General features: G+C 37.3%; 3 protein-coding genes across 7 annotated transcripts in view; all 3 read left to right on the plus strand.

Moving 5' to 3' along the window:
• LOC137632797 (uncharacterized) overlaps positions 1-3,226 on the plus strand; it is a 93,127-nt gene extending 89,901 nt beyond the window's left edge. For 4 of the 5 annotated variants that reach the window (XM_068364885.1, XM_068364888.1, XM_068364889.1 and 1 more), the window contains exons 13-14: positions 582-726; positions 2,807-3,226. In XM_068364885.1, the coding sequence (XP_068220986.1) occupies positions 582-726; positions 2,807-3,217 (556 nt within the window). In that variant the 3' untranslated portion in view covers positions 3,218-3,226. Of the gene's footprint in view, positions 1-581; positions 768-801; positions 1,534-2,806 lie in introns of those variants that run through there. The other variant, XM_068364887.1, reaches the window with a different exon arrangement.
• Positions 3,227-30,105: 26,879 nt separating this feature from the next.
• Positions 30,106-117,734, plus strand: LOC137632985 (STE20-like serine/threonine-protein kinase). The gene is given in 28 exon segments (XM_068365135.1): positions 30,106-30,307; positions 45,230-45,427; positions 52,863-53,027; positions 54,149-54,283; positions 54,433-54,496; positions 55,561-55,691; positions 56,001-56,134; positions 58,527-58,611; positions 58,945-59,046; positions 75,335-75,413; positions 81,431-81,507; positions 82,544-83,630; positions 84,973-85,197; positions 85,698-85,824; positions 98,129-98,483; positions 98,827-99,116; positions 101,151-101,406; positions 102,542-102,781; positions 102,924-102,974; positions 102,976-103,074; positions 103,702-103,803; positions 104,541-104,682; positions 104,685-104,734; positions 105,542-105,625; positions 106,148-106,282; positions 106,785-106,920; positions 107,071-107,174; positions 111,887-117,734. Coding segments are annotated over 27 exon segments (4,746 nt in total). The 5' UTR covers positions 30,106-30,307; positions 45,230-45,271; the 3' UTR covers positions 112,022-117,734.
• Positions 117,735-132,012: 14,278 nt separating this feature from the next.
• Positions 132,013-132,357, plus strand: LOC137633162 (uncharacterized). Its single transcript, XM_068365320.1, has one exon. It carries the CDS (start codon positions 132,013-132,015, stop codon positions 132,355-132,357), a length of 345 nt encoding a protein of 114 aa, XP_068221421.1.
• Positions 132,358-132,500: the final 143 nt, after the last annotated feature.

Here is a 132,500-nt window from a genome sequence, read left to right on the forward strand (position 1 = left end):
CTCTCAGGATGCCTGAAAACTTTAAATCAATCAATCAATCAATCTCTCTCAGTTAACACGTTGCTATTATCGTTACGGTTATTGGATGGAAGAAAGATTTGTTTATTAAACATTCAACTCTATCAATCCATCTATATATATATATATATATATATATATATATATATATATATATATATATATATATATACAGTATATATATATATATATCTATATATATATATATATATATATATATATATATATATATATATATATACAGTATATATATATATATATATATATATATATATATATATATATATATATATATATATATATATATACAGTATATATATATACACGTAACTTGTTATTCATAATTTTATCAACTTTTTTGTACTTTTCCAAATTACTTCTCTTCCTTTATTCGCCTGATCTCAATATTCTTTCTATTCTTCTTCTTCGATCAGCAGGTAAGATTAAAGATATAATTATTATTATTATTATTATTATTATTATTATTATTATTATTATTATTATTTGTTTTTACATACACTATCGTCATCATCATCATTTTATCCCAAAAATGTCTTCCTCAGCCCCCAAGCCCGTGCCAAGGGATGCCGGCCTCTCCTGCAGCCACGCCCTCTGCTGGCCTTCCACCCGAAGGATCCTCAGCCACGCCCCCTCGTGTTCGACTTCCCTCTCCCCGTGACCTGCGTCTTTGCCGGGTCTTCGCAGAACGTAAGACGTTGAGGGAATTTGCAGATCGGAATTTTGCGAAAGTTTACTTTCTGTGTACTTGTATACAGGGCATAGCATACTTACATAGCATACGGACACACAAACGCATACATATGTATCCAGAGCATAGCATACTTACATAGCATACAGATACACGCATACATATGTATCCAGGGCTAGGATACTTACATAGTCAATGGACATATACGCATACACATGTATCCAGAGGATATGATACTTACATAAGAAAGGGACATACACGCATACATATGTATCCAGGATATAACGTACTTACGTAGGAAATGGACATACACGCATACTTATGTATACAGGGCACGCATACTTACATAGCAAAGGAACACACAAACGCATACATATGTATCCGGACCATAGAAAACTTACATGGTAAATGGACACACATGCATACACATGTATTCAGGCCACGCGTTCATACGTAGCATACGAATACACACATGTATACGGAAGATACAGTTGTTAACGATACAGTAGTATTGTATTGTTTGGTTGTTGCAGACTGTAAGCAAATTCCTTTTGCATTTAAATATATGACTTATTAACTTATTGCCGAAGATAATAATTATGGAAGCATAATGTTATTAACATATATGTATAATATATTGCTGTATGTGAGCATGTGGGCCTATTTTCAGTTTTTATCCTATATACATTTATGTAGTTATATATGTACACTTGTATAGCCGTACGTGTACGCATTATATTGATACAGTTATATATGGACACATTTACAGACTATACATATACGCATAAGTTTGATTTTACCTGTATGCGTGCAAATAGTATATATACATACATACATACATACATATATATATACATATATATATATATATATATATATATATGCCTATGTATATATGTATATATGTATCTATATATATGTATATATATGTATATATAAATATATATATATATATATATATATATATATATGCCTATGTATATATGTATATATGTATCTATATATATATATATGTATATATATATATATATGTATATATAAATAAATAAATATATATATATATATATATATATATATATATATATATATATATATATATATATATATATATATATATATATAGAGTGTGTGTGTATGTGTATGGTACACATTTCACTAGCGCTCATTGATATTACACAGCAGTATACTACGCTACACAGAACTACAGTAACACCACACTGTATATTACAGTACACTGACATATATGGATCAGTCCCTTTTGCGAATTTTACCGTGAAATATCTGCATATGTGTACCCACGTGTAATTTTGTATTTAAATAATGTCTAGATTTATTTTCTGTGTAAAATATACATAACATTGCCCTTTTGTTTTATGTTGCATTAATTTATTGTCAGCTTACCCCATAATTTATTATGAAGTTTATGTATAAACAATTCTCTCGTATGAATATCTAATTTCTCATCTCTGACACGTGTACTGATAGTATGGCACCGTAGGTAATGCCTAGTTTAATATCTATTACTCTGTTGCATAATCTTAGATTATCTTTCAGTATTTATGTTGTGGAATGAACTGAAATTAATTATAATGACAAATAATTAATTCTTTGTTTACCGTAAATTTAGTATGATTAATCACATAGGATTAAAAAAGAATAATTTAGCCTTCAAAATCAAAAATATATTTTTTCATTACTTAGAAATATTTGTCATTATGTGATGAATGTTTGATAGATTCCATACATTTTCCTCATTGCAAATGTCTTAAAATGCACGTGTCTTTGTTTTTTCCATCCCAAAGTAAATTCTAATTTGCAAAAAAATATATTGATATTTTTTACATTGAGCTTTTTATTGCAAAAAACAGCTGTTTCCTTAAGATAAAATTTCAACCCTTTTTTCATACGCAAAGTAAATTCAACCTTACAATAATGTGATTAACACATAATGACATTCTAATTATCTCTTAGAAAGAGCACTTGACTTATGATGTACTGTCCACACCCATTGACTACCCCATGACATCAGTAACACCCTGTACCACTGATGACTCTGACGGCATGACTTTGACTTCACAGGTAGTCTCTACCAACACTGACCACGGACGATTGAAGAAGAAAGACGACGAAATGGCCCGTGGGACATTTTCCCAAAACAGACGACCCGGGCTCAGACGCCAGTCTGGGCCATGGCACTTGGAATCCTCTGGATACGAAGGACGTCCGCTCAATCAAGTGAGACTCTTCGATGGCAGTGATGTGGTTCCTATGGATGGGATAATCATTCATAGTAATTTGTATCCTAAAAGGGACGAGGACTTATCATCATTGCCTCTTAATCAGACTATCAGACGCACCATGAATGAAGTCTATTGGGGGAGAGCAACACAGGAGGGAGAACCAGAAGCCAGCTGTGGGTCAAACATTCATTCTAACTTTTTCTACATCTCTCCTTTCTTATCTGTAATGATTATTTTCATTCAAAGATGATGATGATTTCAATTCCAGTTCTGGCTTATAAATGGACTTTTCAGCCGGAGGCAAGTTTTATTTCACAGATTTTCAGTTCAGAATATTGCATGAAACTATAACTGGTAGATTCATGCAGGTGTGAGTTGCTGTTACAATACCTAACACAGCCGATGTATTCAACTCCTGTTATATAAAAAAAATAATGATACTGATGTTTTTATCAATTGTTGGGAATCTGTGCAATCTAAGGAACGCAACATGTAACATTATCTAATTATGGATTTCGGCGAAGGATTTTAATCGTGTTGTTAAATCATCCATAACATAGACTTCTTTACTCTGACACAGTAAAGATCAGTAAATGCTTCAGGGTACACTCATGACACGCTATTATCTTCCTCTTATTTTTTGAAGTTTTTATAGTTTATATATGAAAGATTTAATTTAATGTTGTTACTGTTCTTAAAATATTTTTTTTTATTGTATTACCTCTCTGGTAATGTATTCATTTACTCGTATCCTTTCCGTACTGGGCTATTTTTCCCTGTTGGACCCTTTGGGCTTATAGCATCTTGCTTTTCCAACTAAGGTTGTAGCTTAGCTTCTAATAATAATAACATCAATTCCTCGTTAATCTTATATATTCCGTCAGTACTGATTTGATAACAGAAACTTCTTAAAGAATAGTGTGATCTGTAATAATGTTTATCGCTGCGTTTTGTTGTCATGTAATTACAAAAAATAAACCATTCAAATTAATGAAAATTACTTCAGACTAAGGAGACACTTATCTCAATTGCTTGGTATTTTCTGATTCATTCTAGATAAGATAAGAAATGATGAGAATAAAAATTAATGTCTATTGCTATCAATGTTTCGGTCATCAAGTTTCACTCAAGAAGTGCTCTCTCTCTATCTCTCTCACTCTCTCTCTCTCTCTCTCTCTCTCTCTCTCTCTCTCTCTCTCTCTCTCTCTCTCTCTCTCTCATCAAAGTTGGAAATAAAAAGCAGACATGGTAAGGTTGAAAAAAGGGAAATAAAGATAATTGCACGCAAATAGGGAAAAGGGGGAAGCTAAATAAACTCTTTAAAGAAAGATAAGATAAAAAGACCTAAGTATGAAAATAGAACATTTGCGAAATTGATAGAACTTTAATGGGAAAGAATCTAAGATGGAAGAGGAGATAGGAGACGTCGATAAGGAAGAAGGAACAGAAGAGAGCAAAAATAAAGATGGGGATGACGAGGCAGATAGGAAGTCATGACAGAGGACCCGTGAGTGGGTTTGGTAAAATTTTTGTGTGTGTATTTATGTATGTGTATGCGTGTTTATACACACGTGTATGTATGATTATGTGCATTTATACTTATATATACACATGTATATATAAACACGTACACAGATACTGTATATATATACATACATACATATATATATACACATATACTGTATGTGTGTGTATTTATGTATATATATAAATATATATATACACACACATATATATATATATATATATATATATATGTGTGTGTGTGTGTGTGTGTGTGTGAGTTTGTGTGTGTGTGTTTGTGTACATAATTGCCCTTAAATAGTCCATATAATAAAGTAAATCGAAGATCGAAGAAAATAAATAAGAACCAAAATATTATGACTGAAAAAAAATACCAAAATCTTAAACATTCATGTTTCCCTATCAAATCAAAATGGTCGAATCCACCCCTCTCCCCCCCCCTCTCTCTCTCTCTCTCTCTCTCTCTCTCTCTCTCTCTCTCTCTCTCTCTCTCTCTCTCTCTCTCTCTCTCTCTCTCTCGATGGAATTTTTTTACAGACGAATTAACAGAATATTCCATACCTGACTTCACCTGACCATTGGTGGGATCTATCTGATTTATACAATATTCTCTTTGATCCTCTAAATTTAGACGATCGACTTTTTAAAACTGAAGGATAAAGAAATATTTGTTTTTTATATCAAACTGTTAAAAAGAGACATACGTTGTTTATCATATTCGAACCATGTTGACTCTCCTTTTATTTATTCTTTTTTTTTTTTTTTTTGACATAATACGTATCAAACGTCATTATACTTTTTGATACACAAATAATGACGGTGACGTTCATTGTTGAAATGGGAATAATATCCCTTCCCTCCGCTTTCCCTCCTTCTTCCTTCCTCCACCTTTCCTCCACTTTCCCTCCTTCCTCCCTCCCTCCCTCCCTCTTCTCTCCTCCTTCCCTCCACCTTCCCTACACCTTCCCTCATCATTCCTGCCACCTTCCCTCCACCTTCCCTCCTCCTCTTTACCTCCACCTTCACTCCACCTTCCCTCCCACTCCCCTCCACCTTCCTTCCACCTTCCCTCTACTTCTCTCTACTTCCCTCCACCTTCCCTCCTCATTCCCTCCACCTTCCCCCCTCCTCTTTTCCTCCACCTTCACTCCACCTTCCCTCCTACTCCCCTCCACCTTCCTTCCACCTTCCCTCTACTTCCCTCCACCTTCCCTCTACTTCCCTCCACCTTTTATCCACCTTCCCTCCACCTTCCCTTTACTTTCCCTCCATCTTCCCTCCACTTTCCCTACACCTTCCCTCCATCTTCCCTCCACCTTCCCTCCACTTTCCCTCCACCTTCCCCCTTCCCCTCTACGTTTTTTCGTACCTGGATACGAGAAATTCATCAAATAAAGAAATCAGGTCAGTTTCCATACTTCGTGTGAATCTGTTGAAACAAAACCTACATTGTTATATCATTTTTTTTCCGATATTCCCAAACGGTCCAATTGTTATAAAGAATGAAAAAAATATATAATGCGATCTCTATATGACACATATCATTTGAGATGCATAAAAATGAAATCCAAAAATACAGTTCCAGTTAAATTTGAATTGATTGAAATACATAACATGAAAGAGAAATGATGTATTGTAAAATCTATAAAGATATAAAATAAACTGTCAATGCAGAATGAATGTGATTCCACTGAATTAATCATAATTAATTATTTGGGAAGGGAATGAATTCGTTCAAATCATTTCCAGTTAATTAATTTATAAGGAGACTCATATTTTAAAGGCAGGCCGATGTCATGGGAAAAGAAGCGACTGCCCCTCGCTTGAATGATAGTTATATATTTTAAAGAAATATATAATTTATTTTACAGAAAATATGAAAAAATAGCATGCATAAATATTGTTCATAAGGATTCTGAATTTATTTTGTGTGATAAGACAATATTTTACGAACTATTATATATATACATATTTATTTATTCATTTATTTATTTATTTCCTTATTTCCTTTCCTCATTGGGCTATTTTTGCCTGTTGGAGCCCTTAGGCTTATAGCATCTTGCTTTTACAACTAGGGTTGTAGCTTAGCTAGTAATAATAATAATAATAATAATATACATATACTGTATATACGTACAATCATATATATATATATATATATATATATATATATATATATATATATATATATATATATATATATATATATATATATATATATATATTATATATATATATATATATATATATATATATATATATATATATTTGTGGTTCCACCTATATTGAGATTATTGCAATGAAATTAATATAATCAAATCTTGTATCATTTTCCTCAAAACTTAATTGAATTACAAAAATAGATATATCAATTTTGTTATGAATAAAAAATAATGTGTATATACATACACACACATGTATATATATATACATATATATACACACATATATATATGTATATATATATATATATATGTGTGTGTGGTGTGTGTTTGTGTGTGTGTATATACGAGTGTGTATCTGCGTATATGTTCATGTGTTTATGTATATTAACATATACTGTACACAGGCACACGTATATATATATATATATATATATATATATATATATATATGTGTGTGTGTGTGTGTGTATGTGTGTGTATGTGTGTGCGTGATGTCTCGCAAAATTTCAAGTAACATAACTATTGTCACAGATCTTTGAACATGGATCAACTTAATATGAAATTAATCTTCGTCTCTTGTCAGAAATGTCTCGTTGAATTCCTCATTTGTGTAACACCCACGAGGCGACCACTTCCCACATTTGCTCTGTAGAGATGGACATTCCTTATATTGCTTGATAGATATATACTATATATGTGTGTCTATATATAGTTATATATATATATATATATATATATATATATATATATATATATATATATATATATATAAAATATATATATATACATATATATATATATATATATATATACATATATATATATATATATATATATATATATATATATATATATATATAAATATTTGTGTGGGTGTAGGACTGAAAATGAATATGAGTAAAACTTAGGTAATGTTCAATGAAAATGCAAAAAGACAACAAATAAGTTATGGATGAACCCCTAGAGATTGTTAATGAATATACGTACTTAGGGCAGACAGTAAGTGTTTCCCCAGGACACGAGAACGAAATTAAAAGAAGGATAAACCTGGGATGGAGAGCATTTGGTAAACAAAATGAGATTATGACATGTAAAATGCCACTTCTTTAAAAAGAAAAGTATTCAATAAGATGGTCCTACCAGTATTAACTTATGCATCAGATTTATGGAGCCTTATTAAAACATGGGCAAGTTACAACTCAAAGAGCTATGGAAAGAATAATAATGGGAATAATAGTAAGAGGCAGAAAAAGAGCGACACGGATATGAAAGCAAACTAATGTAGAGGACATTCTAAGAACTTGTAAGAAAAGAAATGGACATGGGCAGGACATATAATGAGAATGACAAACAATAGTTGGACATTAAGAAAAAATGGAATGGGTCCCTGGAGATTGTAAAAGAAACAGAGGAAGGAAGAGAAGACGATGCATCGACGAACTAATGAAGTTTGCACGCATGGGCTGCCACAGAAAGACCATAAACAGACACAAATGGAAGGACATGTCTGTGGCATTTGTTCTGCAGCCGACTAGCTACGACTGATGATGATGATGATGATGATGATAAAGATATATAAGGAGGTAGATAAATTGCCCCGTGACACAGTTTCATTCCAATAATTCAATCTAACTACCTTTCTTTTCTGAATAGGCCTAAGTCAATTTGCCTCTTTCGTACACATCCCGCCAACTTCTTCGTTGTCCCAATTGCCTAAATTCTCTCTTGCTCAACTGCCGAAGATGTTTCGCAGGTGTTTAAATTGTGCGGCTTCCATTGCCGGTAAACAGAAATATTTTCACACTATTATTGTCCCCTTTTGATTACTAATACGCGCATTAACAACCTATTCTGGGCCAGCACTCTGAAATATCAAAGGTGGGAAACAATGGTCGCTTTTAAAGCTGTGCGGTGAAGGAGAGAGACTTCGGTGAGTGAGGAACTGTTCGCTCAAATTTACTCGAATCTGTAGAATGGACAGATTTTTATATTCTGTCTATTGTCCTAAGTGATATAGAAGCCGTTGTTAATGGACATTTCATTGTAAAACAATAATATTGATTATCTATATTGGTATTCAAGCCTCAATAAAATAAAAATGGTTTCAAATTTTATAATATTACTAAAGCAGAGCCGATGGCTACCTAATGTAGTACGATGCATGAGAGCTTATCCATTGTAAGTTTGCTTTTAAATTTTCTTATTTAACCTTTGAAAATTATATATATATATATATATATATATATATATATATATATATATATATATATATATATAATCAGCCGTTACTAGTCCACTGCAGAACAAAGGCCTCAGACATGTCTTACCACTTGCATCTGTTTATGGTCTTCCTATGACAGTTTATACGCGCAAATTTTCTTAGTTTGTCAATTAATCGTCTTCTCTTCCTTCCCCCTGCTTCTTGTGCAGTCTCTAGGGACCCATTCTGGTGTTCTTAATGTCCATCTGTTATCTGTCATTCTCATTACATGTCCTGTCCATGTCCATGTTGTTAGAATATCCTCTACTTTAGTTTGATCTGGTATCCATGTTGCTCTTTTGTCAGTTTCTTATTATTAATCCTTTCATTATTCTCTCCATAGCTCTTTGGGTTGCAACTAGCTTATGTTCTAAGGCTTTAGTAAGGCTCCAAGTTTGTGATGCATAAGTTAATAATGGACTATCTGCTTAAATACTTTCTCTTTAGAGAAAATGCCATTTTATTTTTCGTAATCTTATTTTGTTTACCAAAAGCTCTCCTTTCAATAATTATCCTTCTTTTAATTTCGGCCTCATGTCCAGGAGAAACACTTACTGTCTGTCCTAAATATCTATATTCTTTAAAAATCTCTAGAGGTTCGTCCATAACCCTTATTTGTTGTCTCTGTATTTTCAGCAAACATTATCTCAGTTTTATTCGTATTCATTTCTATTACTACATTGCTGCCTTCTCTATTCAAATCTTCTATCACTTTTTGCAGAACTATATCATCTGCAAATCTCAGTATGTATATATATATATATATATATATATATATATATATATATATATATATATATATATATATATATATATATATATATATATATATATATATATATATATATGTATACATATATATATATACATATATATATACATATATATATAGCTATTTTTTTTACAAAAAATGTTTTTTTTTTTGTAAAAAAGTAGAGTGTATATATATATATATATATATATATATATATATATATATATATATATATATATATATATATATATATATACATACAATCTACAATCTATTTTTTTACAAAAAAAATAGGTTTTGATGAATGCTCTGCAAAGAAACTACATTAACATAGTAGACAAGTACAACTTAACATATAATTTAACCAACATACTACTTGGAAATGTGTTAGATTTAACCAACAAAGAAGCGGGACTGAATAGGTCTAATGTTTTCTGTTTGAGTTGTACTGGCTGGCTACCAAAGGTAGAATGATTCTCAAAATATGCTATGACTCATCTAGTTGTCTGAACTGGATGTCCAATTAATTCAAGAGATATGCCGTCCATAACATAACCGACAATACGAATTTCTGTATACGGTTCTGACGGTAGTCTCAAGTTGGAACTTCAAAAGTTTAAACTTGCAGCGAACGTTATTTTAAGCTGAATAGGCTGACATTGGTCTCTTTACAGGAAATGTTTATTTTAATGGTTTTACTGTTCTTGAAGTGTTTTATTTTAATTGTTCATTACTTCTGTTGTTGTTTATTTATTTCCTTATTTTCCTTTCTTCACTAGGCTATTTTTTCCTGTTGGAGCCCTTGGGCTTATAGCAACCTGTTTTTCTAACTATGGTTGTAATGATTGCTATGTGCAATCAGATAAATGTCTCCCACCATCACCAATAATAATAATAATAATAATAATAATAATAATAATAATAATAATAATAAAGATGGGTTAGACTTATAGCTGACTTTAAATGAAGAAAAATAACAGAATAGCATGGAATAGGAAAACGCCTTTTCAAATAGAACTCATTTCCTTTCGTTATAACTTTTTCTTTAAATTGAAATATTACTTCGTAGTGTATGGGCATGAGTCGTGATATGACAATGAAATAATATCCACCAGATTTTGCAGTTTTAATAACAAACCCCTCAGAAGAATATTGGGAGTTAAATGGCAGGACAGGGTTAGAAATGAAACTGTAAGAGAGATTACTCGAGTGCCATATGTGGATGAGATCATGGTGAGGGTTAGATGGAGATGGTTTGGGCATGCTCTTCGCACTCTTCAAGAGAGATTAGTTCACTAAACATTCAATTAGGCTCCACAAGGTCTAGAAGAGTTGGAAAACTAAGGCCTTCATGGCAGAGGACTATGAAGCGTGGATGAGACCATGGTGAGGATTAGATGGAGATGGTTTGGGTATGCTCTTCTCACTCTCCAGGAGAGATTAGTTCACTAAACATTCAATTGGGCTCCACAAAGCACTAGAAGAGTTGGAAAACCTAGGCCTACATGGCTAAGGACTGTGAAGTAGATGATGAATGGAGAAGTATTGATTTAAATAGGCGTAGGAGATGATGATGATGATGATGAGTTCATCAACGAGGCGTTGAATAGCCTTTATGGTCCCAACGACGGGTCATATGACCCAAACTCCAAAAAATTATATTATCTCAGATTAAAATCGTTTCCTAAGTTGAATTATGATAAAATCTACCTAATTTGACTCGTATAAAGAAAACCCAACTGAACTTTGATATATATTACAAAATCATGCACACAAAAAATAAGCAAAGATGAAAAGTATTCCTAGTGTTTTGAAAGTGATTTCAAAGGGAACTTTTAATATATTTAAAAGGTAGCCGTGGTCTGTTCCCCAAAAATATTCAGATCAAAGTTCGCGCAGATCAGATGTATTCACGGATTGGGCCAAGGATTTTCTAGCGATTGATAAAAGCTGAAAGTAAGGTCAATTGCTGGACATATTTACATGGGAGAACCTGGAGGGTACACTCATGCACACTGTTCTATCTGTTTCCTTATTTCCTTTCCTCACTGGGCTATTTTCCCTATTATAGCATCCTGCTTTTTCAAATAGGGTTGCAGCTTAGATAATAATAATAATAATAATAATAATAATAATAATAATAATAACTAGCGGAACCCGTGTAAATTACACAAAATCATATTTTCAATACTAATTATCTCGTTCCTAACCTATACATGTTTGAATAAAATGTCTAAAATGTCCCGAGATTAATTTTATAATCTAGATTATGGAAATTGATAGAACTCAATTTTTTGTCTAATATTAAAAAAAAAGTCAGGTGCTAAAGATAAAATTGGGAAAATGTAAATTTGTAAGAGTGTACCACGAAATTATTTCCGTTTCTTTAAAGCGTGAATTTGTAAGAGTATACCATGAAATTATTTCCGTTTTCTTTAAAGCCTGAGAGACAAAATCAATAACACACACGCTATCGTATTAATATATAGATAATAATAATAATAATAATAATAATAATAATAATGAATGCAAAAGATACGCTGTATGTAACTTCTTTAAAACAGTTATCCCTATAAGGGGTCGATTGCCTGAAGCCCTAATAGCATCAGGCATGGTTTATAATTTTGGCAAAGGGTTTTTATGATCACATCTCCTTGCAATCAGCAACCACAGTTATAGGCGGTGGGTCTAGCCTTTGACCAAATAGTTCAACTGCAAGGCAGTAGTTTCCACAGTTCTTGGCAGTGGGTCTAGCCTTTTATTATTATCATTATTATTATTATTATTATTATTATTATTACTTGCTAAGCTACAACTCTTGTTGGAAAAGCAGGATGCTATAAGCCCAGGGGCTCCAACGGGAAAATAGCCCAGTGAGAAAAGGAAGCAAGGGAAAATAAAATATTTTAAGAATAGTAACAATACCTAAACAAATATTCCCTGTATAAACTATTAAAGCTTTAACAAAACAAGATTGGTTGACTGGTTGATTTGAGGTTTTCTGGTATCCTGACATCTAGAAAACAAGAGGAGGGGAAATTAGATAGAATAGTGTGCCCGAGTGTACGCTTAAGCAAGAGAACTCTAACCCAAGACAGTGGAAGACCATAGTACAGAGGCTATGGCACAAACCAAGACTGGAGAACAATTGTTTGATTTTGGAGTGTCCTTCTCCTAGAGGAGCTGCTTACCATAGCTAAAGAGTCTCTTCTACCCTTACCAAGAGGAAAGTAGACACTGAAAAATTGTTTGGTAATCTCAGTGTTGTCAGGCGTATGTGGACATGGGAAAATCTGTAAAAGATATGCCAGACTATTCGTTGTATGTGTAGGCAAAGGGAAAGTGAACCGTAACCAGAGAGAACGATTCAATGTAATACTGTCTGGCCAGAAAAAAAAGAACCACATAACTCCCTAACTCTAGTATCTCAACGGGTGGCTGGTGCCCTTACCAACCTACTATTTTTGCTAAAAAGCAAGACTGCAAGGCACCAACTATCCTTTCAGTCACTGTCTACGACACGCAAGGCTGCAGTTTCTACAGTTATTGACAGTGTGTCTAATCTTTGACTTAAATAGTCCAATTACAAGGGATTAGTTTTCACAGTTATTGGCAGTGGGCCTAACCTTTTGCTAAAAAGCAAGACTGCAAGGGGAGCAACTGTACTTTTAGTCGCTCTCTGCAGTACACAGGACGTGCGGTGGTAGTATTCTTACAACCCTACCACGTGGCAATGCCCTTTATGTTACATATAAGGTAATTGATAATGACAATACTCATATAATCCTCTAGAAATAAACCAAAGAAACTTATTGAAAGAATAAACATCATCACTAAGATTTAAAACCTTATTCTGACTAACTGTGGAAAATGGTGATTCCTGGAAACGTTGAGATGAAAGAGAATCGGTGTAAAAGGTTGTCTTCTATTTCTGTCTTTCTTTCATTCTGCCTTTCTTTCATTTGCATCATTGACAGCTCGACGAATAAACCTGTAATTAGATTTGAGGTTTCTGAGTAAAATTGCTGACTCTCTTTATTGTTTAACAGGAGAAAGATGGGCAGACATTAAAACAAAAAAAAACAGCTTTGATATCTGAAATAAAAGGAATTATTTATGGGTTCTTGATAAAGACTTTCAAAACTCTTGGAAATAAGGATTCATTTGAGTATTATTGGAAATATGGACTTCTCTTTCTTGAAAAAAAAAAAATAATAGGCCTAGACATTAGGACCAGGACTCTCTAGTTCCTAAATCCCGAGGACTTTATTTTTTTTTAAATCTAAAAATCAACAGAATCTCTATTAACTCGCATGGTTATTTACAAATATCATTTCCAAACTTCTAAGTCATTTTGAAATTAGTGACCTCACCAGGCAATGGAAGACATAAAAACGTTTGAGAGACTGGTTTTCAAATCTGAAGCAAAACGTTTCACAGAAACATTTGTTGGTATTTTACGTGTACAAAAAATGAATATGTCAAAATCCTACGCACAAAATATGAATACTGTAAGTTATTTGATCTAACTTCCCCCCACACAACCTCCCCACGCCGGCCCTCCCCCACACCGTTCGCCAACTACCTCCCACATCATAGCTTTTAGACCGATACCCACCTACGCTCCCCTAACCCCCCCCCCCCCCCCCTTCTAACTCCGTTGAACTTTCGCTTTATGTGATGGCAAAGTCGGAGGCTTGTCAACCGATGCTGCATTTTCATCAGCTAAAAGGTCAGAGAGGAATACGGAATACAAATTAACCGGTTGCTCTCCGAATCAAATCCTTCTTGCTTATAGGGACTGCGTATAATTAATCAAACCAGCCGCCATTCATTCATGAATATGCAGCTATAGTGAAATTACAATTAAAATAGACAATTTCCTACTTATAATGACATCCAGATGTTATGGTAGTCACTCTCAAGATATTTATAATAAAACTAGTGTACGTAACCCGTCAAAAATGACGGCCAGATATTTAGATGGATATGCACACGCGCACACAGATTCAACCCTCCCCGCCACCCTACCCGAGGGACGGGGAAAGATCGAGTAGTCATACGTTTGTCAAAGCCGTTCAGCGTGGCAGGAAATATATATATATATATATATATATATATATATATATATATATATATATATATATATATATATATATATATATATATATATATATATATATATATATATATATATAACCAGACACTTGCTTTTTATTATATAGGGGAGATGACAGTTGGGTTCCAGCGCGTCAGCCGGCGCTGATAAATGGGACATTCTATGGTGATATTTTTCTCAGAGTCTGGAAGAAACAAGGAAACGAACTGGAAGAATAAGAGAGTGGGCGATGAAGCTACAGCGGATCAGATAAGTAGATGCGGTAAGGAGAATATGGGTGAGGTGGAAGGAATAGGAATGAGTGAAAAAAGTGGACTCCAGCGGTCGACCCTGCTATACAGTGGGATGAATAAGGTCGAAAGAAGTTTGACAATACAAGATTCGATACTCATGAGTCTAAGAAAAAAATAAATAACTATATAGTTAAATGGGTTCGTTTTTTTACCTACAAACTTCAAAGTGAAAATACATGATCCCTATGTTAGTGTATAGTTGCCTCGATTTCCAGTATGTTGTCAAAAATTTAAGATCATACTTTTTTTATGTCCACGATACGGTAATTTATAGTGGTCGTAGAAGTAGTAATATGCCTACTAATGAGTACTTAGATCTTTAAGAGTTTAAAAGGTTTACACAAGCGGAAAACAGCCCGGCTAAGATCTGCCTTCTAGACATAGGCCTAATAATGGAAGAACATTTCCTTTAGAACATTTATTAGCGTATAGGCTAACTACAACAATTATATGACAACTAAATTTCGCTGCCTAAAGTCCAGACTTCAAAAATTCTATAAAAAAAAAAAAAAAAAAAAAAAAAAAAAAATGAATGTTCGGAAAAATTATATATATCAAACAGGAGTGAAGTCATTCTTTTATATACGGTAACACAAGGCTGGTTGAAGATCTGGCAAAACGTCTCAGAGGGACAAGTAAAATGGTTTAGAATTTAGGTCAACAATCGCCCTTGAATCATTTTGTTTACGTTTCAATACATTCAAAATAGCTATTCGGTGTCACGCGCTGATGTATAAAGAGCTACCGAGTTTCTTATCAACAGTTGAGTGTGTCCTAGGGCCGTATTATTCAATGGCGTGAACATTTTAAAGATATTCACCCCATTCAGTAATGTGGGAATAGTTCAAGGGCCCGCCTTCACTGCTATTCCCAGAGAAGCCCTTAGGTTAGGCTCTGTTGGATAAAGTAAATATTGATTTCTGAGAGGAATTCTTGTCCGAATTCGAAGAACCTAAACAATTTTATTCAATCGTCACAAGACACTAAGAGAGTTGGAAGACCCAGGCCAACATGGCTGAGGACTGGCGAAATCTAACCGAGGCCCTCTGCGTCAATAGGCGTAGGAGGAGGTGATGATGATGATGATGATGATGATGGAAAGCAATTGATAAACTAGCGTCAATTTCCTTTACTTTTCCCTTTTGTTTTTCACCAAACTGTAAAAGATTAACAGTTTTCCATAGCTCTTGTGAATAACTATAGTTTTACTTCTATTGGAAACCAAATCTTATTGAATATTTATAGACCTTGTTGGGAACATCGGTCTAACTCGCACCAGCAAGTATGGTGTGACATAAAGCAGATATTGAACCAGTCTATACAGAAATTCTTTTGCTTATTTACGTCTGTCTAATTTCAGGTTTATCCATATGAAATAGATCTTTGATTGTTCAATGCTTGTTTGATTCTGAATTCGTTAAAACCAAAAAAGTTCTCGGACGATTTTACACCAAAATATAACCTCCGAATTTCAAATCTGTTCATGTGAATATCTTGAATTGCCTAATACTAGAATATATCTAAAATAAATTAAGATTCATTAGTAAAAGTAATAAAATTGAAGTATTTTACTTGATATTCAAACGTACAACAAAACTTTTTTTTTTTTTTTTTTTTTTTTTTTGGTGACTTGGGTCTTTCAGATAAGCACGAGCGTGGCTTTCTGTGTTGACTTATGTTGACTGCTGTGTTTTTATATTATTCACTTATTACTATAAACTGGGTTTTAAAACCTTGGTTTTAGACGTGGAGAAAACGTGCATTGCCCCGTTTACTGAAATTATGTGCCATAATATCTCAAATTCCATTCATAAAATTTATGTATGCTTGAATTTATGGGTGTAATGCTGTATATACAAACTTCTAATACACATAATTAGTTAACGATTAATAATAAGAAAGTAAATATTGAAGCAGAAGTCAGTTTCCAGCGCAGACTCTGCTAACAGAAATGTCTGTTAAGCAGCAAGTTATTTAAACGAACATTGCATCACAAACATCACTAAAGCTATCACACCTCCACCTTTATTTCATAGTATTTATAGCCGTTGTAATTTTAAAGTTTAATGCTTACTGTCGCTTAAACCTTTCACGGTTAAACCATACCGATACTAACCCTCTTTTCTAATCCTACTTTAAAGTTTTCTTTTGCCAAAAGAAATTTATTTATTGATTTATATTAGGGTTTATTAATTTAATTTTTTGTTAGGGAGAAAATGTTGATAAGACTTTATATGCGACTCACCGGTACATTTAGGAACCGGTGTAAATCAAAGCAAAATAGGGTAATGATTCGCTTTCTTTGTAGAAATTTATAACAAATAGAGGCTTTAATTCTATGTGCACTTGCCAATTTCCCTCTGGTAATAGAAAACCTAACTGTGATTCGGAGGTATCATAGTATTTTATGCAGTGTAACGGTTACGGTTATGATAAATTGAAATAAGATAGTTTGGCATTAAACGTAATCTCTCTTACAGGAAGGAGACATGAATACTATCGTGGCAGCGAGTCTATCACGTAGAGCTAGTGTAGAATCAAGGCCTAGACCTTGATGTTGGAATATACGGTCTGTCACCTTTAAGAGGGGCTACCATCACACCTGCGTCAGAGACGTGATTATTCACGTATGCAAATGAGTTTGTATGTGAATAGACCTATATGCTGGTTTCTCCTGGTGTTTTCATAACATACAAATTGAGATTCTTACACGGAAGAGCAGATTTTGAGCTAAATAAGACTTCAAATACCACCAAGTTAAAAACATATCTTCATGGTATTCAGTGACGTCTGTGAAAGGGGTAAAAAAATATTTCTTTTGATATGAAGTCGAATCAATGTTTTTAGATTTTCTAAACCATTTTTTATGTTCATTTTGGTTTAATATTAATTTAATATTTGATATAGTTTTTCTATCTTACATTTACTCTTTGATTTAGTATTTCATCTTGCCGTATCGTGTTTGAAACTATAGAAGTAGGACTTCGGTATACCTAACATGGTGCACTGTAGGCCTTAGTCCCTGCACCCACTGCATACCATTCTAATGAACCTCTAATCCTTCCTCGTTTCTTACATCTTACTGTCCGACCTCTTCTATTTTTTACTTAATAGTGCAACCTCTGTGTGAATAGTCTCCCCTGACCCTGTGCCGGGCTAAATGACTAATTTTTTGGTATATTATATATATATATATATATATATATATATATATATATATATATATATATATATATATATATATATATATATATATATATATATGTGTGTGTGTGTGTGTGTGTGTGTATGTGTGTGCGTGTATATATAATAAACAAAAATGAGGACGATACAAATTTGCACATTCGCTATATAATTCAACGGTAAGATTAGGTCTTTGAATATATATATATATATATATATATATATATATATATATATATATATATATATATATATATATATATATATATATATATATATATACATATATTAGTAATTCACACTATAAGTTAACCAAATTCTCAATATTGTAAAAGAATCACTAAAATTGATTTAAACAATCAAAACATTGATACTGAATGACATTTACAATTTCTCTCTCTCTCTCTCTCTCTCTCTCTCTCTCTCTCTCTCTCTCTCTCTCTCTCTCTCTCTCTCTCTCGATCATATATAACACCAACCTCAGAATCTTACAAAATATAAAGATAAACAATGACACTATTTTGCATATTTTTATAGTTCATGTATGAAAAATTTATTTCATCGTTGTCACTGTTCTTAAATTATCTATATTAAACCATTCCTTTCCTCACTGGGCTATGTTTCCCTGTTGGAGCCCTTGGGCTTATAGTATCCTGCTTTTCCAACTGGGGTTGTAGCTTAGCTAATAATAATAATAATAATAATAATAAAGGGAGCTGGGTGCAACTTGGAACCCCATACTATAAACCGCCAGTCTCTGTAGACTGTGATTAACTAATAATAATAATAATAATAATAATAATAATAATAATAATAATAATAATAATAATAATAATAATAATAATAATAATAATAAGAATGCTAGTTGTAGTAGTAAAAATAATAATAATAATAATAATGATAATAATAATAATAATAATAATGATAGCTGTAGTAGTAAAAATAATAATAATAATAATAATAATAATAATAATAATAATAATAATAATAATAATAATAATAATAATAATAATAGCTGTAGTAGTAATAATAATAATAATAATAATAATAATAATAATAATAATAATAATAATAATAATAATAATAATAATGATGATGATGATGATGATGATAATAGTAGCAATAATAATAATAATAATAATAATAATAATAATAATAATAATAACACCTTTATTCGCAGCGCACATATCAACTTGGCCCCGAGGAAAATGTCAGAGTTTGGCACGTATTGACGTAATGGAAGGCACATAACGAGCATAACAACTAAGCCTTGTTAATGACAGAGGAAAACCAGTCCTTTGATAAATATAAAAACAAAATACATATTCGGGACGGATGGTTTATTCAAGAGAATATACTTAATGGGGTGTTGAAATCATTAAAATGATTATAATTATTGGTTATTTTCCCATTCTTATGTTTACGTTGGAATGAAATATTGCTGGGTATCGGTGTATAGATTAGGGTGATATCTAATTTCATGTAGGTTACTGCAATTGAAATATATGGGTGACGTGGTTTATATATATATATATATATATATATATATATATATATATATATATATATACATATATATATGTGTGTGTGTACAGATAGATATACTCTATAACTCTCTCTCTCTCTCTCTCTCTCTCTCTCTCTCTCTCTCTCTCTCTCTCTCTCTCTCTCTCTCTCTCTCTCTCTCTCTCTCTCTATATATATATATATATATATATATATATATATATATACATATATATATGTGTGTGTGTACAGATAGATATACTCTATAACTCTCTCTCTCTCTCTCTCTCTCTCTCTCTCTCTCTCTCTCTCTCTCTCTCTCTCTCTCTCTCTCTCTCTATATATATATATATATATATATATATATATATATATATATATATATATATATATATATATATATATATATATATATATATATATATATATATATATATATATACATATATACATATATACATATATATATATGTGTATATATATACATATACATATATACATACATATATATATATATATATATATATATATATATATATATATATATATATATATATATATATATATATATGTTGACAGCAAGCCGGGAGGGAAAAGGAAACGAAGATTGGACAAGCGCTTTCGTGTTATTATTACACCTCTTCACGGTGAAGAGGTGTAATAATAACACGAAAGCGCTTGTCCAATCTTCGTTTCCTTTTCCCTCCCGGCTTGCTGTCATCTTGAGACATCGCATGTTCCAGCGATTTGTCATTAATATATATATATATATATATATATATATATATATATATATATATATATATATATATATATATATATATATATATATATATATATATAGGTATGTGTGTGCGTGTGTGTATAATATTCCATGTGTTAAAACTACAGGATATGACAAGAATCTCTTTTTCGATATCTATATACAATATCAAATTTCATGTGACTTAAATTTCACAATATGAGCAACATTTTCTTTCAAATATCTACCACGACGCTAAAATTAATTTCCGCCTAAATACAACCGCCTATACACTCCAACAATAATTTTCACAATAGAGCCATTTCGAGTACAAATTTTATAATGCGAATATGAACTTTGCTGTAGTATGAATGAATAACAATATACTTTACTAAAGACATAACGTCAACCAGTAATATGCTTTTACCCGAGATGCCATACAGCGCCATCTCCCAAACATACAGTATATAAAGTATACTGTAGAAGCCACAGAAAAGTAAGTCCCTTTGTATGTGGAAAGAAGTATATTTTAAACCCTACAAAGAGAAGATTAAAGTCACTGTATTCTTCGAGTACAAAGGAAAAGCCTATAATCCTTGAGCATATTATTAGATGCATCAGTAGACGCTGCTCAAACAAATCTAATTATAGGTCTAGTTAAGCTTTGTGTTCATATAATAACGTCAGTATTTTCTTTACATAGGGAAGGATTCTATAGCGATCTAAAAATGGACTAGTGACTGATTAAAGATTCTACATTATTATTCAAGTATTACTTGCTAAACTACCCTAGTTTGAAAAGCAGAACTACTTTTATATCCTCACTAAGGCACCGTGAACATCACAAGTCACTTCATTTAGGATATCTTAAAATTTAATGTTGTTACTCTTCCTGAAATATTTTATTTTCCTTGTTTCCTTTCCTCACTGAGCTACTTTCCCTGTTGGGGCCTCTGGGCCTATAGCATCCTGCTTTTCCAACTAGGGTTGTAGCTTAGCAAGTAATAATAATAATAATAATATGGCTTCCATGAGATTAGATCTCGTAGAGAGGTTTAACCTGGTCTTACTAATGTTTAGCTTCTTTAATGTTTAGTTTCTCCAATGTCTAGCTTCCCTAAAGTTTAACTTCTCTAATGTTTAGTTTATTTAATGTTTAACTACTTTAATGTTTAGCTTCTCTAATGTTTAGTTTCTCTAATGTTTAGTTTCTCCAATGTTTAGCTTCTTTAATGTTTTATTTTTTTAATGTTTAGCCTCTCTAATGTTTAGCTTCTCTAATGTTTAGCTTCTTTAATGTTTAGCTTCTCTAATATTTAGCTTCTCTAATGTTTAGCCTCTCTAATGTTTAGCTTCTCTAATGTTTAGCTTCTTTCGTGTTTAGCTTCTCTAATGCTTAGCTTCTCTTTCGAAAACACCGGAATAAACGTTATGAGATACGTTTTCTGAAGTCTTTCTGGTTGGGTGTGGCTCAAGGCTTTATAACTATTTCTACAGTCTCGTTTATAACTTATCTAAACATGTTTATATAACAGAAACAAATCGATTATAAGAAAAACAGATAACTAAATAAAAAATAGATATAAATGCCAGATAAATTTAACCTCATAGTTCAAATCACTTAGATTAAATTCCTGAGTTTGATAAGTTTAAATACCACACTTGAGGTTTTGATAAGCCAAAGATATCAGCACTTTTTCTCTGAGGAAAAAGTAATTATTGGTTTTGTGAATGTTAAAATCATGAATGGATTAGATTCATGAAATTTAACTGCACGATCAAGCGTTGGTGTCTGGTAGACCATTCAGTGGCCAACTGCCCCAGCGGAAGAAGTAGAAAGCTATAAAGCGGGTGCAGTTTGGGGACGAAGATACGTTACGATAACTCTTATGTCTGCTTACAGTACACCCTAAGAGGTGCAATTCCATACGAATGGGGACGATAAAGTTAGAGAATATATAAGCCTATAGTAAGCTTTCATTTCATAGATCATTCGACTAGGCTCTTTTCTCTGTTGGAGCCTCTGGGCTTATAGCATCCTGCTTTTCCAACTACGGTTGTAGCTTAGTAAGTAATAATAATAATAATAATAATAATAATAATAATAATAATAATAATAATAATAAGAAGAAGAAGAAGAAGAAGAAGAAGAAGAAGAAGAAGAAGGAGAAGAAGAACATACGAATGGGGACGGTAAAGTTAGACAATATATAGGCCTATAATAAGCTTTCATTTCATGAATCATTCGACTAGGCCAGTGGTTCCCAAACTGGGGGGCGCGAACCAATAGGGGGGCGTGAGGACGATACAAGGGGGGCGTGAAGTCATCTGCTCAAAATTACTTGTTTAATAAAATAATAAAATCCTTAAAAGAACAAATATCTGTCATTACATACATGCATCCATCTCACTAAATTTGACCAGAAATTGTGCCTTAGTCTCATAAGTATTTCCAAATATTATACGTCATGTTTTCGAATCATATATTCTTAAAATTGCAACTCAATTTTGCCAATTTGCTAATGTTCAATTTTTTTTTTCGCTCGCTTTGAACCAAATGTTTCGTTTTTAGTTACTGGAATGTACTATTATTTGTTTGAGTGGCTTTCATTATTAAAATGTAATACAAACAGAAATCTGTTTTCCTGTACATGCTAAGAAATAAATGTAAGAATCATTTCATATAAAAAAAAGAGAGGAGTGGGGGCGTACAGGTCTACTGGAAGCAAAAAGGGGGCGTCAGGTAAGATAGTTTGGGAACCACTGGACTAGGCTCTTTTCACTGTTGGAGCCTCTGGGCTTATAGCATCCTGCTTTTCCAACTAGGGTTGTAGCTTAGAAAGTAATAATAATAATAATAATAATAATAATAATAATAATAATAATAAGGTCTATAGACCTTGAATAATAATAGGCCTACACTTGATTTCAGATTAACTGACGAGCGAGGTTGCAAACAACGCTAAGAATAAACCCGCCGAGAATTGGAGGCTGTTCTTATCGATTTTCATTCAAGAACAAAGAAGAGCTTTATTCCAAACATTAAACTGAGTAGGCCTATTCATACTAAAACAATAGTTGTTATCACAGCCATCCCCACAAGAGGAATTAAACACCAACGGAAGAATAATTCAGTATTATTCAAATCCAACTCCGTTCAGTGATGCCACCAACGCGTCATTGATTTTCTCGGACATCGGCATTGCTTTGTCTAATTCGGAAAGCTTCAAATAAAGCTTTATTTTCTATCGGGAGATGTATTGTGGAACAAGTGTGAATCCTAAGGATTATTTGTAGGTGAGATTACAACTCGACGCATTCGTGGGTGATGAAATCTATGTAGTTGATAAGATTACATTATCGACGGTTATAATTGTTTACAGTTTTTCATGCGGCATTGCCATCGTTAGCTGATATTAAGTGGTTTGTCAGTACGTAAGAAATCACACATGTAGACAAAAATCCATCCATGAGGTGTATATCTGATATAATTTTAAAATGATATTTTCCATGCCTACATTCAGGCCAGACTTATTTTTCCACGCGATAAAAGTACAAAAGTCAAACCATTAATGATTGGCCAAGTTAAAACTATTACGATCAATCTTAATCAACATTTATGCAGCTCTATTCCCCCGTAATCTTCAAGTTGCACTTTGAGTAGATTGTAGTAGATGGAGTTACAATAGTCAATTCTGGTAGTTCACAAGTTTCTGTACAGAATATTCATCCTGGTTTTTTTTTTCTTACAAAAGCATTGTTTCTTAGGCGACATCCAGCTATTATTATTTTATTCATTTAAGCACCACGACCATGTTCTTTGCAATTGCCAAGAGATATTAGTTCATCATACTTTCAACTTGGCTCTACAAGGCACTAGAAGAGTTTGGAAGACTGAAAACTATGAAGCGTGAAGTAGTTTATGAATGGATAAGTAATGATTTAAAAGCTCAAGATAGAGACGACTGGTGAAATCTAACTGAGCCTCTTGGCGTCAATAGACATAGGAGGATATGATGATAATAAACCTAGTCACGAACTCAACTAGTTATCGAAACCAAGTGGAGAACAAATGTGGTATCTAGAATTAATTCGATCTAGTGCTGCTTTTGATAGCTGTACATGAACTGCTAGAGAAAGGATCCCCCCTATACTAATCGATTTACACTGGCTGCCGATTAAAGCGAGAATTGAATTCAAAATATGTACAATAGCCCACCAAGTCATCAGAACCGGGCATCCAAAATACTTAAGAGAATTGCTACATATTGTGCAGCCGACAAATCGTGTCGACACGAGAATAGTTACAGATGGCTTCAAACTGTTGGAACCTGATTTATGTCTACTTTAGGCTCCAGAGCCTTTAAATATGCGACCCCGAGACTATATAATAAGCTCCCACGAAACATTCAAATGATTGAAGACATTAAGGCTCTCAAGAGGAAACTGAAGACTTTCTTATTTCAATAGTCATACAACAGTGACGATTTAACAGTAAATGAACAATACGCGATATGAAACGTTAAATACTCTTACCGAACAAGGTAAAACGACAGTGGAGGTCCTGTAGAGAGTGGGGTTCCCCTGCTGTATGAGACAGGAAAAGCAGCCATCAAAGTAAAGTAAAGTAATGATTTACGGTCCATTGGTATTCAAGATCAAGCTCAGTTAGTTGATAAAAACTAGTGGAGTACGAATTGGAAATTCATTCACTATATGAATCATTAAACAGAGGGGTACCCCAGGAGAGTGTACTAGGCCAAATCTTAATTTGTATCTATACTATACTATACTATACTATACTATACTATACTATACTATACTATACTATACTATACTATAGGTCTATCAGAAGTATTACAGACATGAAATGAGGTTTAAACTATCTGCAGATGATACACAATTTTACTTTTCCATAAATGACATTGATGATATTGCTGAAACTTTAAACCACGTACTTACTAGTGTTAGGGAATGGATGATAGTTAAACAACTAAAGTTTGATGAAAAAAAAATGAAATAAGAGTTTTTGGTGGGAGGAAAGAAAAACAATTTAAGAAACTTGGGTGACATATAAATAAATATTAATAGAAACCTGGTCGCCATAACTATAGAGTTCGTGACATAGGCGTGCCATGACTATAATTCATCTCTCAGTACTCAAATAAATAATGTAGTAAGAAACGCTGACTGTCACATTTACTTGTTTCCTTGTTTACTTGTTTTGGGTTTAAATCCAACCCTCCACTGAAGTCGAGTGAACTACTTCTCGGGCGGGTCCATATTAATCATCTAACGAAACATTTTCATTATAACTTATACAATTCTTTGATTGTAGCATCTTCCAAATCATATGATCTTGTGAAAAGTAATGTCTTTAGTTTCTTCTTAAATTCAATTGCTCCCTTTAGGTCCTTCATTTCAGTTGGCAGTTTATTATAGTGTCTAGGCGCACAGTAGCTAAAAGCCCTTTCACCAAATTTACTATTTGTTCTTGGTTTATCTTTTGTAAAATAGTATCTGGATAAATATCCTGTAAGGAAACTCGTGATCAACTGAGTTATTCCCAGGATTGACCAAACTCCATCCATCTACCCAAAGGACAACTTTGAGAAATCCCAAAACATAATAAACAAAGGAACATGACTGATAAAAGCTCCCCACTCCGAGAAAGGATTACTCATAAACTAATTAAATGACACTGGTTGCCTATTAAAGCCAGAACAGGGTTTAAGACATGTTGCAATGACTCACCGAGTTATCAGAACCGGACGTCCAAAATATCCTCTAAGAGAATTGCTACATATCGTGCAGCCAGCGAATTGTACCGACACGGGAGGAGTTACAGATAGAGTCAAGATGTGTACCTCTACTGTAGGTTCTAGAACTTTCAGATATGCGACGGTCTAAAGACTATACAACAAGTTCCCACTAGACATTTAAATTCTATTTGGGTCAGTAAGAAGAAACGATGTACGAAAGAGGAAACAGACGCCTTTCGTTAGTGTAAATTTCATATATTAGAAAAATATCTATAAAGAAAGAATGAATAAGATGTTTACAAAAAAAAAAAGTATGTAAATTATTGTTTTGGAGTAGCTAAAAATGAAAATAAAGATGTGTAAATTGTTAATTTAGATGGTTTATGTTTATGTAAAAATGTTAATGTATACTATAACCATACTGTAAATATTGTGACTGTAAAATGTGTAATTTAACCTTTTAAATAAAAAGATAAAAAAAGACATCCAAAAGACTGAAAAGATTAAACCTTTGAAAAAAAAAAGAGCTGAAGCCTTTCTTATTTATCTTGTGCTTCGATGATGTGGATTTGGCAGTTAACGCGGAATATGTTGTGTGAACTCTAGACCTATGGCAGGTGTTTCTTATTGGATAGGATCAGGAAACATCCCTTAAAGTAAAGTAAGTTAACACCTTATTGTAATGAAGACTCTTTGGACAATGGTTACCGAAGAATCAGACTAGAACAAAATGAGTTTTTTTATTTTATTCTTCTACTGTGTTTAGTTGGAGTTCTCTTGCTTGAGAGTGCACTCGGGCACACTTTTGTCTAATTTCTCTTTCTTTTGTTTTGTTAGTTTTTATTGTCTATATAGGAAATATTTATTTTAATGTTACTGTTCTTAAAATATTTCAGTTTTCCTTGTTTCCTTTCCTCACTGGGCTATTTTCCCTGTTGGGGCCCCTGAACTTATAGTATCTTGCTTTTCCAACGAGGGTTATAGCTCAGCTAATAATAGTAATAATAGTAATAATAATAATAATAATAAATGATACGAGTCCTAAACATTTAAGAGAGTTTGTCGAGTTATGTATCGCAATAGGTAGAACTCTTAAAGGGGTTGTTATTATTATTATTATTATTATTATTATTATTATTATTATTATTATTATTATTATTATTATTATTAGCTAAAGTTGTTACCCTAGTTGCAAAAAACAGTTAAGCCATGGCCCCAATAAGGCTAAAAGCTCACATTTAACAGGTAAATAAGAAAATAAATAAATTCACCTAAGAGGATTAACAGATTAGAAAACAAAAATAAAAAACATCGTCCTGAAATGGTACTAATGTAAGCCATGTCAACAACAACAACAGAAGTATTATTATCATTATTATCATTATCATTACTTGCCAAGCTACAACCCTAGTTTGAAAAGTAGGAAGCCCAGGAGTCCCAACAGGGAAAATAGCCCAGTGGGGAAAGGAAACAACGAAAAATAAAACATTTTAAGAATAGTAACAACATTAAAATAAATATTTCATATATAAACTATATAAAATTTAACAAAAGAGAAAGAAACCAGATAGAATAGTGTGCCTCAGTGTAACCCCAAGCAAGAGAACTCTTATTATAACATTAGACACAAATGTAATCACGTTACATTTAAAATTGGCATAGTTAACAACTGCCTAAGATCTCTAAAGACTAAACTAGCTTAGACAGGTAGAAAAAGAATGGTACTAATTGAGGAATTCAAATATCACAGTAATCATACCAAAAATGATAAACACATAAGAACAAAAATGCCAACAACTCAAATATCTTGAAACTGGCTTCCATAAAGAAATCAGAACTCCGTGGGAACGAATAAGCCGATTTTAGGAAAACACTACAATGAAAATCAATGTAAAATTCATGGATACAACGAATCAGTTTCAAATAAGAACAAGAAAGTGAATATACAATGCTGAGGTTTGCATTAGAAGAAGATGAAACCACATAAAGTAGCTATTGGTATACATTACTCAACAGGTTTTGATGTTAATTTCAACAGTAGGCCTATATCTATCCTCGAAGCTAATACTGTACAGTACTTGTTTCTTTTCAAGATATTTTGCATATGAGCATGCAGATAATTACATCTATTTCAAACTACAGGACTTCGAACAGTAATGGGTGAATGGGGGAAAGGAAATTTTAACCCAGGTACCAAGATTATTCAACGGTTTAACTATGAAACATAAAAACAGGAAAAAGTAAAAAAAAAAAAAAAAAAAAAAACATGAAAAGAGATATTTTCAAAACAGCCAAAGCCTTACTTATTACAGGGCAGTTGTGATACACGAAAAACAAGCAATTAAAGAGCTTTGTCAAATATAACAAACAAGCAGTTATAGGACTATAAGTTGAATGGCGCGGGGGGGCGGGGATTGTTGTAGGGTGACTCGAAAGAGAGAGAGAGAGAGAGAGAGAGAGAGAGAGAGAGAGAGAGAGAGAGAGAGAGAGAGAGAGAGAGAGAGAGAGCAACTTGATTTTAACCATCAATTAGTTACTGTCGTGTAATTAATAAGACATTATAATATACTTACCTAATGTTAATATGACAAATTGATTTCACATATTCCCTATAAAATCAATTACTCATCGAAGACATAATTAAATCGTGAATTTATTCATTTTGCGTGCACAGTTCATTTATTTGTAAATAAACAGCTTGCTGTATAAGATTTTAACTTGTCCTAGTACTAAAAAGCATGACGGCTTATATTTCATCATTTGATTCAGACTTAACTGGGAGCTGTACGACCTAGACCAATTAAAAGAGCGATGCGTGATATTGTGAAATAATAACAAGGGCGGTATATAATTTCATGCACAACACGGAGTTAGTCTGTCCAGTGATGATTATCGTATTTTCTAGTAAACAATCGACAGAATTGAAATGAAAGAAAGATTTTGCAATGATGGTTATCGCACTTTCTTCTAAAACTTTGCCTACACGTATATACACCGAATAGTCTGGCCTATTCTTTACAGATTCTCCGCTGTCCTCATTCACCTGACAACACTGAGGTTATCAAACAATTTTTCTTCACCCAAGGGGTTAACTACCGCACTGTTATTGTCCAGTGGCTACTTTCCTCTTGGTAAGGGTAGAAGAGACTCTTTAGCTATGGTAAGCAGCTCTTCTAGGGGGACACTCCAAAATCAAACCATTGTTCTCTAGTCTTGGGTAGTGCCATAGCCTCTGTCTCATGGCCTTCCACTCTCCTGGGTTAGAGTTCTCTTGCTTGAGGGTACACTCGGGCACACTATTCTATCTCGTTTCTCTTCCTTTTGTTTTGTTAAAGTTTTCATAGTTTATATAGGAAATGTTTATTTAAATGTCATCGTTCTTAAAATATATAATTTTTCCTTGTTTCCTTTCCTCACTGGGCTATTTTCCCTGTTGGGGCCCCTGGGAAAACTATCTTGCTTTTTCCAACTAGTGTTGCAGCTGAGCAAGTAATAATAATAATAATAATAATAATAATAATAATAATAATAATAATAATAATAATAATCGTATGTTCTTGTAAACAATTAGCAGAATTCAAAAGAAAAGCGTTTGTATAATGATTGTCATATTTTCGTGTAAACAAGTGACAATTCAAAGGAAAAGTAATGAAAGTTCTGTCGAATAATATCTACTGAAATAATATCTACATCAATAAATCATTTAAATGGATAACATTATATTGCAACATACCTTGAAAAACACAATTGCAAATAAAAAGTAAATAATAAAACTTCCCTCGAATAGAAAACGGGCACAATTCTGATTCAACCGAAGACTCGTTCTCGGCGTCAGCTAGTCGCCGAGCTTACACTAGTTGAGGTGTGGTGATACACAATATGGCGTATCTAGTGAACAGTCTCTGAGTGATTAGTGCAATTTTCACATGGAAGTATACCAACCTGGAAAGATTTAGCTATCGTGAACGTTTCTTGAATGATTCTAGTGAGCTCTCGTGCAATTTTGGAGGAATCGAAGGACTTGGAGGAGAGGTAAAGACGTTTGTTGACATTGAGGTCTTCTGGGTTTGTTTAGGGTAAAAAGACTCGATGTCTAAGTTTGGCGATTGCAAAAGACCTTTCTTTTTCTTTTGCCTTCGGATCGGCGAAGTTGTTGATCTGGTGTTTTTTTAAATGATTTCTATGACCCAGTGTATGGTATGTGTGCTAATACAAATCCCCAAATTAACGCTTCCCTACGTAAGGTCTGACATCACTAGTGAACGTAACTTGGTCATTTCTAGGGCAAATTTGGGTAGGCTAGTTCTAGACTAGTTCTCTTACTATTCTACCTATTCTAGGGCTCATTTAATATTTAAAATTAAGCTTGCCTACGCCTAAATGTAATAATGGGTCAGTGAAAGAGACTTAGGCTAGCCTATGCCATAAAATATTGATATCTTAAACGGTAAATAACCCAATGTTTTCGTAAAATTATAGAAAAGTGCAATAAACACAAAATTAACTTATTTTGGTGCATTTTGTGGTAGTTTGAACGATTTTTATCATTGTTTATGGTGGAAATCCATAGTCTTTGAGTTATGAACTGACTGCTGTAATGCAAAATTTAGAGTGTTTGGGCTATAGTCAAACCATTTTAGGAACGAACTCGGAGCCTATTTGCGGTGATGCCAGTTCTCTTGGGTCATTTTTAAAGCACATCTGCCTTGATCGCTTTAATCTATGGGTTAGCCAAGAAGAGGAGAAAAGGGTCAGCTTAGGGTCACTCGGATCTGAACGGTCTAAGAATATAATCCTTTAAGTTGATACTCTCTCCAAATGACTTCCTTCGTTCTTTTTGTTTTCAACCACGGGGTGACAATGTTGAAAATCTTAGATATAACAGAGCAAAATTGTTTTAAAAAGAACATCACACTTAACAAATAATCTTAATTTTGATATTTAATTAATTTCTCAATTATGATTGATTATTAAACAGGATTCTTTACAAAGGATTTAATTAACTAAGTAATGTATATGTAGATTGGTGATTGTATTGTTTTAGAATTTATTTAATTAATGGGCAAAAAATTTATACAACTAAGGTTCAGTTATCAAACGTGGTTTTGGTGACTCTTCGTCAGATGAAGTTAGTTCTATCACAAAAGATTCAATGAATTAGTTAATACAGACATCATTTTTCATTTTATAATGTTATCAGTATGCTCAATAGCCTTCACCCAATTTTCCTCGCAAATCTGAATCAAAGTCGTTTTTGATAGGTTGGTTGCATCTGTGACAAGTTGGATTGCTTGTTTTAATTCCAATTGCAAATCTGATTCAAAGTCATTTATGATAGGTTGGCTGCATTTGTGACAAGTTGGATTGCTTGTTTTAATTCCAAATTTAACAGTTTCATTATCCTTTTCCCGTTTAAAAAACTGATAGACATTGTATGCCATTTTACTTTCTTCTGGGCGAAAAACACGACGGGGGAAACTCTCCATGGTGTTTACGACAGACTTTTGAAGGAGACAATGAATGCGGAAGCTAATTTTCAAGCATTTAATAGGATTTGACCAACGGTCTCAGTGAACTGACCCACTGAAGATGTGGCAACTTGTGTGCCATATCTCCTGGTTTGTCATTTTCCTTCCCTTCTCTTAGTGAAGCGAAGGCATTGGGATTAAGGAGAATCGGCAACGCCGCAAGTGAGCTTGAATTTCGCTCGTAAAATGGTTCTACTATAGGTGCATTCATCTAAAATTTTTCAAATGCCTTGAAATATACATTGTACCAGTCTTATTCTATATTGAAATGAACATGATTAAACTTTGTTGTATTTGCTATTCATCATATAAAACCAGATATTGTAATAAAAAAGAATAGTTACCATAATCAAAACCCAGTAATAGTTATGAAACTTTATCAAAACACTGGAACATTTGTTTACCAGAACTTCCAGAAGCATAAATGATGTGATTGAAATTGTCGTTCATACCTCCTTACTTAATTGAGCTCATTTACCTGTATGTTGGTTCACCAAATTAACATTTAATTAGTTTTTGGTTTTTGTTCTGCCGTAGCTCTCTTTGCACCAGTTAACATTATCTCATTATCCCTATGACTCGGCACGTGGAACATGTTTTGCTACGCGCTTTAGCCCCGTGTGCCAGTATTTTGGTCTTTTAGCCATCTGATTTATCTTATAATTCATTTATGTAGACAACAAAAAGGGGAATACATACTTTAACAATTAGGCAAGTTGTAATTTTTCTCTCCAGCCTCTGTTCGAACATTGACTAGGCTTCCATTTCCCATTATTAGACCATATATCAAACACGTGTTGCTACCGTAATCTTTCATTATTTACATGATAGAATCAGATAAGAGGTGTAATTACATTTTATATTTCAATACTGAAAACAAATAAACCAAGAGGTTCAGAATATGAGACGTTTGTCCTTTTATTCGGTTTAAAGTAACTGACGATAGAAGCACCACCTATGATTTTTTTCCTGAATTACCTTGGGGAATTATTCTCCTGTGGCATGTGCTAAGACGACAAAAGGATCAAAATGGGAGATTTTATTAAAATCTGTAACTGCGTTGATAAAGGTTTCTGCAAGTAGTACAGTATGTGGGATTCAAATTACAGTACAGTAATGTATTTGCAAAGATCTGTTCAATTATGCGAGTTCCAATGACCTAATTAATATTGCACTCTTCTATAATGAAACCCAATTTTTATATTACAAGAATTGCACTATCAGGTCATTGATTTTATTGTGATTCTAGTACATACCTGCATCTACACTTTTAGAGTTTTTACATTGCCACCTCGTCTTAAATATTTTGTTTTCAGTGACTATCTCTAAACAACATTCCTTATAACAAGCAATTGTATTTATGGAATAAAAAGGTTCCTTATGGTATTTATTTATTTATTTTTTTCTTTTTGATGTAGGCAATATAGTTGTTAATTCTGCTATTGGGTCATGTTAATTGAATGTCTTTTGATGCAAGGTGAAATCTGATATCAAAGTAAACTTTAATTATAAAGCAATAGCCAGGCATTACTTTTATATAGCTTTTATTGTCCAAATTAGGTTGTATGTCTTGTATTAGTGAAATCTATACACTAATCAATACGAGAGTATTTTGTATTCAAGACAATTAAGTCTTAGTAAACAAACTTTATATCATTAATTGTAGTTGTCATTTTTTGACAAGAAATATTGGTTAAGACTGCTTTGCCTAATGTTAAGCTAGGCTAGCCTTCTGTGCTAGACCAGGGACACGAAGCCAGCCCTTGCTGACACTTCTGTCAAGACTAAATTGGACTAGTAGCCAGGCCAAAAGAATTGCCTGAAGGGGAATAGGAAATTGAGATAATTCTAGAAACCTAAAGGGTCTTAGGACTTGTCTTGGTATAACTTTACCCATCCACCGTTCGTAGATGCTTCGATATTTGGTATACAAAAACATATTGTCTATGGTTATTTTAAATAATCTGGGCCATGGGATGAAGCACCTTCTTTCAATGAGGCATTACACAGCATCTTAGGGTTGCCTGGTAGGGAAAGAGATATTTCGATGTTTTCTAGTGCACTAGTAGAGATTTACCACAATTATAGCCTTATTTAATCTCTTGAGCCTAATGCTTTAAGTTTAGGCCCAAAACAAATGGAAAGTCAGGTGCCCAGATAGCTACCTTTAAACACCTGGTGTCACATCTTAATTTTACGAGAAGCACGCCAGTGTGTGCTTAGTTGCAGGGTTTGGAAGTTACCTACAGCTTTTGCTGCTACAGTATTTGTTAATTTTTGGCAAAAATGTCAGATTGGCCCCCAGTCCTGGACGTAGAATCTACCTGTTTATAAATACTAAAAAAAGGAGGAGTTGGAAAACCCAGCCCTACACGGCTGAGGACTGAAACATGACGTGGGAGATGATGAATGGGGAAGTATTGATTTAAAAGCCCAAGTTAGAGACGACTAGTGAAATCTAACAGACGCCCTTTGCGTCAATAGAGGTAGGAGGAGATGATGATGATGTATCGTTTGATAAAAAAGAAGAGGAAAAAAGATACATCTGATCATTCTTTTATCACTTGTTATTTAAAGCAAAAAAGAGAGAAATATCTTTGTGGAAGAATAGTTCATTAGCTTTCACTGATTTTACCTTTCTAACCTATGTTCCTATTCATTGTCTCTGATTCAGCTCTTCTCAGAGTTTATAGAAATGTTCAGTAATTAAACAGGCTGATGCTATTGAATATGATTGTATTTTGACACCAGAAACTAACTTTACTACAATTACAAATCGTTAATGTGACTTTATAGTAAAATAAATGATGGCTTGGACCAGATTGAGTGACAGTGACTTCTACAACATGGTTCTACAGGGGTCACCTTTAATTTGATGGGTTTTAGGGGCTGTAGGTGAAGTGAAAGCTTTAAAATTTGAAATGACAAAAAATAATGGGCTGAAAAAGGCATGATGGGTATTGCTGTTTTATCATCCCAATCTTTTTGTTATAGTTTTATTTCTCCTCTTTAGTTTATTCTTTCCTATTTTTTTTTTATGAAACAGCTTTTTCTTTTTCGGGGCTCATGGGTTTTTCCAGATAGGTTGCAGCTTGACTTGTAATGATACAATAATGATGATAATCACCTTCCCAGCAATCTACCTGAACACCAATAATGCATCTGTTACTAATGTGGCTAGACCTGCAATAAAGGCCTACCGTGCAGTAATCTTGACTGCTCAATCAGCAATTTTGAAGGTACATGTTCGAGGGGAAAATTACTGAATTATAACCTCTGGGTGTTCTTGCAAACTTGGGGAGAATGAGGTACAAACTTGCAGTAAACCTGGTAACATTGTAAATAAGATAAAATCTTTCACTTTTATATCACTCTTTACAACAAGTTACATAACATTTAGAAGGTAAATGTTAAACAGAATCAGCAGACATTTTTCCTACAAGGCCTCCAACACCAACCATGACCTTGATTGGGAAAGGCTAAGCAACATACCCATCGAACTGCCAAAGAGGAAGCGGGGTCACCAGGCAGCCACTCCTAATCTGGGGGACCCTATCTATCCCAGAACCAGCAGAGATTCGAGATCTCCTATGGAGGTCTCGCTTACGGACAGCTGTAGACTCTGATCGACAGGAACAGGCTGTTCCAGCAGCAAAGTTCTTGCTCCTCCTCCCATGCCCGCCTAGGATGTTGGGGCCAAGGAATTGGAGAGGAAGGAGAGTTCCTCCCTCCTCGCAGCCTTTAACATCTGCTCTCTGGAAAGGAAGGACGCAAAGACTGTTCCTAAGGCCTGGCGCTCAACGTCCTCACAGCCAGCTCAAAAGGAAGGTTTGCCGGATTCCAGATCTGTCTCTGAAAGACCAGAACACATCTGCCTTCCTTTGAGGACTCGTGCCTCTCCTGGGAGAACAGAAGACTACCCTGACCCATCCCATGCTCCTATGCATGTGATCTCGAGGGAGGAAGAACCTTTAGATAACGGCATGAAGATCTCCCTCTTGGAGGTGAAATACTCTGACTACGTCTTTCTACGGGTTCTTGCATGTATCCTTGGGGGAACCGAATCTGGTTCCAGCTGATGGGATGGACACTGTCCTGGACCTTTTCGGTAAAACCCCCAGGCTCATCAAGACTAAAGTAGCTTTGCCTTGGTCTATAGGCTCAAGGGTGCCAAGAAGAAGGCTAAGTGGCTGGAGCATTACAGTCTCTCAGGTCTGTGAACTCGTCTCATTTGCTTCCTCCACCGTACGTACCTTGGAGGAAGTACAGTGTACTGAGAGATAGTTGACGACGATCTGTGTCAACTTCTGCTGGATCCGGCTATCCTGGCTCTGACCCAGAATATATCCTTGGATAATCTACCTTCTTTTCCGGTGGCTTTCTCTGGGGCGAATGCCGCAAACCCAGAATGGGTTGCAAAGTGCTCTTTGTAAGCTGTTTCATGGTTGGATTACCGGTTGGGATCTGTGGGTTACCTTTTTAATGACTAGGAATTCTCCACCAAGCAGGAGGAGGAGACAATGTCTGCTTTCCTTCTCTTGGATGCCAGGACGATGGAGTTCCTGACCCACAACATCGTCAATCGGTGGAGCAACTTGGTTTTGATATGACGAGATGCCATGATCTCAAAATACCAGAGGCAGGTGCCTAGGAGAGAAATTATGAAGCTTCGCAACTTCTTGAAGGATGGCCCCTCCCTCTTCATCGTGAAGGACATCGAGGCAATTGCAGAGAGATAAAGGAGAGCCAGGACTCCCTTCTCCATTGAATAATGACTTCTCGCCTTTACCTCATGGCACCACCGTCACAGCTATTGTCCCCGATCAAGTGCCAGGGGCATAAGAAAGGGTCATAACCATCTAAACAGGCAGCTGCAAAGAAACAATAACCTAACCAGCCCCTTTCAATCCAGTCTCTATAAAAGGTTGGGAAGCAAAGGGAAGAAAGCGTGGCCGTTCCAGCTGGAGGTCCGTTCCTCCCGCCAATCCACAGGTGGGATGATGCCTAAAGAGTAGGTGGTGCAATTGGATGTTCCACAGCACCGAACTCTGGTTGGTCTCCATCCTCAGAGCAGAATACTATGTCCCATTCACACTTTCTCCCTCCCTACATTCAATGATGTCGAGTTCCTAAGCGAGGGGTTCTGCAAAGGAACAGGCATTTCAGGCTTAAGTCCAGACCTTGTTGGAAAAGGATGCTTTCCAAGTGGTCCTAGATGAGTCCCCAGGCTTCTATAGTAGAGGCAGTTTGGAGCCTGGAGACCGGCAAATGTGTGACGAAAGAGGGAGAAGGTTGTGAACTCAAAGGCAGGATGCAATCAACTGAGTTGTTTATTAAGGAACACTCTCCTTTATATACAAAACATCAAGGCAACAGGAAAATACATGTTCGAGAAAGTGACAATATTACAGAGGAAAACCAGACATGAATTTTCATGTTCGTTTTAGTGCGAGGGAAGAGCGAAGATACAAGCATTATATATACAAAAGGAATTATGTACAATTGTGTGACACACGGTTGGTACATGGCTCCCCCTCTAAAAATGACATACTGAACATGTTAAATAGGTGCCCTGAATCTGGAGAGGTAGTAGTAAAAACTGCGCCGATTAGTGGCTGTAGAAGTCGATGGTTGGGGTGCGAGCGAGTGGTGGATGATGGGTGGCTGTGTTGCCGCTCCGGCTCGTCACGGGGTAGGCGTGTGTGTCCTACGGCATTCATAGGCGTGTGTGTCCTACGGCATTCATAGGCGTGTCCTACGGCATTCATAGGCGTGTCCTATGGCATTCATAGGCGAGTGTGTCCTACGGCATTCATAGGCGAGTGTGTCCTACGGCATTCATAGGCGAGTGTGTCCTACGGCGTTCATAAGCGTGTATGTCCTACGGCATTCATAGGCGTGTATGTCCTACAGCATTCACGTCAGCTTCGGTTGAAGTTGAATAGGTGTCCTCTTCGTCACGAGTGGAGGCGTTGATGGAGGTTTTGAAGGTCATGAAGTGGCTGTCCATAAGGGCACGAAGTAAGTTCACCTCACGAGGAGAGCTGTCTGCGGCAGGTTGCAGGCGAGTGATACTGGTCATTTTCCCGAGGGTGAGCGAAGCCCTTTGGTCCCCTAACGGTTGTTGAGAGAGCTGAAAAGGCGTTGCTATACGGGCGGCTGGCGACGGCGAGTACTGCTGCAGAAGGTATGCGTTGACGGCGCCATAGTAACGGTGAGAGTTGGGGGGGGGGGAAGGCGGGAGGTCACTCCGGGGTCACCAATGTGACGAAGGAGGGAGAAGGTTGTGAACTCAAAGGCAGGATGCAATCAACTGAGTTGTTTATTAAGGAACACTCTCCTTTATATACAAAACATCAAGGCAACAGGAAAATACATGTTCGAGAAAGTGACAATATTACAGAGGAAAACCAGACATGAATTTTCATGTTCGTTTTAGTGCGAGGGAAGAGCGAAGATACAAGCATTACATATACAAAAGGAATTATGTACAATTGTGTAACACACGGTTGGTACAAACCCCATTCAAGATGGAGATGGCCCTGAAAGACCATCAGACCGAAAGGCTTAATGATAACGCTGGATCTTAAAGACACTTGCTTCCAGATCCCCATTCATCCATTGTCAAAAAAGTACCTAAGATTCACCTTAAACTAGAGGATATACCAATTCAAGGTGTTATGCTTCAAGCTGTCTACAGCACCTTGGGTTTTCAAACGTGTGTTCTCCCTGGTGTCCACCTGTGCACGCAAGAATGACATTCGTCATCCTTTGTTATATAGTCAATTGGTTGATTCTTGCAGACTAGGGAGACCCTTCTCCTCCATCAAGTATCTGATGATCGTGGTAAATCTTGAGAAATCCTCGCTGCAACCTATACAAAAACTGGTATATATAGGGATGAAGATTGACACCAAAATAGGCAAAGTCTTTCTGTCCAAATAAAGAATAATGGAGAGGATGAAACAGGCAGCTCGCCTTTGTGTCACAGGACATGCTGCCAGCACTTGAGGCTGCTGGGATATCTGTCCTCCTTGTAGAGACTGGTTCCCTATAGTCAGTCGTCTGCAAACTCTCTCTACAGTGGTAGCTGAAGACATTTTGGTCTCGGCACAAACACACTTAATATCTTGGTTCCAATAGGGTCAGAGCAGAAGGGAGACCCGAGTTGGCGAGTGTCAGACACCAACCTACTCGGGAGTGGACCTTCTTTCTCCTCCCCTAGAATTGAAGCTCTTCATAGATGCGTCAAAAGAAGGGTGGGCTCACCTGTTGCACCACACAACCTCTGAGCTTTGATCCGAGTCAGTCTTAGCGACAGTGCCACATGAACCTCCTGAAATAAAGGAAGCCTTCCGAGTCACGGTAGTGGCTTACATAAACAAGCACGGATGTACTTTTTCACAGCACCTCTGCCGTCAAGCTGTGGAAATAATAAGGTGAACTGAAGTCAACTTGGAAGCCCTATCAGCCCGTTCATCTCTGCCAAAGGGAATATTCTGGTGGACAATCTGTGCAGGAAGACACTGATAGTTGGGTCCAAATGCTTTTTGAAACATCAGGTAGCCAACAAAGTTTTGACTTTGTGGGGTTCGCCAACGATTGACTTGTTTATGACGTCCCTCAAGCGGAAGCTTCAGGTGTACTTCTTCCCAGTACCAGATCTCCAGGCATTCTGGCAAGACGCATTCCAACAGCAGTGGGACAACTTGGACGTCGACGTGTTTACCCCCCTTCTACCTTGTAAGTAGGCTTCTGAACAACGTAAGGGCATCACAAGATCTCTTGATAACCCTAGAATCTCCAATGTAGCAAAATGCAGAAGGGCTCACGAACCTTTTTCATATGCTTACAGAGGCACCGAGGGAGCTCCCTCCACTACGAATTTACGCCTGGAGATTATCCAGTAACTTCCCACAGCGCTACGCTTTCACAACTTATTACGAGGAAGATGGCAGGAACTCTCCAGGAGTCGTCTTCTGCCATCTATCAGGAGAAATGGTCCATCTTTTGCGATTGTTGTCGTTGAAGGGGTTTAGCCTCCTCTCAGTGCCACTATCCCAGTGATAGCAGAGTTCTTATTGTACCTCGGGAAGGGAAAACTCGAGTAGTCTCTGTGGTGAAAGGCTACTGCTCAGCCTGGAACCTTGCCTTTAGATTGTTAAATGGTGTTAACATTTCCTCCTCAATGGAATTCTCTCTTAATCATACAAAGTTTTGAGCTTTCTTGCTTCAATTGGAAGTAACGCCGCTTCCTTGGAACGTAGTTCACATACTACCTGCCCAGAATCGGTTAGTCATTCATCAGACTGTGACTTGACCTTAAAGGTGGGTTTTATGTTAGCCTTGGCTTCTGCATAGTCAGCAAGATACATGGTTTGTTCTACAATATCACCCATTGTTTGGGATGAGGGCAAGACTCAAAATCTGGCTGTAGTGGATCCTATATATGTGCCCTTCCGGATTGAGTCTCCGTTCCGTGTTGGATGATCTAGATCAACTGTTACTGTGCTCTGTGAAGGCACTGAGGAAATTTTCCAAACAAACCGCTAGCGGTCATCCACAAGTCTACAAACCCTTCATAAGCACAGAGCGTGTCAAGATGAGAGTTGCCAAGAAATCTCTCTTCCTGGATCAGTTAGGTGATCGAGCGAACCCTACAGACTCCACTCCTTCTGACTTTAGACCCAGAGATCCCGACATCATGGGTGTTTGCATATCCCTGGCATTCAGAAAGAACTATTTAGTGATGCAGGCATAACAAGTGGGCGTATTGAAACAACAAACAACGTTCGCAGTCCAATACCTGCAAGACGTAACCAACAGGAACCTAGATACCTTTTCAATAGGTCCTGTGGTGGCTGCAAAAAAACTTCGAACACTGCTTCCTTGTAGTACAACTAGCAGTGGGTTGAGAGCAAATGTTACCCATTAGTAAGCCTAGATTAAATGTGCAAGTTACTGGCCTCTTTGTTCTTCACTCTCCCCTCTCTTGGGGTTTCAGCACCTAAGAAACGCTGCAAGCCGACATCCTCTGACTGCAGGCAAATACCAATGTCCCTTATGTAACCTGATATATGTGAATATATATTTGTCCCCAGATCTTGTGAGGTGAAATCGGGTAATGTCTAGGTTGAATGTGGAGCTTAGCTCCTAAGATTATTTCTACCAGGTCAAGTCACAATGCCTGGTTCTTACACCGCACAAATTGCTCATAACGTTACTAAGTTAACGAGGTGATAGGGTGCTTCTGAAGAGCTCATGTGAAGCATCCCATGACAGTTACCAGCCATTTACACATACTGGTCTTGCCGTCACGTATCCCACAAGAAGTCCTGCCGTCACGTATCCCACAAGAAGTCCTGCCTGCAGTATCAAAGTGACGTATTGTTACTAGTGTGAACGGGGTGGTCAGTCTACCCCTGCTCCCCCTCCGCTACCTAGCAGTGGTAGTTTGGCTGGTTTCAACTGTAGCCAAAATATATATCCACTGTAAAGAACTCCAGGTTTGTAAAATTAGGAAAAATGCTTTTTTTTTTTTTTTTTTTTTTTTACCCATATAAGTAATGAATTGCCTTTCCAGTAGCACTATGCATACTGTATTTCTGCTGTTTGTGCTTGTTAGGGTACTTTATTTTTGCCATGGAAGTTGGTGCTCCCAAATGGAATTTACTTCCTGTTGTATTAGACAATTGTGTGTTAGCAAGAATACTCAAATGGTGCATAAAGCAAAAACAGTCGTGTTACATTTTGCACAAAATTTGGTTGTTTGCAAACTCTGGAAGGTTTAATTTGATTTATAGTTATGCTTGCGGATGCCTAGATGTAATAAGGGTAAAAACAGATTAGATTTAGCGACTTACCTACAAATAAAAGCACATTCCGTTCTTGTGGAGGCTCTTCCATCTAGGAAGCATATCATCATCTCCTCTTACTCCTATAGACACAAAGGGCCAGTCGTCTATCTTGAGCTTTTAATTCAATACTTCTCCTTTTATTATAATCTACTTCAAGCTTCATAGTCCTCAGCAATGTAGGCCTGGGTCTTCTAACTCTTGTGCCCAGTTGAAATTTTAGCGAACTAATCTCTCTTGGGAAGTGCAAAGAGCATGCCCAAACCATCTCCATCTACCCCTCATCAGGATCTCATCCACATATGGCACTCGAGTAATCTCTTTTAGTTTCATTTCTAATTCTGTCCTGCCATTTAACTCCCAATATCTTTCTGAGGGCTTTGTTCTCAAATATACTAAATATGTACTAAGTATTTTTAAACTAAACAAATTTAATCACATTACTCAAAGCAGCTACCAGCCTGTTAAGAATTTACATTTGTTTTTTATTAGACTCGTTGAAAATTTGTCTCGGAACAGATGTCAATTCAAGAAAACTCTAGCTATTATTGACAAAGAAAGAGGGGGGTGGGTGTGAATGAGACAGGATAAAATTTCAACCAAGGTTGATATTGTTGACCATTGGCAAAGAATTCATTAAGGGACATGGACAGCTGCCTATCATTGTTTAGCATTGTCGATGCATCAAGGGACATGAGTGTTGCCTGTCATCTTATGTTTTGTACTTTTTTCATTCATGGTTTCCTGATTACTTAAGATATTTAAGTATTGAAAACAAGAGACAATTATACTTTATAAAGGACATTGACCATCCTCTTATAAAATATCTTCTCATCATCTTGTTTATTTTAAAGCATAATTTTCCTTGACAACTAATTTAGCACTGTTAAGATTAACCAGCTCTCTGCATATCCCATTATGATATGATTACCATTTGAGATGACCTTGCAACAAAGTTGATTGTCATGTTCATCTCTCATTATTTTAAGCTGTACTTGTTTTGTACGTTTAATTATTCAAGTTACTTTGAAAGCAGATTATAATATGAATAGAAATAATCCCTGAATGTCTGAAATATAAATAGTGAATGCCTTGGTTTCAAGCCTCTCTCCCCTCCCCCCCTTTTTTTATTCCTCCAGTATATTATTAAAGAGTGTTTAAGTCTATTAACATTCTAATATTTGTAAGTAAAGTATAGTTTTTGAGATGAAAGAATTTTGAGGAAAGACTACTGGAGTTCCCTCCCTCTGCTTTTCGTTCCCTATTGACAGGCTGTAATCCTATTTTTAGGTATCCTTTTTGTTGCCTTTGGCAATATCGAAGCTTTTGCAAATGGGATGTTTTCATCCCTAACATCCCTGTCTGTTTATATATGTTTGTTTGATGGTTTGTGAGCAACTTTACACAAAGACTACTTTACCAATTTTGACCAAACTTGGTTGTCATGTTAGGTATGACCCAAGGATGAATCTTAGCATTTTGTATAAAGTACATCTAAGGACAAGTATGCTACAGTACTTAGAAACTTATTGTAATATTAAGTAAATAGCAAATATTTTGTTAGTTTATTTTTGGTTTTGTGAACAACATTATGCAAAAGCTACTGAACCAATTTTGACAAACTTGATGGACATAGGGGGTATGACCCTAAGACAAATCCATTAGATATTTGAATGAAATACATGGAATTCTAAGTATGCAGCAGAGTACAGTGTGTTTCCCCTAATTTTTCCCACTCTCTCTCTCTCTTCCACATTCCTTGGATGTTGCAAGTCTCACATGGTAGAAGGGTTTCAATTAAATCAGGTGTAGAGGTAAAACGTCATGCGTAGAGTCTGTTCAGCATGTCTGTCTTAAATAGTTATACATTGCAATTTAGCCTACTCAGCTTAATGTACTGTATTCCTGTGCAGTTGAGTGAAGGAAGGTCAGTCATCTGCTTGTCTTGTCTGTTCACCCTGGTATCTCCCACTGATCTTTCATGGCAACAACTCTCGTGCACTTGACGATCTTGTGTAGATCTTTTATAGTGAGAGATTCTGTCTTTCAGTACAACTCTACTTGGATGCTGGAATTTCCATGAAACTTGGTACAAGGGGAGACTTTCTTCTTTTAATATACTGTACTCAACAGTAAATGAATGGACACATTGTCAGTTTTTCGGTCACTCGTCTTGTAGGTTTGAATAGATGTGTCCAAAGATCACCTATTTGTAGTTCACACCTTTTTATTGCAACTTGTACACGTTGGAAGGAATTACAGGGACTAACGTTTGGCTTCATGTAAAAGTACTACAGTACATACCTGTATACATATCGTGCGTGCATACTGAAGAAAGGAGATTGTCTTTGTAATTCCATTAGTGTGCCTGGTACATTGACTTTGTAGGAGATTAGTGCCCTAGGAAGGCATTAAGTATTCTGACAGTCTCTTTACATTGGTTCTCGATTCCATTCTTCCACCTAGCTGTCCAACCTTTTTTTATTCTTCGTCACAGTGGAACACTGAGATTTTCCTTAAAATTTATTTCAATTCTACTGACTTCCCTGGCCCCACCTCTGGGTCATATGGGCCAAATTATACAGCTAAATCCTTATAAATTATATAACTCCTGTGATTGAGGGGTTTTCATTCGAACTCGACCTGTTATGCGTTTCCCCCCGGATGACCCCTCTGCTATCGTACCATCAATGCATTCACCATCAAAGTATTCTACTGTAATAAGTTTTCATTATCTTTAACCATAAATTTCCCACCAGGATCAGCTACAACAGCAAAGGAATCTCTCGCTCTTTACATCTTGTCGTCCAATCTTTCCGTAATGAAAAGTTATCATCACTCACTATCAGAAATAAATGATCTCTTTCATTATCTTAATCACAGGAGGATTCAGAGCTAGAGCTCTCCTTGTCATTTTATAATGGAATAAAGGTTTTTGACTTTGGCTTTGTCCAGTGGGTTATAAAAAAAGTGAGAGGTTGAATTAATATGAGAAATGGGTCGAAGTGTACTGTAGAGATGTGAGCTTTCTAATGTCAACCCTCCGACTAAATAACGTTGCCAGGCATCATTTTACTTTCCATTTACAACTTATGTGTGCTAAATGTATTGCCAAGTGATGTTCCTACTTTTTGGGTAAACATATAATGGGGATGACACGTGGGTGATATGTAACAGGTTAATACATTTAGTAGATTTAAGTCTAACAATAGTGAAGGGAGTTAGACCGTATGTGTTCATCAGTGGGTAAATAAACTTGCTGGTATTGGAAGTTATAGGGAGATCATCTATCTGACCATCATTTTATATCAAAATTATCTTGTAATCAGTTCATCTCCTGTCTAATTGAAGGGATTTCTGTTAAAATTTGCAAAAAAAAAAAAATGTTTCAAGCATAGATTAGCGTGAAAATAGATCGCCCTTCTCTATCTAATTTATTTAATCAAATGTTTTTATGGTAAAGCTGGATGGGTGTCAGTTTATATGTTACAGTACTCATCATGTAAAGTGATGTTTATTATAGTTTTTTATGTAGCATTTACTGAATATATTTTATATTTTCTTTTTTGCAGGTGTCATTAAATACCATGTAATTGGACAGCTGGTGCTACTAAATGATGCCGATCATCTCCAAATTCAAAGATATTTTCAAGGGCGGATCCTCAAATAAGAAGAAGAAAGTCTTTCACAATGTTTTACTTGACAATCCCGAAGAAGTATGGGAGATCATCGGAGAGCTGGGAGATGGAGCCTATGGCAAAGTGTACAAAGTAAGTTTGATCTCTTACATTGTATGTTATTAGGTTTTTTCTTAGTACTATTTGTTCCTACATCTATACAAATCTACAGACATTAAATGGATAGCTGATGTTGGCGCAAGCTGAAACGGGATTTAGTTAACGACTTTTGAATTTGGCCACCATGAGTACGTATATGTCGTTGCGCCCTTGGCTGTTGATTGCTCTATTGGGTATATGAAGGAAGAGATTCCTACTTGCTGGCGAAAGGGTGGACGCTGCATCAGGTTTGAGTAAACCAGCTACGTTCCACAAACATACTGTTCATCTTGTAGGGGGTATGATTGTGAACAATCATATCTATATCCCAAATGCAGTTTTGGCCTCCTGTGCAGTGGCAGGCCTTCTCTTGGGTCTCTTGGCAGTGCCCAAGAAGGTACCAAAGAATTATTTAGCTGCCTCTTTCTCCACAGTGTGTATGTGTGTGCTGTCTTCGCCTTCCACATGCACCCCTGTCTTGGTCTTTGGTGAGTGTGCTTCAGAAGCAAGGAACCCTTCGATCTGCTTTAGTTTTTTCGGTTTTGGTGGCCGGTTTGGTTCCCCAGTGTTAGCCACGTCACATTGGAGGTTGGAGGCTCTAAACTTGTATTGGCGAGACCGCTGACGACAAGTATGACCTAAAGAAGGTTTGGTCCCCTCTAGGTGTTTCAGGTATGCCCTTCATGAATTTATTGAGGGAGCTTATAGCTAAGGCGACCTCTCCTCCAGTATCCCCAGTGCCAGTGTCTACTGTGGTTGTGTCAGTGATTCTTGTTGTATCTTGTGTAGTAACACCCCCCCCCCTTCAGCTCAAAAGGACTTTAAGGCTTGTAAAGTGGCACCTCTGCTCTAGTAGCAGGAGGTGTCAAGCTTGAGATGGGACGTAAGTTGGCCCCGTGGCTGAAAGTGCATGTTGCCCGGGTGTTATGGTTACCCTGGTCACCTCTGTGTTAGCCAGCCCTTCCCTTGTGCTCGTCACCCCGACTTTAGTTCCTGGGGGCTCCGACGCGTGTAACCCTTGCTCTCTCTGTGCCTGTGATCCCGCTTGATGCCGTGTCATGGGCCCCTGTAAGTGTGCCTTCCTTCTCCCCTATAACAATGGTCCCTAGTATTGTGGCCCCTGTTGAAGCAAACTATGTGGTTCCTCCCCTCAGGGGATAGTCATCATTGTTGGTTGCTCAAACCTTGACTCCTCTGCTTGCAGAGGCTTGGGTGAGATTCAGAAAGAGGAAGAAATGTGCATGTCATTCTTCATCCTCCTCGTCATCCTCCTCTTCCTCCTACTCCGATTTTGACTCTTCTTCTAAAGAAGAGGAGGAGGAGAAGGTCGAAGAATTCCAGGAAGGCCAGCCATAGTCATAAGGAAATGGCCCGTTTTGACACCACTTCTTTTTCATAGGGTATTGGGGCTGCTGCGCCATGTCACGGCCCTCCATCACCTTTCCTACGTGGAAGGTGGGCTCCTGCTCCTCCCTCAAACCCCTGATACTGTATTTCAGTAGACTGAATTGAGAGATTGGCACCTCTCGATGCTCTCATTGTTTGCTTGATGCAATGAAAGACAAAGAGGGGGCTTGGAAGGATCTAGGGCTGTGGCTGTCCTCTGCCCCAATCAGCAGAGGGACTAGAATGTGTTAATCCTTCTGTTTCTGCTGTGATCAGTGCCAGGGATTCTTCTGTCGTTGGCCTTCATGGTCTTTCTTCGGCTCCGGATTACGTTTTTTGTTTTGTCCTTGGGAAAGAGCGGTTGCACTAGGTTAGGGTTTGTGAATCACTGTAGTATCTTGCCACACCTTCTATTCCGGCGGGGCTTGAGTGTGCTCGGGATTTGGCTGCCCCTAGAACACCAGATCTTTGACTGATGCCGATAAAGCCAATCAATCCCGAGACAGTGTTCCTTCATCAACATTCGTGCATGAGTGCAACAGACTGGGGTAGGCAATCTTGGTGGCATCTTCAAGGAGATTCTCGGACATTGATGCCCTTAAGGCTGGAGGCCATCCTTAGAGCTGCCTTGGTCAGATTTCATTGGTATGGCCCTGGATCAAGTTGAGTCAGATCCATGGATCCAGTCCAGCTGATCAAATAGGTTCTTGGCCCCCTCTCAAGGCAGAGAAGGTTTTGTTCACCAGTGCATGCTGCATCATGTCTTGAGCAGGATCCCCGTCTGTGTGCTTGCTAACAGGATTACTGTACTCTTCTTGTAAAGAAGGTATGTCCTCCTCAGCTTCTGAGTCAATACCCTTTGAATGTGATTTAGTTTCCAAGAGCCTTTTTCATTTCATAAGGCCTCAGATAGAGACATCACCTTGAAAACTGTGTTCTTTCTGGACTTGGCCACGTCTACGAATACGTGAGCTGCGCTGCTTATCTTGTTTCACATTCCAAAGGGTGGAAAGGTCTGTTTGTTTCTTTTTGTTCCAGAGCTCAATGGCAAAAACCCAGAATCTATCCATTGTTGATAACAGATTTCTTTATCTCGGCTATCAGAGAAATAACTGATGATCCGGACAGTCTGTTTTGTCCTGTGAGATCAGTCAGACATTACCTTTAAAGAATTGCTCCTTTTCATCTAACTAATTGTTTTGGTTATGAGAAGGGATTCTTGAAGCTTATAAGTCCTCAGGAAAAGTGCTGCCAGGAGCCTTTCACAGAGCTCATGACATCTGTGGCATTGCTGCAACCCTAGCGTTTTGCAAAGTCCTAAGTACGGGGTGGGGAAGAGACAGACTACCTTTACTGCACAGTACAGTTACCAAAGGATTATACCCCTAGATTACTTGACACTTTTTCTTTTGGGGCCAGTAGTAGCTGCTCAACCAATCATTTAAAAAATTTTTTGCTGTTCATGATGAATTATTTTGGGGCACATAATTTAAACATAAGAGAGTAGGAAATTAGAATGAATTGAGAGTATCCGCATTGAAGAAGTACTTATGCAGGTAAAAGACACTGTATTCTCTTATGTGACATTTGATTTTACGGACTATTCTGAAATATATTGAAATATTCCTATTCTTGCTATTGTTCATGTAATTCTTGTGAGGGTATTGACTGTCACTGCTTTGGACTGACTTCCAGACTTTGCCTCTGTAATGAGCCGGTCTTAAAATGTTTCCTTTTTTTTTCCATTTGGGTTAAGGATTGTATTTGCATAGGAACAAACTACAAATTTTGAAGGTAATTGTGTATTTTTTCTAGCTATGTAAACCCAAGTAATTTATTTTAATGACCCGCTTCATACACCTCATTGACACACTTCTTCCCAATGGGATGGGATAGGTGGAAACCATACAATGCTACCAGATTCCCACAACTAAATGATTGGGAGTAAACCATATGAATGACTTGGGTTTGTAAAGTATAGCTAGAAAAAATTTTCTACAGATTTATAGTTTCTCCTATTTCTCAAAACAAGTAAGCTCAAAGGTAGCTCTGTCACTACAAAACTCTTTGTTGTGGGCGGAATTGTCTCTCCTTCCGAGGAGTTGCATGCAGCATGCAGGCAGCGGTGGAGAAGTGGAGGACTGGTTCACAGGACTCCCTGATCCAGGGCACAGTCTCTTCATGGGGTTCTAACCCTAAGGGAACTGCAGCAAAACCCTCGGGGTCAGCCAAGCCTGTGGGATTGGTTGTAAGGAAGGACCTCGCACCTGTTCCTTTACCCCGATTCGGACTGCTGGAAACTTCTTGAAAGGCGCCTGTGTATTCACAGCCTCCCAACCTGGATCCTTAAGGAATGTCAGCAGTGGGTAGAAGGAAGATGAAATATTGTTACTGGTATTCTTCCTCTCCCGTTGCTGAGAGTAGGGCGATACCTGTCTTGCATTGGGTCACCTGCAGACACACAGGGCCAGACTACGGGTAGTGAGTGCTCTTCGGAATGGTTACTTATCCTTTAACGATTTCCCCCCTCACCCCAATCTCACTGAAAAGAGTTCTCTTCTAATCCACCAAAGTTAGTGGAAGGTATGCTTGAGAAGAACGCCCTCAAAGTCGTTCGAGATGAGTCTTTGGGCTTCTACAGTGGAAAAGTCAACTGCAATCTGGAAACTGGTCATCAGTTTCTCTCCACTTAAGTTGTTCGACAAACGAAGTTCTGGATGGAAACCGTATGGTCTATGGTGTGTTTCCTCAGAGAGGGAGACTTCATGTTTTTGGTGGACTTGAAGGACTGCTGAGAGAGTTGAGATACCAGCTATATAACCAGAGCTCATGAGGTCAATGGTCTAAGCCCCACCTTAGCCATCTAGAGAAACCTATCAGTTGGCCAGGTGTTAAAGGGTGGGGTTTGGAAAAGGCATCCACCACCTCAGCCTTTTACTTATGAGAGTATATCTAAAAGTCCCCTACAAGTCCCTTGACACCTTTGTGCTTTGCCCTGTTGTTGCTGCTCAAGTAGTTATGGGACAGGAGGCATTTTATCTTAGTAACTGTAGACGCAGGTCTGGAATGAATGATAGATTTGACTGGCTGTGAAATTTTTTCCTGTAGGAATTATGATTGTTAGGTAACCTTCATCAAAACTTGTTGGGTAGACAGTTATTTCTTAATTACAATTTGAAAATAATATAACCTTACAGTGTAATGTTGTTTACATTATTTACATACCTTACCGCAGAATGTATTGTTGGAGTCTTGTTATTTTGTGAGTTGGACAATACAGTACTTTGGTTGTAGCACAAACAAAATGGTTGAATTGTCCGTCATGAATTGCTTCAATTTAACAGCCAAGCCAGTCAATAATCATCTAGAAATGCTGGTCACACTATCCTCTTGTGATTTTCATGACAGATAGACTTTGAGATGGCCCTTAGTACAGTATACTTGTAATATTCTAGGATGAGTAGAGGAATGAACGTGATTTAAATAGCTTTACCAGTGTCCAGTGACATTTTATAATCCTCTGCAGGCAGTTACTGCCATCAGTGCGCCCTATTTTTAGCTTCCTACTTTACTTGTCATCTGACCTCTCATAACAATTGCTCTTAATACATCTGTAAAGGGTGGGTATTCCTAGTGTTGCGCCTTATAATGGTATCCGCTTTTTCAACTATTTGATAATCAGATGATTTGTTTGTTTTACCATGAAAGAAGAATAGATTGCAGTAATACAGGAGAAACTTTTAAGGGGAATGAGTAAAAGGTTGACCGTTAAGGCTGATGCTAAGGGCCATCAGTGGTTTTTATAGGGCTTCTTGTCAGATAAACTGCAGGTTATGGGCTGTGCAGGAGTCTATAATCATTGTGTTTAAGTAGTTTAAAAAAAAACTATATTATTGATCTGATCATGATATGGGTTCTCAGCACTATAATCTTCCCCCTCCATGTAACAAAGAGCAATGTGTCTTGCTATGTGTATATATTAATATTTCTTTTCTTCCATCCTCAGCAGCTCTCCCTGGTTGTAGTTGGGAAAGGGGGAGCGAGTGAAAAGGGTTGAATCTGTGAATGTGTGTGCTTATCTAGGTTGAGCCGGAAGTTTCGCGGCCTTACGCCTACCTGAAGAGGTCTTCTCGCTCTGTTTCTTGCGAGGGTCATACTTATGTCTGGCAGAGGGCCTCCGTGGCGAACCGTCTTTGGGCCGCTGACTTGGAGAACGCGGGAAATCGTCGAAGTCCTCGACCCTCCTGCGGGGAACGAAGACCCACTCACCTTTGGGGGACCAACTCCTCCTGTACTTCATCCTCTGGGACCTGGAACGTCGTCTGCTATACCTCGACCTCGAACGGGAGCGCCTGCTCCTGGATCTCTCCCTCCTCCGACGGCGCCTCCTCCTCGCTTCTCCCTCCAAAGAGAACGATGAGCCGGCCGCCGAAGACCCCGACGATTCTGCATACCCCGACCGACGGGCGGGCGCGTGGGTAACGGAGGCCTTCGTGAACTGTTGAGTCCTGGAGGTCGAAGGTTGCAAAAATAAGTCAGGAACCGCCGACAGAGGGGCTGGAAGGGAGGTCGGCCGCACCATGCTGGGGAACCAGGAATCGAGGCCGTCCTCCATCCTCAATGGGGACCTACCTTGAGTTTTCAGGAGCTTCCAACCGAAGGGCTCCGCTACCGTCGAGTCCAACCTATCCTGGATGTCATCAGCTGCCGAGGTACCTGAAACCTAGGCCCAAGACGTGGGCGAAGAGACAGGGACATTATTACTCCACATGGGGTCATCGGAGGAGACGTGCCCCCGAATCACAAGGGCAGAGTCTCCAAGACCCCCAGACAAAGCACTTTCAGGCCCCCCACTTGCCTGTGAAGATTCAGCAACCCCCACATCCTGAATATTAGACTCTTGGGGAAGAGCAATCGGCACCTTCCCCGCAACAGACTTACCTCGTCCTCTCCTCTGGGTAGGGGAAGAAGGAACAGAAACCTCGTCATACCTCCCGGGCGACGTCAAGGGCGAAGAGATGCTCGCCTTTCTGGGAGATCGTTTAGTGGACTTCTTCTTTTTCGTACTAAAACGAACCCACTGGATTTCACTCCAAGTCACACACTCCGGGCACGTATCCGCCAGCGAGCACACTTTACCCCTATAGGAAGAGCAAAGGGAATGCGCGAACACGTGAGAACACAAGGGAAAGCACAGAGATACCACGCGGGAACCACATGGGACACACGAATCAGGGACACAAAGGGTCGCACAGAGAATGGAGAGCGACGGGATGGTATCACGATGCGACCAGAGAACTTACTGAGGAGCGAGACCCAAGCTAACGCCGACCTGGCTCGGGACTAGCCTCAGGGCATGTTCTCCTTATGTCTGAGTTAGTCCCCAAAGAAAACGGAAGTAGGGTAGACTACACAAAACTCTGGTCGGTTGAGAGGAGATTCCAAGTACCTCCTAAGAAAGTAGTTCTCGGTAAGTATGGTAGGAAAAATACAAATTACTTAAAATTTGTGATTTTTGACTACTTGGGTACACTAGTTACTGTATGTAATAGAATAGTGTGCTGAGTTTTTTAAATTGCTGGGAATTATTTTAATACTTTAAAACGATAAGGTATAGTTACAGCACCAGTACAGATTGTTATATCTTGTACCAGAAGCAAAACAAAAACAAAAATTTATCTCATTAGCCTGAGGCTTTTCTTAACATGGTGTGTGTGCTACATAGAATTAAAATGTTCCAAAATATATGTATTCCTACATGTAACGCAAACCATCAACTCTTGACAGAAGTATGGCAGTTGGAGAAGGTGATTGTCATATTCTTCTTAAAAGTCAATGGTTTGTTCGGTTAGGAAAAATACAAATTACTTTAGATTTGCATTATTTTAAGGCTTTGTATATTGATTTTCTTGTTATTTATAGTTGTCGATAATGGTTTTTAAAGATTCAGTAATCGAGGTTTCAATAGAATTGTGTTAAACTGTATTTTATTTTGCTGTGTTATTTTTAGACGAATAATAAATCCTTATTTTTATTCACCCAGGCAATGCATCGAGAGACGAATCTCTCGGCTGCCCTCAAACAAGTCGCCCTAGAAGCTGATGAGGATCTGGAAACCTTTATGATAGAAATTGACATACTCTCCGAATTCAAGCATGAAAATATTGTCAAACTTATCGAAGCTTACCACTACGATGGAAAGTTATGGGTAAGCTTTTTAATTTTTTTTTTTTTTTTTTTTTTTTGCCTGATTGAACGGTACAGAAAGACCTCAACTTTCAAAACTTAATAGGTTCCAAGAAGCTGTTTTTATATTGAATTGTTTATGTCAAATTTTATTAAATGATGTCCTATAGTCCATTTCTTTTATCGAGGCAGATTTGCACCGACTAGCAGCGGTGCCCTTTTAGTTCGGAAAATTTTCCTGATCGCTGATTGGTTAGAATTATCTCTTCCAACCAATCAGCGATCAGGAAACTTTTCCGAGCTAAAAGGGCACCGCTGCGAGTCGGTGCAGATCTGCATCGCTAAAAGAATTTGACTAACCTGACTTCAATTCCTACAATTTCCATTTACAACCTTCAACAAATAGTCCAATTTCATATGAAATAAATATCAGGTTATTGCAAATGTCATTTTGCTTACTGTATGAAAATGATATAACAAGGTTTTATTACAATATTTCTATATCATACTACAGTATATGAACTTTTGATACACTATCTGAAATTTATTATTTCAGTTAGATTTGTGTTTGCATCAATGAATGTATGTAAGTTGGGGACCTTTTGTATTTTCAAGTGACCTATGGCAGAATATTCAGAGAATCATTCTTATTCCTTTGCCTCTGAAATCTCAGTTATTCACACACTCCATACTCAGTTATATGAAGCAGCTTTTATTGTTTTTATTTCAAGGGAAAACATCTGGTGAATCACACATCAACCCTTTAAAATTATGATCCTTCACAAATCCTGTGTGTGTTGTGCTCACTTCATATTAACAAAATATTTCACTTGCTTGATGGACTAATTTGTTTTGAGCAGATATGATCGTTATTTCTTATGATGGAATGATTTAAAAAAAAATTTCTATGGTATTAATTTCATCACAATTCAAAATTGTGATATGAATGTGTGTATGTGTATGTAAACAGTAAACAAATTCAAGAAAGTTACAGAAGATCATAAAATTCTATAATCATTTAAACTAATTCGCTCTACCCAAGAGCAAATGTAGTCTCCATAGATGGACTAAAGTCTTTGAGGCATACAAAAACCTTTTAAGTTTTTTTAAAAACATATTTTAGGTTTCAAAATTTTCTTTCAGATGTATTTGGAGTATTGCGATGGAGGAGCTATGGACACCATTATGCGGGATTTGGACAGACCTCTCAATGAACAACAGATAGCTTTTGTTTGTAGAGAGTTATGTGAAGCTCTGTGTTATATACATGAAAACAAAGTAAGTGTTCAGCTGAATGCATTTGAATTCTTTTGTATTACTGAAAGGTATATGGTTTGTTAGATTGTTCTTATATCATTGACTTATGTTTCCAGTTTAGGTATTCCACTTTGCTGTTAGTTATGCGACTTGCCTTCCCTTTTTTTCAGGTGATTCATCGGGACTTGAAAGCGGGTAATGTTCTTTTAACGATGGACGGAGGAGTAAAGTTAGGTAAGTTATTAAAGTTTATCGAGTCCCTTTGTATCAAAGATTTTAATTCAAACTACTATATCAATATAAATGTTATGGTGTTTGCTTCATCTCAACACTGTCACTCGTATTAGCGCGTAATTTTGGTCTGTAAGTGTCGCCCATACTACAGTCTTTTAGCTAACAAACAGAATATCATTTTTAGCACAGTGGTTATCATGGACCCTTGTGTACTCACCAATATATCCATTACATTTTGGGATTCTGTAATTCAGGAGTCTCTAAACAATTATGAAATATTAGTATTTTTATTTACAAATTTTTCACCAACTTAAAATTAATCACAGTTTCAAGGCCTTGGACCATCACACACAACCCCAAGTGCTTCCCAATAGCTTGGAGGTGTGGATCACATATCTGGGTCCTTTGAACAACAAAACCTAAATTACTATTTCATATGAATGATTTGGTTGTAATAAACCAACAGACATTTTAAGAAAAAAATACTCGTGTTTGTCTAAACCCACACTGCCACTGAGTGTTCTCAAGACTTCTGATCTTGCTGCCTCGTTACATGACTACTTTAAAATTGAGGAAAGTAATTGATAATGATTTGATTGTTCAGGTGGCACATGTACCTATTTAAAACTGATTCTTAACTGTTTGTTAGTCAAAAGACTATTGTCTAGATATCTTCGAAGATCAAGAATGTGGGCATTTATGAGTGGTTAGTTTGTAAGAGATTACCTTTATAAAGAATTGTTTATTAAATATAGTTCGTTATATTTAATAAAAAGCTCCCCCTTTTAAAGATGTTACATTGATTTTTTATTTAGGGAATCTCGGTACAATACTGTGTATTATCAGTTTCATTTTACCCTGTAAGAAATTTGTGATATTTTTTTATTATATATTAAAATAGACTTTTGAGGGTTTACTTGCCAGCAAACTGACTTTTTATAATCATCATAGAGAAATTTTAATTCATAGTTTATGGAAGGGAATTAGCCTTCATGTAAATATTAAATTCTTTCTTTTGTAAAAACCTTCCTTCCTCCTATTTCATGCTTGGGTTTTTTCTTCAGCTGACTTTGGCGTCTCTGCAAAAAACAAAAACACGTATGATAAGAGGGGCACTTTCATCGGAACGCCGTATTGGTTAGCACCGGAAGTGATATTGTGTGAAACCTTTATTGATGCCAAATATGATTATAAGGTAATGTTGAATTATTCATTTGTTGTACAAAATATTTCATGTAAGATTTATACACTAGGAAGCATTTAACCAAATCTTCAATCAAAAGAAAATTATACTTTTTCACTGAAGATCATTACTTGTATATAGCCTGTGTGGTTTTACTTTTATAAAAAGTTGAATAGTGTTTACTTCTATGGCTGTTTATAGATCATGTTTATTGGGCTGTTTAACTAATTCTGCTGAAATTTTGCACCTTATCCTAACTTACAACATTATTAAAGACGAGCCATTAAATGTATTTTTATCATATGCATTCTTTTTTTCCAGGCTGATGTTTGGTCTCTTGGCATCTCTTTGATAGAGTTTGCACAGATGGACCCTCCAAATCACGATGTTTCGCCCGTCCGTGTTATGCTCAAAATTCAGAAGTCGGAGCCCCCAAGACTTGACTACCCTTCCAAGTAAGCATATGAACTTTCATCCTGCCAAAAGTATCTAACTTTCATCTCTTAAAAGAATCTTATGTAGGGAAAGAGTAAGAGGAAAATGAAAAAGTGAATGAAAATTTAAGACAATTAACCTGAAGGGAAAAATAATTCACAGAAGGAAAAGTTTAACAATTGATATGAAACGGAGGATTTTGTTTTGTCAGGTCTTGTTGTCAAAGGATATTGGTGACATTTTTAAGTAGAAAAAGAAAATGTATCTACAGTAGGGAGAATTCCCCTTTCCGCTAACTTGGCATATGTGTTCACGTTCCAGATCACTGGTATTAGTGAAAAATAGTAATTTTTTAGTTGTTGAATGTTAACACTTGCAATCCCACATACCAGAAAATCATTCAGTAATGTTTTGTTTCACTTTAGATTAATTCAACTTTATTCATGTCTGCTTTGTTCTTAATAACTCTAGTTTACCGTTGTGGTGGTATTATGCTAGCTTAATCTAACAGATATCCTTTTCTCCACTTGATTCTAGCCTTTCATTCAATTGTCCTACCACTCTTCCAACAGCTATACCTACTTGCTGCTCCCCATTGTAACAAGACTACATTGTAAACAATAAAAAAGTGTAAAAAGTTCATAAGTGAAAAGGTGTAAATAGGAATGAAAAAATTAAGCATTGTGGACTTATAATATCACTGTAGCTATTCCGGATAGCTAGGTTGGTAGCATCACAGGCTTCTGTTTCAGAGGTCCCGAGTTCGCGTCCCTGCTAAGGCGCGAATAGTGTGAGACCTACCGGGGGTACTCCCCAGGGTGGTGCCTGATGGGGAAGGTTAGAGGGAGTTAGTGATAGTCCCAGCTGGCTCATGGTTGCCCGAGGAGATGATGAAGGTCGTCTCAGGGGAGACCTAAAACCCGCAACTTTAACTTTTTTTTTTTTTAACTTTATTCAGTCAAACAAAAGAATAAAGATGTTGAAGTGTCTTAAGGAGACTGGGCATGCATGGGTTACTTTTCGTTCTTGATCAGTGTACGTTGGTGCGGTTGTGGTAGGCAGTTTGAAATGTCCCTGCCTACCATTCTGCTGGACGTGAGTTTGAGACCCGATCAATCTCGATAGTTTTTAATAGTGTTTTAACAACCTCACCATCGCTGTGAGCTAGGGATGGGTATTTTGGGAGAGCCTACAAGTCTTATTTGCTGAGCCATCAGCATCTATTCCCTGGCCCTTTCTGGTCCTAGTTTGGGTGGAGAGGGGCCTTGGGCACTAATCATATGTGATAGTTGGTCTCTAGGCCATTGTCCTCTGTCATTCATGGTCAACCATTAAACCTTGGATTCGCTGCATGGAAGAAAGGCAGTTATATTAAAAGGGCAATAATAAACAAAAATTAAGAGTTCAGATATATGTTCAGGTCTGCATTAACCAGGCTTCCTTTCAAAGGAAAGTAAAATTGTAAAGTGCTCAGTCGTGTCAATCATTATTAACATGTTAATGCCAGCTCTTTCCTCTAAAAGGGTTAGAAGAATAAGTATTTCTCTATTCTCTTTTATCCTTTACTCTTATCTTCATTTATCACCATTCTTCACACTGTCCATGGCCATCCTACAGGTTTGCGCCCTGCTACTTGCATACCTACTGCTTTTATGATTGACTGATCCTTTTCCTTTCTTATCACATATCCAAACTATCTCAGTCAGTAAGTTTTTTTTTTTTTTTTTGACACTCCATATGTCCAGCAACTCCTCGTTCATAATTTGACCTCGATGTACTTGTCTATCAATCCTAACTTAATTAGGATTATTAAAATCTCTCATTTTTGTTAATGTCCATGTTTCTGCTACATAGCATAGTTATCATTATCATCAGTATCATTTTTAGGTTGTTTAACCAGACCACAGAATAATATGGCCCAGATTTTATTAACAAAATCTTTACTCTCTGCTAATGGGAAATTTTTATTTACCAGTAGTCTGGCAATATTAATCTAGCTCATCCAAGCTATCATCACACTTTTACTTACTGGTCTTTCAACTCTTTCTTCACAGTCTAGTGTGTTATCAAGGGTAATAGAGTTTGCCCCCCCCCCCCCCCCCCTCCTTCCTGCATGCCTTTCCTCAACAACAATGAGGCCTCTTACACCATTTCTATTTTTTTGCATTTCGTAATTTCCTCCAAGACTATGAAATGGCTAAATTCTGATCCTTGTACAATTCAAAGTATTTTTTGATAGCCCTGCCATTATCTTCGCTCTAGATCTTCTGATTATAGTTGAGTAACATCAGTAATTTGATGAGGTTTAGATATAGAATATTAATTTTAATTAGGTATTTAGATAATTTTTTGCTACATTATTTTATTTTCTTAGGTCTTGATAGTTTTATTAACAGTACTTCCTCTTTACAGGTATTCTAAAGAATTCAACGATTTTATAGCCAAGTGTCTTACCAAGGAACCAGCTCAGAGACCATCAGCTGTTGAACTCCTTAAGGTAATTATTGGTTTCTGTTACTTACTTTGACCCTTATACTGTATACTGTATATATTTTTTTGCATATTTTACTTGCAGTCTTGATAAAGTGTAGAATATGGCTGGCTGTTATTTTAGATTAGGATTTGAAATACAAATCAAGAAAATTGCAGTATGGTAATTGTAGAATTGATATTGTGGCCTTCTTGGATGTGTGATGTATCATATTCCAAGAATTTGAAAATCATCTCGGATCTGAATAGCTTGACTTGTAATCGCATAGTTATCAATGGTTAATTGTAATTCAGGGCAGTTACATAATGAGACACTAAATATAATTTATCTTATTTCCAGCATCCGTTTATTAATCGGGAGTTAGATGTTAAACCTGTACGCGATTTGCTTCTGGAGTACAAGGCTGAAGTGGTCGAAGAAGATGTCATAGATGATCCAGATGTAAGTACCCTGTCTCTTGGTGTTTGGGTTCTACCTTTTGGAATATTTTTTTCCCCTGATTACAGATGATAAAGAAGGGGACACACATTACAAGGATAAGTATGAGTTGAAGAAGATTGAAGATAGTTTGAAAAGCTTTGTAATTTTCAAGACTCAAATTTTTGCTAGTTAAATCATTATTATACAAGAGTCAGATATAAATTTCGTAAATGTTCCCTCTATTACTGTTTGTGAATATGTAGACTTTTTACTACCATAAGACAATTTTATACATATTTACAAGTTCCCCTTTGTCTTACCAGTTTTGGTTTTGTCCAGTTTGTGGCTTTGGTAGATTGGCTAAAATTAATTTCTATAGCTTGGTTTTTGGTGCTCTAAAGTTAGGCTCTTTTCCGAGGATTTTTGTATTGTTCTATTTCATTTAACGTGACAAAATTGATTGCTATTTGTATAAACAAAAGATACCACAAAGTGTATCATTGGTGTTTTCTATTTAATTCCGCATTTAGGTGTTGAATGTATTTTTATCTAATTGGGTGTAATTCCAGATGTCTCATTTGATAAAATTGTGTTAAAATGAAACCCATGTTTCAAACGACACCAAGCATGGATGTATAATCACAAGGACACATTGAGATCTGGCTTTTGGTAAATTCTCATTTGTTAACTAAGACTTGTGTTATAAAATGGCTTTTTCAAAGACTGCTGAGAAGTAATTATTAACCTGTAGAGTGCGATAGTTGACAGTACTACTTTCAGTCACATTATTGTGTATGTGATGTTTCTGTACAAAAGCCAGAGCATAATCTTGTATGTCCTCTCTTGTTATTTTGTCTAATTGATATCAAGTGGGATACAGCAACCACGTAAATGGAAATAACATTTCTGTTATGTTAATATCTTTGTGTCGCCTCAAATAATGCTAAACTTGATATATTTTGATATGTAGTTTTGGTAGAATGAATATGTGCTCTATTTATGTAAGCTATTGCATTACATTGGTGTCCTTTTTTTTAATTCTTGGTTGATTATTGGTTGGTATCTCTCCCAAGTTTTTCATTTCTCTACTGTACAGTAATTTTGGGGAATGGAATAATATTATTTACATATACTGTAAAAGAATGTCATGCGATAGAAGCCAAAAAGCAGAAGCCTTGAGATTAAAGCATTCAGTTGAATAGTAGTCGTGTAGCTTCTAAGACAAGCGGAATATTGGACAAGAGTTTCTCATCTAGTAAAGAGATGTATTCTGTTTTCTATCTATCATACATATTTGTTAATTATTATTTGAATCGGTAGAAATTGATACCAACCAAGATATCAATCCGATTTTTAACAAATGCCCCTCCCATAACAATATTTTCTGAATTAGGGTGAATATTGCTTAAATAATAACAGTAAAGATATTAGAATATTGTTGCTGTTGTTTTACCTTGTAAATTCCAGAACCCTTCTCTTGGTAACGTATATCATCTTAGAGCTAGATTATTCTTCGATATATTTATCAAGTCACAAATCTGTTAGGCCATCTTTAGCTGCGTAATGAACCTGGAGTGCTTTGGAATTTACGAAATATATCGTGGCCTGAATTTTTTCGTGAGTGGCATCGCACTTTATACTACCCCCTTTTCCGTAGCACCCCTTCTTTGCTTATTTCCATGCATTCAGAAGAGAAAGAGGAAAAGAAAGGATCAGTATAAAAGAGTTGGTAAGAAAAGTGGTTTGTTTGTCTTAGATGTTTATTACTAGATCCTCTCATTTTTTTTATAAATGTTGTGTTGTCATCCGTTTTTTTTTTTTAATCTTGATATTATTATTAGCGGTCTTAGTAACATCATCACCATCATTTGCAGTTTGAAGCCAAAGTGAAATGGGTTTGCCTATTTATGATAATGCAGTTTGCTTACACCTTTTTTTAATAGACACTATATGCAATATGCTCACATTAACGTGTACCTCTGCATCCAGTCAGGGGTTTAGTTGCTTTGGTGCAGGTGTATGTACTCTACACATGTTTTATGATTATGAATATATTTTGCTTACAAATGCAGTAATGTTTATGCACATTGTTTGTATATGCATAAATATGACCAGTATACCTTCAGTTTTGCTGAGAGCCTTTTTTTTTTTTTAATAAAACTCTGGAATGAAGGCGTAAGTTTGCTGCGGGGGAGAATTAGATCTACATACTTTGCATAATTTTTCCCCTTTACCAGTTGATTAAAACCCCTAGAAGTTGTATCATACCTAGTATTATGTACACGTACAGTGAACATTACTCAAGTAGAACGGTTGGCTTCGGGAACTACTATTAGAATCGTTACGATATGCTGAAAGGTAAATCATTGAACATAAACAATCGATTCTCAAAATTCAGTGTAAACAGGTTCTTAACAAATAATAAATTTTAGGATATTCGCATGTATATTCTGGGTAGTTCCAGAAAAACGAAATAATAATTATCAGCATTTTATCTATCTATATAAAGTTTTGAATGCTCATTTACTCATATATATTTGTGGATATGTTGAGTTTACTATGTCAATTCAAATTCCACCTGGGGTAAATCAAATTCTTGATACTTTGAATAGACTACCTTTGGAGGTTTGTGCTCTTAACACTAAGTCATGGAAGTTACTCTCTTGTAATAAAGCGTACAGAGAATTAAATGATGAAGTGTTAAGTGCTTAGTCTTGATCTTTGACCCTTGTAGTTAAGGGAGCTGGCAAGGCATCTAACCATTGCTTACACAATTTTATCTCTCAAATTTAATTCATCTTCATCAACAGCCATCATTCAATACCGTTTTGAAATTGTTTGTAAGTATTGTAGTCAATTTATAATTCATAACTCTGTGACTTAGAAATGGACTGTTTCAGTTATTAATCCCAACTACTATAGCTACTTAGTAAACATGCTGATGTAGTGGACAGGAGTAGAATGTTTTCCAAGCAAAACAAAAGTAATTGTTTTGCAACATAATTGAAATTTTAGTAAAGGCCATTGTTAGTGCTTTTAACTAGAAGCATTTTGATTTGAATCATAGACAAGACATTTTACGGGTAATTTGTTTTGAGTTTAGGTGTCCTAGAAGTCAAATGACCTAGCTTTCTTGATTTGATGTTTGTTACACGTGTGCATACTGTTAAATGATCAAATTTAGTCTCGTACCATGTAATGACTTGTCCAAGCTACATTCCCAACAAGCTGTCTGAAGTTAGAAGTCAGTCTAATAGTGGACCACATATGCTGCTTATTTTTTGTTTTATATATAGATCTTGGGCGAATCTCCCTTGAAATTTAAACATGAAATATTCAATTTTTCAATATGTGAATGATTATAAGTCTTGGTTGGTCTGCATGTATTTTTACATTGCTTCTTAATCTTATATAACAAAACTGTGTTAGCCGTTGGGTGTTGGGTTGAAAGGTTAGACCATGTCTTGTGTGTCTGCAAGGGCAGTTAACAAAAAATGTGTGGATTGTTCAGGGCGAGACAAATCAGAACCAACCAACCAACCAATGGTAGTGATCTATCTACCATAGCACTTAACTAATTTTGGGCTTAGCTAACATCCAAGAAAACAAAAGAGAGATTTTGTTTCTCTTTGGTAGTGATAGGGCTTAGTTATTCAGAGGAAGAAATTTCTTCTAATCCCTGTAACTAGGGTTAGAAAGAATTACAATCTCTTTAATCCTTTAGTGCTGCAAAAGAAGTTGGAGGAACCATAAACTTATCCTGTGTTCTAGAGGAAATGTGACTGTGTGGAGTGTGAAAATTGATGTGTTATTAATACGAAATGCAAGTTATGTTAGGAATAGTGCAAGAGACCCAATTGAAGAATCATTCTTTTTATAGGGAAAATTTATGAAAAATAATGGCAATTAGGTTGATATAAAAAGATGAAATGATAGATTAATGGTTGTGAAGTTTTCAGGAGTTGGAGTAAATTGTTCTGACTTTGTTAGACTTGATTGTGATGTACAGTATTTGATAAAAAAAAGGAACTATTTAGTATAGAAATTAAAGAGATGTTCATTGGTTGGAAATATTATGAGAGGAATGGTGGAATGGGGAAGTGAATGTGACATTTGCATTTCAAGTTATTTATTAATTCTATGAAAGCCCCGATATTCACGATACTTTTCTCTCGAAGCTTCGTTTAATACCAACATTTATCCCAAAAAGGTATTTTCCATTTTGTTTTCTTTCAATAAGCTTAGGCCTCTAATAAAGTTTTGAGACCATCTGACAATTAATGCCTTTGACCTCAGCTAGGGTATGCCGTAGGTACTTTATCCTTTCAGTTTTGTTGCTCTATTGTTGCTAACCGGCATTTTACCCCGGTTCAAAATGTAGTCCATTTTTTTTTTTTATTTATGGTACTAGAAATAATAAGGGGTGTCATCTCCTGGATTTGTTAGTAAATCCTGTGAAAGTGGTCTAAGGGAGTTATTGTGGGGCGATCATGATCGTCATTCTCTTTGTGTCTCAATGATAAGTTTGTGAGCTCCAAAAGTAAAAGAAAAATAGTCTCATAGCTTAGGTTTTTCAACTACCTCAGGCCTCAATATTTTGTATACAGTACTGCATCCGTCAAACCGTGAACAGTAAGATTTATAGAGGAGTGTCTTATTGCTCAACGTAAAGCAAACTGCATTGATGATCAAGTGAAAAGTAATGCTTAGTTGAGTAGGACATGGGACCTCCCTCTGCAAGATGTTTTGCTTGCTCTTCACTAAGGTTGTATTAAATCTTTATCCATTCATATTATTTGTAAGTAGCTTAGACTAATGAGTCACTTATTAAGTGACTTATTAAGTATATTTCCATATATGACTGTGTGAGAGGGCTACCACTAACTTGCAATAATGATTTATGTCTGCATACAGTATTCTAATTTTTTTTGGTTAAACTAATGTACTTTACAATAGAGATAATATTCCGAAGTGGGAAATAAAACAAGTTTAAAGTATAGATTTAAAATGTTTATGAAGAGCAATTGTAAGGGACATGGCATTGCGCTTTTTCACTCCTAGAGACCAACCATATATATATTTGAGCAGTCTGCCCAAGTTATGACGAGGGAAGTCTAGGCAATGACTGCTGATGACTCAGCTGGTAGAAGCTAAGCTCATTTAAATCCCCATCCCTAGCTCTCGAGAATTGCAAGTGTGCGGACACTAGTAAAAACTACATTGCAGTGCTTTTATGTTTAGATTGAAATTCAGGTAAACTGAATGCAAGTCAGACACATTCCCACTAGGCTAAGTAGAGGAAGATCACAGGGGTTAGAGAAGCAGTACAGAAAATAAACAAAGCTATGAAATAGTGGGGGAAAGGACACTGAAAGGAATCCTGGAAAGTTATACAGTGTGTATCTCACTGCATAGTTCTGGTGAAGATAGTTTCAAATAATTTTTTTTTTTTTTTTGCTCATATTTATGCCCAAAATTAGTTTGATCTGCACTCGTAGTTGGTAGAAGTCTTGTTATGAATTTGATTATGGTAGTGGTGCTTTGAGTGTGACCTTCATGACTGCAGTATTATCATTTTAGGGATATATTTTTTGCATGGTTGCTTGGAACATGCTTTGCGCTTTGCATTAGGTTTTAGTGAACCTCTTATTTAAAGCATGTAATTTGTTCAAGGAAAAACGTCAAATATAAGTTAGTTTAGGATATTTATGTCAGATGTAAAGTTTTTAATCTAGTCCTGAATAACTTTTAAAAACTATGAATCCCTGGTGAAGGGTGAAAGTTTGTACAAACATGTACTTAATTTCATACTCCCACTTTTTGATAATTCTCAACTACCATATACTGTACTGTGTTTGTCTGGAGTAGAGAAAATGTCAGGTTTTTGTTCATTTTAAGATTTGCCGTTTGTTATTTCTGAATGTATAACATTTGCATATATGCTGGTGGATAAGATTCGAAGTCCTATCCGGATATCTTGATCAACAAAGCTATTTTGTTATGTCCTTGTACATTTATTACTAGTGATTCCAAAGTTGGTTTTGTAGGGTTAATATATTACAGGATGCTTTGCATGCAAACTCATTGTTCAAAACTGTTTACAGGATTTAAAGCAATTAAGTACAGTAACAATGTAACTTTTTTCTAACTATTGTACCGCCGTACTTAAAAGTATAGTTGTGGAGAAAGTGTTATTCCTATGAATAAACCCCATGTAGAAAAAGCAAATAGTGTATTTTATAAAATATTCGTACAAGGCAAAATTAAAGACAAAACTTCTTGAAATTAAGGGAAAATAGTTCTATGATGGACAGAACAGGCTTTACTTTAGTGTTTTGTGTAGGCTGCTATTGCTCGTTCAACTCGCTAGCTTGGCCTGCATTATGTTTGTGTCAAGGGAGCTCAATCTGTGTGATATGGGGACATTAAACAACATTTATTTTGGTAATGTTTTTACAAGAATGTGCTATACACTGGAGAATACACTAACTCGGTTCTATTTCCACTAATTAGAGATTCCTCTATAACATTACTGTAAGATTAATTTTGAAAATCTTATATGATTGTAGAGCTATTATTTGATGTTGAGCACTTATCTGATGTGCATTTATATTTGACTGGAGGCATTCTGTTACATAATAGTATATGGTTTGAACTTCCATTTCTGAGTGCTTTGAAATTTTTGATTTAGTGAGACCTTCTGGGCATGATTATGGTGATGCTAGTTCACAATGATCAGTTGGGTATTTGTTACAGAAAATCTACGATATGCATCTTGGATAATTACTCCTTTTGTCGGAAGTTCTTTATCACTCCCTGGTAGCAGTTTGTTTATATGTTGTATTTGAACAAGTTTTTCAAGTAGTGTTGTAACATTTTGCCTTTACTAAAGTATGGTTTGTAAATATTGAAGTACCTTAGTTTGTTTTTCTATTCATTACCTTGGTATGAGGGTACTGTGTAATGTATTATATAAACCTCTTGTAATCACCAACAGTATGCAAGTTATACTACTCCTTGTGTAATATTATTTGCTGCTGCTTTATCCAAAGTGGCTGATGTTTTTATTATAGAGCTTTCAGAAGCATTTTATGATAACTGGCTGCTTGACAAAATGTGCCTTGCTTTGTGACAGTTGGCAGTACTGCAATTTTGTCAGAGTCTTACTTCAGGCCCTCTCGCTACGTTGCTCCATTTTACTTTTTGTTCATTGTTGTTCTCTTCTTGCTAAGCGTTCAACATTTTCAAATTAAACGTTCAACTTTTTCAGATTTATCCCTCCTATTTATGAGCATTTTCTCCAGGATAGTTGTATAGCCTACGTGTCTTGAAATGTGGTGAAGAGGATTTGGGTGGTGTTGGATTTTGGGGGGAAAATGCAAGGAATAGAAATAGATGGAGAAAGTTGATTCTAACGGCCGACCCTGCTATACAGTGGTACTTATAAGGTCAAAAGAAGAAAAGGTCCCTGCACGGTCTTCAACAATTTCTTGCTCTATTAGGCATTTAAGGAAATTGAGGATATTGTCAGTATGGCAGGAGCAACAGTGACTAGATCTTCTATTGTCATTACTATATTATTAGTTAGTTTGTACAGTATTTTGATAGGGGATGCTATTTTTGTTATTGGTAACTCATCTATGTCACCTGATATCTCATGAGGAGTTTGTTACAATATCTCGATTTTGCATGGTCTAGTCACTTTTGTTTACTGTATTGTGTCAAAGTTGAGATGTAAGAATGCAGTACACTACTGTTCTAGAATCGATCGAGAAATTTTTAAAGTTGTGGGGAATTGTAATTTTTTTTTGTAGTTCGATAGTTATTTGGAAAAAGTGATCATTGAGATGGTCATAGGTATTCATAAGCTTATTGTATTGGTGTCCTAGTTACTTGCACGATTTAGTCCTTTGTTGTAAAGATTGTCTCTAGATTTTTTTTAAAGAAACCTTTTTTTATAGGCAACCTTGTGCCTTCCAATTTTTGAGTGTCGTAACGATACCCAATTTTTCACTAGACATTTTTACATTTTGTGTCGTAGTAACATATAAACACTGAAACCATTGATGGTGGTGATGATGTTCACGAGGCCAGTAGGATTTAAATGTGAGATGAACATAGATATATAGGTTTCCAGTAAACTTAAAATGTAGTTTGGTGGTCCTATTTACATTACCCTTCTTTTGGTCCCCACTGAGTGCCCTCCCATGGACCTGCCAGTTGTACCAGAGGTATGTTGCAGTGTTCATCTGTTCTGAAGGTGATGTGCGTAGGGTATGGAAATAATTTTTAAAGATCTGTTGAGTATGCCATATACAGTACAGTAGTAGGCATTTATGGTAAATACTTATTTTGTTATTTGGATGAGGTAATGTAAGCCAGTTTATTTAGGCATGGGAATATCTCCCTTTTTTATACTTTTTAGAAAATATTTTTTGAGCCAAGTTTTCCTTTAGGTATTGAGTCTGATTTTGGCCAATGTATATCCTTCTGCTTTTATTAGGAATATTTTTTTGATGCATTGTTTGCTACTGGCGAACAATGTTGCTTCTTTAAATTGCATGAAGGTACAAGATTTTTTTCAAATTTTATTTTGGTGCTGTTAACCCTTGTTGTAAGTAACAGTACACAGTACAGTAGTTTATGCTTTGATCTTGTCATTATTTTTTCCAGTTGATATTGTCTGAGAATGACAGCAGTTTATGCTTTGATTTACTTTTTTACAAGTTTATTGTTGTCTGAGAATAACTGTGCTAATTTGCCAATCATAAAATATGATGAAATAAAATTTTAATAATTATTGTATTCACCTGATGTTCATGGTACTTCTATCTTGAACCTTGGTAAATGCTGACGTCAACCCTAAAACTAGAGAGATTTCAGTTTTTCCCTGTAATAGGCTTACATCTATAGTGAAGCATTTAATTAGTTTAGTAATTGATGGTTATTAATTATCTTGGCCTGGGGGTACTCTTTAGTTCCTTTGTCTTTTTAATCTGTCAAAACTAGAGAATGAGATCATGTTTATAGATATTAGGCGAGTATAACGAGTCACATTCCTTGCAATGTTTATTCAAATCACAATTTATTTTTCATTGCATGTGATACAAAGAGAATGAAGATCATGATCTTCCGGCAAAAAATCCTTTGAATAACTCACAGGAATTCATAATAATTCCAGAAGAGGATAAATAACTTGCCACCAAAATAAAATCTCAATCTGAACAACGCAAATGCAACGAGAGCTGAAAAAAACAAAGGAACTATGCCATACCTACCCAGAGATAACGTTACTATCAACAACCAGATTAATTCGATACTTCTCTTGATGCTTATTGCAAGGAAAGCAAACAGGAAATTCTTTATCTCAGCGTAGACGTCGTCATTTAACTAGCTTGAGAGCAAAGTACCAAGTGTGTCAGTGGAGTTTCATAGAAATTATTAGTGCCAGAGAGTAGGAATAAGTTTGAGATTGAAGGAAATTACTTTTTTGAAAGTGGATTGAGGATTGCTTGTAGGGACTGCTACACTAGTGTATTTTGAAGTATAGCTGTTGAATTGATGATCAGTTTCTCTGGATAAATGGCAGTCAACTTGAAAGAGGCACTGTACTGTATAAGATTATATAGGTTCATTTTACGTTGCTGTAGTAAAAGTAAAATGATGTGGGAAATTAACATTTTGGAGTTTGAAAGTTTTATTTGTATTATAGAAGATTGATGTATAAAAGTCTCATTATACAGTATTGTAGATTTAGGGTTCTATTTTGTAATTGATTACATTTGAAATTTTTCAGTTCATACTGAACACAATAAAGTATTTTAAAACCTGCCTTTTGTTGACAAGTTTTGGAAGAAATTGTATGTGGTTAGTTAATACTTATTACTTCACAAACATTTTTTCGGACATAGCCTATAGATAGTATTCTTCAGTTATAAACGTGAGCCATGTTCTCAGTTCTCTAATAGATTATAGTTCTTATTTCTTGTAGGTTGGTTTCCAAGTTGCATTAAAACTTTTTACTAGGCAGTGATGTGCCTTGGTATTTCATGCTTGGTTAATCTCAGTTGGTTTAGAATGGTTGATAGATGACTGCGCCAGGTCGAGTATGTGTATTTCGATCAGGAGGTAGCATGTATTCATCAGACTTTAAGATTACATTTTAGATATATTTTATCATTGATGAATGTGTTATCCATTGATGAAAACAAGGAAGAGTAGCCAGAAAGTGTGACTTTAATGGTTAAAGGGAGGGTTTGAGAAGAGTATACTGTGCAGGACACTTTCTGAGGGTGTTGGAAATCTTCCCAGAGAAGGAGCCACTCTGAAGACTAGAGGGGTTCATAAACAATTTAGGTTCAGTAAATGTCTTTGAAGTAGGAGCTGCAGAATTCTTTCTTCTCATTATCACCCTCTTGGATAGGAGTTGCAGATATCAAAGAGGGTGGCCGTTCTTATTTTTCATCCATTCTTGAACCTTGGTAAATGTTGAAGCGTGTCTTAGCCGGAAGGCACTTTTGAAAATTAACGCAAGTTGAAAGGCAATATCCAATGAGAACTTCAGAAATGTATAGGAGAATTTAACATGAAATTGAGGTATGGGACTAACATAGTACAAAGGAGATGAAGGTAGTTTCAGAGGAAAACCTTAAGAATAGAGATGTTCTGTTACATTCAAGAATTAATTTCCATGTTTAAAGAAAATAAATTTTGGGAAGAATAAGGGAATCAAAACTGAAAAAAATTGGGAAGAAAGAAAATAGAATAAGGTTAGTCAATAATTAAATTAAAACTGACAAAATTTTTGGGGCATAAAGAAAGAAAATGGTAAAGTATGACAAGGGTTTAGTTTGGAAGTTGAACGGTTAACGTCGGCAGTGTGTTAAAGTTTTTCGTCACACTCCTAACTACAGTATAGTGCAAAGGAGTTGGGGCACATAGAATGTTACAGTTGAGGGCATACAGTACTGTATTCCTTTGCCTAGCTTTTGAATCGCTACCTCAAAACTTGTATTTTATCTGGCCTGCCCTATAAACATGGAAAATACCCTATACGGTAAAGACACTTGAGACTAAAAAAAATGTTTTGTGTTTTTTATTAACTTGGAATTAGTTGATTTTTTTTTTGTGAAGAGATCATAACGTCTACTATAATAATAATAAAAAAAGTTATATGACTAAAGCTAGCAAAATTTCTTTACTGTTTACATATTCAATTGTTAATTTCCCTCCCAGACTTCATAGAATAGAATACTTTTCCTACATATTCCTCAAATTCAAGGTTAGGGAAATTTTCTATTTTTTTATGGTTTATTTTTTTATAAATAGTAGCATATTAATAGTTTCTTTTCACATTAGTTGCAGCAATTTAATTCTGTCGGGGTTAGGATAGCATGGGTTAAGGAGCCTCTCGTCCAGCCTAGATTCGCTTGGATAGGGGTAGCAGGAGAGTCATTACCTCCAGGATTTTTATTTTTTTTTTTAGATTTTCTAACAGCATTGGTTTCCTGCAGTAATTTTAGATTTTGTATATTATTTTGTTTCAACTCCTTTGGTTCTTAAGCTTTGCCATTTTAGTGAAAAGTGTGAATTGTTTTCCAGAATCTTATTAGATATGACTAGGATTTGATTTAGATTTAAGGTGTTTTGGGTTTATCCTTCTTTCCTATTTTGACTAATAATCTAGATAGCCAGCAGCTAATGAATAGTAAGGATGGGAATTTTAAACTAATGATTTTATTTTGTTTTGCCACTAATAGTTACAGAATTTTGCTTGTCGCTAGTTACTGTAAATTATTATTATTATTATTATTATTCTTATTATTATTACTTGCTAGCTACAACCCTAGTTTGAAAAGAAAAGGGAATTTAATTGTTTATTAGTTTATTACAATACAGTACTGCATATATTTTACGTAGGGGTCTATCGCAAGTGGTGTGAGACCTTATTAAACATACCAGGCAAATATGAAGCTAAATTACAATTTTGGCCTTGATAGCTTTCCAATTTGTTCTAGGATACTATTGACTATCTTTGGGGGTTTATCAGTTATTGGTAAATAGAATGAATAACAGACCTAAGAGACTAGGAATAAAATTTTGATCCTAAAATTGCTCGGAAAGTGTATAATATGTGACGAAAATAACCTACTGTTTATTACTTGATAATCGTATGTGTTATTTTCAAACTGGTGTGTAGTACATTAGTGTATATATGAATCCATTAAGAGCTTTAGAGAGTAGCTATTTATAGGTAAGTTTGAAATAGAAAATGTTGAATTGTTAGCTTGAAGTTCCTATCACTTAGTATCATAAGTTACTACCTCTTAACCTCTTGCTTTCATGAATGAAAATGAGGCAATTTACAGTAATGAAATGTAACTGTAGTACTGTACTGCTCGCTCCATTTGTGACAGACCACAATAGTGATGGGAGCAGTCACATAAGTACAGTACAAGTTTATTCCCCGGGTAGTAAATAAATGTCATTAAACATTTTAGATTTTTTACAAGTAGTGGCAGTATTGTGTTAGTTATCTCATACATGCATACACTTGTAAATACAAAAACAGAATTTTAATGATTAAATTTATTTCAATAATCCCCTGATGTTCATATTGCTCCTTGTCCAGAATCTCGATTTATCGACATATACCCCTAAAGTAAAAAAAAAATTATAATTTTCTTCCCGTTCAATAGACACATCTCTGTAGTGAAATACACTAGCGGTTATTGTCAGAAGCGAAACGCCAGGGGGACTATGTTATTTCAGTCTTGTAGTAGAAACTGTTCTCTATCCTCTTGAGATCACAAATCAGTGAGGAGGAGGAGGGTGTGCACGTATATAAACATATGTATAACAAATTTCATATTTATTTGAATCTCTCCTGATGTTCAAATTGCTGACATCCACACACTGATGGAGGTGGGATGCCAGTGAAGGAAAGATACATATCTTTTATAGAATCAACATAATACAGTATGAAAGAATTTTAATTCTAGACTCAGTTGATCTAGATTAATGGTAACAAACCATCTCAAAATAGTTTGGTATAATGGACTCCACATTGTTTTTCTAAAGATATTTGAAATATGAGACTCGGGATGTTCTCCAAGTTATATTTTAATTACACAACTACTGGTATATAACCCTAACACCTTGTAACAAAACTAGAATTTTGCTCAAATAAGAAAATTATAAATTAACTGAACTCAAAACAGTTAATAGACCACATTACTTTAGTCACTATAGGACCTAGAACTCGGCAGTCTCGATAAGTAAATGAAGAGTCTTCAAAATGTTTAGCCATCACCAACTTGTTACATCATAGACCTGCCGTTAAAAGTTTTAACCTTAAAAGCTTTTTGCAAAAATTAAAAGGTGTTGGAGTACTCCTGTTCTCCTGAGCCTCAATTTCCAAGGCTTTAATATGATTTGGATCTAATACTTTGAGTTTGTAAGCAAACTTTTAACTAGAAAGGACAAGGCATTTTTGGGAGGACAATTTGGCACCCTGATCCCTTTGAAAAATTAGGGATTTTATCTCTGATGTCCATAGTTTTTTTGAAAGATAGTGAATGCCTCTTGAAAAGTCAGGTTAAGGTTAGCAACCGGACCCAATAACACTCTAGCAGTAGAATCTCAATGGGTGACTGGTGCCTTGGCCAACCTACTACCTAGATGCAATTGAAAGACTGATGTAACAATGTCCTTGGCACATTGCTTCTTGTCATCAACCTGGTGTGTGTCATTACTTTTACGAGAGGCATGTGTGTATTGAAAGGAAATAAAATCAGAATTTTTTATGGGTAAACGTTGATAAACTGAGCTTCTGGAGGTTCGTAGGAATAATAAACTTATAAACTTAGATTTCCGTGTTAATTTTTCATAACCAACTAACTATACAGTATACCTATCAAATTTTTGCCTAGAAAGCTTAGGAGTTTATTGTAGGAAGTCCCATCAAAGTGCAGCTACACAGCAACAGAGAGCGCATATATTACGTTGCTAATAGGTAATGTAAATATTTCGCATAGTGACGAAGTTACCCGAATGATAAACTGTTCTCGGAAGCATGTTGCCTGTCTTGTGGTAGACCCTCATGTTTCTCCTTATTTCTCTTTGTTATTATATTGCATTGCCATGTTTGATATGGCTTGATTTATTACCCTGTTTTATAGGAAATATGTTAAGTTGAACTTATCCTGAAGAGCAAGACTTAAGTTGATCCTTTACATATTTTTATTAGTAATATCTAGTATTGTGTTAAGGGTTTGGTTATTTTTTTTTCTTACCGTTGTATAGTTAGATTCAGTAGTCTGTTAGCACTAAATCAATAAAGGGTTTTACTTTGAGATAAAGTTGGTTTCAGATCTTATGTGCTGGCAGATTTCTGAATTGGCTCGAGTGTATCCTTAAATTTGCATACTGTACTGTAAAAAACACACACATGGAAGTGTGTTCTTGTGCTTATATGGTTGACCTATTTTTATCTGCATGCAGGAAGCATCAACTGGATATTTATTTTAATTCTATATTTTTCTTTCAGCTTTAGCCTCCATAGCATTCGTGACAGTTAAATAAAATGAATATCAAACTTAGTCAGATATATCTAGCAATTGCCAAATTTGGTTTTCTCTACCTAGTGTATAAATAAGATGCAACCAAAGATATTTGTAATCCTTCCTTTAAATTGATCTTACACTGTAGTTCAATTTCTTAATACCATTTTATTGTGATATTTATTCCTTCAAAATAAGTTTGGAGGAGGAAAAGAAAAACATATTTAGCACTGGGATGTATTAACTTGTTTGGTGAGCTTTAATAATGGTAAAAGTTTCTTATCCAGTGTTACCGTAACTCGAAATTCCTTCTTATCTTCAACTTTTAAAGAAAATATCTATTTGACATTCCTTTTTATATAGCAGTGTAACTTTCTTACCTTGAGAAACTTTTATTAATAACAGCAGTAGTAAAATTGGTAATGATGAAAAGAGTGAGAGAAAGTGTGTGTGTGTGTGTGTGTCTTTCTGTTTGTTAAACTAACAATAATTATGTAAGAAATGTTGCAGAATACTTACATTCCCTATTTGGCAAGTTGTTATACTTGACACTTCAAACACTGAAGTTCATGCATACTTCAAGGTACACGCACACAATTCTACTGATATTTACATTGTACTGAGATGCAGTACTTCAACTTAATAATATAGAAAATGGGGATTGAATCAATAAGCTTCAACTTCTGTTAGTAACATAAACTATAGTACTGATCTGAGAAGAATAAAAATGACACAGTACATGTGGTTAAAGTGATTTAATCACTCGTCTTGCCTAAGTGGAAATGAAACAGTCATGTATACCAGAGGTGCTTTTGTGTATGGATTAGATCATTTGAAATTTGTATTTACTGTCATCTTGAGGAAAATGTTTTGTATATTTGTGATAAGGAATTATTAAAGTTGGAATTTATGGGGTGGTGTTATAGTCAGCTAAATTTCATGACCCTTGTGAAAAGAAATGCTTTAAACTTTAGATATTTAACTGAAAAAAAAGTATATTGTAATAAAAACAGCAATTAAAAATTAAGAAGGAAGCCTTTCTAAAATAACTGTAGACTTGAACCAGCAGACCTTCAATGTGACTTCATTGGTACTGTAACTTTGCGATTTGTGAAACTATTTGTCCGGAAAAATGAAAGATTTGATACTAACTTAATATATAATTCTATATCTTGAATATGGTATTTTAAGGGGTTAATCTTTGAAGGCATCATTATTTAATTTGAGCAGCTACAGTTACTAATCACTGGTTGCACCTATTCTCTATGCAATAAAGAGAGATGGAGTTTTATTTTTCATTGTTCTTCAAGGTAAATAGAACATTCAGAGTCCAGAGTCATTACCATATTCTTATTTTTTATAATATATGATATACAAATGCATAACCTATAAATATACGCATTGTTGCATGAGTAAAGTTATATATGCATAAAAAAGTATTCATGTACAGTATGTATACTGTATTCATGATTAAATTAGGCATATGGTGTGTAAATGTTTATGCAGTATTTCGTGAATATATTGTACAGTATGCATATGTTTTTGTCTGTAAGTCGAGGATTTCTCAAAATGTGGCGATTTGGATGTGACCCGTAAGGATGGTTTCGTCTGTTGGTACATAAATTTTAAATTTGTCCAAATTATTTAGTTAAGCTTTGCTGATGCATGGATTTAGTAGTTCTTTTTTTTATTTTTGGAAATACAGAACTGTTAAATTTCTACATTTTCTAATTTCCTGGATGTTCCAGGATCAGCGTACTTCCCGGCACAGTGAGGGTGAGCACAGTCCTGATGACACCTTCTCTATCAACTCCTCCACCACCCTATGTAAGTACTGCGAGCGATCTTTCTTAATTTTGACTCGAAATCTGTATTGAGCATTTTCTGAAGTTACTTGGAAGGCTTAAGCATTTACCACAATATGTAAAAGGCTGGAATATTAATTATATTGCTTAAAAGTTGAAGTAGGCCTAGAACAGCTTTGTAAAGAGATTAGTTTTATTTTGCTATATGTATGGCTTTCAAATAGTTTTAATTTTTTGCTCTGCTGTAGCGTTAGTGAGAATTCGTGTGCGTGCGCTTCATTAGTTTTTAGGTTTCGGTTGTTTTTGATATACAAATAAAGGGTTATGATATACTGATCAAAAGCAGGCTGATGAAATTGAAGCTTTCAGTAAGTTATATAATTTTAAATATTTGATATTCTTTTTTGAACGATCACCTATGTATCAGATGTTCAGGACTGGATTAGAACTGTACTGAACTGGTTGAAAATTTGACAGTTGACAACTTTGTTACAAAAGTCAACTAGTCTTAAGTTTAAATTTTAGTACTGTAATATGTAGCATTGAATAGGTTGAGTGAGATAATCTCATTTTTTATTCCATTTTTATCTTGCTTTTCAGTATGGAGTTGATTTTATTGCATAAACCACAGTACAGTTATTAAATTTCTTTTCTTTAATTTTCCTCAAATAATTGACGATTCAGTCAATAGTACCCTCACTTGGTCAATATTATGGTAATCAATAAACTAAGCGATTTGGAAATAAAGTTTTCATCTGGTGTGAATGGTGAAAAAAGTCATGTTTTTTGTGATTTTGCTATAAAAATCATTTATATAGGAATTTTAATTTAAAAAAAAAAAGTGCCGTTTTCTAGATTTTATGACTTGAGAATGTTAATGAAAATTACTTAGGTTACTAAAGTAGTTCATATATAGGGATGCACGCACACAGTTATTAGATAATTTAGAAGGAAATAAAGATATAGCATCATCTCTCTTATCTTTTAATTTACGAAAATTCGTTTGATGAATCTCCCCAAGCATCATTTCCATATGAGCTTTGTAAGTATATTACTGATTCAGCAATTTTTCTACATGTCTACAGTACATGTCCTTATGTGTCAATGTAGGATTTATTGAGAGTATATACTGTACTATGAATGAAAGTGCATGCACTAAATGTTTTATATTATCCTGTTGATGGTAGTCTTGCCATAATGTATCCATAACATTAAATACTGGTTGACTGTCTGAGTGTGTGTTTGAAAAATTTCTGCCCTTATGACTTCTTGAAATTGAAGTGAACTGTAAGGTGTTAGTGCTGAAAAGTATGTAAGTGTCTTTTCTTTATGTAACTTTTAAAATGTTTAAAGGGTTATCCATGGGAAAATCCACATCATTTCAGCACATGTCTGCCCTTTGTATACACACCTTTTCTCTCAAATATATTTGTGCCCTGTTGAATACCCTTCTTATTCATCAGCTGAAAGACGAGCTATGAGTTGATTTTAAAGTATTTCCACATTTTTCTTCAGTATGGAATTCATGTTCCCGTTTGAAAAGGATGTTGTTGATGATTCCTCCCTTATGTGTGCCTTCTCTTTCTTAGCTGGAATGAAATGTAAAGTAACTTTATTTTGAATTTAAGAAAATAGAGAAGATAATTTGAGGTCTTATTGAGTGGTATTAGTGGCCAGAAAAAAATTTATTTTATAGTTACCCATAGTTTGTCCTTATTTGTAAATATCATGTCGTCTTGGACTGTAAAAAATAAGCATTATTGCTTGTGCAAAGCCAGTGAACTCAAGACTTGTAGCTATGATGAATTAATTGGATTTTGGAAGGGTCTTGTTTCCAGGTTTTCAATCTTTTAAATTTAGCCAATGAAAGGATATTTGAAAAAAAAAATCCACTGAATATACCCTTTTGAATACTGTACTAATACAATATTTTAAGTGACTTCCTTTAGGTGTTTCATATATGTGCAATGTCACTTTATATGTAAATATAATTGCACTTTAACCTTAGTAAAATATTTACAGATGTTGTACAGTATAAAGGTAATAAATAATGCATATACTGTGTATGTACTGTAATCTTCAATGGTACGTTTTATATTGTATAGAGAGAAACACAAGCGATAAATTTATTACAACGGACAAAATAATTATCCTGGTCTTATTTATGGAGTAAAAATGTAGATTGTTGAGTTTTGATTTTGGTAGATTTAACAGTCCAATATTGGTATATCATTAATGGTTATGCTGGTAAGCCATTATTTGGTATTGTGCAAAATATTTCTGCTAAGTAAACAGCGAAACTTCCAGAAGTGAGCGGCTTTCACAGTAGCAGGAGTGGAGGAGACAATCTAAATTTTCCTTGTTTTACGTATTAAATCGTTATGAAATTTGTCTTTTCCAGTTATTTTTTAAGGTTTTATGTACAGTATCTGCAATGAATGAATTGTAAGCATGACTAAATATTGATGGATCCAATTTAGCTAGAAGGACTTACATAATTGATGTTAATAAGAATTGAATCCTATTATTGATGTTATGAAGCATACTATTGAACTACTTTTAGTTATTTGAATGATTTTTGCATTTAAAATTTTAGTGGGGCATGCTTTGTCACTTTTAAAAGAAGGAAAATGGATGACTTATATGGGAGTCTACAATTATATCTGGACACACACACACACACACACACACACTCTCTCTCTCTCTCTCTCTCTCTCTCTCTCTCTCTCTCATATATATTTTGGGGGTAGCTGACGTCAGACAAATACATTCCTCCCAGCCTGACAAGGGACTCGACTGACTTCAGCTGGTACTGCTAGGGTGCCACAACCCAGTCTCTCTCTCTCTCTCTCTCTCTCTCTCTCTCTCCCTCTCCCTCTCCCTCTCCCTCTCCCTCTCCCTCTCCCTCTCCCTCTCCCTCTCCCTCTCCCTCTCCCTCTCCCTCTCCTCCCTCTCCCTCTCCCTCTCCCTCTCCCTCTCCCTCTCTCTCTCTCTCTCTCTCTCTCTCTCTCTCTCTCTCTCTCTCTCTCTCTCCTCATATATATATATTTTGGGGGTAGCTGACGTCAGACAAATACATTCCTCCCAGCCTGACAAGGGACTCGACTGACTTCAGCTGGTACTGCTAGGGTGCCACAACCCAGTCTCTCTCTCTCTCTCTCTCTCTCTCTCTCTCTCTCTCTCTCTCTCTCTCTCTCCTCTCTCCTCTCCCTCTCCCTCTCCCTCTCCCTCTCCCTCTCCCTCTCCCTCTCCCTCTCCCTCTCCCTCTCCCTCTCCCTCTCCCTCTCCCTCTCCCTCTCCCTCTCCCTCTCCCTCTCCCTCTCCCTCTCCCTCTCCCTCTCCCTCTCCCTCTCTCTCTCTCTCTCTCTCTCTCTCTCTCTCTCTCTCTCTCTCTCTCTCATATATATATATTTTGGGGGTAGCTGACGTCAGACAAATACATTCCTCCCAGCCTGACAAGGGACTCGACTGACTTCAGCTGGTACTGCTAGGGTGCCACAACCCAGTCTCTCTCTCTCTCTCTCTCTCTCTCTCTCTCTCATATATATTTTGGGGGTAGCTGACGTCAGACAAATACATTCCTCCCAGCCTGACAAGGGACTCGACTGACTTCAGCTGGTACTGCTAGGGTGCCACAACCCACCCTTCCCCATTATCCACTACAGAGGAAGCTTCATAATGCTGAATCCCCCTACTGCTGCTACCTCCGCTGTCATCCAAGGTGACCGGAGGAAGCAGCAGGGCCTACCGGAACTGCGTCACAATCGCTCTCCATTCATTCCTATTTCTAGCACGCTCTCTTGCCTCTCACATCAATCCTCCTATCACCCAGATTATTATTATTATTATTATTAAATGCTAAGCTACAACCCCAGCTGGAAAAGAACGATGCTATAAGCCCAGGGGCCCCAACAGGGAAAACAGCTCAGTGAGGAAAGGAAACAAGGAAAAATAGAATATCCCAAGAACAGTAACAATATCTAAATAAATACCTCCTATATAAACAATAAAAACTTCAACACAACAAGAGAAAGAGAAACTAGATACAATAGTGTGCCCGAGTGCACCCCCAAGCAAGAGAACTCCAACCCAAGACAGCGGAAGGCCATGGTACAGAGGCCACAGCACCACCCAAGACTAGAGAACAATGGTCCGACCCTGGAGTGTCCCCCTCCTAGAAGAGCCGCTTACCATAGCCAAAGAGTCTCTTCTACCCTTACCAAGAGGAAAGTAGCCACTGAACAATTACATTGCCGTAGTTAACCCCTTGGGTGAAGAAGAATTGTTTAGTAATCTCAGTGTTGTCAGGTGTATGAGGACAGGGGAGAATCTGTAAAGAATAGGCCAGACTATTCGGTGTCTGTGTAGGCAAAAGGAAAGAACCGTAACCAGAGAGAAGGATCCAATATGGTACTGTCTGGCCAGTCAAAGGACCCCCTAACTCTCTAGCGGTAGTATCTCAACGGGCGGCTGGTGCCCTGGCCAACCTACTACCTTGGCCTTCCTCTTGTACTTCTCCCATCAACTCTTGCATTCATCACCTTCTTTAGCAGACAGCCATTTTTCATTCTCTCAACATGGCCAAACCACCTCAGCACATTCATATCCACTCTAGCTGCTAACTCATTTCTTATACCCATTCTCACCCTCACTACTTCGTTCCTAACCCTATCTACTCGAGATACACCAGCCATACTCCTTAGGCACTTTATATCAGACATTCAATTTCTGTCTCTCTGTCACTTTCATTCCCCACAACTCTGATCCATACATCACAGTTGGTACAATCACTTTCTCATACAGAACTCTTTACATTCATGCCCAACCCTCCATTCTTTATCACTCCCTTCAATGCCCCCAGCACTTTGCATCCTTCATTCACTCTCTGACGTACATCTGCTTCTACTCCACCATTTGCAGCAACAATAGACCCCAAGTACTGAAACTGATCCACCTCCTCAAGTAACTCTCCATTCAACAGGACATTCAACCTTGCACCACCTTCCCTTCTCGTACATCTCATTACCTTCCTCTTACCCACGTTAACTCTCAACTTCCTTCTCTCTCATACCCTTCCAAATTCTGTCACTAATCGGCCAAGCTTCTCTTCCGCGTCTGCAACCAGTACAGTATCATTCTTGTCTCCCAGTTTCAATCCTCGTCCAAGCACTCGAACATTCACCTCTCTCACCACTCCATCAACATACAAGTTGAACAACCGTGGCGACATCACACATCCCTGTCTCGGCCCCACTCTTCAATTATATATAGAATTATTAAGTGTTAGATTGCAGTACAATACATGAAATATTTTTTTGAATACCCAAAAAGTTACATCTAGATAAATTTGACCAATGATTCTTTTGCTATTTTTGGGACCAATTTTTTCATAACGAAATAACTAAAATTTTAAATAAACTTATTGTAGATGCAAAACTGATTTTTTTTTAGTTTAAAACAATTTAATTATTTAAAAAAAACATTTCAAAATATGTTATTGGGAAATAACTGGTCAATAGGTATGTAGGTAATGTTGATAGCTATCGCAAATGACTAGTAAGTGATTGTTGTCATAGTGTATATTTCTCATATGGTACAATAAGGGTTTGAATGCATAGAATAGGGGGAACTATGAGGGTAATTTCAAAATAGCTCTGTAAAACTGAATTAGTCAAGTGTTATCAATAGGATTCTGTGATAATTTGGTTCAGAATTGTAATCAAGTAAAAGAACATTCTGATAGTGTATCTTTGCCATCAGGTTGTAAAATATGGTCAAATATGATTTCCAGTTTTGGATCTTAATATTATTAAGGTTCAGTATATGAATTAATTGTATTGAGGCCCAAGTTTTATTCCCTAAACTTTTTCTGAACCTCTGTCTTCAATAATAAACTAACTGTTGTACTAGAAGATTATTGTTATATTTTTGGTGTTATTGGGAAGTTATCATAAACATTAATGACAAATTAGGCATATTTTTTGAAAATGTTAAATTCAACTCCTAAAATTTTGGCTAATAGTTTCCATTTCTTTACAGTGAAAGATCACGAAACTGTTAGTATGCTGACCATTGAAGAGGATAAACCTTCTACGCCTGAGAAAGAAAGCAAGGAGGTGAGTGACGATAGTTTATCGGTCATTTTTTTGTGTTATGTGTTGTCTATTATGCTTTGGGTATTAGTGATTTGCAGTATAGTAGCAGCATATTCAACTTGCTTGTGCAGAAGAGATAATTTTTCAGTTGTGTGGCAATAGAGCTCAGAAGTGAAAAATAGAGTATGGTGATAATTTTAAGTGTGCAACTATTTTTAATGATTTTATCTACATAACTCTTCATTCAATTTTCTATGCTGGTTTCTGTAATTGAAGTACATGAAATAGGGGGCAAGGACTTAATTTAAGGACTTGATTTAGCCTTGAAAATTAAATCATATCGGTGGAAATTGTTTGAAACAGTTTTCTTACGCCTAACACTTCTTTTGAATTGGATTCAGTGGTGTGTTATAAGCCATTTAATAACACAGAAGTAGATGCAAAATTTCAAGTACACTATTGCCAGTGAGGAATCTGTGTTTGGGCTTTTAAATTTTTTCATTTGAAAAGTGTCATACCCTTATGAGAGGTATTTCTTACAGCAAATAAGCTGACCTGTCAACAGAACATAGACTATTAAACATGTAGTTAACTTTTTGTTTCAGTAAGGCACCTTATCTCATTTCCTTCAGTTTTAAACTGTGGGATAGTCTTTCTGTGTTTTTGTAATTTTTTTGTTATTATTTATGGCTCATAAGTTTGAGTGAATTACTATTTTGAAATATATTGGGTATTTCCATACATTTATTTTAACTTCACTAAACATTTTGTGTATGAGCATGTTTTACAATCAATTAACATTTAGCATTTCATTCTAACGTACATCTGCGCTGTACTTTTCCTCGTTTCATTTTAGGTAGTCTGGGAAAAGCTTTTTTCGAAAGTTAATGACTTTCAATGGTTTCCACAATTATATACTCTTTATACTGAAAATTGAAAGTATCATCCAATAAATATAGACTTGTACAGAAAGGTACCTCAAACAGATGGTAAGCTGCTGTTATGTTTTGGTTTATCTAAATTCCAAAATTATTGCACAAACTTATTTTTTTCATAGGTTGCAGTGGCAGGCTCAGGTGAGCGTCGTATATCCAAAGGTCCTGCTCCTCCTCCTCCAATTAGTATTAGTCCTGCCAGCTCTCCATCTTCTAGTGCTTCTTCTACTCCTTCAAAGAAAGGACCTGCACCTGCTGTTCCAGCTAGCACAAACGCCTCGAAACCTAGAGCCCCCTCACCAACAGAAAAAGCGCCTGAAAGTGTAGAATCAGAAACTGTAATTAGTACCCAAGTTGTCACAAGCCCCAGTAAGCAGGTTGCCACCAGCACTCCTGGTAAGGGACCAGCACCAAAACCAATATCTCCTGAGAGTCCCATGCCCAAGGAGAAGGTAGAAATAATAATATCCTCGGCAGACATTCCAGACAATGAGGAAAAGCCCCCATCTGGGGATGTAAAGGTTGATGTTGTCAAAACTAGTGTGCTGCCTCCTCAAATTACAATTGAAGAAAAGATGGATGTTGACGAGTCAGTCACTAAAGAGCCAAAGAAAGACACTGTGAACAAACACACTGATATAAAGGTGGTCGGTGATGAAGTGCTATTGTCTAAAGAGGAAGAAAAATCCTCTATTGTACATATTTCCAGTGATATAGATCCCGCTTTAGTTACCCATGAGGCAGAACCAATTACACCTCCCCTTCCTTTTAAGGACACAAGTTCAGCTTCTAAGATACCATTACCTACAGATCTCAAGGAATCAAGTGATACTGTTGGAGATAAACATGTACCAGTGTCTGATGAAGAAGCCTCAAATGATATAGAGGCTAAAGTCTTTGCTCTGCCATCGCCCCCAGGTTCATCTCCCTCCACTCCCCCAGAGTCTCTGATAGACACAGCAGCATTGTCACAAACAGCATCTGCTTCTGCAGACCACGTGCTTAAAGAAAGTAGTGAAGCTTCCTTTATCCCTCAAAAACCAGTCGTATCATCTCCTCAGTCGCTTTCCCCTGAACCACCAACTGAGACCATCATTGCTTCTATTGGTAGTGATGCTACAGTAATAGTACGTACCCCAACCCCAACACCACCTGAAGCTCCCAGGGCTCCAAGTCCTACAAGGAAAGAGAGTGTTGTCACTTACTCTGGTGAGTTTTTATTTTTAAGTTTACTGTTTTACTGAAAATGCTTTTGTCCTTTATCACTTGGTAAGTTTTTTATTTATGTAGTCTTCTGATTTTTTTCATTTGAAAACTACATTTTTCATAGATTTTCTTTTAAATTTTGACAGTGTAATCATGAATAACCATGCACATATATTAATACACATTAGTAAGGTGACACTCGCATCAAATATTATTTTAGAATTATTTTACTATTCATTATTTTTATCTCCATGAACCTCCCCAGATGTTTCCATTGCTTTTCTAGATGTTTCCATTGCTTTTCTAAGGTAGCTTGGTTTTATCGACATTTACCCTTAAAACAGTCGCGCAGTTAATGGCAATCCCTGAGACTTGTCAAGTTACAAATTACCTATCCTTTGTCGTATCAGTTTCTGCATCACATTGGTCTAACACAGCACTGTTCTCTTGATTTTTTTGATATGTAAAAATAAGATTGCAAGCAAAGGTGAAATTCAAAATGCAAGGGCAACATTGAAAAGATGTAAGAATTTTTAACTTTTCTTGAGAAACGGCCTACTCTTGGGACAAAAATAAAAAAAAGAACACTGCTTATAAATCGATGCTCAAAAGTAAATAAAGAAAAAATCATCCCAAAGAATGTTAGTCGCTTGCATTTATGATAATGATGACTATATAATGTAAATGTAAAGGTGATCATGATGATTGAAGTACTGTCACATCAGTTTGAAGGCAAATGAAAATAATTCTCACCTTATTTTAGTGTGAGTAACAGTTAATACCTGGTAAGAGTTTTCATGCATTATAACTAATAAACACTTGCCTATACATAGCATCACTGGTATATCCGTAAATACTGTACACTATGTTTGTTATAACTTATAAATTCATCAGTAAATGTATAATCGGGGTTTTAGTACTGAATAGTGCAGCTGTCTGGGTTTCCTCGTTTGCAGTTAGGTGCTGAGTAGCCTCCTCAACCCCAACACTGGGCCTTATGCCCCAAATTCCATACATCCACATAGGCTATAGTCTTCAGAGACCCATGTATCTCTTCATTAGGACTTTATTGTAATTTAGAGCAAAAAGGAGTTTGAAAGTGGTTTTGAAAACAAGTATACTATTAAGAAGAAGTAGAAATCAGTTTCTAATTGTTACCTCTTCATGCTAGAAATATCTTCCAAGTACATTTGAATTTTTTTTTATGAAATTTAAATGTTTACTTTTAATTTTATACCTTTGGAGAAAGTGGAGTGTTGAATGATTGTCAGTTACTACGGGCTTTTTATGAAATTAAAAAGTTTGCGATGAAGATAATTTTATTCATTGTTGTATGTATAAACAGGTCCTTCTATCGTAGATGAAACGACCAGCAATGAAGCAGAAAATATGTCCTTAGTTGACGTAGAACAAGAATCTCCTATACATCATCCAGTTCCGTCTTCGCCATCCCTCTCCGAAGCTGAAGAACAGGCTGTGCGAATCCTTGAATCTGCTATTGATAGCGCCGTCGAAACTGCATCAAACAAAAGCTGTCAAGATGGAGAGGAAATCAGTCTAACTTTGACAGGTATTTTGATATTTATATCTTTAATATCTTTAATGATCATTCTGATGGTGTCATAAAAGCATGACACCAGTATTGGCTACTTACTGAACATTATCTCAAACACGATGTTAAATGATGCCAGAAACTTATTTGTCCTTGTGTGACAAAACAAAGTATACAGTATTTTTATGGTTTTATAAAACCAGACAGGAACAATTGAGAGTACCAGAGAAGACTAATTTATAATATCATTTTACAACTGTATGATAAGAAAGGCTAATACAGTATACAATTCAGAGATCAACATTGAATACTAATGTATTTAGTTCTTGACAGAGTAATGACTTCTTATCAGATGCTAGGTGTGTGACCTTTAGTTTCTCTCATGGATAATTCAGTATTACTTTATCTATAAAAAATATAGGAATAGTGATCTGATTTTAATTTAAAATTATTTTATTTGATTTAAATGTTGTAACTATAAATGTATGTATATTAGAATACACATTTTCTATTATCAGAAAAAGATGATGTTACCGAGGTACAAGTTGTGACGAACGACGGTCACAAATTAGATGAAAGTGAAGTAGTAATATCCAATTCCTCGATCTTGCATGATGAGACCGAGCCCCAGCCTGTGTCGCCTAAGTAAGTATTTTTGAGATTTTCATATTTGTGAGTATCTTAGAGATGGTGGAGAAGGATTGGACTGTATTGGTGATGGGAATTTAGCAGACCTAGAGTATGCTGATGATGCTGACCTTCTCAGCAGATCACCACAGGATTTGCAATGTTTGCTTACCAGAATGCATGAAATATCACGTGACGTGGGGCTGAAGATAAATAGAAGAAAGACAGATGATGAGAACGGAGTTTGCAATAGAAGATGAAATATCATTGGAAGGAGAAAGGATTCATGAGGTAGAATCATTTAAGTATTTAGGAACAATGATCTCCAATACAGAGTCTTTAGAATTAGAGTTTATTAAAATATTGAGAAAAGTAAATCAGACAATGGCTAGGTTGGGTAAAATTTGGAAATCAAATCGCTTAAAATTTCATTGAAGAATCAGACTGCATATCAGTTTAGTGAGATCGGTGTTACTCTATGGACGTGAGTCATGGTATGACAATGAAACAATCTCCAAAAGATTTAGTAAATTTGAGAATAAAGCCCTCAGAAGGATATTGGGAGTTAAATGGCAGGACAGGAGAAATGAAACTATAAGAGAGATTACTCAAGTACAGTATGTGGATGAGGTCATGATGAGGGGTAGGTGGAGATGGTTTGGGCATGCTTTTTGCACTCCCTAAGAAAGATTAGTTCACCAAACGTTTAACAGGGCTCCACAAGGCACTAGAAGAATTAGAAGACCGAGGCATACATGACTTAGGACTATAAAGTCCGAAGTAGGAGATGATGAATGGAGAAGTATTGAATTAAAAGCTCAAGACAGAGACGACTGGTGAAATCTAACCGAGGCCCTTTGCGTCAACAGGTGTAGGAGATGATGATGATTTTCATTCTCTTCTCTACTGTACCTGTTCCTCTTGTCAGTCCACTTTGCCTTCTTTGTCATTTACCTCATGCCAGTTTCCTGTTAAATGAGCGATTAGTAACTAAGCCTGTGTTAGTGAATTTCATATTAGTTGTCTTGAATTATTGATTTTCATTCTATGAATATTTGTATTTACTCTTAATGGTATGGGGTTCATATAAGGCAATTCATCAAACAAAGAAATATGGTGTAAAAGGCAGTTAAAGTGAAAAATTAGAAGTAGTGCAGTGTGTCAAAATCTCAGGTCCAATTAATCCTGCTTACATATTTAAACATACTTCACTTTAATCATGAACTCTGTGTAATCCCTCTCAACAACCTATCATCAATACCACACATTCTATAGTTGTTAAAGATTTATTTCAAATTCTTTACTTTAGATATTCTGATGAGGAGATCTGTAGGGCACTATGCTTTTCCTGTAGTCGTCTAAACCTTTAGTTGCTTGGGGCACATTCCCCACCATATGAAGTTGATAGTTGACAAAATTATATAAATAATCTGGGAAAGGAAAACCAAAAGTTGGTGTCGGTGGGAAAATCTATTTTGTTCTGCGTAATTAACTACTTTTAGGTGCCGTATTTTAGATGAATATGTGGAGCCTATATATCAGCCAAAATCACTACTGTTCCATATTGTAAGATTGCCTTTTTTTAGCCATGTTTACAACTTCAAGACTACAGACGTCCATTGATATAATGTCTCCTGCTCTCTTATACACGAATATAACGGTGGTGTCTCTTGCTCCCTTTACCATCCCATATAGGAAATAGACATGTCAATGCTGTATCTGTGTTACAGTTAAGGAATCAAGATGTTCATACTTTACTATGATTAGTAATCACTTATTCTTTGTTCTTATACAAATGCAAACCTCTGTCCTTTAATAGAGTAGGCTTTCAGAGAAGCTGGATATGTTTTTTTAAAATTAAAGCAAATTAGCGACAGTTGGCGAAAAGGTGGTGGGTAAACCTTGCCCTCCACATAGCCACCCTGACAGGCCACAGAGCTCCATTTTGTTTTTCCAGCTGCCGGATAGTACAGATGAGCTTCTTGAGTCCTCATGTGTCTGCTCTCATTTTTATCTTTAATATAAATGTTTGACAGTGTCATGTGCAAGGTTATACAGTATTTTCCCCGATAACTTTCCGGTAGCTCTGTCAGTTTTCTGTGCAAACCTGCTGGTATCTGAATTCCTGTTCCTGTTTGCTGATTATTCTCTGGCTAGTATTATTGGAGTGGGGCCTCCATTCTTCCTCTCTCTCTCTCTGTTCCCCAGTCTGAAAGGGGCAAAGGGTGTCTTGACTGGTATTGCTGTCTCTTGAAAGAGTCCCCTGTGGTCTCTCTTTTCATGGGTCATCTTCATCTTAGCCTGAGTGAATGTTAGTGAACTTTACCTTCTTATAGCTTCTGTGGGTGAAGGTATGCCTGTCCCGACATTGAGCTAGCGACATCAAAACAGATCAGGAAACTAGGAGCAAAAATCCTTCAGGACAATTACTGCACCCACCTCTCAATTACACATCTATGATATTCCAGATGTACCTTCCAATATGTGCCAGAACTCTTTTCCAAGCAACAGAAGCGGAGGCGACAGAAGAACAACTCTCCCAAAGTCATCCGAGGTAGTTTTCCACACTCCTGCAACACGCTTTTCTGGATGGAAAAGTCAAAGGAAAACTTGAGACCAGTCATCAGTCTATCTACAGTGAGCAAGTTGTTCCTTAGACACTTTTCAGTATGCAGGTTGCAATCAATGTGCAGTTTCATAATTAAAAATATCGGATCCAATACCTCTGTCCTACATGAGGTTTTCTCCATTATGTCCTCAGGAGATCAGTGTACCAGATCAAAGCCATTTTTGTCTGTTTCACATCCCCAAGTGTTCACTCTAGTCTCCTATTGAATCTCTGTATCTGTTTGTTTACAGAAGGATCTCGCTGATTTCGGCATTCCACTCTTCTACAGGTGAATTGCTTCAGCACTGAGCGAGAGTTCCTTCCTTTGTCATGATCTACAAATCCTGGTATATCTAAGAAAGTTTTATCCACGTCCATGCAAAGGAAGGTCCCTCTCTAGATTTGTTTTAGGATCGAGTCCGTTCTTTCCTTTTGCCGCTACATACGGATAATGGTACGTGGTGGAAAGTTTCATTGTACTTCAAAGCAGATGGAGTGTCTGGGAATACCAATGGTATGAAACCAGTGGAAGTCTTCCCTCTGGACGATTGTAGCAACAGAGGCAGCACAACTGTTCCAGGACGAACAACTTTCCAGATGGATAAGGACATCTAGACCACTTTTGTCGACAAAAATAGAAGTTCCTCACAGGTGGCTCTGCCAGTGATCCCACCAGTAGTTCTTGAAGTGTCACTAGTTATCCACCAGCGTTCCCCATTACCTTCTAGCTTCAGTGGAACAGGAATACGGGATAATCTACCCTGGTAGCAGAATGACAAACCTTGTTAAGGAAACTTCTCGCCTCCAGAGGATCTGCTGTTCACAGACATATCCAAGGATGGATAGGGCACTCACCTGAGTAATCAATTTGTCTTGGGAAAATAACTCGCGGATTAAACACACCAGTTTTTCAGACTGCCAAAAATGAATGCACCCTTGCTAACATTACAAGCTTTCCAAATGAGTTTGGTCACTTCATAGCATTAATGAGTGACAAATTTTCCATTCATGATTTACACCAACCAAGGGCCCCCTGTTTTGCATAACCTTAAGAAGTTACCAAGCAGGTACACTCTAGGGAAGCTGACAGTGTGTTAGAACTGTCGGTAATGTTCAATCAAGCAGGAGGACTGTAAGAAAAATATGCCCGGTCAATAGGGACACCTTGTAGGGGTGAAATGTGATCCCTACGTTGCATGGCAGAAAGGCTTCTTGCTCTAGTGGTTTCACCATCGTTTAACCTGCTCACTATTCAGTGGAACAAAAAACTTCCTGTATTCTGTTCTCCAGTCCCAGACTGTTGGCAGCATCGAGGACGCCTCCTAACATCGGCGGAAATTCTAGACGTTTATGCCCTTCCGCACGTTCACCCTATTCGCTGATTACTCGACTGTTAGTTAACGATATCCATGCTTAGGATAACCTTGATCGCTCCCAAGTGGCCATACACCGAATGGTATCCGGATCAACTATTTCTATTTTCCTATGTTCTCAACAAGAAGTTACGCCAGGACTCCTCGCAAGAATCGTGAAGACTTAAGAGGAGCGTTTGCTAGTCTTGCTTTTCTTGGGAATTCAAGCTACATGGAACGTATCATACACAAATCTTCAGATCTCTCCAACAGGCCAGCTTCAGCCAGTGGGATGGTTTGCAGATAGAGCTAGGACCTCAAGACCAACCTCGTCTAGCCTTGCCCCAGCAAAGTGAGCTTTTCCTGCGTCACAAGTCACTCTGAAAGATAGGTCTCCACCCCATTCCAGGATTGTGACCAGGACGTAGAACCCAGCCAGTCATAACATTGTTTCCTTCATCTCTTCCCTACGAGAAGCAACTAGCAGAGACCGGGAAGACTTCCCTTCCCTTCATGGGAAGACACCAACTTCCTATAGCAATGGAAGGAAGAAGAGAAAAGATCCTAAAACATTTTCTTTCTTGCTTCAATGGAACGATCAGATGTTCTTTGCCTGCAAGCAAGGAGATGAAAGGACCTTCCCAGATTTGAGCGCATGAATTCAGCCATGTTGGATCTATCCTAGCTTTCAAGAAGAAGCTGTTAGTGGCGCAGTTCTTGAAGACAGGAGTTTGGTAACGAAAGACAACCTTTGCTGGCCATTACCTACCGGAGTATATTCACAGGTCCAGAGCAGTCGTGATGCAAGTCTTGAATTAAAGTAAGAAGTACGATCAACCGGCCCTTTTTACCTCCTCTTCTTTCTCCACCTTAGTGATCCAGCAGTCATTCCATTATTTTCTGAATCTGACACGATGCAAAGAAACCGCACAGTAGAGCAACGTTTTTTGAGACAAGTTTTGTTTAGAAGTATCTCTCCTATCCTCCCAGAAGAGGGGGCTAATGTATGCAACACATTTCTCATAATGGTCATATACTCAGACAACGTATTCTCTGCATGGATATATATTCTTCTTGAGCATTTACCAATCGCCGGTAGTGACATTGCCTAACGTCTCTCTCATCTTCATGCTTAGGTTTCCTGCACAGGACTAAGTTGTTTTGACGCATCCCGGGAAAGTAAACTAGCCAGTTAGGTTATAGGGACATGTTCCCTCAAGATAAGTTTCCTATTGAAGTACAAAGTTTTATATTCATGTAGGAAAGTAATTTGTATTTGTTCCAACACGGTTACTTACCTAGAACTACCTTCTTAGGAGTTACTGGTTAACTCTACCTAACCGACCAGCTTTTTGTAGTTTACCCTCTTCCCGTTTTCTACGGGGTCAACCTCTGGCAGTGTGGTACGTGCCCTGAGGCGACCCGGGGTCGGGCAGCGTGCTAGCTCAGGTCGAATCGCCAGTAAGTTTCTGGTCGCGACGTGATAAACATCTCGCCGCGCTCTCTCTTACCTTGTGCGACCCTTTGTGTCCCCCGATCCTTTGTGCTTACCGCGTGTTACCCACGTGATTCCATTTCACTTTCCCTTTACATCCTTGTGTCTCTTGGTGTGTTAGCTTTGCGTTATGGAGCATCCTCGTCGTTGCCCTGGGCCTGTGGCTGGGAAGTCTTGCGGGGCTTTCCTTTCCAAGCCTGAGGTTGATCCCCACTCCTTGTGCTCCACGTGTAGGGGGAAAGCGTGTTCCGATACCTCTACGTGCCCGGAGTGTGCTAATTGGACTGAGATCCAGTGGGTGCTCTTCGGGACGAAGAAGAAGAAGGCAGCTAAGAAGTCGCCTAAGGACTCGAGCTTATCTTCGCCTGTGGGTTCGCCAGACGCCTCAGCAGACCGTAGCGCCCGTCCTTCTTCCCCTACCCAGCGTAGGGGACGAGGTAAGTCCGTTGCGGGGAAGAGGCCCATTGCCCTTCCCCAAAAGTCTGATATTCCTGTGGGGGAAGTGACCAGTGTGGGGCCTGAGTGTAGTGCGGAAGTGTGGGTAGGAGGCGAGGGCCTGGTGCCCGCAGGTCCCATCTCCTCGGAAGATCCTATGTGGGGTAGGCCGAGTGCCGATACTTCCCCTGCCTCGTGGCGAGTTTCAGGTGCGTCAACCACCGGGGGAGACACGGAAAAAGGTAGTTCGTCGTCTTCGGACCCCACCACGTGGGTGGCCCCTAGGACTCCCTTCAGGTCTCCCGTTAGAGGAGAAGAGGATGTGGAGCAATGGCTCTGTAAAGGGCTCGCGTGGTCCCCTCCGGCTCCCTCGGCTACGCTACCCCCCGTGTTTCTGCAACCGCCCCCACCTGAGAAACGACGTGAATTTCCCCCCGCAGTCTTGGACGTGTCGTCCGGTCGGAGAGCTCCGTCCTCATCCTCGTCATCGTCGTCGTCATCGGACTCCTCTTCTTCTTAGTCATCAGAGGACGAGGACAGGAACCTTAGCAAGAGGAAGAGGGAGAAATCCCGCAAGAAGAAGAGGTCTCGTTCCCGATAGAGGCATGGTAAGAAAAGGTCGAAGTCCTCTAAAAAGAAAGTGAAGAGGAGTAAGTCCAAGGACTGGGTGAATGTCACAGTGCCCCGGAGCGAGCTGTTTAGGTTTTCCACAGCCGCGGCCGCTTCCGGGTGGCTCCCTAGAGCCTCGCCTTCTTTGTGTCACCCTCCAATCTCCTCCTTCGGACCAGCCGCCTGGCAAAAGGGCTCGAACCTGGACCCCCGTGTAGTGTTTAACCCAACGGTAGCCTCCGCCCCTTCTTCCCTTAGGAAGGATATAAGGAGTATGAAGGAAGGCTTAGCGTCGACCACGGGCACCTTGGAGGCCTTCCTTAAGCACCAAGGGCGCCCGTCGGTCTGCATGGATCCCCCATCCATGGAGCCCCCCGTGGAACAAGGTACTCCCATGACGGATGCCTTCGTCTCCACGGGGCAGCCCATACCACTGGCAGGCTCGGAGGACGTTGGTACTCCCATGACGGATGCCTTCGTCCCCACGGGGCAGCCCATACCACTGGCAGGCTCGTCGGGTGTTGCTTTTCCCACAGTCACGGCGTACCCCCGTACGGAGGAACTGGTGACGGAAGACCTGGTGACGGAAGACCTGGTTGAAGGAGGGGAGTGCTCGACTGACAACATCTCCTCCTACCGTAAGGTTCTGGACCTAATTCGGAGGCATCACCGTTTGGATGAACCCAAGCCCTCAGCTGCAAAGGCCGTACTATCCGGACTGTCCAGGATGATCGACAGTCCGGTACAACAAAAGCCATCTTTGTGTCTCCCTCTCGATCAAGACGTGAAGTTGGGGATGGAGCAGATAGATGAATACTTAGCAGGACTAGCAGAGGCCCCCAGAAGCCAGAGTTCCTCCAAGCTTCTTCTGGGCCTGAAATCCCAGAAGCGTTTTTACGTTCCCGAAGGGCATCGCGGTGGTCCCCGTGCGGTAGAAGCAGCGGTGACCGCGCTGAACCAGGGAGCCTTGGAAGACAGGGCCTCCACTGCCCCCGTGTGCTTTTCCCCGACAGAAGCCTCTATGATGGAGGACATGGCACAGGACCTGGTCTACGTGTCCTCCTGCTTAGATTGGTGGTCGTGCACTTTGATGGGGTTTCAGGCATCCCACGACCTCTCCCTCCCAGAAAATCAGGCCATGCTGAGGGATCTGGAGGCAAGGCCTTTAAGTTTTTATCATCCCAGTCTCTGTCGGTGGCTTCGAACTGGGTCCTGAGGAAAAGGGATACGGTACTGAGCAAACTGGTGCGGAAGTTGCCGGACAGAGAAGCAAGGAGGCTGAGGAATTCCTCCGTGTGGGGGAATGACATTTTCTCCATCAATTTGGTGGAAAATACAATGGAGAAGGTGAGGAAAGTGAGAGAAACGGATCCTAGGCCCCCCCCATGAGGAAGGCCACGTTTAGGAGAGCCTCAACGGACGTCCCTCACTCCTCACAGGCCACACCCTTGCTGCCCCGAAGAGAACCACCTTCAGCCCCTTGGCTTCAAGCCTCGCAGCAGCCCACCCGTAGGGCCACCGCAGGCCCTCAGTCAGCCTACAGACCCTCCTATGGTAACGCTAGGAGAGGTAGATCTGGCCGCTCCTCCAGAAGAAGGTAGGCCCCCTACTCCCTCAGGAGCCCCTAGTAGGGGGTGCCTCAGACATTTTTGGCAAGCATGGCGGGATCTCGGTGCGGATCCCTGGACGGTGACGGTCCTGAAGGAGGGCTTCAGACTCCCTTTCCTAGAAGAACCTCCCCCTCTCATCCCAGCCCATCGGGCCGAGTGGCTGGTTCCAAAGGACCCCTTGAAGAGGTCGGCGCTACAAGAGGAAGTAGTGTCCATGATGGACAAGGGAGCTTGGAGACTGGAGAACCCCGGCCCGGGTTTCTTCAGCAGGCTCTTCCTTGTGGAGAAATCGACAGGAGGGTGGAGGCCAGTCATAGATCTCTCAGCCCTCAACAAGTTCGTCTCAAAGACGGACTTCAAGATGGATACCCCCAAGACAGTGCTAGCAGCCTTGAGGGAGGGGGATTTCCTCATGTCTCTCGACCTCAAGGATGCCTATTTTCAAATCCCCGTGCACCCCTCCAGCAGGGAGTTCCTCAGAATCAAGTGGGAGTCCAGTGTCCTGCAGTTCAAAACCCTGTACTTCGGCCTCTCGACGGCCCTGCAAGTTTTCACGAGAGTGTTCGCCGCGATCTCGGCATGGGCACACGAGAAAGGCATACGTCTACTCAGGTACCTGGACGACTGGTTGCTTCTTTCTGCCTCAAGGGAACAACTGAAGGAGCAAGGCGTTATGTTGCTCGACCTCTGCAAGGTGTTGGGGATCACGGTCAACCTAGGGAAGACCCAACTAGTCCTCAGCACCAGGATGACTTACTTGGGGATGGTCCTGGACACCCAGTTAGTAAGGGCCTTCCCCTCAGAGGAGAGGTTAGCCAACCTAGAACGTATCCTTCAACCCTTCCTGACGGGACAACCCAGGGGGGCCAAGGACTGGCAGAAGTTACTGGGTCATCTGGTTTCGCTGGAAAAATTAGTACCGCAAGGGAGGCTAAGGCTCCGCCCGGTACAGTGGAATCTGAAGGAGTCGTGGACCCAAGGCAAGGAGCCCCACAAAATAGTTCCAGTCCTCCCGAAGACGAGAGAGACGCTTCTTTGGTGGAACATCAGGTCGAACACAGAGAAGGTAATGCCCTTCGCCTCTGACCGCCCGGAGATGCTGTTGTTCACGGACGCATCGAAGGAGGGTTGGGGAGCACACCTGCTAGGAAAATCGACAAAAGGGCAGTGGTCCAGCGAGGAGGCGTCTCCATATAAACATCCTGGAGATGATAGCGGTTCTGAGGGCGTTTCGACAGTTCGTACACTTCCTGCGAGGGAACACTGTTGCGTTAATGTGCGACAACGCCACAGTAGTGGCGTATGTAAAGAAACAGGGAGGCATGAAGTCAAAGGTCCTATGCGCCCTAGCCACGGAACTGTTAGAGTGGGCTACAGAAGAAGGGATAGAACTGACGGCAAGGTTCATTCCAGGAAAGAGGAACGTGATGGCCGACGGCCTCAGCAGGGCGGGTCAAGTGATAGGTTCGGAGTGGACCCTACACCCGGAGGTAGCTCGAGCAGTCATCCTACTGTGGGGCTCCCCAGTGATAAGACTTATTCGCCACACGTCTGAATGCCCAACTCCCCGTGTTCTGTTCTCCAATCCCAGACCCGTCGGCAGCGTTCGAGGACGCCTTCCAACATCCCTGGCACGGTCTCGATGTGTACGCCTTCCCTCCCTTCAGTTTGATCAAGCAAGTGTTGAACAGAGTGAGAGTGTCGTCCAACCTGTCGATGACTTGAGTAGCGCCCTGGTGGCCGGAGAGAGACTGGTTCGCAGACCTAAAGGAATTAGCTCTACGTCCTCCTTGGCCGCTTCCGGACAGGCCAGACCTCCTGCGTCAACCTCACTTTCACAGGTGGCACGAAAACCCTCGATCCCTCCGCCTTCACGCGTGGAGGTTATCGAGAAGCTCCTGAAGAAAGAAGGATACTCATCGAGAACCGCGGCAAGGATGTCGGGTTATCTACGGCATTCCTCGGCGGTAGTCTACCAGGCAAAGTGGGCAGTCTTCCTGAAGTGGTGTGCGTCCAAAAACATCAGGCCCTTAGGGGCGTTGATCCAGGACATTGCAGACTTTCTGGTGTACCTGAGAGACGACGTGGGTTCGTCCATTCCGGCCATCAAAGGAGTTCGAGCAGCCCTAGGTCAAGTCTTCCTCCTTAGGGACATTGACTTGGGAGCGTCAAGGCACATCTCTATGCTCATCCGCAGTTTTGAGCAGTCATGCCCCCCCCCCAGGAGGTATGGGTTCCGCAGTGGTACCTAGCCAGAGTTCTCAAAGTTCTGTCAGAGCCGCCCTTCGAACCTCTCAGGGACGTACTAGACAGAGAACTCACCCTTAAAACAGCTTTTCTTTTAGCCCTGGCCTCGGCGAAGAGAGTTAGCGAGTTACACGGCCTCTCTTACGAGGTCTCACACTCCAAAGGGTGGAGGGAAGTTGTCTTTAGGTTCGTCCCAAGTTTTGTGGTGAAGACGCAGAACCCAGCGTGTTGGGATCCTCGGTTTGAGGGTTTTTCGGTGCCAGCCATCCCTCGCTCCGACAACCCGAAGGATCTACTCTTATGTCCCGTGAGAACAGTAAGAAAATACCTGGAGAGGACTGCAAAATACCGCCCTCAGATCAAAAATTTATTCATCTCGACAGGCCGGGTGAAGAAACCGGTCTCGAAGAATTCTATCTCTTTCTGGCTGCGACAGGTGATAAGGAGGGCCTACGAGTCTTCTGGGACTCCTCTCCCAGGAAAACCAAGGCCTCATGATATTAGAGCTCTGAGCACCTCTCTGGCTTTCGAGAAAAACATGGCTGTGGGTAAGATCCTGAAGGCTGGGACCTGGTCTAGACAGTCCACCTTCACGGAACACTATCTCAAAGATTGTACGAGAAAATCCTTGGACAAGTTTTCCATTGGCCCAATCGTTTCGGCCCTTCAAGAGATCTAAGGTCATAGCCCCAGGGTAACCGGGGGTGTTAATGCCAAGAGACACTAGTTCCTTCCTTAACCTTACCCCCCCCCTTTTCCTTCCTTCCCCGGATTGTCCGGGCCAGGAAGATGTTGAGAAGACCTTAATCACTGAAAGGAACACCCTTCAAGAGGACATGTATCGGAGTTGGTTTTGAAAAGGTAAGCCATTTAGACACTAAGTGAGTTTTTTGGATAGTTTTCCCCTACTTTTCGTGCAGTTTTCTAGTGGTCGTGGAACCAAGACCTCCATAGAGGTTCCCTCTCTCGCGTGCCTCCCCGTCGAATCCTGATCCCTGCAGGACACTCCCACCTCCTAAAGTGTAAGTCTCCTAAGAAGGTAGTTCTAGGTAAGTAACCGTGTTGGAACAAATCACAAATTTTTAAGTAATTTGTATTTTTCCTAACATACTTACCTAGAACTACCTAAGGGTTATGGCCCACCCATCCTTCCCCGAGAACCTGCAGGATCGAGTAATACCTATTCCAACGAAACTTACTGGCAATTCGACCTGAGCTAGCACGCTGCCCAACCCCGGGTCGCCTCAGGGCACGTACCACACTGCCAGAGGTTGACCCTGTAGAAAACGGGAAGAGGGTAAACTATACAAAAAGCTGGTCGGTTAGGTAAAGTTAACCAGTAACTCCTAAGAAGGTAGTTCTAGGTAAGTATGTTAGGAAAAATACAAATTACTTAAAAATTTGTGATATTTCCCAACTATACAAACCTAAGTCCTTCAAGTTACATTTCCTACTTCAACCACCCCGCTCATTTGAGGTTTAAGGTCAAAGTTGTAGCTCGGTGGCCTATCAGGTGGGCTGGGCTTACCCACCACCCTTCTACTACCTACTGCCATCTCTTCATTAGTTTCAACAGCCGAATCCAGCTTCTCTGAAAGCGTACTCCTATTAAGTGCTAAGGGCTGCATTGTTGTGTAAATTACAAAATACTGTAAAAATTTGTGATGTTATTTGCAACTTTCAAGCTGAAAATGTAAAGCTAAACTTAAGTGTTAGAAGTGCTAGCCTTTGCCTTTGTGTTCTTGAGTGGTTTCTTGCTCAACTATTTAGGGTGTTGGATTAGCATTGGTCAAAAAGGACGAACACTGTAGTGTGTGTACAGGATTTTATATTTATACATTTTATATCTCGCATAATTATGTGATTTTTATTACTTATATAATAAGTAAATGCATGAAATTGTTTTACTTTTTTTACTTTTAAACTAGTTTAAATTTCAGTGTTATTGATGGTATGTTTATTATAGGTCAAGGTATGAGATCACATTAGAAGAGGTTGGCGAGGCTGAAGATACTCAATCCAGTGTAACTAGTGACAGTGACACCACGCACATATCGGTAGTTGCTGTGGATGCCTTAACCCGAACCCCGAAAGGACAGATCATCGTGGAAAAGAAATCTAAAGGCGAAGGAGACCATGAAAGACTCCAGGAAACCCTCTCCAACAAATCTAACCTGAGCGGAGGAACAAAGTCTACCGGTCGCTCAGTTAGTTCAGTGGAAGAAGATAGTAGACCTCTTGCTCTTACCATTGAAGGAACAACTATTGGAGCAACTGATGTTGATGATGATGTCTTTGACCAGGAACAAAATAATCTTAGGGTAAGTGTATTACCTCACAACTCTGCTTTTACAGCTCATGCTGTTTCTCTGAAATATAACACACTCATCCTAGATTTCCCTTGCATCAAATTCATCAGCTTCACATCTATACTTCACTTTTATTGCAAAAAACAGCTTACCTTTATCAGAATACTTTCTGCAACTTGTCACCTAACATAACCTATCCTGTAATTTTTTCCCGTATTTTTTTTTAATCCCAAATTGTTCCTGGTGATTTTTATACCTTTGTGGTACTGAAAAGTTTATTATTGTATATTTCAGTAATAAGTGTTATTTTTATTTTGTCATGTCAAGGTAACTAATCGGCTAAACTTCTTTTCAGAATTTAAGAGACAGTCAGTGTTCGAGCAAGCACACGTTAACGAGAGAATCTACAGTCGATAGTACGATGTCTAGTGTGATGTCAGTCGAATCAAGTACTAGACCTATACTAACTAGGGAATCAACTGTAGACAGCGTTATTTCGGTTGACTCTTTCATGTCCACAATGTCCTCGACTTCAACCCCAATGCACTCAAACTTTGTCTCTAGGCAGGCAAGTACATCTGCCACAAATTCTCCTGGACCACGTCATATAGCGAATGGTGTTGGAAGAGATAGATTAATGGATAAGTAAGTACCGATTTTAGATTTTTAATTAAATGATTCATATGGTTAGAAATGTAAATTGCCACCAACTAAAGACTAGAGAATAATGATTTGATTTTAGTGTCCTACTCCTAGAAGAGCAGCTTAAAGAGTCTGCTACTCTTACCAAGAGAAAAGTAGCTATTGAACAATTATAGTGCCATAGTTAACCCCTTGAGTGAAGAAGAATAGTTTCTTAATTTCAGTGTTGTCAGGCATATGAGGACACAGGAGAGTGTGAAAGAATAGGCCAGATTACTTATTGTATGTATAGGCAAATGAAAAATGAGCCGTAACTAGAGAGAGGGATCTAATGTAATGCTCTCTGGTCAAAGGACCCAATAGCGCTCTAGTGAAAATATTTCAACGGGTGGCTAGTGCCTTGGTCAACCTAATACCTAGAGCTATATAGACCACTATTGATATATATCCAAAACAGATACTAGGGCTTGGAACTGCCTCATAGTTCTAAATATATAATTAGCATGTGCAGTTTATAAAATTGCAAGACATATAATAATCCTAGTGAATAAGGTAAATATTTTTTACTCATGGAGTGCTAAATATTGTAGGCCTTTAGCCACAATAAATTTCTGCTGCCTTTTGATAACTAGTAATTTGGTTGGGATTTTCAAGTGTAATTATTTCTATGAACCTCCCCTGATGTTCATATTACTTCTCTTTTGATGTTCGGTTTTATCAACATTTACCCCTAAAAGTAAGAAATCTAGTGGTTAATGGCAAAAACTAATGGCTTATTAAAGCCACAGGTCCTTTATCTTTCAGTCAATTTTGGCTTGATGACAGCCTATAACTTCTGATTGTTCAAATTTAAGTCTTTTAATGTGTTAAAAGGTGCTGCCTTCTGGAATTGTAACCACAGCATTATTATTCAAGGGAATTATTTCTGGACAATCATAATCTCCTATCTCTCAGGACAGGAGAGTAATACCCCTCTTCAAGTTGGTTATTTTGAAATTTTGAAAATGAAAAAATGAATAAAAAATCGCCGTTGTGCTGTTCTACGCCAACTTACATCGCTCTCGATATTGAACCTTCACAATAAAAAAAAAATTAGGTAATTATTAGATATGTAAAAATTCAATTTAAAAATATTGTTGGTATACAAAGTGTAAGTACAAAATATAATTACCCTGCAAGTATGAGGAATACAAGTGGTAGGCCTATTAGTTGGTTACTTGTTGGAAAGGGGATCTGCCTCCATGAGAAATTTATTTAAATTATTAGGAGTTCTCTGTCTTGGATGATATTCGCTATCACAAATGGAATCGCTTGATTTACACTTTATGGACACTTTGTCGTTTTTTCTACCCTTGTATTCGTTTTTCACGAGGAACCTATCTAAAGAGATAGACATCTGCTTTTGTCTTTTCTTTAAAATGGCAAGGAAATGAGCCATTGCATTTTTTGTAAATAGCTTCACTCCTTGCCCTGCCAAAGCCTTATTTGGGTGGCCGACTGCCTGGCCGTATGGGCGTCGTAGAACTGCTTTCTGTGCATAAGATAAAGTAGTAGGTCCACAAAAAACAGTGAGAAATTTTTGTATGCTCGTAACCCAAGGTACTACTGTAAATGCCCACTTTTCTCAATGACTTGTGGTGTCATTGCATTAGGAATAGTTTTGACTTTGAGCCCGAAGACATAAAACCTGTGGCATGACAAGCCTCAGTAGTTGCCATTAACTGCTAGATTGTCTCATTACTTTACTAGACGTAGGTCAAATGAAGGGAAAGGAAATCAGAAATTTGTTTGTTCTATGGGTAAATATCAATAAAAAAAAATTTACTAGAGAAACTGTGTGTGCATCAAGTGAGTATAGGAATGATTTTATTTAAATTTAAAATGGTTGGAGTTGGTAAGTTCTCCAATCTGAAGGAAACTTGCTTCTGTATAATATACAGAAATACTTTTATACTGTAGTTCTCCTATTTAAAAGAAACTTGCCTCTGTTAAATAACTTGTACGATTTGAATATTTATATTACATAACTTTTCATAGGTCGGATTGGGATAACATTAGCACAACGAGTTCCGAGAAAGAAAACAAACATAGAATGGATCAAGATGACAATTCTGATGAAGTGATTATGAGGAGACCAATGTCAGACAAGAATGATGCTAACAACAGGGCTGGAGACAAAAACAGAGGCAAGACCAAAGAGGAATTGGAACTAGTGGCCCTCAGAAGGAAGACCAGGAAACGTACAAGGAAGTTTGTTATTGATGGTGTTGTCGTTACCACAACTACAAGCAAGGTAATATATGCTTCAATTGTACTTTATTACTAAACGGTAGTCCCTTCTAATCTTGAGAGTTAGTTTGGTATTTTTTTTGCATTTAGAACATTGCTAAAACTATATGATCATTGCCAACTTGTGTAAGTCTTAACCGATATCGAGTTGTTTCATATTGAATAATTTGCGACCTTGTCGCATTTTAAAGAAAAATATAGCAATAAGAAAAAATTTACCAATGTGGTTTTTCACGTGTAATCATAAAGATCATATAATAACATTAAAAAGATAGTAAACAAGTTGAATAGAGTGATCGAAGGCTTAATTAGTGTTGTTAAATATTATTTAAAAAACCATAAATAAGTTAAATCAATTCATTTTGCATTGCACAAGTCTTATACCAAGTCAATGTCTGTATTTACATTGCCGTACAAACTGATACTATAACAAAATATCATTCTTATGGTTCGCTTGTTATCTTTTATTTAGGGTGGTAAAAATTTTTTTTGTGTAGGTGATGAATGCTCCTATGCCATGGAGGGATTGTAAAGGCAATACATATTGATATCACGAATTAAGGAGGCCTAAAATACTGTCTTCCATCAAGTTGAAGTCAACTTAGCACTAATAAATTGATTGTTTGCATTAGATTTTTCTTTGGGTAAAATTTCTTTAGTCTGATATATAATGGGTATTTGCCGTTTTTAAAGAGTTTCATAATAGGAGCCTTTTACAGTAAAGGATTTCTAGTTCTTAAGAACAGTTAACTTGTGTTTGCCCTTTGCAATATGATGCAATACAATACTTGAGAAGGAGAGGTAGTTTTACTTTACTCATGATCAGTTGAACTTCAAAAGTTCAAACTTGCAGCAAATATGTTGAACAGGCTGACATAAGTCTTTTTATAGTTTATATTTGAAATACCTTTCTTTTTTTTCCGTGTTATATCGTTTATTTCATTATTTCCTTTCCTTACTGGGCTATTTTTCCTTGTTGGAGCCCTTGAGCTTATAGCATCTTGGTTTTCCAACTAGGGTTGTAGCTTGGCTAGTAATAATAATAATAATACTGTATTGATGTTAGTACAGTAGAAACGGGAAAATACCATTGATGGAAGAGTTTGCGTAAACTTTAAAATCAATTTTGTTTACCTTAGGTTATTTATGGAGATGACGAAGAAATGGGAACGCTTTCATCGGGTCACCTGGCCAGAAAGCAAGAATTGAGAGAGTTGAAATTGCTGCAGAAGATTGAACAAAAACAATTCCAAGAGCTTGCAGTTAAAGCCAATATTGCCAAGATGGAACAAGAGAAGAAGTTTGAATTTGAAAAACTACAGTTGCTCCGTAGTTATGATACAGAAGTTGAAGCATTGAACAGACAACAGAAGCAACAGGTAAGTGTCAGGCAATTTTAAATTCACTTTGTGAAAAGCATTTATTGAGGTTTTACTAGAACCACTGGAATTATTAAATGTCCATATCCCTTGATGTAATTATTTTACTAGAAATTACCTTAGGTATTCATTCTCTGTACAGGTTGAAAAGGCGGAAAGTCAGCAAGAAATTGAACTGAAAAATGCCAGCAAGAAAAATAAGAGCCGAGCAAGAACGAGAACTGAAGGCTTTCCGTGAATCATTGAAAACAGAATTAAAACTCTTAAAGCAAGAGATAGATCTACTTCCAAAGGTAAATTTATTTTTTCTACCACCAAGCATTGAAGTTCGCTTCCTTTGTTAATGGGGTTAGCAAAGTTCTCAGTGGTAAAAGATAGTTTTACAACCAGCAGGATAGTTGAATTATTACATTATAAATATCATTAGGAATTTATTTTCTCAAACTGGGCTAAAAGTTTATGCTATAACACTTACAAAGAAGAGGGTAAATACTTCTTGAACTTTTTGAAAAGTACATACATACATACATATACCAAAGGCACTTCCCCCAATTTTGGGGGGAGCCGACATCAACAAGAAACAAAACAAAAAAGGGGACCTCTACTCTCTACGTTCCTCCAGCCTAACAGTACTTTTTTGAAAAGTACTGTATAGAATATTTGATCAAAGAAATTTAATGATGCTTTAAATTGAATTGTGCCCCTCCTAACATTTTGTAGTACAGTATACTGTTTGTGTCTCTATTACAGAGATAAGTTTTCACACATACATGGAGGAAGATTATGCTTGCAAGCTTCTTAAAAGTAGAAGTGTCAACTCATTGTCTTGTCAAACTTATGAGGAATGCAATCCTTGAACAAAACCATAAAAATATTTGCTCTTGGTATTTTCTTCATGATTTTGTACTATTATATTCCAGGACAAGAGGAAGGATGCATTTAAGGCCAGGAAAGAAAAGTTAGATGTTGATCAGACTGAAAGAGAAAAGATCTTCTTGGAAAAACTTCATGAAGCTCACGAGGTACGGATCAGATTTGTGTTCATGGAAATGTTCATTGGAAATGAAAATGATATTGAATATAAAACATTTTTTGTAGGATTCTCAGTTAGGCCTATGTATTTATCCATTTGAGGGCAATGGAGCATATTTTACATTACTTATTACCATTTTTTTTTATTCAGGTTCAGGTATATGAAAATTATACAAAATAACATATATCAGTGAAATGAAAATCTATTCTTCTACTCAAAAAAAAAATGTTCCATAGTTCTGTCTTGTATAGCTTTTGTGCCAAGTTATGTAAAATGTCCAGTAAGAGGGTCTAGCTTAAATTTTTTAAGTTATTTTGAGAATATTTGGGCCTGAAGGGTTAAATATATTTTTCATTAGTGAATGATATCCTATACTGCAATATGGGTACATATGCAAAGATGTTACTTATTTTTAAAGTCATCATCATCATCATCTCCTGTGCCTATTGACGCAAAGGGTCCTCGGTTAGATTTTGCCATCTCAAACTTGACCTTTTATATAAAAACTTTTTCATCATCTCCTACTTCACACTTCATAGTCCTTTACCATGTAGGCCTGGGTCTTCTAACTCTTTTAGTGCCTTATGGAGCCCAGTTGAAAGTTTTTAATGTAGCATATTGAATTTTTTTTAGTCCTTTACCATGTAGGCCTGGGTCTTCTAACTCTTTTAGTGCCTTATGGAGCAGTTGAAAGTTTTTAATGTAGCATATTGAATTTTTTTTTAGGTATCTCTCAAACGCCTTGGAGATGATCATCGAGAAAGGATTGCACTTCTCGAGAGGCAATTCTTGCAGCAAAAACACCAGTTGTTAAGGTCACGTGAATCAGCTCTCTGGGAGATGGAAGAACGTCATCTACATGAGAAACACAGTTATCGAAAAGACAACTTAAGGATATATTTTTCCTCCAGCGACACCAGGTATGTTTTCTTGTGAATTTATTCTTGTTTTACTTAAAGTAACACAATAGACTTAAACGACATACTTTATTGTAATACTCTGAAGACTTACAAAGTTTTTATTGGTGAGAGAGCTAAGGTTGACAACTATAACTCTGTATGTTAAGATGTGTCCTGTTGTGTGATCATTTGAATTATAATCCACTCACCTATGGCTTTTATCCTACTAGTCATACAAGTTCTTTGTTGCATTTGCTCTGCCTGTCAAATTTCTTTGTAGCGAAGGCATTGTATTGTCTGTGCTGGTTATATTTAGCATATCTTATATTCTTGCATTCCATAACAGCAATAAGCATCTTTCATATATTATTTGTGCATATGGATAGTTTACAAAATGTGTAAAATTATATAATGATAAGAGGCAATTTATTCAGCCACCTGAAACTAAAAGTTGTAAAACCCTATTTCTGATAATCTTTGGGAGTTGAAATGTCGCAAAAAAAGGCCCTGAGGCTTTGAATGGTAAATTGTCTTGTTAGGGGATGGAATTGAAAGGGTTGAAATCAAACCCATTTGGCCTCATATGTAAGTGAAGAATTAGGAATAAACAAACTCAGTGGTCTAAAACTATCAATGAGAATCATCCTTATGTCCTTACCTTTTTTAAAGAGTGTAATGATAAGAACTTTGTATAGCAAAGGATTTCTAGTTCTTATCTTAAGAACAATAACTTTTTCCTTCCCCTTTGCAATAAGATGTGATACAGTGCTTGAGAAAGAGAGGTAGTTTTATTGTACTCATACTGATTTCCTGTTTTTTTTATTGCAGATGTTAGTGCGACACGAAAAAGAATTAGAACAGGTGAAACGAGTCAACCAACAAAAAGAGGAGGAGCTAGTCAAAAGGCAGCAGGTAATTTGTTTGTTCTGCATTGTTGCAGAATTTTTAGTTTGTTACCATATGAGAGAGCTAAAAAGAGAGATACGCACAAAATATGTGAAAGGATAATGATTTGGTAATAAAAGCTCAACAAGTGATAAAATAAAGAAGAAAATAATTACAGTAGAAGATTGTTATTAGACAGGATTGAGGAAGTTTCTTACTTTTATGTACTTTACTAATATTTTACCCTGATTTATTGAAATATTAATCTTTGCATTATACTTTGACTATTTCACTTGGTATCTACAGTAAAGAAAATGTCTTATGGAAATGTAAGGCTGATAGTAACAAGTTGAAACACATTGATCTGCTAGAACTTTATCCTCTCTAGAGAGGTAGGTAGACTTGTTAACCAATGAACGGAATGGCAGTCATTTGTACCTCTGGTCTAACCTCATCAGTTTAAAATTTATGTAAAAGTATTGGTTATTATGAGGTAGAGATGCTCGTAAGCTATGTCACACAGTATGATTAAACTTTTGAGTATTTCAGATCGAAAGGAGACAGCTGCCGAAGAGGATACGTCAAGAAATGAAAGCAAGAGAATTAATGTTCCGTGAGAGTATGAGAATCAGTACCACTCATCTTCCAGACTCGCAAGAAGATGAAAAAGATAAACTTAAAAAGGTAAGAAAAATTTGTTGTACAGTTATTAAAATGAAGACTACTTTATTAGGAAAGGATTTTTAATATGAATACTGTTCAGTATAGTAATTGTGAGTTTAATATGACATGGTACATTTGAAGACTTTGGACGGTACTGAGGGTATAATTGTCCCTTCTATGTTCAGAGGCATTACTTTATTTTATATTTATTCTTTCTTTTCACGTACACAAATAGCTACAGTACCTATTTTCTCGAACTTCTTTCAATTTTCATCTAAGAACAGATCCTCAAAAAGACCCTTAAAGATTCTGTACCTTAATAATAATTGGCAAGATAGGTTGTAGTATTGTCATGAATTTCAGATCCCTTTCAGCCTGAATTGAAAAGTATGTAAATTCTGAAATTAAAGTGTTGTATTTAACAATTTCTTATACTATTTTCTACTTTACTCACGTCTTGACATATGAAGCTTAAGGTTAAATCTAGTAGAGTACATTTAATGTTCTCTGGTCTCTTCTCCAGTTCCAAGAAAATGAAAAACGAAGATATGAGGCAGAAAAACGCCGTGCTGAACAGAAACACAGACATAAACTAGAGGAACTTCAAGCAGCCTCAGAAGCCACTGCTAAAGAACTGGAGCAATTGCAGAATGAGAAACGTAAGTAGGAAGATTTTCGCAAGAGTTTAAAAGTATCATTGCATCGTGGGTTTTAATTTTTATTATTATTTTTAAGAGTTACTTGTAGAGAAGTATCTGTAGGTTTTTTTATTTTAAATAAAGACTACTCTTTTTATCTTGTTTTTGCAGGAAAAATGTTAATGGAACATGAAACTTACAAACTCAAATGTCAAGATGAGGAATACCAGCGGGAAGTGCGAGACTGGAAAGACAATCTCAAACCACGAAAACAGGTACATTTTTTTGGTTTTGGTGATTTTAGTTGTTTTGTATAATATTGTTTGTGGGTTTTTTGGTTATCTGTTTTATTTTATTTCTTGTAGGCATTTTGGGCCTCTCAAAGTATCAAAAGCTTAAGCATAAATTTGATTTGAATTCTTGTAAGGGTAAGATGAGTTTTGATTCTGATTAGTAGATCTGGCCTGAGTAATTGAGCAATATACAAGAAAGTATATTTGAAAAAGTCATTACTTATAGTTAGATTACATTCATGGTCAGTAAACTGTCCAGTTGCTACTGACCACAAAGATAGCTGTGACTACGGGCGTGGGGGGACATCTCATCGGGTTCTGAGCAATGAGTGTAGTTGGTGTTTGTGCATCTGTCCTTGGGCTTGTTCTGTCATTTAATTTTCTTTGCCTTTCTTATTTTCATCTTATTTTGGACTTTGCATAATAAACAAGTATGCCTTATTGTTATGAGAATATACGTTTGATGTTTAGGCAGACTCATCCCATCCCATCATCCTGGCCTAACTGCTTAGGAGTGACAATCTCTCCAGAATTTGATGTTTGGTATCTGGAAGGTGTATTAAACTCCTTCCTCAAATGACAAATTTGGGTCTGGTTAGAACAGTGATACCTGTTGCCAGAATAGTTTGTACATTCACCAGTGTTTACTCAATGGTTGGAGTATTATCTCATGGGAGTATTATACAGTCAAAAGTGGGTCCAGTCTTGAGAAGTTAACTCTTGCTATGGAAGGTTAGAGGGTATGACTAGAGCAGTGTGAACCAAAGAGCTGTTACCAGAGTTGTGATGCAATGCAGATCCATCTCCAAGAATTTACCCCAAATGAATGGTCTCCCTGCTTTATAGCTGGAACAATAAATTCCAGTTCATTCTATGAAAAGACCTGTATCAGATATCCCATGTTATGACCAGAAAAGTGTGATCATCAGCAGCTTTGACTATTGGTTTTGTACTACTGTATGTGATGGGTCTGTGTCTTAGAAATGCTCTTGTACAATGAAGGTTGAAGGCTGTAATCATAGCAGTGGTAACTTAATGAGCCTTGACTTAGAGCTGGTCTGCCGTGTATGCACATGTCTTGAGAAGCAAAACTATTGCAGATGTCAAATGTTGGATATTCCGAAGCTATCACCAAAACTTTGCTGCTGTACATACAGTAATGATGATTGTGATGTATATCTGTCAGGAAAGGTTGTAGCCTGTGAGTAGAGCAGTTTGATCTTCAGAAAATGCAACAGCCATGCTGATTAATGACCTTTTAGAGAGACCTACACAAGTTATTTTGGGCATGCCTTGGTCATTTAAACCATCCTGATCTTGGGAGCAGGATGTCATGACTGGTCACTTTCATACTAGACAGTGTCTTGAAATTGAGGTATTCTGGAAATGCTAGTGCAAACATGCTCTGACTGGTCGCCTGGCCAACGGTCGCTTCTATTGTAGAGAACGTTGTGTAAGATAAGCCAGACTATCAAGTGCTGCTGCTGTAAACGTGTCTTGCTTCTCTGTCTTCCTTGAAATCTTCATTTTTGGCCTCTCCATTTTTACAACAGCAGTTAAGGATTAATTACTATACAGTATTTTGGTAAAAAAGATATGTCATACAATCATGTTACTGCTGAACACTCCTTCCTAATATCAGTACCAGACAGTACTTTTGGTATCATAGAGAGAACTGTGCTCTGCACTGCAGAGAATTTTTGAGGTTCCTGCAACCTTGGACTGGATGCTTGCTGTTTTCCTAGCTACTGCTTCCAGAACCCTGGTTAAATTGAGTTTGCCAAGAGCTCCTCCTGTTCCACGATGATTGTCAGTCAAACAGTCAAAGACCACGAATCTGTAGTTGTATGGTGTCTTCCTCAAAGGTGATTTATTATGTTTTCATCATCCAATTATAGAGAGGAAACAGAAGTCAAAAGATTAGAATTCCAGAGCCCAGGACAATGCAAGCTCATGACAACCTTGCCTGCCTGGTGTCTTACCTGACCTTAAGTCCATGCATCTTCAGATGTTTTCACTTAAGAAAAGGGTAAGCAGTGGCAGACTTTTCGATGAGTCCTTTATACCTTGGCATGTACAGCCATGGTGGAAGCAATAGTACACAATACGAATGAAAAGATTTAAGGGATTTTTATCCTCGATTTGGAAGTTCTTATGCAGACCAGATTCTCTGACCATGTAATGGTAATCTTTGAGGAAGTACCAGGTATCACAGTAGACACTTGCTCTCCCACTGTCAGTTCAGGTGAAACAATCTTGGGCTGTGGTACCCTAACTGAGCTTACGGCCATAGGTGTTATTTTCAAGAATTCTATGTTTGGCCACCTAATCGAAGTGAAGCAAGTCATTGAATGATACTTGAGAATTGATGTGTATTTGCTCATCTCACTCTTCTGGATGAATATAAAAAAAACAGCCACTGGTATATTTGAGGACCATGAATGTGATCTATATGTAAGTGAAGGTTTGTTTGTAAAAGAAAAATAGATACTTGCAATTCTTTGAGAGTTTTAGTAAAAATTACAGACGTGAGCATGGCTTCATAATATAATATGCGTTAGCGTGTGATGGAACAAGCCTAAAAGGAGTATTACTGGCAAAGCAAGCTTCTAATCAATTTAATACCCATATCAAATATTTATTTATGTATATATACATAAATTGCTTTAATACAGAAAAAATAATTTAATGGTGCATGGTACTTTGAAATAGTATATTTATAGCTTTTTAACCTAATGACCACCCTCACTATTATTGCCAAGGAAAATTTCCAATAGTACAGTAAAGATAACGAAAACCACAGGTACTGGGCATTGTAATTTGGCAATTTTGTAGAATATGCATACTGAAAGTTTGCAGAGAGGATCGTACAATACTTGAGAGTGCAGTACCAATTTTATTTCCATAAAAAGTATATCTTACCGGAATAAGTAATTAGTAGTGACCTCACACCATGTCATCTGTTGGGCAAAATCTATAACTAACATTGATGGAAACAGGAACCAATATTTTTAAGCCATTTTGTCAAAAAGGTAAAGGTCCCAGTTAGCTGTTGACATCAAAGTTATCAACTGTCTTAATACTGAAATAATAGCGTTAATGATCGGAATCTTGCTGTATCTAATGATATTCTCAGTTGCCACAAAATGTAGTGCTTGAAGTCCAAGATCATACAGAATTGTTAAGTACAGTGTTAGTTTTGCAAAGCCAATTATGGAGTGTTAGCATGGTACAAGATCAGCTAATTTATAATCTCAGCTATGCTGGAAGACCGTTGCATACACCACCTAGCCGCAACTTCGCTTCTCATACAGAGGGAGCAATAACTACTATTAGTTGTCTCATTTGCATACTGTACTATCTTATTTTCTAGGCCATCAATCATGTCACTAGTAAAGACTAAAAACAGCAAAGGTCCCAGAATACAGTACTACCCTGTGGAACATCAGACAAGATAGGTCAAAATTCAGTAAAAAAAATAATAAAACACCGACAACAAGTCTCTGCTGCTGATTACTTTAAAAAACTGTGAGTAGGTCATATGCTATAACTAGGTTATAAGTCAGGTAGAGTCTGCACTCTATTGATATATTTCAATATTTTATATAGCAAAGAAAGTGCTCTACTAACATTTTCCAAAATAGGCATCCTATTCTTGCATGAGTCCCCTTATATTTTCTACCATTCTTTCACAGGTTTGGTATTGTTAATTATGCTAAGGTTTTATAACCTGATAAAATTAATTCATCAGGACTCCCACCCTAACAATTAAAACTGGAGATGATTGATAATACCTAGTAGGTTGGTGCACAATTAAGAACTTATTCCAACTTGTGCATTAGTTTGGGCAAGTCATCTATAGTTTTAACTAGTTTTTGAATATGAAGTCCCTTTTTTGCATTAGTATTTTATCATTTTGCTTTACATGGTCATCAACTTATGAAAAAGTTGGTAGTCCTCATGTGCTTTCTGCTTAAGGAACAAATGCTCTGCTTCAGAATCAGGTTAGGTTTGAGTTTAAACATCTACAACCATTTTTGTGGCTGCTTGATCAATATAAGCGCCACATCTTGTTGCATATCACACTGGTTGGGGACCTTTTAATCATGGTTCTCAAGCTTTGAGCTTTGCTATAGTGTCTGGATTATGGCCCTTCTGAGTCTTAATTAGCATGCTTGAAGGTATACCCCTTATACTTTTCTATTCCTTTGGATATTCAATTAATTGAAGTTTGTTTGTTTGACCATTTGAGGTTGTTCCATGAATTTTGATTGGCAAGTTCATGGTTTCCTTATTAAAAACTTTTTCTATGAAAGCAGTCATTAGGGACATCATCTACAATTCTGACAACACTATCTTAAATGCCTGTGCCTTTCTAGAGATAATGAGATTTCCTCCTATGAAATTTTGTTTTGCAATATGACTTTGGACTTATTGAAATGCATAAAATTCTTTAATAACTTGTTTATATCAATCATGTAATGTCCTTACATTTGCCTTTCTAGAAGTGACTATAAATTGAATCAATGTTGGGCTTTGAAACTGTTTCATCTTTATACGATTTTGATGATGATAATTTGAAACAAACTGGAACTTCTAGAAACACCACCTCAGCTATGACTGGTTCAATGCATATATTTTTATAATTTTTTTTCATATTCAGTGTAACTAACGCTTCATTTTTTTGCTTTCAGAAACTAGAGGAAGAATTTGAAAAACAACTCAATGAACAGGAGCAGTTTTATGGAGCCTACTTATGCCGTGGTGCAGATTCAAACATGACCCCTTCTCAGTCCACATCTAGCTTGGCCCGTTCTAATGCTTCGTAGAATGGTTGATTTCTTGATGCAAGATATGCTAATAGTATCCAGTCATTATTTTGAACTTCTGCAAGAAAGTAGTCATAATTATGTGTTCAGGTTTGTTGACTATTTTCTTTTCTTTTACATGGGTTAATGGTATCTAGGAAAGGGTCTTTAGTACCATTATGGTTGTCAAAATATTTTTTGTGACTCACTCCCATGCAAACATATACAATTTTCCTTTACATTAGAATAGAGGAGTAGTAGTAAGAAGACTCCTTGAAAGGACTGCCAGGAACTATTCATGGGAAAGTTAGATATACTACAGTCATTTTAGTGATTATTTGACCATGCTCTGGTTTAGTTGGTAATAAGTGACAACTGGATTTTGTTGGCCGAAACTTCAGTAATGCTGGCTTAGCTTTTTATTGAATTTATAGAAACTATATAAAACTCATTTGTGCTTTTTTGACAGTCGCCCAGTTCCAGTTTGCATATATAATATGCTTAGTTCTTGTAATGTATGACAACCTCATTGGTATTTGTCAATATATTTTTCTTTGAAACTTATTTATTGTTTATTAAATACTCCAAAAAAAGAAGCACAAACCTTATCTGTTAAGTATCGATAGCGAACCGTGTCTTACAGAATAGAGAGAGATTTCTCAGAGTTCATTCATGACTTTGATATTTTCAGTGTTTCCCCCCCATCACTTGATCTGTATCTACTGCACACCACCTGACAAGATATTAATTTATCCTGAATTTTTGTCTCAATTCATAGATCAAACATAGCGTTTTCTGTAGAATATCATCATAACTCATCATTGCCTTGATTCCATTTTCTGAAAATTAAAGTATGTTGTTTTCCCCCATATTGTTTTACTATGGCATTCATGTCACATAGCTATTAGCAATTGCTAGATTGATTTGGCATGCAGAGTAAGTTTCAATGAGTAACTTGTTCTCAAGTGGGGCATATAAGGGGTTTAAGGGAAGTTTTGAGAAGGGAAAAAAGCTGCGTTTAAAATTTACTCAATGTATGGATGTGCTCTTGATTTTTAAATGAGCAGGAATAACATTTAGTTCTATTTTGGAAAAGGTAAAACAAAGGGAAGGAGCAAAATTCCAATGAATGTTTGAGAAAGTGTGAATTATAATGTTTGAATTATTTGACTTGTAATGAATGTGGTATGCAGTAAATGCTCTGGTTTCTCATTTAAAGATGACTTAAATCAATTAGCACAATGTAACGTGAGATTCTCATATTACAGTAATTTCAAATGTTATTAATAGAGTAGTTTCAGGTACATACATTTGCGTGTATTATCAGTTTTTTTCTCAGTGCAAATACTGTATTGCATAAAATTGCAGGGCACAAACAATGTGCAATTAAAGTCCATGGCTGTTTAGAAGATGCAATAAATAATATTGTATTGTCTTTTATCTTAATAATGGCTCTAGGCTAGTTCTTGTTTTTTTTCTTTTAACTAAAGTTATATTACACAAAATAAAATTTACTTCCAAAAATGTGATATTGTGGGCTAAAACAGGTCTAGGTAATGTCCTATGTTTTGTACTGTATTCTCATTTTTTTTTCTTACCTGTATCCATATGAATATATGTACATGTGTATGCTTTCATATACATTTAATGAATTATACACATCTACCTACACGTTTATATTCCAGTATTGAAGAATTATTTTTTGCCCTGGCTGTGATATGAGTGCCACCATCTGTTTTTGCTGCTGAGGTATTATTACTCAAGGATATTTGCTTGTTCATAGAAAGCATAAGTTTTAAAATTACAATTGCTGCCCAGGGCAGTTATGAATTTAATGCTGAATCTGCCTTAGTCTGGGAGTGACTTGCTTTCATATTTGTTCAAATATGTACGCATGGTATGCAGGTAAATTAATATTGTAGGTAGTATCATATTGCTGTTTACAGTGAATTTTAAGAAAGTGGAGAATGACTGTAGGGAGCATAACTGAACTACCAACAAATATGAAACCAAAGATTTAGAAAATGCTGACAATTGAAGAAATGGGCAAGACAAGACTTGATTTGGGTAAATTTCTACTTGGACATGAAGAATCATCGGACTGTGACGGAAGAAAACATAAAACCGTAGTGCAAACCCTAAATAAAAGAGCAAGGAAAAAAAGAAAATCGGTAAACCAACAATGTACCTGTGCATGTGACAAGATAGGGTATATATGGCTTCCTTTATACTGTAATACTTTACTATTCTACCCTATCATGGGCAATTTTGCTTTTGAAGAAACCTTTATGATAGTAGTTTAAAGTATATATCAGTTAAGTGAAGACATGCATTGTTTATGGAAGGCAATGTTTATGTTCTAGTACAGATTTGGGAATATATGTAGTAGTTTCTTAAATTGAGTGTGTAGTGCCTATGACCAAAAGCAAACTTGGAACCTGTCTCAAAATTTTTTTTTTTCATTTTTATTGGAATTGTTGATAAAGCTGTAATGTCTTAAAAGTAACATTTTATAGGAATTCTAATAATTTGTAAATGAATTTGTACTGGTATCTGGTTTTCCTCTATAAAATTTTACAAAACTTAATTGGGGAAAATATCTTGAAGTGGTATTTTGTCATTCTGTATTAACCAACAAGAATACAAAAACGCTTAATCCACTGGTTCTCAACAATTAGAAACTCCTAAATATGACCAGTAACTTTTACTACAATGCATGTTCTCATTTGGTAAGCTAGCAAAGAAATTAACTAAACACACGTTTCCGAGGGTATGAGAGATACCAACAGGTAAAATAAACAATCATTTAACATTTAGATTCGTTGCATCTCAGTTAAAGTTGAAATTAGTTATTTTATATAGAATGTATATGCTTAAGAAGCTCATGTGTATAAATTGTGTGCATTTTGTATGTGTGTATACTGTAAAGTATATACATGTAATGTACTTAAAACACCCCTTTTTGTGTGTGTGATATTCTTGCTCGCAACATGGGTACATTTGTTTACACACAAAATCAATGTGGATCTATTAATTGGCTTATAAAGTACAGTGTTATATCTAAAAGAAATAAATTTTTCATAGGAGACAGTTCTGTGTGTTGTTACTGCTTTGGCTAAGGTATTTATACAAATTTATTTGAGGTCCTAACAGTGCGAGAATGAATTTGACATAAGGGGAGCAGTTACTTCCAGTGAAAGTTAGCTAGCTTGGAGTAAGGGAGTATTTAGTCTATGCTTTGTGGTAATCCTGGTATTCCATTTTCCCATTCTTGGGGATTTGTGTGATATAGTGCATTGTGTTACATTCTTGATCTATTTAAACTATATTTGACTCTCCGTGCCTCTTAAAATTAGATGCTTTACAAGATATTATATAGTAGATTATCTGCCTAAAGGAGAAACATTAGATTGGTCTATGCAACAGAATGCCAACTTAGAACTAGTATACTTTCTGATGTTCATGCAAGAGATTTATGGGTGTGGCCAAAAACATAGTACTGTATCTTTTGTAATTATTGGGAATAAGTCCAGGTTTTGTGAAAGTAAAGAGATTCCAAGGGTTGAAACACAAGTATATCAGGCATAAGAGCTAATGGATTCAAAGCTATCATTCTCTCTATAACTCAAAATGGGTTTAAAGAGAATAAGGGTAAGCTCATTGGTGGAAGTAGTCAAAATATTGAAAATATCATCTCTGCCAAATTCCTTCTAAGATTTCTTGACATGAGAAATATTTTGCTAAAGTTTGAAGTTGTAAATAAGGATAGATGAAAATAGTGAAGAATGAATAAGGGGTAAGGGTTATATCCAGGTATATTCCAAGATGTATCCACAGAACAAGTAAAGCAGCAAAATTAATTTTAGATTACGTAACGGTACACAGTTGTAGCAATGCAGTGAACCCATTCACATGTAAAAGTAGCACATGTAAAGAAATAGTTTCAAATAACTCCGTAAAGAGTAAGAACTCGTAGGGGACGTTTAGTATTTCAAATAACTCCGTAAAGAGTAAGAACTCGTAGGGGACGTTTAGTATTAAGAGAATTTGATCATTCATAGAAAAATGAAACTTTAGGTAAGAGTAGATATTTCAGAGTCTTGAGGCTTATGGTTCTTTTGCTTAAAGTTAAAGGGATCACTCTTTGAGAGCTTGCGTTTTAGAACACTATTATTGTCGGAAGGCAGGATTTAGCTTTTGAAGGAAAATTTTAAAAAGGTCACAGGAACATTAAGGTGAATGATGGAAGAGTTTAGTCAATTAACAGATTTCTCAGGTGGAAGTAGAGATACTAACACTCATACTATAAACTTCATGCTGGCAGAATTATATTCATAGTGACTAATTTCACATACTATTTATATTTTTCTATCCTTTTGGGTCACCTTATTTTCCCTACACTTGAAAAGTATCTTCCCCCAGTAAGATGACAAGAGGAAACATGTATGTGTACAGTATATCTATAAACAATCAAACCCAAAGTTTGCCATAGATTTTTACCAGAATGCATTCCAACTTCAATCCCCAGTTTTACCTGATAAAAAATTCAGTACTATATATTTCTTAGATCCATAATTCAGTATCTGAATATTTTAATTAAATTTATAAGTACTATTATGAATTTGTTATTCCTTGTTATATAAAATTCCTTCTTATTCAGTTCTGAACAGTACTGGGTTCCGTACATATTAGAAAAAAAGTTGATTGAAATATTTGATTAAATTCATATCCATAAATTTTTTGTGGGGTGACCCAGAGAATAACCATACCAGCAAATAATAGGGATTGACTGTATATATATATATAAATAAAGTGTGGTTGTGTATATGTATTGTATGAGTGTATATATATATATAAACTTATATAGAAGAGAGAGAATGGTAAAGGGTACACACTACATCAGTTTAAAAAGATATGATATGCCTCTTGTGGATCATAACTTCCAGTTAAGTGTGAATATATTCAGGCATTGACAATAAAGATATTTAGGTGTATATTTAAGTGTTCATCAAACTTTATCATTACTGTAATACTAACAAGTTTTGGAGGTTTAACAGTGTTTGATGTATGTTGATAAAACATCTTTAATGTATGTTGGTACAGCTGTCATAATTGTTGGAATTTAATTCATTTTATTGGAATTGTAACAAGCTTTTCATAAACTTATTCTTCTTATTCATTGTTGCACTACTTTGAAAAATTGTTCTTTAATATTTTTGTGATGTTTATGTGAAACGTTGTAAATGCTCCTATGTTGAAACGTCTTGTTTGAATTGCTGTATTATAATGACTACGTTACACGGCTTTGTTTAATGTAGTCATTCAGTATTGTACTTAGCAGAAATTCTTTGACCTCTTTCTTTTTATGGTTCGTACTGTAAAAAAGGCACAGTGATGGTGCAAAAGTTTATAGCCTTTGAAGTTGTGAAATGATATCTTAAGTTCTGTATGTATTCCAGTCTATACGAGTCAGACCATGCAATAATGGGTTAACATAGTTTTATACTTCCTAACTCTTGTATGACATTTTATTTGCTTCAATCTCTGATGTTGACTGATAGGGTCTCTAAGACGAGTTTTAGCCGTAGAAGCCATCGAGCAATGTGGTTACTACAGTATACATGTTAATTGTCCAATTTTTGGACTAGACCTGTAAAGATTTGTGTAAGGTATCTTTAAATATATACTTGTTGACCAACAGTGTATAGAAATAATAAATTGCTTTATTACTCTATTATTTTGTGTACATAATCCTTCATTCTCTTTCCACTGTACTATTGATCAGAGGCATTTTGCAAAGGAATCAGTAACTGAGGTCTTCCTGGTGTTAACATTTCATTAGCCTGTGGGCTAAAGCAAAGCTAAAGTCCCGTAAAGATCACTAAATGTTGTACTGATTTGTGTAAGTTAATGCTTGAGAGTATGTAAGTATTATTAATTTTTCATACTTTTATTTCTGTGAACCTCCCCTGAATGTCATATTACTTCTTCTGTGGAAGCTGTTTATCGGCAGTTGCCCCGAAAAATAAAAAAATTATTAATATCTTCCCTTTCAATAAACGTATACCCTAGTAAAGTAATGAGACAACGTCCAGATTATTTTGTTCGTTCTGGCATAAAAGCAAACCTTCATTCTTTACATAGGAGAGGTAAGCTGGAAAACATGGCAGTTAAAATTTATATGTAAACAGTTGTCGGTAGTTACTAACTGGGAGTGGGTAAAGCCTCACCTCTGCTTGCTCACTGGGTAGTCACTTTTATAGCAGCCGTTGGTGATAGCAAATGAGCCGTTGGTGATGGCAAATGTTCCCACTGGCTGGAGTATTGGCAGTCTTAATTTTTCTTTCTATTTCCAGCATTTTAGCAACTTTGGATCTGTGAGGATGCGTGCAGAATTGTCTGTAGGTTTTAGACATGACCGCGACACCTTAAGCTCTCGGGAGATGGATTCTCACTTTTTGTGCTCTGCCCGCAGAGGACATTCCTGCAGACAGAACAAGCTTCCCCCTATGGCAGGAGGAGGAAGAAGCCCAAAAGAGATTCTTCACTTTCAGGGTCTTCCTCAAAGTTGAATAAGTCAAGAGGCCAGTTGGGTAGAGTGGTGACCCTTTAACTTTGGGGCAACCCTGTCTGTTTTCGGATTGGCAATGCCTTAAGACTGTTGTGGCTCTCTGTGGGACTTGAGGTCTTCCTAAGAAGTAGCTGGTACTGGAGATTGCATTAAGGACTACTTAGAAGAATGTTGCACCTGCAGGAGAAGTCATCGGCTCTTCCTCGAGAGCTCAGAGGAGAGAGTTCCTCATTGGCCTTATGTCCCCAACATTATTCGCCTTTGTCTCTGGACCAATGCTTGAGACCACCGAATTAAACATCTCTCCTGAGCATGCTTCCTCCAATGTCTCGCCTTAGATTACCCCCATTCGAAGGACTGCAAACGAGGGCAAGTGCCTTTGTCTGAACACCCTTCCTCTTTGAAGCAGCCTGAGCCTGGAACATATGGACAAATGTACACCTGATCATCACTTGTATTGGAGGTCTCCTCCTCCTGCGCACTCTAGCTCTCCGGTACGTGCTCACAAGGTTGCAAGACAACCTTTGCTCCACCCCTCTTCTTCCAGAGTCAGAAAATCCTAGACAATGAACCTCAACCATATGCACCTCACCAATTCATGCCTCAACCAGATGACACACACACATGCTTCAACCAGACGTGCTGACAACATATATGACAACACCCAGGAAGATCTCTTTAGTGATCCTTCACCAAAGAGGACTAAAACCAGGTGTCTCAACAAGCCATGTCTTGTTTTAAGGATTTGGACATCGTGCCAATTAGGCTTGACAACCCTAGATTGCACAACTGAGGGCAACAAGATAGCTCCTCCCCCTCTCATAGCGACCATCGACCTCAAATTCATCAGGGTTCTTGATTACCCAGGAAGATATACTCTGTTAACAACTTCCTCCCCTCTGAGGCAGAAGAAGCATTAAGCAGATCGACAGTCCGCTATGGACTAAGATAGACCCAAACCATTGACAGACCCTTCTGAAGATGGCAAGGAGAGGTAATTTCTACCTAGTCATCTCACCTTTCTCTTAGGGTGCCACCCTCACAGGAAGGACCTGAAAGCCATTTTGAAGACCAGGTCTAGTGCTTTGGCAGACACTAGACCTCGTACTTCAACCTTCGAGAGACTGGCAGGGTAGGGTAATGGATAGGGATGACCATGATTCTGAAGAATCTGATGGCACCCCTCATGCACCAGGTTGAGGAGAGTTCGATTTGACTTTCTTACAGATATTGAAATGCATCTGCTGGGTCAATGGCCTAGGTGACACCATGCTCTTCTCCCAAGGGGAGGAAAGCCACCATCAACCAACTTTGTCGTGTGCGTAAAGCTCCCCTGGTCAATCCTGGCCTCTGGAACACTAGACAAGGTGGATACAGGTCTCTGCAAGGAAGAACTCCTTGAGAGTGGGGAGATCATCCCGCATGATCCCTTCAGCTTTCTGACTGCAGAGAAAATGCTACTGCATGCAGAAGGCTTCTCCTTCCCCCTTCTTAATCTTGCAGTGGCCATGTTCACCCCAGGTGTCACAGCGGACCGCTTAGCCTCTCACCCCATCGTGTTTACTTTGACTGGGTCTAAGGGTATGGAGAGCACGGCGATGGTGACTCTTCGTGCTGCCTCCTGGATCAACCACTGATCAGGCACGGTAGAATACTTTGCCAACGCAGAGGACTTTTCCGATAAGGATATGAAGGCCCTTAACATCGTCCTGACGGGACCTAGAGCTATATAGTTCCCAACCCACCAAGCTGCCAACTAGTGGGCGAATTGAGTCCTGAAGAGACGAGATGCCATATCCTCTAAATTTCACAGTAAGATCGGCCAAAAAGGAAATTTTAGACAAAGAATACTTTACTAAAGAGACCTGCTCTGTTTCCAGAAGAGGAGCTTGAGGCTGTGACTGAGAAGTGGAAGAACCTACCAGGACTCGCTGCTACATAGGCCAGTGTCTTGTCGACCACAGTACGCCTTCACTTCCAGTCATAAAATAGCACCAACGCCGATTAGGCAGGCTTGGAGTCCAGAACGAAGAAGCAATTGCTGTCCTGCTCCATCCACTCAGAAGTGGGACACAAACCAGCCCTTTGCAATCTGACAGGGTCAAGGCCGAGATCGATACAAGGGGTCAAGGACGAGGACAATAATCCCGTTAGGGAGGGCAATTCTCCCATGATGCCACTTGTGAGAAGAAACCTTGAACCCAGAGAGAGGAGGTGGTGGTATCACAGGGCGGAGAGATGGCTAGTAGACGTCCTTTGATCCAGATATCTCCTATTCATCAGCTCTCCCACTCCTGTAATTCCACCATCAACGTCGTCATCATCTCATCGTCAGGGATTGGTGACGGACATAGCCCTTAAGGCAGAAGTAGAGGCTAATCAAGAGAAGCACACTTTCCAAGAGGTTGACAGCAGCTCCCCAGGTTTCTTTGGTATGCTCTTTTTTTTGGGGGGGGGTCTAAAAGGTGTCTTAGAGGCTGAAGACCAGTCATAGACCTGTCAGCTCTGGACATAGCAGGCAATTAGGTCTTTGGACTTCATAATGACTAGACCTCAAAGATGCGTTACTCCCAAATTGCAATCCATCCCCGCTTTGTCAGGACCAGCAAAGTCTGCCAGTTAAAAGTATTTTATTTCTGGGTCTCAACAGCACCGCAAGTCTTCACACAGTATCAGTACGAGCACCACCCATGGCATTTGTCTCATGCGATATCTGGCTGATCTTGGCAGAGTCAGAGGAAATCCTTCTCCTTGACCGAGACAGACTTCTTTCGTTTTGTAACAATCTAGGAACCAGCTGAAATGGAAGAAATCCATCCTAGTGACAAGCGAAGACTCCATTACCTCGGAATGGACATCGACACAGTTCTCGGAAAAATCTTCCAATCTCAGGACATAGAGTAGCAAGCCTGAGAAAGACAGCACTCCCCTTCTTTCGTCAGCGTAACTCCCAGCTCATTGGTGGCAGAAGTTACTACGGTCACTCCAGTGGGAGTTGAAGGGACACTGGCCCCAACATCAAGACCACCCTCTTTCATTGGTCCTGATAGGGGAAGAGGCCAAATACAACCTAGAATGGTGGCTAGAAAAGACGTACCTCCTAAGGGGCTCAAACCTAATGGTGCCTCCTCTAGAGCTTTTGTTCACAAATGCATCAAAGGAAGGCTGGTGTGCACACCTCCATCAGCATATGGCATCCGGACAGTGGTCAAAGCAAGAGTGTCTATGCCATATAAATGGCCTGGAGCAGCAAGCAGCCATTCTGGTACATAAAACACTTTTGCCCTCCTTTTAGTCAATCACTCGGTTGTGTTGATGAGAAACATCACCGTAGTAGCATATATGAACAAGCAAGGAGATATCATATCACTGCAGTAGAAATCCTGAAGTAGGAAGTACTCAACTCCATTACTCTGACGACCCACTTCATTCCAGGCAGAAAGACCATCATAGCAGACAAACTGAGCAGGATGATGGAAGTGGTTGTCTCCAAATAATCCTTTATCATAGCGACCAAAATCCTGACTTTGAGGGGTTTGCCGAGAATCGACCTACAGTATTTTCAACCTCACTGTACCACAAACTCCCAATCTACTGCTCACTGGTGCCAAACCCGGAATTAGTGTTCAAACCCCCCAATCTACTGCTCACTGGTGCTAAACCCAGAATTAGTGTTCAAGGACGTGTTCCAACACCCATAGGACAGCCTCGGCATCTGTGCTTTTCCGCCATCCTGCCTTATAAGGAATGTCCTGAACTGAGTTTGAGACACTTGCAACCTCACCATGATTGTAGTGGCTCTAGAATGGTACCCGAACCTTCTATTGCTACTGATAGAGACTCGTAGATAACTGCCGTCTCTTTCCAACCTGTTGAGCCAACAAGAAGCCCAGATCTTCCACAGCATACTGTAGTGGAAGGACTTCAGCGTCATGCTTGTTAGTTATCCAGCATCACCACTCAGAGAAAGGCTTTTCACTCTTAAGTTGCGTAATCAGTGTCTGGATACCTCCTTCAGTCTTCAACCTTCATGTATCAAGCCAAGTAGGCCATCTTCTGTTCTTGCTGTCGTGTAAGGGGCATTTCTGCTCGTGGAGCCTCTATCTCATTAATAGCCAATTTTTTACTTCATCTCCAAAAGGAAAAACTGCTCATTGTCAGCAGTGAGCAGCTATTCCTCAGCCTTGTACCAGGTCTTTAAGCTGAAAGAAGTTGATGTTTCCTCTTCGGTATAACTTTTCATGCTCATACAGAGTTTTGAACAGATTTGTCCTCCATTAAAGGCAAGATCACCAACCTGGAATGTTGTCAGGTATTACATTCTTTGAAGGGGGCACATCATGAACCGTTGAGGCTTGCTTTGGATAGGAACCTCACCCTTACAATTATCTTCTTGCTCGCTTTACCCTCTACTAAGTGGGTTAGCAAACTGCATGGTCTCTCCTGTAACCTCTCTCATACCCCGGGATGGAGATAGGTCTCACTTTCCTTCGTCCCTGAGTTTATTCCCAAGACCAAGAACTCATCGGTTCCTGAATCCAGATTTTTATCGTTTCAGAGCCTTAGGAAGGTAACTAAAGATCTTGATCAGTTGCTTTGTGTCCTGTGAGGGGACTGAGGCACTACCTCAAACCTACGCACTCAATCCGACCACACCTACAGCACCTTTTCGTCAGCACAGGGGGAGTAAAGCAAATGACCAGAAATACAATCTCTACCTGACTAAGGGAGGTAATTGACTGTACCGTTCTCCACCTTCAACTTTCCTTCCCAGGATGGGCTTGAGTTACAGAGCAATATGTTAGGGAGCTAAGTACAACCCTGGCATTTAAGAAGAATCTCTGTGGAGCAGATACTAAACAGGCGTGTAGAAAAGTCAGGTAATTCTTACAGGCCATTAGCTGCAGAAATCGACCCACATGTCTCTAGACACTTTTTCCCTAGGGCCTGTAGTAGCTGCAAATTAGGTGGTACAGCTACCTCGGCTCCCCTTACAGGACCATTAGTATCGATTGAGGATGGAGGTTACGTGTTAGTCTGGGATGAAAGTAAAAAAAAATTACAAGCCTTTTCTTTTCCTTTCAAACATCCCATCTCTTGCAGGCACAACTTCGTAAACCATATCAGCTGGAATCAAATCGACTGCAGGTAAGCTCTAATCAAGATTACAGCTGTTCTATAATGTAATTTAGAAGAGTCATTCCCCCACACCTTACGAGGAGGAGTGTGTAGTAATCGGGGCAAACCCATTACTAAAATATGCCACATGGAGTGAACCAAGCAAACCTATATGGTAATTGGCTAGAACTAGCCAAACCAGTTTACATATGTCTCAATGTTACGACACAGACTTCCTGCTTGGTGTCCTTTATTGCACAGCTTGTGAACCTGCTGGGATAATCACTGGTGCATAAGGTTTAAGGAACCTGAACTTAATACCTACATGGTCCGAGTTTGGGAATGCCTGGATTAGTTTTATAGCCAGTTGGAACAGGAACTTCCTACCACCTAAGGATGACTCTCACATGTGAAGGGCAAAGATTTGTATTTGTACCAGAAGAAATGACAAATTTGAAGATAATTTGTCATTTCCAGTTAAAAGTTTGGTAACAAAAGCTCTCAAAGAATTTGATCCAGTCTAATAAAAGCCGTGAAGGGAAAAACTTGATTTCAGAAATGCAATACATACGCAATTTGTACAGAAATCTTTGGAAAGGGATTTAGCAATAGCTCAATGGCATACCAGGTCTGTTTCTGCTGACCATTATTTTAAAGAATCCTGGTTTGCTTATTGAGATAGCTGGATTTTAGGCCCTATAGTGGTCGCTGGTAATGTGGTCATATTTGTTAGTTTAGTCGATTTAAAATTTTCCTATTTTTGGAAAATTTTAATTTTAGTTACACAGTGGTGTTATAGACACGCAGATGGGTAATTAAAGACAAGATATTCAGAGAAACAATCTTTAGTCCCATATTTCAAAGTATTTTGAAATGGTTTAATACCAATAATTTTGACCGAGTCTAGAATTTTAGTTGCATATCATTTTAATTCTATACATAATCTATCACTTTCCTCCACGGCATCCCACCTCCATCAGTGTAAGAGTCAGCAATATTAACATCATGTTATTTAATATGTTATTTCTGTATAATACTCGCCTGAAAACTGACTTGTGGTTTGAAGGAGATAAGGAATAGTTTTGACTTTGACACTGAAAAGACAAAAGAGCCTGTGGCACTTAACAGCTTTGCTTCTTGTCAGTAACCCCTAGAGTTTCATTACTTTACTAGAGGCATACATCTATTGAAAGGAAGGAAAATGGAAATTTTCTTTCCGAGAAAAAGCAATATGACCATCAGATGAGAATAACGATAATTTTTATTATTAAAAATTTTTTTCTCAATTCAATGTAAAATTAGTACCATACTACATATTTTATCATAAATTGGAATGAATAAATTGGTAAACCTTTTCAAATTGGAATTTTCTTTCAAACTGACTAATGTTGTAATTTGGGTGGCAAAACACAATAATTCTTACTATTAATTCCAATATAACTATAGTTGACATTTAGTAATGTTACAATTTATGCAAAATGCACTCTTCCTCCCGACCTATTGCCTAATGTTTTTTTTTTTTTTTTTTTTTTTTTTTTTTTTGACTAATTGAACTTTTCCTATAGTGTGGTTAAGATGCAATATTTATAATGTCACAAATTATTTCAGTCATCCTCAAGTTCATCACAGTTCCTCTGAAAGGAATGGAGCCAACCCCTTCATTTAAAGAGAATATTTAAGCTCTACCTACAATATAGGGTTATGATATCTTTTCTTTACCTATACTCTCCTGCTATGCAAGGTTAACTAGTACTATACTCAGTCTCAACAGGTGCCTGTCCTAAGCCTAGATAAATTGAGAGGGTTGGTATCTAAAAGGGCACTCCACTGTGAAAACTAATGCCACAACCAGTGAAATAAAGTTGTAACATAGATGAGAATAGGGCTAGGGTCTACTCCGTAAATGACGCAGACACATCATGAACGGGTGCAGCTAAAGAAGCAAGCACTGAGATCAGAATAGGTCAGCTCAATATTGTGTCTGTGACAAGAAGAGGAATATTTGGCAGATTTAATGAGGGTGAAACAAGTGGATATTTTGTATGTGCAGGAAACTCAATGAAAGGGTAATAAAGCCAGAGCTGAAGGATGGTTACAAGCTAATCTACAGTGAAGCAAACAAGCAGGGTAAGAATGGCGTTCAGTAACTGAAGTGATAAGAAAGAACGACCGTATTATGAGTAAAGATATGTTATGGAGAAGCGACATTGATCATTATTGGTGCTTATGCAGCACAAGTGGGCTTCACAGAAGAAGAAAAGAGCTGTTTTTAGAATTAAATTAATCAGGTAACGCAAGAACTGGAGGAGCATGAGAAGATCATAGTTGGGGGGGGGGATTAGATTTTAATGGACTTATTAGAAATGCAAATGATGTAATTGAACATGTATATGGAGAACATGGGATTGAGGAAAGAAACCCAGAGGGAGAGAGTTTAGTAGACTTTTCAATGTCTTAATATGGCAATAGTGATCATGTTTTAAAAAGAAGAAAAAAAGGAGGAATACTTGATAATGTACAGGAGTGGTAGCAGATGCATATGGATAGAGTACTTCCTTTACAATAGATCAAGGCTGTTGGAAATTAAGAATATCTCAGGTGACCACATAGCCCCTAACATAGGATCCTGTGTATGAACCTGAAGATGAAAACAAAGAAAAAAAAACGAATGGGGTAAAGAAAATCAAGTGGTATAACTTAATAAGGAGGAATAATCATAAGAAAAGAGAGTTTAGGAGAGATTGATCTGGGAATTGAAGATGTGGTAGAGTAGTGGAAGCATAATGCATCAGTGATTAGAAGGCATGGAAAGGAGATACTAGGGGAACATCTAGAACAGTATGGGAAGAAAAAAGAGAGCTGGTGGAGGGGGAGGTTGTAAAAGGGAGGCAAATTAGAAATTTTAAGTCACAGTTGGAGGAGAAAGAGTAAGAATCTAAGAAGTGAAAAGGTGGTAGCTCAAGCAAAGGCAAGGGAATATGAAGAGGTTTATAATGAACTGGAAACCAAAGAAGGTTTCAATAAGAATCTCAAATTGTCAAAAGTGAGAAATAAAAGAACGAAGGATATTTTGTATTAAGCAAATTAAAGATAGGAATGTAGCATTCGTATCTTTAAAAAAGTAGGAAGACATCCTGAAAAGATGAAAAGAGTATATTGAGCAACTTCTAAATGAAGAAAATGGAAGACGTATAAGAGAGGATGAACAAGTAAACATGGGAATGGTAATGGGGTTCTCTAGGGATGAGGCGGTAAGAGCCTTAAGCGGGGTTTACACAGTCAAATGGTTCGTCGAACCCAGTTGTCGAACCTGCTTGTCAAACGGTTCAAAGAAGTGGAGTCAGCCACAAATGCATAAGGTTTGTGGACAATAAAGCCCCGCCCACAAAGTCAGGTGAGAACAGACTTTGAGAACCAAATACCCCGTTCACACATTTGAACAACACTTCAAACACTTGTTTGTCGAACTCAGCTCGACCGTGTAAACCCGCCTTTACAGAGAATGAGGAATGGGATGGCAAAAGGACTGACTTAATTCCTGTTGAAGTTAGGAAAGCCCCGGGAGAGTAAGGGGTAGACATCTTGTGCAATCTGCTGGTAAAAATATTTGAACAGGAAAAAAATACCAGAAGAGTGGCAGGAAAGCATATTGATACTTATATTTAAAGGCTAAGTTGATGTTCAGGAATCTAGCAATTTAGAAGCATAAAACTAATGTCTCGGTCTGAAGAGAGATATCAGGCTAAGAGAAATGAGAATAGGGGGGAAGTGGCACAATGGATTAAATATTTTGCATCAGGCAGCTGGTGGAGAGAAAAAACAGCGAAACTTGCATCTGGTATCCATAGACCTTGAAAAGGTGTATGCCAGAGAACCAAGACAAGAACTAAGGGAGAAGATGTCACCGAAAAAGTGTCAGAATTTTTCAGATGTACAGGAATGTGCATACTACATTAAGCAGTGTTGGAGAAACATGATTTGAGATAGGATTTGATTACAACAGGGGTCCCCACTTAGCAAAAATCATCTTCACCAACGTGATGGATGTAATGACGAAAGATGTTAAGAGAAGCAGTGTCATGGTGCATATTATATGTAGATGACAGTATTATGCAAAGAAAGGAGGGATGAATGAGAATAAGCAAGTCAAAGGCCGAATATATGTGTGCTAGTATTACTGAGGATGGTGGACAGAGCATAAGAATGGATAGGAAAGAAATAAAGAATACAGTAGTTCAGTACTTGGGGTCATTAGTAGAGGGTAGTGGAAGTACGGATCAAGAGGTGAGACATCGGATTCAAGCAGGGTGGAACAACTGGAGGTCTGCATTTGGAGTTGCCTGTGACAAAAAAAAAAAAAAAAAAATCCCCTCAGATTGAAGGGAAAGTTTTATAGGACATTCGTAAGACCTGTTATGTTATTGGGACAGAAATAGCAAGAATGAAGAAGACAGAGGAGAATAGCTAACTGGAACTTAGGCAGCCATGAGTTTACCCAGTTACCACCTGCGAGGTGGTAGCCATGCATGGTTGGGGGGGGGGGGAGAGCTGGCTAGGGAAACAGGAATTATTTTAGAGTATAAGGAGATCTCAAGTGTTTTCTTTGGATTAAGGAATTGCATCTCTTCCCTCCAGAGGAGTAATAGCGATGAGCTAGAGAAATTGTTGAAATTAAGTAAATAATCCTATCATAAAAATCATGGCAATCCCTATATAATTTATAAAATGTCATTCAACAATATAGTATTAACATCTCTTCATATTTCTCTATACTCATAACCCCTTTATTAGGCTTTTCCTTATTGATTGCTAAAGGACTTTAGTCAGTAATCACAACTTAAAAAATTACAAGGCAGATTTTTTTACAACCAATGTAAATTTTGCTTTCATTGTGGTTTGCGCTAAAAGTTAACTTTGCCAAATATATATAAATAAATAGATATATATATATATATATATATATATATATATATATATATATATATATATGCAGTATTTTGAATTACCAATTAAATAATTATAGCTTGTAATATATAGAATTTTTATGCAATTCAGAATTTTATTATAACTGCAAATAGGCTACATGTAGAGCCAGAACACCTGAGGCCTTGGACTTACTGCTTTTGTCAAAATCGAAGATTTTGCGTAGGATATATCATTCAACCCTGTCTGTTTCTTAGTTTATTTATTTGCTTGTGAGCAACTTTACACAAAAACTACAGCACCGATTTTGACCAAACTTGGTGGTCATGTTGGGTATGACCCAAGAATGAATCTGTAACATTTTGGGTAAAGTACATCAAAGTACAACTACGCAGCAGTACTTCTTAAAATAATTTCAATAAGTGAACAACACCGTGCAAAAACTACAGAATCAATTTCAACGAAACTTGTTGGACATGTGGGGTATAATATAAGGACAAATTCTCAGGATTTTTAAGAAAATATATTGAAGTACAAGTACGCAGTGAAGTTGAGAGCAAGACCAGAGGGGCACTCAGTAGAGATCATGCCTTCGCCACGCCAAGCAGTCTTATTTTACTCTCTAACTCCTTTGCGTACTTGTACTTCGATGTATTTTCTTCAAAGTCTAATGGCTTTGTCCTTGGGTCATACCCTGCATGTCCAAATTTTGTTGTAATTGGTTCTGTAGTTTTTGCGTAATGATGTTCACAAACAAAGAATAAACTAACTAAAATATTTGCCATTTACTTAACATTGCGATTATTTTAAAAGTACTGTTGCGTACTTATACTTTGATGTACTTTATCCAAAATATTATAGATTCATCACTGAGTCATAAACAACATGAAGACCAAGTTGGCTAAAATTGGTACAGTAGTTTTTTTTTTTTGTAAAGTTGCTTACAAACAAACAAATAAATAAATGATGACAGGTTGATTAGATACCTTTCACAAAATCTTCGATTTTGGCGAATAAGACTGCTTGGCGTGGCGAAGGCATGCCCTCTACTGAGTGCCCCTCCCGTATTTTTTTTCGTGAACGTAGGATTTTCCATAAAAATCTGTATAGTGTACTGCATTAAATTGTCTGTAATCACAGACATCAGGGCATAATTATAATGATTGCAATTTGATAGCACTTAAGCTATTTTGCAATTAGCGCAAGTGTAGTTTTGTGGAAAATTTTATGTGGCCTAACTACCTCCAGGTATACTTGATCTATCCGGCGAAAACACTGACTATAGAGAGGAGCTAGGCCCCACAGTGTTGGGTCTTGGATCACATGGCAATTCAAGGAGGTTTAATACGACTTGGTTTTATCAACCAAGACCAGACAGAAGACAGGGCTATTCAGCCAGCCATGATCTGATAAACAATCAGGAGCTTGGATATTCTCTATACTAATCGATTTACACTGGCTGCCGATTAAAGCGAGAATTGAATTTAAAATATGTACAATAACCCACCAAGTTATCAGAACCGGGCGTCCAAAATACTTAAGAGAACTGCTACATATTGCGCAACCAACAAATCGTGTCGACACGAGAATAGTTACAGACGGCTTCAAACTACTGGAACCTAGATATATGTCTACTGTAGGCTCCAGAGCCTTTAAATATGCGGCCCGAGGCTATATAATAAGCTCCCACGAAACATTCGAATGATTGAAGACATTAAGGCTTTCAAGAGGAAACTGAAGCCTTTTTTATTTCATGAGTCTTTTCACAGTGACGATTTAACAGTAAATGAACAATACGCGATATGAAACGTTAAATACTCTGAACGAACAAGGTAAAACGACAGTGGAGGTCCTGTAGAGAGTGGGGTTCCCCTGCTGTATGGGACCGGAAAAGCAGCCATCAAAGTAAAGTAAAGTAAAGTGACAGTTCTAGTCTCCAGCTTCCATCAGGGGCAGACCTCCTTGTGGCGATTCGAACTTGACCCAAGTCGGATTGACGCAAATCTCTACATTTATGACCTAATCAGGACTCCGTTCCCTACCCACATATTCCCACTCACTTATATTACAACATCTGACTGCAACTTCACTACTCTAATGTATTTTTTTTACAAACGAAGACTCACATGCTCCAACACTCATATTTTCAGAGGGGTTTCCTTCAAAATATGTAAATTTTAGTTTATGGGTTACTAATGAGATTTCAAATATGAAATATATTGCAACTCAGGAATGTTGTAAGCAAAGGGCTACATAGCCTTGATAGTTTATGAACCCCTGGCTGCTACAATTATAGTCCTCAAAAGAGTTAATACCATCAGAACATCTCGAATGGTGGACTGTACGCATTACTGAATGGTCTTCGCAACACCCCTACGGCCCCATTCTTCACCCACTAGACCTTTAATCCCTTTCCCTTTTTCTGTCCAACCTCTATAACTATGACTTCCTAAGTGTAATTGTGGGATACGATACAAGATTTTGTCTAATCGTAAATAAGATAATAAAATTTTGATATAATTTGGTTGCAAAATGCTAAATATTAAAATATTTCCAGGTTATAACAATGAAGGCAACAGATCGAAAATCCTTCTAGTCAGGACCTTAATATTCTTTTTCTCTCAAGGGGTTAACTACTGCAATGTAATTGTTCTGTGGCCACTTCCCCCTTGGTAAGGGTAGAAAAGACTCTCTAGCTATGGTAAGCAGCTCTACTAGGAAACACTCCAAAATCAAACCATCGTTCTTTAATCTGAGGTAGTGCCATAGCCTCTGTACCATGGTCTTTAACTCTCTTGGGTTAGAGTTCTCTTGCTTATTTCTCTTCCACTTGTTTTGTTAAAGTGTTTATAGTTTACATAGGAATTTTTTTATTTTATTGCTGTTACTGTTCTTAAAATATTTTATTCTTCCTTGCTTCCTTTCCTCACTGCGCTATTTTCCCTGTTGGAGCCCTTGGGCTTATAGCATCCTGTTTTTCTGATAAGGGTTATAGCTTAGCAAATAATAATAATAATAATAATAATAATAATAATAATAATAATAATACGGAGAGAAGAGAAATAGAAAATAGGAGATTGAAGATCAGCAGGAAAAAGACAGAGTATTTGAGATTGAAAAATGGCGAGAATGGGGAAGTTAGTTTACAAGGAGAGAGATTGAAAAAGAGTTGAAAATTTCAGGTATTTAGGATCAACAGTTGCAGAGGATGGTGATCTGGGGGCAGAAATAAACCATAGAATACAAGCAGGATGGAAGAATTGGAAAAAAAGTGCGTGGAGTACTATGCGACAGCAAAATAGGGGTTAAGTTGAAAGGTAAAGTACACAGGACAGTTGTGAGATCGGCAATGATGTATGGAGCGGAGACGTGGGCAATAAAGAAGACAGAAGAGAAGAAGATGGATATGACAGAGATGAGAATGTTGAGATGGATGTGTGCGGTGACAAGAAGAGATAACATACGGAATGAAGTCATTAGGGGTACCACAGGAGTTAGAAAACTATCAGATAAGATCCAAGAAAGTAGACTGAGGTGGTACGGTCATGTCATGAAAAGAGATGAACAGTATATTGGGAGGAGAGTGATGAAAATGGAGGTACAGGGAACGCGAAGGAGAGGGGAACCAAAGCGAAGGTGGATGGACTGTATCAAGGATGACGTTCCACCAAAGGGATTAACCGGTGATGAGGTGTGGGACAAAGGTAGTTGGAGAAAGCTCACCAGAAACATCGACCCCACATAGAAGTGGGAAAAGATGCAAAGATGAATAACAATAATAATAATAATAATAATAATAATAATAATAATAATAATAATAATAATAAAATAATAAAATAATAAAATGATAAAATAATAATAATAAAAATAATAATAATAATAATAATA

This window comes from Palaemon carinicauda, chromosome 42 (assembly GCF_036898095.1).
Source record: "Palaemon carinicauda isolate YSFRI2023 chromosome 42, ASM3689809v2, whole genome shotgun sequence".
Lineage (NCBI taxonomy): Eukaryota > Metazoa > Arthropoda > Malacostraca > Decapoda > Palaemonidae > Palaemon > Palaemon carinicauda.

Coding starts and splice junctions, on each gene's coding strand:
- LOC137633162 (XM_068365320.1), top strand. CDS start 132,013: ATGGATATGACAGAGATGAGAATGTTGAGATGGATGTGTGCGGTGACA.